Genomic DNA, 144179 nt, shown 5'->3' on the forward strand with positions numbered 1-144179 from the left:
CAAACGCTGTTGGCACATAACTTGACAATGAAAAAGTCATTGTACCTCACTGAGTTTATTTATGATAGTGATCAAGGGTCCCTTTTTGATACTCAACCATATTACTTATTACCGTTTGCGATAAGAATCGACAGGGCATAAAAGGAACAGTGTCCTTAAAAGAGGCACTAGTCAGAACAGATTTGTTTGAAACGGGTATTAAGAATAACTGAGAAGTGAATCATAGCGCAACACTTCGTTGGGATAAGTCCTCTTTCCCCTCTCGATTTTACACTCGCTAGTTTGTTTAGCCATTAAATATATTTTTTCTTTAAAATGTCAGCAAAAACCAGAATTTCCGCGAACATGCCTACCAATAAAAATGCGTTCCTCAAGTACAACGAACCTTAAAAAGGTGAAGACTCTAATATCATAAACTGCAAAAGCAACCGCCCAAAGAGTATTATAAAAGCCTACACTTGTGCTTTAAAGGTGATGCTGCTCTTTAGCGGCGCAGCAACCAGAGCTACGTCAAAGTTTGCTGTTCTTTCGATCGACATGGGAACTACCGTGACTACCGTATTTATTTAAACATGTATAGACCCTTGTTACTTTTTCTCTCTTTCTCTATACTGTTATTTTTTTAATAGAAATTAGTTTACGATTAGGACAGACAAGTTCGATCTGTAATAATCCTGAGCACACCTTACGTGCCTATCACGCTAAGCCAGGCGCTCCCTCAGGTCAGTCGCTGCTACATAGCACCCCGGTGCAAAGCGGTGAAGCTCCTCGCGCGCGCGCTTGAGAGAGTAGGCGATGGTTGACGCGAGCAGCGCAAGTGCCACGGTATTCTGCATTCACAGAACGTAGGCATTTGGCAGACATGATAATCAAGGGATCTTATCAGGAGTACAAGACCCTGGTTCTGTTCTATCAAAGTAGCCGCAATCAGCAATCCTGCTATTGTCACGGGTGGTGACCAATAAACAAGAAATAAACAGAAATAAACAGAAATAAATGAACGTTTAATGTGGCGAACTTGTGCCAAAAATAAAGAAGGCAACAGAAGAAAGCAGAGCGTCGCGGGCGTCGAAGTCGGCGTGTCAGCAGAATCGAGCGCTGGGGCGAGACTGACTCGACAAAGTCGCTGGCGGCCTCTTATCTAGAGTGAGCGCTATCTCGAAGTTTCGGCGGAGAAGGTTCGAGCGTAGCGCGCTCGGGGCGAGAATGAACATGCACATTCTGGAAAAACAAGAGCAGGGATAAACGATAGAAGTTATGTCAGTAGTAAGAATAAACGAGAACCTTCTACAAGTCCGTGCCCTTGCGCGCGGCATTATCCCCCCCTTTAAAAGCGCATCGTCCCGATGCAGCACAAAACGAAAAACAAATCCACAACTAAAGGACAGTAGAATTGCGGGCCATAGTTCACAGTTCACCAGTTCACTGTTCACAGTTCACAGTTCACAGTTCACACGTCGACGACGGTGGAAAGTGCTATCGTTCGTAATACGGCTTCAGCCGGACGACGTGCACCACCTCGGGTCGTGGCTGGCGTCTTGCAGATGGACGCGTTCCGTCGGGGAGGACTTCGTAGTTCAGATCGCCGAGCCGTCGGATGATCTTGTAGGGTCCGAAATAGCGTTTCAGAAGCTTCTCGCTGAGACCGCGGCGACGGATGGGCGTCCACACCCACACCCTGTCTCCAGGCTGGAAGTGAACGTCCCTGCGACGAAGGTTGTAGCGGCCCGCGTCGACGCGTTGCTGGTCTTGAATCATGAGTCGGGCGAGCTGGCGGACTTCTTCGGCGCGTTGAGCAACCACCTGGGCGTCGTCGCTCTGATTGTCAGATGGCTCATGGGGCAGCATTGCGTCCAGCATGGTCGTCACCTTCCGACCATGTACCAGCTGGAAAGGGGTGAATCCAGTGGTCTCCTGAACCGCCGTATTGTAGGCGAACGTGACGTAGGGCAGCACCTCGTCCCACGTCTTGTGCTCAACGTCGACGTACATAGAGATCATGTCGGCGATTGTCTTGTTCAGTCTTTCCGTCAGCCCGTTGGTCTGCGGGTGGTACGCAGTTGTACGACGGTGGCTGGTGTGACTGAGTCGGAGGATTTCTTGGGTCAGCTGCGCCATGAACGATGATCCGCGATCTGTAATCAAAACTTCTGGAGCGCCGTGCCGGAGGACGATGGACTCGATGAAAAACTTGGCGACTTCAACAGCCGTGCCTGCTGGAAGGGCTTTCGTCTCGGCGTACCGTGTGAGATAATCGGTGGCGACGATAATCCAGCGGTTTCCCGACGTTGACGGCGGGAAAGGGCCCAGTAAATCCATTCCGATCTGCTGGAACGGCATAGACGGGGGAGAAATCGGGTGCAGAAGTCCTGACGGCTTCATCGGCGGTTTCTTCCGTCGCTGACACTCATGGCATGATCGAATGTATAGGTGAACGGTCTTCGGTAGCCTCGGCCAGTAGTACTTTTCACGAATCCGGGCGAGCGTCCTGCTGTATCCAAGGTGTCCAGCCGTCGGGTCGTCATGGCATGCTTGAAAGATTTCCTCTCGCAGGCTGGCCGGAACAACCAGCAGCCAGGCAGTGTTGCTCGTTCCAAAGTTCTTCTTGAAGAGCACGCCTCGCCGCAGAACGAAGCTTGGCAGGTCTCGGGCCAAGACTCGCGGAACTGAACTTTCTTGACCTTCGAGGTTACCCATCACGGCGCGAAGTTCGGGGTCGTCTCGTTGAAGTGCTCCCATGTCAGTATCCGTAAGTGCTCCGAGAAAACGGGCGTCATCGTCGTTGTCGGTGCTGTCGGGTGGAGATTCAATTGGGGCCCTAGACAAACAATCGGCGTCATTATGCTTGCGGCCAGACTTATGCGCAATGGTTACGTCAAATTCTTGCAGTCGAAGGCTCCAGCGAGCGAGGCGTCCTGACGGGTCCTTAAGGTTGGCGAGCCAACAGAGAGCGTGGTGGTCCGTGACAACGCGGAACGGGATCCCGTACAGGTACGGACGGAACTTGGTTAACGCCCAGACGACAGCGAGACATTCCTTGTCGGTTGTTGAGTAATTTTTCTCTGCCTTGGACAGTGCCCGGCTTGCGTAAGCGATCACCCTCTCTGCTCCGTCTTGTCTTTGGACGAGTACCGCGCCTAGTCCGGCGTTGCTGGCGTCCGTGTGAACTTCCGTTTCCGCTGATGGATCGAAGTGTCCGAGAATGGGGGGAGACTGGAGTCTTTCCTTCAGTTCGTTGAACGCCTGTTCTTGCTCCTCCCCCCACTGGAAGTTCACGTCGTCCTTCGTGAGATGTGTGAGCGGTGCAGAAATCTTAGCGAAATCGCGAACGAAACGCCTGTAGTATGCGCACAGCCCAAGAAATCTTCGCACGGCCTTCTTGTCTGATGGCTTCGGAAATTCGGCGACAGCGGATGTCTTTGAAGGGTCAGGACTTACACCTTGAGCACTCACGACATGGCCCAGGAATTTGAGCTCGCCGTAAGCGAACCGACATTTTGACGGCTTCAGTGTCAGTCCGGCATTCTGGATAGCCTGTAGCACGGCTCGCAGGCGTCTCAGGTGCTCGTCGAAGTTGGTGGCGAATACCACGACGTCGTCGAGATAGACGAGACAACTTTGCCACTTCAAGCCGGAAAGAACGGTGTCCATTACGCGCTGGAACGTCGCCGGTGCTGTGCATAGTCCGAACGGCATAACTTTAAATTCGTACAGCCCGTCCGGCGTGACGAAGGCGGTCTTTTCACGATCTTGTTCGTCCACCTCGATCTGCCAGTACCCACTCTTCAGGTCCTTCGACGAAAAGTATCGGGCGTGGCGCAGCCGGTCCAGGGTGTCGTCGATGCGTGGCAGCGGGTAGACGTCCTTTTTTGTTACGGCGTTAAGTCGGCGATAGTCCACGCAGAACCGAAGGGTCCCGTCTTTCTTTTTCACCAGGACTACCGGTGAAGCCCACGGACTCCTTGAGGGCTGAACAATGTCGTCATCGAGCATTTCTTGGACCTGCTTCTGGATGACTTCTCTCTCTTTGACAGAGACACGGTACGGCGACCGATGAACAGGAAGCGCGTTGTCTTCAGTGACAATTCGGTGTTTCGCAACGGTCGTTTGGCGCACCTTTGACGACGTGGAGAAGCACTCGTTGAACTCGACGAGTAGGTCACTGAGTTGTCGTCGTTGTGGGGTAGGCAGGGTTGGATCGATGTCAAACTGCGAAGGCGGCGTTGTCTTGGGTGGCCACGAGGAGAGAGAGGTCTTCTGATATTCCGGCGATTGCGGCTGAGTCCGGGAGTTCCTCCGCGTGACCCACGGCGGTGCCTCTTGTAAGGTGCTGGGCCTCCTGTCGGAAGTTCGTTACGAGTGCGACAGTGTGTCCGTCTTGGAGCTCCGTGACGCCTCTTGCGATGCCGATCCCTCTTCCTAGAAGCAACTGGAGGCTTCCTTCGAGCAAAACGTCGCCGCAGAAAGTCTCATCGACCCCGACGGGTACGAAAACACTTGACCGCGGTGGTAGGTTCACGTGGTTTGCGAGGACTCGTACCGCGGATGACGTCGCTTTGGGGTCCTCCTGCGGTGGAGCAGGTTTTCGTAGCGGCAGCCGGTTTGCTCCGAGGTCGATGACGGCGCCATACTCGTAGAGAAAGTCCATTCCGAGGATAATGTCCCTCGAACAGTCTTGCAGAACGACAAACTTGACAGGGCACGTCTCACCGTGGATCTCGACGCGAGCAGTGCATCTCCCAACCGGCGTGATGAGGTGCCCTCCGGCGGTTCGTATTTGAGGTCCATCCCACGGCGTCGTGACTTTTCGAAGACGGCGGGAGAGCCTCCCACTCAAGACTGAGTAGTCTGCTCCGGTGTCCACGAGTGCTGATGCGTCGTGGCCGTCGATAACAACGTTTAGGTTGTTGGACACCGATGCAGAACCTGCGTTGCGATGCGTGGCGTCGGGAGAGTGGGAGCGCTCCGTCGTTCTTGGAGGCTCTTTACGTCGGTCGTCTTCGGCAACTCCACCTCCAGGGGTTGCCGCGCCTAGTTTCCCCGGCGAGGAGCGAGGGGTGACAGGCTTTCACGTCGGGGTCGGTGCATCGGCGAAGCCGGACGTCGTGGCGATGGCGACCGGAACTCTCGGCGGGAGGCAGGCTCGGGGGACTGAGGTCGTCGGAGGTACTCGTCGATCTCCCGAGGGCGTTCACCGTAACGGGGGCGTGGGTCATTCGGGTGGAATCCGCGCAGCCCGAGTCGTCGGTATGGGCATTGGCGGTAGGTGTGGTTCGCTTCCCCGCAGTGGAAACACAAAGGACGTCGGTCGGGTGTTCGCCACAGGTCGGTCTTCCGAGGTGCGCGGGGCTCCTGGCCGGCATACTGGACCTGGTCGTCGCGGTGGCGGTCGTGCTGCGGCGCAGGAGATCGACGTCGGGGCGGAGCGACATAGGCTCGAGGAGGAGGTGGTGGCCTTCGGGCCACTGCGGCGTAGGTCAGGCTGGGCTCCTCGGGTGCTGCTGCGATGACAGGAGTCTCCGCCTGGAAGGCTCGGTGGACCTCCTCTCGTACGACTTCGGCGAGTGAGAGAGAAGACGGGCTATCTGCAGCAGGTAGGATCTTGCGGAGCTCTTCCCGGACGATATCCCGGACGATCTCCCGGAGGTTGTCGACACCGTTGGTATTCGGGTCCAGTAGGGAAGCTGTGACGGTTGGAGCATTAGGCGCGCCGGCGAGTCGGTGGTAGTGGCTTGCTCGGGCCGTCAGTGCGCGCTCGATGTTGGTGGCTTCACTGACAAAAGCATCGACGGTCGTCGGGGGATTCCGAACCAGGCCTCCGAAAATTTCTGCCTTGACGCCTCGCATGAGGATTCGAAGTTTCTTTTCCTCTGTGGACTCCGGGTCGGCTCGGGCGCTTAAACGCAGGACATCCTCCACGAAGGCGGTGATGCTCTCGTTGGGCCCTTGAGTCCTGGTACGCAGTAAGTCTTCGGCTCTCTCTCGGCGATGCTGGTTGACGAATGTCGCCTTCAGGTGGCTCTTGAGAATGTCCCAGGATGTCAACGAAGACTCGTGATTTTCGTACCAGCTTCTGGCAGTCCCCTCGAGCGAGAAATACACGTTTTGCAGCCGTTGCTCGTTGGTCCAGCTATTGTGGCGGGCGACGCGTTCGAATTGGTCGATCCAATCTTCAACGTCTTCGTGGAGTTCGCCGTGGAACGGAGCCGGTGTCCGAGGAGCGACGGGTAGGTAGACGACGGCAGGAGCGGCGGGGGTCTGCGACTGGTTGGCCATCGTCGGCTGCCTGGTCCTGGGTGGTAGAAGTCCGTATTCCGGGTTTAGCCCTTGGGTGCGGCGACTTGATTGAGTCTCGATCTGGTTTTCGTTGGGTCCTCGGGAGCTTGGGTTCGGACTTGTACTGCGGGAACTCGGAGGGCTGCGCTGCACGAACATGCGGTACCCCGCACCTCCACCAGAATGTCACGGGTGGTGACCAATAAACAAGAAATAAACAGAAATAAACAGAAATAAATGAACGTTTAATGTGGCGAACTTGTGCCAAAAATAAAGAAGGCAACAGAAGAAAGCAGAGCGTCGCGGGCGTCGAAGTCGGCGTGTCAGCAGAATCGAGCGCTGGGGCGAGACTGACTCGACAAAGTCGCTGGCGGCCTCTTATCTAGAGTGAGCGCTATCTCGAAGTTTCGGCGGAGAAGGTTCGAGCGTAGCGCGCTCGGGGCGAGAATGAACATGCACATTCTGGAAAAACAAGAGCAGGGATAAACGATAGAAGTTATGTCAGTAGTAAGAATAAACGAGAACCTTCTACAAGTCCGTGCCCTTGCGCGCGGCACTATTTTCCGAAGTTTTCTCAGGATTCTTAGTTCCTGACGTCGACCACATCTTCTGAAAATTTAGACAGTTTCGGCGATCAGCCAGTCAGCGCATCAACGGCTCTGGCCGGCTGATTCGCAGCGTTAAAGCGTGACATCATGACATTAGTTTCTCCTCGTACGGGTTCTTTCATCGGCTTAACCAATCAAGTGCCGCAAATGTCCTTGGATCTGCGCTTTTAGTATGCGTGTTTCTGGTCGTATTTGTTCCAGCCTTCGACTGTGCTTTCAGTTAAGACGAAACAAACTATACAATGAGTAGAAACGCAGTGAACTTCATATTTATACTTTTTTTCCTTCTACTTCTCGGAATATTCGGGTCGACCAAAAATAAAACATTAATTTTTTCGTCTAGTAGGGTAGGTTGTTGGGCTAGCTGGTACATCTTAGATAAACATATAAAATAGCGCAAAAAGACAAGGAAAAGAAGTAAACAGGACAACCGATAACTTTCAACTAGTTTTACTCATGAAAAGAATATTTACACACCACACGCGAAGCAGCAACACATAAAGGCTATCAAGTCAATATGCGATTGTGCAAAAACTGAAATTCATTCCCGTGGAGCACAATCGACGTGTCACTGACATATGCTCGTTCCACTTTATGTTTTATAAAGAACGCCTCCAAAGTTTCACGAGTGACAGTCTCAGTGCTTTTCCCCAGAATCCTTATCTGCTAAAGTTGCGGAACATAGCCACAAGTGTTGCAATGTAGAGGCAAATGCGAGCAATATTTATTTTTTACTGATAATCCGTTCTCCCATGCTCGGTCATTGATTTTGGTAATTTGTTTGCTTTCAGCACATCTCTGAGGGGGTTTGGCGCAACTCTTAGAAAAAATGGCATTTTGGCGCAAGATGTAGCAGACGTTCGTTCATTGCGTAATTGGGCGCACATGGCGCAGCACTTTCATCACTGAAACTGACATAGCCTGGCTGTTGAAGTTTGTTCTTGACAAGATGGTGCTCAATTTAATATGCAAATAAACACCACCCTTGCTTATTGATGATGTTTTTTTGAATAGAACAAAGTAGTTTTTCATGCTCTTTTCGTCATGGCAGCTACTTACTTGGCCCCTTTCTTACGGTCTGCATGCGTAATCGTAATAGTTACGCACGTGCCCCTGTGTGCTTTGTTTTTGACCACCCACATACGCATAAACTTGCTGTTGAGCACATAGAAGAGACAATACCAGAATACAATATGTTCGGAAAGGTATACATGTGTCAGTAACACAGTTATTTAAATTATCTTTAAAAAAATAATTTTCCTTAAGGCTTTCCAAAGTCACTTATACACGTACTATCGCGGACAATATGAGCTGAAACAGCGCTCCGGCCGGCGTACGGTACTACCTCCGCGGCCTGTCGCTTTGCTCCGCACACATGGCGCACCCTGAGTATACGAGATAAATTCTCACTTGCGCTCGTTGCGCTACTGCGCTCTTCCGGACGTCTGCAAGCGAGACGGCGGGTGCGACAGCGGGCATGTGTGTGGTAGGGCCAACGGGGGGAACAAAATATTACACTTGTAGTCCCTCGTTTGGAATTGATTTGCTTTACTTCATCGCGCAGAATCCCGTAGAAAAAGCGCTGACTGGTGAAGCAAAAATATTGAAGTTTCTTAAATTTCAGCTGTGATTATTGTTTTTAAAGTCGTATCAAAAGACGTTGCAGGTTGTTTCTGTTTGATTATAGGGGCATAAAGAATGTAGGACATCGCAAAATATTGGCCAACATCTGCATGCCGGATTTAATCCGGCTCTAACGTTGTTTGTTCTTTTTCTCATTCATCACAGGTGTTTAAAATTTAAAAAAAAAAACGGTAAGCGTATACATGTTACGGAGAAGGTTTTGTAAACTTCATTGGTATGAAAAGGTTCATAAGTATTATTTCGTTATTACTGGGCCCACGTGTTTTTTTATTTTTTTTTTTTCAATCAAAACAAGGTGCTGACAAGACACCAGTTTTTTAGTTTACAGATTCCTAGTATTAATGAAGTGGAACAAACAGTCATGTATTTCCCAGGAGAAGGAGATTGAAACTTAACCGAAAGAATATTTGCAGAGTACAATGTCAGACACAAAAGATTAATAGACGGCGTGGAATTTGAACTGCACTACACAAGAAGCTCGGGATAAAGGAGGCACCACACTAAAGTATGTGTGGTTAACGGCGTCAAACAGTGTGTCGCAACCGTAGCATCAAGCTTTGTTTCAATCTGCAGAAGTCAGCTTCAGGGGGTCCTGAGGCGCAGTAAAACACGAAATAATTTAATACTGCGTCATTCTCCCCTGTCCCGCAACCACGGCTCTCATCCTGTCTGGTAAGAAATCATAGAGCGCGGCCACGAAGTCTGGCAGCCCTACGCCACTCCCATTCGCCTCATTGCTTTCCACAATTTGTAGGCAGTGGCGTGGTGAAGGGTGACGCCGTGGCATGGCTACCTTGATGCACCTCCAAATGTTCTCGATGATATTAAGATCGGCTACTTTTGGGGGCCAAGGCAGCTTCGTCAGGCAGCGCTCCTCGAGGAGATACGAGCGTTACAACGCATTTTCCACTTTGGCGCTTTCTTGAAACGCACTGAAATGCATGTTAGCTGAAAACGTGAACGTTAGGCTACACGGCACAGGCATCGTGATGGTGGTTCCGTCGGTCAATATTTTCGCTAGCAGACGGCCGGAAGAGCTCAGCGGCGCAGTCAGCGCAAGTGAGAATTTATCTCGGCCTCAGGGTGCGCCGTGTTTAGGGAGCGATGCGACAAGCGGCGCAGGTAGTACCGTGCAGAGGCTGGAGCGCTGTTTCCGCTCATCTCGTCCGCGGTAGTACGTGCCTATCGTGGATAAAAACGAAAGGCTTGCAGAGCATCTTTAAGGGGGCCCTGCAATGACATTTTTTCTAATTTTTAATTTGCACCGAACCTGAGCGCACTGAACGTAATAACTTAGTGAAACTTGTCTTTTCTCGAAATTCCCTTTATTTTAAAAGTTATAGGCAAATTAAAATTACAAAAACAAGCAAAAAATAACCTCCCTCATGACGTCCTTGGTTGCTTGAGAGTGGCCGTGAACTAGAGGAGAAGTAGTGAGCTCATCGAGCGCTCACGGCTGCCGCACTCCCAGTCGACGGCGCGAGAGGGCGCCATTGAAGCATGTTCTGGAAAGGCTGTATGCAGCGGGCAGCCAGAGCGGCTCTCATTGCATTTGCTGCGCGATTAAATACTAATTCGGCATGACATTTTATTGGCCACAAACAATAGCAAACACAGGGTAAAGATCAGTTCAGAACGGCAGCCACTTCGCGCTGCCATACCGCCAAAGGGCTAAATCGCCAGCCAAGCCCGCGCCGAGAGCCTTGGGAACACTCGGAACCGGTCGGATCCTCGAGCCGGTATACGACCGCAGCGCCACCGCATACATCCGGGACCTTTCCGTGTCGGCGCCTGATCCCACTATTCCTTTCTAGTATGCGCCGCTTTTTCCACCGCTTGGTGGCGGGTATGTCGACGGGTCATTTCTTGTTTCCGTACTTTATGAACTGCATTCGTTTCTTTTTTTATCTAAAATACTGAACAAAAACTACTTTTATAAAAAATTGAAACGGTTCGCGCCACTTATATTTTGTATTTCGACTAAATAGAAGCTTTTAATGGCTCTGACCAGTAGTAAGCCCAGGACCAAAGACGTCACATTTTGCGCGCTTTCGGTACCGCGGGTCGCCCTCGTCGGTGGAGGGGGTTTCCGCGTCGTCCGGTTAAAATATGACGCACTGATACTTAGTTACTCTCTCCGTGCCCGCTGGTTTGCCCGAACCCCAAGAGACGTGGAAACCGCAAAAAAAGGTAGACGCTTAAATATGATTGCAGGGCCCCTTTAAGATAATTCGGGAAAGGGGGGGGGGGGGGGGGGGGGGGGCTAGGATTTACTTATGATGTATTAATTTAAGGTGATTGGCCCTTTATTTATGTGGTCAAAACTTCAGTCAATAATTAAATACATCTTTATTATCATCAATAAGTACGACTGTATGAAGTTCACATAAAAACTTGAGACCGACTCAAACGGACGATACTGGAAAATACGCCAGTTGTTGGGACTGCGGAAAAGTGCTTTTTTGTTCACTGTTTGGCAGTCTGAAACACTGGGTCGCGGAGAATGCCAAAAGGATTTGCACTCACATAAAAGATCTGGAGGCAAATGCACGTAATCTGCAAAAAGATAACGGTAATGAATGGTATTCCTCAAAAAACTCCGATACACGGTGCCACAACAAGGAATACACATGGATGTAATAATATTTCCAATTACACATAAATAGCGAGATTTTTTCACTGATGTGAATATCGCTTCATAACGCAGTGTTTTTAAAGCTACACCCCCCCCCCCCCCCCCCCACACACACACACACAGACATACATACATTTGTTTCATCACTTCTTTAGAGTATAATTCTTATTCCTGAGGGGCTCGTCCTCTGGGGGTGTTAATTCGGCAATTATATTTTTGTCACTTGTTAATAGTAGTCCTTCAATGCTTTTATTCTGCACCCGAAAACTGTGAAGTTTAAACAAAATACGAAGTTGGTTGAAGCTTGTGGGAGAATTTGAGAACGACACTCCTGTCAGACTTAGAGCGGCTGCCAACGTTCGGTTGTCTACCTGAGGCCACTAGGATGTTTCTTTTCAGGTATCCCTCACGTACACACTTTATTCTCGGGGACCACTTTCTGAAGCAGTTCAACAACAACACTGATATTGATAACTGGCAAAAACAGCCATTAGCTTTCCTCTGCGCAATGGCAGAAGCAAAAAAAAAGGAAAGAAACAGTGTTCCTTTCCTCACCTTGCAATTAGAACAAAGGGTAGCGTGATCTGACACTAATTATATACCGACAGTGTTCGTCATAGTTATCCGCTGGTGTTGGCAAAGCATAGAGCACGTGTTGAGCTACATTCTGTTCGGCTATTCTAACCTTTGATTGAACACGAGTCGCTACCCGAATGTTTAGAGTTGGTGATTATCATGAATCCCATCAGTCGACTCAGACTAATGACAGTCGAGCATGCCACGGCGTCGCGTGTCTTGACGTGAAAAGTCGTGATGTCATATGACGTCAGAGTATGAATAAAACTAGTAAATATAATGACGTTCTCAATTTAACTCAACTTGACGCAGTGTCCCGTGACATCACGGGGTCACGTGACATGAAAATACTTGACAGCATGACTTGACATCATGGCGTCACGTGACCAGTGGCACATGATTCATCATCGTGTTTAACGCGGGCGAATGTTCTATTGGCAACCTGACCAATGCCATCGTCACATGCCTCTAACACACTGCGTGCGACGTGCAAGTGTGCAAGTTCGTCAAAATTGAACGTTCTTGTGTACCACAAGTTGCTTTTCTCCCATAAGGTCCCAAACAACACCCTGAAAATGCCATGCTAGAACTTTTGCAAAATTCTTATGGCTCACGTTGCGCAGAATAATCGGGCGGAAACCAGTGACTTTACGAAGCTTCTCAACATCGTCTCTTTTGGGTACTAAAACTGTGCATGTACAGGAAAATGACGGCGGCACTACTTTTCGCTCGTGCGCTCTGTAAATGACTTCCAACAAAACATTGGACACTCTGCTCCAACATTTCTTGTAAAATTCGACACCTAACCCATCGGGTCCTGTCGCTTTCGTGATGGACAAATAATCAATTGCAATCTGGACCTCTTGAAGCGTGATCGGCTGTGCGTGTCGTTCCTGTTTCTCTTTGCCTACCTGGGGCAGGGACTATAGAAGTTTAATAAAAACGAGGTCCTCCCTTACTCGAACATGGCTATCAAAAAGTTGCTTGTAGTCGGATGCAAAGAGTTTTTTCAATCGCACTTGGGCCCGTGCTAGTTACTCCGTTATAATAAATCTCCTCCAATTCGTTACGGAGCGCGTATCTTTTTTCTTCGGCCAAAGGTTGTTTCTTAGGCCGCTCGCCCATCAAGTACATTTCCGATCGAGCTCGAACTATGGCTCCGTGGTAACGTTCTCGATGCGGCCCTTGGCAGCGTTTGCAAATTGGCATTTAATACGTTCACGATAACACGCCACGTATGGTATTACAAACAACCTTTCTACTGCAAGCAACTTGACCTCTTAGTTGAAGACCTCCCAGGCATATACGTCAAACCTTCCCCCTTTCAAAACACGTTTTGAAAAGGTCACCAAACACTCCAAGAGAAGTTTCACCGCTAAGCAGCTTCCAGTAAAACGTCTTAAGCTTCTAATTAAATTTCGCCTTCGATGGGGCTTCGTCACCGATCGTTGCCAAAACAATGCTGTGATAAAAAAAAAAAAAAAAAGGCATGACGCGATACTTTTTTAGCATTGCTGCCACTGCGGCTGACAAAATTCTGACTAGGGGACAAAGTGATAACGCTTGAAATTCTGTAAAACGCCTGTTTCGTTCCTTGCGTTTCCAGCGTCAATCAAATCAAAATCTTCAAGCAATTTTTTTTCAAACAGTCATACTCCCATCACTGCATTTTCTGATAGGCGTTTTATCTGCTGCCCTAAGTACACAGTTAAACTCGTCTAATAAAATACCCATCTTATCATGATCTACAAAATGACGCAAGCAATTAAAAAAAGAAATCCCGGCCTTTGACCGTATTCGACGAAAAACACCCTGTCACCGAATACGACAACAGGCACCCTACGCACTTCTGCGACAACACCAACATGAGCAAATACATCAACTGCAACGAACGTAATTTCCAGTGGTTGAAGAGCACATAACATTATCGCCGTAAAAACGTATTTTAAAATAACCATAAATTACGCGTGCATACACCCCAAAGATTGCTTTACAAAAATGCGATGTTTTCGAATAACCACCGCCACATGCTTTAATGAAAGTGCACATAGTTACTTCCTTAAAATGTACAGGCCTGTATTCAGCAAGAAAGTTTAACGCGTTGTAACATCTGTTCGCAGCTACACGAAAGCTTTACGTCACCTTACACGTAGGTCTGACTCGTCGACCTTTAGTGTGACTCCTGCCTTTCGCGTTGGTGCCACCGGTGAAGTAATGAAAACCTTTACCTCACGTTCGCTATAGCGGCGGGAGGGATAAACTGTCTTCTAACATCTTGAAATAGGAAGACGATGAAATAAGGACTTCATGAAAGCCTACTTATTCACAGTCGCTGTGCTTATGGCAGGGATGTACCTCATTCTTGGTACAGAAGTGACGTAGCCCCAGCCGTTCGAGCAAGATGCCGAAATGCCAACACCTGCCATTATACCGGAATAAAATTTTAGAGGTAAAAAACTGTTTTCGCCTATGAGACGTCGCCGTCCGTGAGAAGCAGCAGACGTAATGCCTCTGTTTGCGTTCAGGCTTGTGACCGGATCTCGCAGATGGCGCCTCAATCAGCCAAGGGTTTCTGGTTAGTTTCGGTTCTGTCTGGCGGTCTGCGTAAGTTCTGTCAGTGTTTTCTCCAGGAGAGCCAGAAAATTGCACCCTGAAAGCTGTAACATATTTCTAACGTGAAGAAAGTGGCCATCATTCATGAGGTGGCACCTACGTTTTTAACATTCAAAGCAGCAAATACCCGTTAATTTTTTTTTTTTTTTTCATTGGTCACCTCGCACGGAGATGGGCAAAACCATTGCGGTGTGGAGAATTCGTCTGCTAGCGGAGACTCCGAGCTCGCCAGGGGCGCTGCGATCACTTTTCTCCTAGGGAGCCTACATACTCGCCGACTCCGTCTTTTAGGGTGGTGACAACTCCAACCATTGTTGCCAAGCGCCCGCTCAGACGGCCGCCAAACCTGACGAGCCGCCATCTTGGTCTCCAGCTTTTGCGCGGAAAACGGTGCAGGGGTAGCAATTTGCACAGATTTCGTTGGTACAGTGACTTTTTACGTCATTTAGCAGCAGAAAAACTGTTTTGTGGTGATGCATGGTGGTACTTAGCTTAAAAGGCGAGTTTTTTGGGCTCATTCATACGATGAATAAATTAATGTTTTCACCCAAAAATGTCGTATGCAACTAAAATTGCTCATAAAAAAGGCAGCAACTCTCCTAAAATAACCTTTATGTCCACATTTTCCCATTACGGTTTACAGTTGCAAATTGGAGTAAAAAATGAAAACGCATTTTTCTTAGTTTTTTTTTATCAGACTTGAAATTTTAATAAAAAGATTTGACTAATATGACATATTTGGAGGAAAGTTGCCAATGAATTCTTCAAGTCCCTGAATTTTGCGACCTGTTCTGGTGAAGAGCTAATTGACTAGGACAAAAACGTTAAAGGGGCTTTTCAGTCACGATCATTCCCAGTGTTGTAGCAAAGGTGGGGGGGTCAAGGGGGACGGTTATTGGGGGAGGGGGGGGTGCCACCTCTGCAAGCGCGTAGCCAAGGGGGGTGTTCAGGTGCCAGAACCCCCCCCCCAATTTTATTTCGTTATATATATATATATATATTTATATTGTTTGTGGGATTTGACCAGCTCCTGAATCGATTTAAGGCAAATCATCCCAGTTTGTGTCTGGTTTGTGTTTAGTTTGTTTGTGTTTAATTTATGTCAAAACCGTTTCTGTGAAAATATTTTCACCTTGAATTTTATTACGACTTCCACACTGCTGCTGCGACTGCTGTAGCGCCGAAAAGGGGAATGGAGCCTCGTCAGGTAGCTTCGGCAACCTTTTGCTCCTCCCTCCCCGGCATTTCATATGTCAAATAAACTTCAATTCAATTCAATTCAATTCAAGGACAAAAGACATAAGGGCCCCGGGCGCCGGATGGCGTAGCTACACCACTGATCATTCCTCTAGCATGAGATTCCCGACCTTCGATAACTATTCGCATCTCGTGAAGTTTGAGCGTGAACACGTGCAGCCAGAACAGGACAGAAGGCAATGAGCACGTGCTGGATGCTGGTCATCAGAAAAGATGACCAGGGGCCGGTTCTTGTCCTGTCATTGACCTTGCCATTATCATTTTGCTCAGCAGTAGGAAAAAGATTCCCTTTGTGCCGGTGAACGAGTCAGTATGAGAGGGAACTAAGATAGCTAGAAAAGCTGATAAACATTCGCAAATCTGGCTTCATGAAATCTAGAACTAGCCAAAGAATGTGTCACGTTAAAAAAGACAATGTCCACAGCATGACATTGTTAGCGTAAAGAAGCAATACCCGGTTTTCACTGTTCAACTTTTACAAAAAAATGATATCACCAAAGCTACTTATTTAGTGGAAAGGGCTCATTCGGGCATCAACTTATGCGACAAAAATTTGCATCTCTTAATCCACTATTCGAGCAAAATGAGAAAAAGCGCTGGTGGCGTGTTCGTGCTAAAAGTCTAGTGCAGTGTAAATGAATGCAGCCTGCTACATTGATGAAACTTACTGAACATTTAATACTTAGGAAGACGTGCAGGGCACAAATCACGTGACACACATGTTCTGAAGTAGGACAGCAGACAATAATAAGAGCATAAAATAAGAGTATAGGCAAAAGACCAAATAATATTTACAAGAAAGCAAATTCATCACTCACTGGTGACAACATGTACCAATAAATCACAATATCACTGAATTGAGAAGTACTCTTCGTGATAAAACACACCATTCAGCGGTTAATTCAAGTTTGCCGCAGCACATGTCTTGCTCGACGCTCCGTTTACTTCCTGTGAGTACTGCTGTCGCAGGTGAATCCTGATTCTTGTTCTGACATACTTTTCAAGAAGAATCTTCTCCACACAAGCTTTGTGTATGTCACAGCACCCTAACTCCAATGTTACAGATTTGTGCAGGAACTCCAGAATAGTGGCAAATGGAGCCTTGAGCGTCAAGATGGCGTCTAGTTGGGTAAAAGCCTTGATGTTCTCTTCGCACTCTATCAAGACACTCATCACAGCTTGGCTGGGGTAGACAAGGTTCCCAGCACCCTTGACATACTCTTTCAAATGAATCAAACTGCTGTGCGTATCATTACCATCCGACACTAGGACACCTTCGCAGTCCTCACAGTTGCCAATAGACTTCTTGACAAACCTAAGAATAAAACCTCCCAGGTAGACCAGAATGTCGCACTCGACTGCAGTTAGTTCACACACGAACAGGTTCTCCAGCTCTTCAGACTCTTGGTTGACATCTTGCACCTGCTTCTTGAGGGCTGGATCAAGGAGGTCAGCCAGGTGCATGCTGTCATCAACATTGTAGCTGGAAGATGTCGGGGTGAAGAGAAACTGACTGACACAGATCAACTTCAAAGCACACTTAATGTCATATGCACTTGGCACGGGTTTTCTGAGTCGCAGCACAGAGAAAATATTCTCAAGGCAGTCCTGGCTCAACCTGCCCGTGAGAAGGTACTTATAGTTGTGCCTGTTCAGAAGTTCGTCAGACAGGCGCAGAACGACAGTGGTAGAAACAAGAAGCCCGGCCTGCGACGGTTTCCAATGAGCTGTTGCTCCCATGTCCATCCGACAGAAGGTGGTGATTGCCAGGTCCAAAGTCCCGAGTGCTTCCGTGTGCTTTGCAGCATCAAAATGACTCAGAGCGACCATTGGGTGACGTGACGACATCAAGGTGTACCACCTAGTCACTAAATCAAAGAACCAGGCTGTTGCCTCAGCTTCAGGCGGCAAGACTTTTTGCTGAATTAGGTAGCGGATTGCGGGAGGAGCCTCACGGAACAATTGCACAGCAATGCTCACTTTCATTTTTGTGAAATGTCCATTGCTGACGTGAATGCCAGAAAGCCTGTTGGCGATTTTGAGTTCATTGTTTGCATCGTATGCAAGAACAGCTTCAACATGGTGGATGTCCACGGTCCCTCCTGGGAGGTTGTGCTCTCTCAGAGTCTCTTCTCCTAAAGTAAAGGTCTCTGAACGAAGCAGTTGGGCACGAATATTTTTTAAAACATGCGCTGGATCAGCCATGAAATAGAGCTGTCTCCCGTCGAGGTGTGGGTGTGGGACAGAACACACGGTCTCAGAGTGCCTGTGATTTGAAAAGTTGAGCAGACGCCACACAGCACGGTTTGCTGATCCCATGTCGCTTGTAACTATGAGCACCTTGAGAGAGATGTTGAAACATAGTTCAATGAGATGAAAGACAAGCTCCTTCAAAGCACTTTCGTCAGTTGATCGTCCAGTGAAGTGGTATGCAATCACTTGCTTCCACCGCGTGTTTAATCCCCCAACCATAAACACAAGGGCATGGTTCGCAACATTCACACGGGATTCTGGGAGTGTGGTGCTTCCAAAAATACGATCCAGCGAACTGTCGTGGTCAAATCCCTGACTAATCTCCATCTCATCCATAAAGAGAACACAGTCTTTCTCTATGTCTTCCATAGTCTGCACTTTCCGCTTTAGCACTTCAAAAACTTCGTCAAGAGCCCCAGGCAGAAACTTAATGTGTTGGAGTCTCCGAATCAACGTTCTGTTCGAGGGTAGCGGATATGACAGGGACCTCAGCAGTTCATACCCTGATGTACCGCATGCGCGCTTGATTTGAAGGGCAACTCGAATAGTCTTCTCTGACCACTTATGTCCCTTCATTGATTTCACAGTCAAAGCCTTTGTTTGGTCTGTGTTCAGAAATCTTGAACTTTTCAAAGCACTTATTTCTTTCTGAGCTGATGTCAGTTTTTTTGTGAGACTTCGCAGTCTTGATTTGGCTTCATCATGGAGCCTTTGCAAGGTTCGGTACTTCCGGGCTAGATCGGAGTTTTTCTTTCGAAGCTCGGAGTTTTGGCGATGCATCAGTAACATACTTTGGGTGGTACTACTTCCAAACGTAAAAACAGCGGACGAGCTTGTTAGTCCTTCTGAAGACCCGACTTCAGGCTGCAATTTTTCCTTCAGCTCCTGAACAATTGGAACTGGAAAACCACCGGGTTGTTCCAATGCAGTAGAACAAACAAGCTCAGACCTGGGCTCTGGGGTAATGAAAAGGGGAGATCGAGCATGGTGGTCCGGGTCACATTCCCCATTGTCGAGAGGTGGTTGTTGCCGTGGGACGGTTGTCACTGTGCAAGTATGCTTTGACCGAGGAGCATTGTCTGTGGTACTTGCACTGTCGTTTGGGGCTAAGGGCAGTGAAACGGCTGTCGCTGTACAATCCTGCATGAATAAAGCATTTTCTGTGTTGCTTGCAGAGATATCAAAAGCTAGTGGCTGACGGACGGCTGTCACTGCAGAAGCATACTCGGACTGAGCAGCATTGTCCATGTCGCTTGCACTGTTGTCGAGAACTGGTTGCCGTAAAAAGGCTGCCGATGAGCAGCAAGTATCGGACCCACTGTTCGTAGTGGTTGCGCTCTCGTCGGGGGCTGACGGCATTGAAACAATCGTCACCGCACAGGCACGCTTGGCTGGGGCGTTGTCTGTGCTGCTTGCAGAGATGTCGAGAGCTAGTGGCATAGAAATGGCTGTTGCTGCACAAGCATACCTGAGCTGAGCAGCGTTGTTTATGTTGCTTGTAATGTCGGCGAGAGCAAGTTGCAGTGGAATGTCTGCCGCTGCACAAATACGCTTTGATCGAGGAGCATTGTCCTTGGTGGTTACACTGTCGTCAAAGGTTAACGGCAATGGAACGGCTGTTGCTGCACACGCACGCTTGGACTGAGCAGTGTCTGTGGCAGTGACGTCGAGAGCTTCTGGCAGTGGGGTAGCCATCACTGTACAAGCATGCATAGGTGAAGCAGCACGGTTCGCGTCGCTTGTACTGCCATGTAGAGTTGGTGGTGATGGAATGGCTGTTGATCCCTGGGCACGCTTTTTGGGGGTCTTTCTGTGTTTTGGGATGGCTGTAAAAAGTCAATAAACATATATACATTAGTATTAATGCATATGCATTTTTAAGAGACTGAAAAAAACACCATATTAAAAATATACAGGTTTTCTTTATCAGTCCTTAGGTACTAGATAGAATGCTATGAAATAAATAATAGAGTGTTGCCAGGCGGCATTCAAACGCTTTAGAGGTTGCGGACCCAAACTGTTTGCGCATCACGTCTAGTTGTTCAAACTGTTTAACAATTAACGATCTTGGTACTGTGAGAACTAGTCTGTCCATATTTCTTTTTACGAAGTCTACAAAAGACGAGAATATAAGACTGCAGTTCAGAGAGAATGTTACATTAAGCATGCATTGTGTAACAAGAAAATGCTGGGAAAGAACAGTTTTAAAATATTACACAAAAATAAACCCTTGGAAGTTCAGAAGTCCACTCAAATAGACCTATGAACATGCTTACACAATATTAAAACTTACCACGATAAGGAAAAAGTGTTGGAACAGCATCTGGCCTCAGTTTTTTCAACCCGTCCTGCCGGTTTTGTTCGAAACTGCTGTCCTCAAAATGAGCCTAAAAAAAAGTGAATTTTAAATTAGTTAGCAAATACTCCAAAGACAGCACTGTGCCAGCTTGTTTAGTTGACTAACACTATAAACAGAATTAGGAGTGAACTCCATCACCAACTAAATTTTTTTAACACACTCACAGTTGTTATGTGAGGTCTGCTGTTGCTTCGCTAGTCAAGCGTTAGCCAAACGAAAAAACAGAAGAGGCATTACTGGATCAATGTATCCAATACACACCTGCATACGGGACTTAATCAAATTACTGAAAACTACCTAATTTTAGCAATGTTTTAATTTCTCGATTTGAAATCAATCCCAAAAATTTAATCCTGTGAACGAACCACTATGTGGTGAAGAGGCTTGCGAAAAATGTGTTCAAGAAATATTTTTGGAAGCTGAACAAGTCGAGAAAAATCGAGTAAGCAAAAACTAGGTCCTTATCAAAATGTTTTCAAAACCCTTGTTTTTTAATATAAATCCTGAGCCAAACCGTTGTTTGCAGCAGCTTGGTAAACGAAGCTTGTATTTTTGTTTCCCGAACAAACTTGATAGTACTCATCGGTGTGGGTCCGGATATTTCTTTGAACGCCATTTCATAAAACACCGTTTTATCGAAGCAGTTTTATCAAGCGCAGTTTTATCGAACGCCGTTTCAGAGAACGCCGTTTCATCGAACGCCACCTGCTTGAGCAGTAGGAATTCTACATCTAGGAAATATTTTTCTTTCTTTTAGCGCCGGGAGGATAGCAGTGTTTTAATATTTATTATAATTTATAAACTTATACATATATAAAAAGAAGAAATCTTTTTGGTCACCTTCTATTTTTTTTTAATAAATGATGACCTCCGTTAATGAGGCCAATAAGAAACGGGAGCACTAATGAACATTTTTAAAGCTGTGATCATCAGGTGCAGTGATAGATTCTGCTTCAAGACGAAGCCGTCCTTGAAGCAGCTTGTCTCCGTGTCCCATGATACGGGGGAAATAAAGATGTGTCAAAGATCGGACAAGTCCACAATTCTGTCGGTTACAATAAATTAACGAAAAGGGGAGACTCGTCGTTTTTAAGAACATATATGTTCTTAAAAAGAAAGCAATTCTCCTAGGATAAAATGAAAACACAGGTAAATCGACAAATACAAAATAAAAAAGGTGCTGCAGAGAATAGGGAGTGAAAGGCACTTTCACTGCGGTGAAAGGCAATAAATAGACAGATGAAGTGGGAAAAAGTGTGTGGCCGAGAAACTCCGCCTACCTCGCCAGAAAAGCATAAGTCGCGTATCCACTCAAGTTCTGATATGATAGCTACCTTCTATGATTCAGTAGTCAACGTTTAGGTGGACAAAAAATTGACCGGGTAGTAATTCTATTCCCGGTGAATTTTGACCGGCGCCAAAACTATTTCAGAGACGAGAGTAGATTACGTAAAAAGTATTGTATTACTCCAAAATTCAGTAAAGGGAAATTCGATGAAACAGCGTCAAGTGATTCGATGAAACGGCGTGCGATGAATCGGCGTTCGATGAAATGTCCCGGTACCCTCATCGGTGCATTCAAAACGCGTGTGCAACGCGCGCGTCCTGAGATCGACGTGCGGCGAGCAAACCCTGATACGGAGAACGCAGGCTCCGTCTCAACCTGTGATATTGCAAAGCCGCTAAGGCTCGAATTCGGAACTCGCGACGTTGTTTATGTGCTCCCGACGCGCAACCGGAGACGCTCGCTTTTTGCAGAGTGACGCTAAACATCCCACTTACACTTGCGATCAAGGTGCAACAAAACTTATACTCACGGCGCAAACACGAGCAGCTGCAGTGGGTTCCCAGCGGTCTCGTTTGACTTGAGCGAGCCAACGTTTCTTTCGAGTAGGACTACTCGGGAAGCGGAACATACGTGTGCCCCGTCTGCAGTGGTTCGTGCACTGCGGAACAGAACAGCCAGGCATTTCTGCTTCTCACGCCTCTCTTGTTACCAAACTTCTTCGCTGCGAACGACTCCGCAAAACACACCAGCACCAGCCGGAGAATGAACACGGTGCGACGCCGTTGCGAGTATCGAAGCTAGGCCTGGCCAGCCTGACTGGACGAGCGCCGAGCGGGCAGCGGGCGGGCGGGCGGTCTGGGGACCAAGATGGCGCGGCGCCTTCTGGTGGCCATGGCAACCGATGCTGGCAACACTGGTGGGCGGCGGGCGGCGGCGAGTGGTGTGCCAAAGGATGACACCACCCTACAGACGGAGTCGGCGAGTATGTAGGCTCCCTATTTTCTCCCGCACTCCATGGGAGTTGCCAGTAGTAATGGCTAACATGGTATTTGCTGTTACTTTCGGCGACTGAAAAGCTTTCTCGAGCCTCCTGTGCGGATTTGTCGAACTCCAATAGCGGCAGTTCTTTGTGTTCACCTGCCCATCCAGGTGAAATGTCGTCTCATCAGTGAACAACCGAAACTGCAGATGTGATGAATCTTGTGCAATCCTGATGAGCTCGTTCTCGTTGTCCCAGGGCAACAGCTCATGAATCAGGCCAAGCTTGTACGGGCGCATCTCGCCGATAGCTTTGTGCACGGTGTGCGCAAAGCTATAGACCGATACGCGGAGCGACTCTGTTTACGAACACGGCCGGGAGGCCGCGCATGACGGAAGCTATGTGGACAAAAGCGGTCCGGCTCCCTATGTTTTCGCCATTGCGTGTGGCGGGCGCTCGTTGTTGAAGTTGTAAGAACGGTTCTAGCTTTATTTGTGCGTCGTATTTCCTGACAACGTATGTCGTATGCTATGCCCGACTATTGGAGCTCGCTACTTGAGCCTGAACTGTAGCGGTACCGAAACAAACTGTGCGTGGACGGCGTTGGTGTTGCCTTCGATGATCCGTACGCCGTAAACAAGGCCTGCTGGATTTCCGACGTGAAGTTGCTGCCACCGAAGTCGACGGTTCACGTCTTCGTTCATTTAGTTTTTTCGCCAAGCTAGTTCACGGCTGACACGGTGCAGACGTACAAATCTCTCGAGGCCTACAATTACTTCGAGTCGGTTTCCGCACTGCCGACGGGATCAGCAGACTGTGGGTCCGCGGGAGTGTATTTATTATTTGATTAAATACACACAGCGTCTTCAAGTCAAGGTATGATATTTTTCCTACCCTCATGACCACAAGGCATGACAAGCAGAAACGCTTTGTCCGTTCTGCATTATTGGCGGTAACACGTTACAAGTAATGGCGTTACCACGAATGCGTTACTTTTTTCAGTAACGTACTAACCTACTCGTTACTTTTTCGACACAGTAACGGGTAACGTACTTACGTTACTATTTCAAGTAACGTAGTTGCGCTACTCGTTGCTGCTTCCTAAGTCTTAAAGAAATTACACTTCAATTTTTCCTGTGTTTTTAGGCGTCAAGCCATGTAAAGTTTTGAGTTTTCTGCGTTTTTCTTTCCGTTTTTTTTTTCTTCGAAAGTATTTAGGTCAAACCGTAAAAAGAGATAAAGTAATTATGTTCAATTTCTGCATGAACTTAATGTTTCTTGATATATGACCTTATGCATAGCTGTATCGTCAAAAAAATAAGACGTGTTAAATCATAATTTAAAAATTACCGCAGAAGTAACGTGCGTTACTTTTTATCGGTAGCGGCAACACATTCCTTTTATTTTTAGGTAACGTAGCTCGGTAACGCGTAACTTTTATTTACAAGTAGCGAGTAACGTATTTTGTTACCTTTTTTTCGGTAGCGCCTTCAACACTGCCGTTCTGTCGCCGATCCCCTTCTGCTCGGTGGCACGGACGTATAGCCAGCGTCCGACGAGCGTTTGGCCGGTGCTATGTGCGCGAACACCCTGACATCAAAATCCGGGTGGTCTCGATCAGACGACGGTTTCCCTGAACATAAGCAAGCCTCGGGACGGAGATTGAAATGGAAGCCGCACTTGCCTTCGAGAAAGTGCTTGCAGCACAAACGGTTGTTCGCTCGAGGCGATCATTTTTTTTTTTTTCAATCTACGAATATTATTCTCCTTCTGTGCCTTTCAGAGTTCGCCGGGAACTTGTGTAAATTCAGTGTGCAAATTTTTCTTTACCTTCGGTGCAATTAACGGCTACACAGCTTCGCTGCATGCTGAAATGCTAAGACGGCCATGCAAAACGCGCGCCCACACCACCCGGCTCCGGCGCGATCGCAGCGCCGCCGCAGTTCCGAACAAACGCGCGGCTCTTCGCTCCGAACAAACTCCGGATACTCCGAACAAACGCGCGGCTTTTCGCAGAGACAAAAGGGTGTTCGGCCTCGAAGACCCCGACGATAGCGAAGCAAAGTTCTTCCTTTTGAGGAGGAACGTCGAAGACGTGCGTTTTGTTCTCTACGTTTTTCTGAAAATCGCCGGACCCACATCTAGATCACCGACTTCGAAAATGGCCGTAAGCCGTACTCCGAAAAAACTAGAACTTGAGGCTTTTTGAAGCTCCTCAGTTCGGTGTACCAAAGTACAACCTTACTTCGTTGCTTGCGCGTTGAAGGGAAACTGAAGCGGTTCTGTATTTGAAAAAAAAACGCTTCAACGGCCTTCATTCTGCATCCAGGTTCAGGATTATCGAGATTATTTTTCAATTTGGTGCACGAAGGCGTCAGAAATTAATTTTTAAAGTACCGCCGAAGCCCCTGCTTCTCGGGGCGTGACGTCACACTAGAAGCTTTCGGAATCTTTGCTCTCGCGCATCTTCACCGCCTGTCAAAGCTATGCACGCGCACTCTCGCTATTTTCAAAAAGGTCAGAAAGAGACGTTACGACTAGTGTCAGTATGGGGGAATACACCTGACAAGCTTGCCATGGCACGCGCTGCGCACACAAGCGACACGCGCTTGGCGGCCCAAAGATCCTAGTATGACCTCACGATTGGTCGGAGGTTTTTCGCGTTTTCTTGCTTTTAGTTACATTATCAGGGAAAGCAAATGTGATATTCAGATTCACGAGATAAAAATACGGCAGAATTAACCTATAACTCGTTGTTTTTCAAGAAGTATTTCAGCTTCCCTTTAACTGCCGCATAAGGAATACCAGTTGCTAATAAAATATGAACGCATGGGCGTAGGTGATTGTCGGCGTTCGTAAAGACAGAAGCAGACGACATCTGCTTCTTTATTTATAAAGACATCTTTTCAGAAAAAAAAAAAAAGAGTCAATTTCAGATGTTTTATTTACTTTTGTTTCCTTCTATTAATAACCGACAAAGTTCGAGGCAAGGATATTTCAACTTTGCTGCTAGTCGTTCTAATTAGACAAGCAGTGGAGCGCGGACAAGTGGCGCCACCTGTGAGATGAAGTCCCCAACAGAAGCATTCCGTCTGCTGCTTCTCACGGACAGCTTCCTCTGATAGAAGAAAACAGTTTCTTACCTCTAACTTTTTATTCCAGTAATGGTAAGTGTTGGCAGTTCGGCATCTTGCTCGAACGGCTGGGGCTACGTTTTGACGGAGTTGTAATACCTTACAAATGTAAGGGATTACAATTATTTGCGTTAGTTGTAACGGATTATGTAAAAACTCTGCTCTCACGAGCGCGTTTACGCCGTAGAGCAGCTTATGCTCAACGGTATGTTTTGACCGCCGAGCAGATATCCAACGCTCGCCCACGAGATCCAATACGCCTCGCAAGTGGACTCATTTTCGTCTTCTGCGCATGAGAAAGGAAGTAGCGGTGACGTCAGTACGCCGAGCCCTGATTGGCTGATCGCGACCCCCTATCTGAGCGTCGTCGGCTCACAACGTCAGATCTGCGTCTGTCTTACATTTCCTGCGACTTTCGGAAGTCGAGCGAGCTCGACTTCGCCTTTCAGAGAGGGCAGACAAAAAAACTCGAGCGGTACGTTGTCTTTTCTCTAACAACTAGCAGACGCGCATCAAGGAGGGAAGTCAAAGGACTCACTGGCGAGGTGTCCTGAGGCGCCGAGGTTTGTTTGCTAAGAACCAAGAGTGAGCGTGACAGAGTCCGCAAGTTCCCTCCCGAATACTTTTTCCCTCCTTTCGTGTGCGGCGATACTCCTCACTCTTTAAAGGCGTTGGCGCGGTTAACGTCGTCTGCTTTTCGTCTGCAAGTCAAAGCGATGGCTGCTTTACCTTTCCTGCGTCTGTCAGAGATTCACCGCTTCTTTACCGGTGAGTCACCGTTGCCTCGAAAAACAAGGAGATGACAAGCAGAAGAGATTGACCTCTTACTCTAAAATTGAGGTCAGCGATCAAAGTATAAGACGGGAAGGGTTCACAAAGGTCGCGGGGGCATATTCCATGCAGCACGCCAGCCGGTCGTGGGCAGACGGTCGCCGAGTCGGAGTGCCTGCTAGGCCTATCTGCCGAGCTGCTTGGTCCTTGTCGGTGGAATCGTGGCCGTTGGAGCTTTTCCCGAGTGTTTGTGGATCCAGCGTTCTTGTTCGTCGTGGTCCGTTTCAAGTACTTTTTACTTTTTTCTTGCTGCTCGAAGTCGGGACGCGTGAGAAGCGCACGTAGAAAAATAAACGTCCGTTGGTCGTCGTGACTGCGACGCTGTCGGCCATGCTGATTTGATCGTAAGAAGTGCGTAAGACAGCTTCGGAGCTGTCGTAGGATTTCGTCGTAACCTGCGCAAAACTTACGAAAATTTCGTTTCGTAAATACGAATTTGTTCTCAAGTTTTGCCTTACGCATATTTTTTCGCGTAAGATTGTTTGTGAACCTGGCCTCTGCGCTTCCGAAAGTCGCAGGAAAGGTAAAACAGACGCAGACGACGTTGCAAAGGAGCAGACGACGCTCAGATATGGGGCCGCGATCAGCCAATCAGGGCTCGGCGTTCTGACGTCACCGCTACCCCCTGCGCAAGAAGCAGACGAACTTGCCCTCCGCATAGACCGATCTCTCTAAGCGTTCGGCGCACGCGTGACGCCGCCATAACTTTAGCTCACAGGAGGCAGATGGCCGTGCACGTGGGGGCTCGTGCTCCACATAGCGCAGAGCTCCAGCGGGGTTGTCGCACGTGCAGAAAGATTAACCGCCGAATTCAGAAACCTCACTCAAACTACACTCAAACTGAAGGGCCCCTCCACTTCCTCGGGGAAGGCGCGGGGGCCGGCGCTGGCCAATCGCGATTACGGATCTGCCGTCGCGATTGGCCAGCGCCGGCCTTCGCGCCTTCCTCGAGGAAGTGAAGGGGCCCTTCAGTTTGAGTGTAGTTTGAGTGAGGTTTCTGAATTCGGCGGTTAGGTTCCCTCGATGCATAGCGGCAGCGGTGGCGTGGTCAAACTGGCTAGTCAGATCGGTGTATTGAAGCAGACCCCCAGGCATGGGGGGGGGGGGGGGGGGGTGCGTACCCGTAGCACCTAAGTACGTGGCGAGATTCGGGATCTTGCCAGAACGAACACTGCGTAGTCATGTAGCACACACCTTGAAGGCAGCCAGGTCACTGTCCCGGTACGACGACTGAAGAACCTCGTAACAAGCCGCCGGCAAAGACACCAGTCTGTCTATGCTGGAAAAGCGATGGAGAAACTTCATCGTGACGTCGCCGGTGGGAGGAGCCGAATCTCAATCGGCGGCGAACTCAACTGGTAGGGAACTTCATCGCGGCGCGTTGATGACGTCGACGAAGAGCGGCGATTGAGTTGTAACTTCATCGGGATTTGTACCCAAAAAATGTCCCCAGAGGGGAATGCGCAACGTCGCATCAGAGGTTCTTGTAAAAGCAACATTTTTAACTTATGAAAATGTATAATTTGGTACAATCTAAATATAACTACCGGTGTCAAGTTTAGGTCGCATCAATCGTGTCTTTTTACGTAAGTGAAACAATTTAGATGATCGCAACGCGTGAGCTGCATCGCGATCGTGATGACTCGTCATGGCCGGCGGTGGGTGTCGCACGTAAAGTGCTCGTGTTTCTCACTGTCTGTACGAAGATTTGCCTCACTTCTGGAAGTTTTGCTGTCTAGTCGGGCTTTTTCAAAGGTTGTCACGTCGCGATTGCCAGTCGACAGTCTGGTGGGGGACGTGAACCAAGTGTCGTCGCTGAACTCGAGGAGTAGGGCAGCATCCTGGCCCGCAAAGACACGGACGCGCCTCGTCCGTCGCCACACGGCATCTCGGCTGCAGTTTTGGTAAGTGCTGGGAATCGCAATAAGCGGTTTGAGCGTAGCGTTGCCGTGCGCAGCGAAATTGCTACTGGTAGCTCGCGCTGTAACTTTGAAGCATGCTTTTCAGCGCGCTTCAAGCCTTACCAGCCGTACTGTGGCCACCGCAGAACACGGTAACGGTCTGCTAAAACTTGCTACTGGTAGTGAACAGACACCGTGTTGTTTTTGGTATTATTGACTTTGCACGAGTGTGCTGCCTCGTAATGTTTCTTCGAAAGCTTGGATCGTAGCGCTCAAGCTCACCAGTTAATTTCTCTAGACCTGTGCATGAGGCACTCCGATACCTGAATTCCAAGGTGTAGGCAAAGGGCATTACATCAACGCGTAACCAGAAAGGCTGTTAATTTGTTGTGCGTTAACTTGTGTTTAACTGGATTTTGCAGGACTCATCTGCTGCGACCAAAGGTGCTAGTGAGGACCTAGCACAGGTGGCAGCTCTACCACCACCACCAAATGGTAGGTATAAAAAAGTCTGGGCTCATCTCCATGATACACTGTTTGCACCTATGTCGCGTCATTAACATGTATTATGCACGAGTGCCGTCGGTAGTCTCATGCTGATGGCCAGTGATGGTCCGTGGTTGCAGCTTTGCTACACTGTGGTCATTGTGAACTGTGCTGGCTCCAGTTGCCCAAAGTGACAGTTTTTGTGAACATCTCAGCAATTGCATAAAAATGTAACCACTATCTGCACCGTGCATAACTACAAAGAAGGTCGAAGAAGCTGTCATAAACATTATTGTGCCTGGTCGGTAGCTCCCAAGGTGGCCGTAGGCCCAACTGTGTTTCTACCAAGGTGACACCTCAGCAATACTCACAAAAACTTAGGTGTACACATGGTGCAGAGGCAGTTCACACATGGTTACTCGAGTTTTGTGTTGAACAAGACAGCAAAAAAATGAATGAGACTAAGTGTCAGTTTGCAAAAAGGCTGTGGCTCCGGTTATCCGCTTCCCGACAGTGGCCTGCTTGCACCAAACATTCCCACTATGTCTCCGGTCCCATTTCCCAACAGCGGCCTGCTTCCACCAAACATTCCCGGCAACACTAAAGCTACTTACCACTCTGAAATTGACAAGGAAATGACACTAAGACAAAACTGGGTCACCAATTCCAGAATTAACGTCTGCTATTTATATAGATGGTGCAAAGGGCTGTGGGAACAGGACGCACCCAGAGCCGTATATGGGGAGAGTTTGGTCAGTCTATGATCTCGCCGCCGTAACGCTCTCCTCCCAAGTGAGCCAATCAGCACGCGGCGTAGAGCGAGGGGCATGAGCGCATGCGCGTGAACTCCCGACTGCTCCCACCTGAGTGGGGAGGGCCGCCATCTTCGATCATTCTCCCGGCGGAATGCGTGGGATCGGCATCTGAATCTCGATTATTGCCTTTTATATCGCTGACTCTGGCAAAAAAATGACATTCTGTTATTTTTCGGTGGGTTAAAAAGCTAATAAATGAAGATTTTTCGGCGTATGGCCACAAACGTTTATTCAGGCGAAAAAGAAGTCGACCCGTAGCGGACGACGCGTAGCCTCAGCAGTGCTCTTCTCCGACCAGTCTCCGACAGCGTTGCTAAAAAATGACGGTCGTCTCCTCTCTGCTCCCTTCTTTTTCTCTCGCTGCTTCGGCGCTGTCCTCCCTCTCAATTACTTTTCTCCTCTCAAGCGCCTTCGTCGCCACACCCACTGGCCAAACTCTCCCAATATACAGCCCTGGACGCACCTAGCTGGGCATTGCCTATCGAACTGGCAAAATCTTCGTCATGCACTTTTGCATATTTCTCTTAATTTTTTGCTCTTGGGTATTTAAGTCCTCCACCTTTGGCTAGAGACCGCAATCTGTAATAGTCCAGTTAAGAGTAAGTAGCAGATGGTTCTTGCCACCACACAGGGCAATATTTTCTGCGTACTGAACTGGACAAATACGGGCAAACTTTGTCGTGATCACTTGACTGTTCAAACTTCTGCCTAGGCTTGGCCCAAGTTCCTGCACTAGCACATATTAGGTCTGTTCGATTCGCCTGAACTGGCTGAACTAGTTCAGCAGTGCAGGAACTGGTGCATTCGATTCAACCGGAAGTTGTACGGCCGCTGCACTGGCGCGTTCGATTCATCCCAGTTCTGAACGAGTTCAGACCCAGTTCCTCAAAATCTTGCAACGGCTCCGGAGTCAGTTCAGCGTCCGTGCAGAAGCCGACAAGAGCAGACGGCGATAGAAGACGACACTCCTCGTCCGTCTCTGCTCGCGGTGCCATTTTTCGCAGCTCTTGCTCAAATGTCTGCGATGTGTAAGAATAATGCCGATACGGAGGTTGCGTTTCCTCTAAATTATGATAATAATGTACCCGCAGTGGACGCGGAATTGAGATTATAACCGAGGGTAGGAATTTGATTGATTATGATATTCTGAAAGCGTTTTAGGCACCTGCTCGTGTAGGTTTGGCTCCCGGTGGTAAGTGTTGAAATGTTGGCTCACGTAAATTGTTTCTTTTTGATGCTATGTGGGGATCCAAAGTGTTGATATTCTTCCTTACAGACACGGGAAAGGTATTGCACTCTTGATCGTCCCAGACTTCAGTTGCTCTTGGATGCATACTGACGACTCCGATACATTGCAGATGTCTGGGATTTAGTACATTGGCCCTCGCATGCCCCGTAGCTGAGCATAATACTGCATGCTTTGTCCGCTGGTATCTGTGGACGCCCACTAACGGGCATGAGAAAAACGCCGGGAATCGGAATTGGCTTGGTAGTTCCACGCAGATCTTTCTTGAGAATCAGAATAAACGCTTTAGCTTGACGCCAAAGTTACGGTCGATAACTGTTTTGGCCAAAACGTTATCGTCAGGCCTTCGTTTTCGAGGTGACCGCCACCACTAACTCCCGACGGAAAATCACCCTGATGCCGCGAACCTATCGTCGAAATGCGAAACTCGGAAGACTTGGAGTGACTCTACTATTGCTAAATGAATTTGAAGGACACGAACGCTTAGGGAAACGACAGGAACCGAACGGCCGTTAAAAATGCAGACAGAAACACATTTCGCGTAGAAAACAAAAATATTCACAGAAAAGATTCGGTTATAATACTTTAAAAGAAACACGAATGGTCTCATCAAACCGCAACTAATTAAATGTAGCATACAACGTGGCGTGGAGAAACAAGAGCTTACAGATGCAGACGACACCCTGCGTTTCCGCTCGGAAAGGCGATCACAGCGCCAGTCCTAGCGCGGCGGCTGCACTGGTTCTGCACCGCCGCTGCACGACTCCTGCACTCCTCTGAACTCGGACACAACTGGTTCAGAACTTTCTGGTCGAATCGAACAGACCTATTGCCACGGGCGTCTTTGAGCAGGTGCGCTTGTGGAGCAGTGATTGTCATTCTTGCCTCCCTTGCAAAGGTCCGAGGTTCGATGACTGGCTGTGCATGCACCTTTCTGTTAATGCCCCACACCTCCACCAAAATGTCACGAATGACAGATGATGAGGTGATAAATCAACAAAAACTAAACATTTATTTTGGTGAACTTGTGCCAAAACAAAAATACAAAGAGGTAGCTTTGCAGGCATCAAGGCGGAGTAGCACGATTGAGCATAAGGGCGAGACTTCGCATTGGCTCACCCTCATATATGTGGGTGTCTGGGACAATCGGCGTGGAAGGTTCAGCGGATATAACATTTGAACTTCGAACAAGCAAGAGGGTTCTTGAGTTTACCAGAATGCCACATTTGCAGAAACAACAAAAAGGTGCCTGCACGGCCAGGCATCGTACCTCGGACCTTTGCAAGGGAAACAAGCTTGACAATCACTCCGCCACGAGCGCGCCTGCTTGGAGACGCACATGGCAATAGGAGCAGCCTCTGCCATTAACCGCATCTGACATGTACAGAGTGGTGGCCACCACCACGGCACCTACTGACATGACATCACACACAAACCCTCTATGCGTGCGACTGAAACTGTGACATTTTGTCAGCCGTGCACCAGTCGTCAGGTGAACTGCCACCTTGGATGGTGAGGGCCTGAACTGCCCCTAACTGCACTGTTTAGGACCTCTCGCCCACTCAGCTGGAGCAGCTGGTTGCATTGTACATGCTGCTGGAGTGCAACATGAATACCCTAGCTTTAGAGAAGTGCAAACAAGGTCCAAAATTGGCTGGCAAGCATTGTGTAGGGAATCGTGGAAAGAAAAACTGCATCATATGGCAATATTTATTTTAGGCTGAGTTTCTTCATCCTTGCTTTATTCAGTTACATCCAGAGCTGCTCGTGCTCACATCCTTCGTTGCTCACTCAACACAATGTGGAAGAGCTGGACTTCCACAGCACCAACTGCATTGATGGGAACAACAGTTAGCATGTCATTGAAAATCAGCTATGACAGACAGTTACAGCAGAAAGGAAGGCGAATGCAGCAGTCTTGTGTCTTCCCTCCTTTTCTTTTTCTGACCTTTTGTTGGGTTTCTAAGTGACCGATTTCCACCAGCTTGTCCCTTTCCATTTTTTTATGTGATCAACAGAGCAGGCCTGTTTACTGCAAAGTAATTAGATCAAGCTAAATGCACATTGCTGAGGGCTGCCCGTCTCATAGGTTACGTGCTGTACTGGAAAACCCACAGCATGGGTGTGCTGGTCTGAGCACTTCATTGGTTAGGAAGGTGCTCGCATAAACTAAACGTCTTTCCAAAGTCTCACATTCTTGCTATTTCCAGTACTGCATGAGAGTTATGAGAGAAGGTGAAAGCAGTGGTGTGCCATACACTACTGCTTACCACACCACTGGGATTATATTGTTCTATGCAATTTCTCTTAACATGTTGTTTAAAAATGTATATATTTGTAAGCATTAGCCCCTTTTGTGTACTTTGGCTGCAGGCTCTGGTGGGACCAGCAGCTGCACATGCCCAGCAGTCATCTTCACTGACCACACTCGTGCTGCACCTCATGGTGGTGCAGAATTTTCATCTACAATAAAAATGCTCCCTATGCACTATTTTGCTTCTCTCGTGATTTCAGTATAGCATGGAAACAAGTTTGCAGAAGTACCTTGGTCATGCCCGACAAAATTTTCATACATGAAATAAAATTTTTGGGTCAGCAAATCTCGGTGCAATTGTTTATGTACCGACACTTGTACCACAACTCCTGATGTCAATGTGAATTTCGTATACAAGGAACCAGAAATTTCCCAATTAATGGTGGTACGGTGGTGAAGCTCCAATCATCCAGATGCCAGCAACCACAGTTAATTCTGCACCTTTTCTTTCTCTATGCTTAGAACAGTACTGTTCGAGCCGGAATGCTTACACAGTCGATGAGAAACGAGATGCCACCCGTGAGGGGGCCCTGCTTTTGTTCTCAGTCGTAATGCTTCGGAGTCTAGCTTATACGCTTTGCATTTTTGCCAGGTTACCCTTGCCATAAACATTGTGTTACAAAGCTTTTTCAGAAAACAACTTATTACAAACGTATAAAGTTCTAATTTTAGATGCCATACCAAGAAATCTCCAACATCACATGTTTGGTGAGGTGTTTCTTCAGCCCAAGTACCAAAGCAGTAAAAAGAAATATACTTATGTCTATCTTTTTCTAACATGAAACAGAATTTTCTGAAATACCAGACTTGCCTGCCATGGGCTTGCTGTCAGTCGTTTGAATGCATATGCAATTGTTTCAGATCAAAAAAAGTGTCCTTGTATCAAACTGCTCCTTTATCTATAATATGTAATCGATAAAAGAACCCAACAAAATTGAATGCTGCTTGTACTGTCTGCTGGGTAGATCGCTCTGCAGTCAAAAGGGACTTGCCGTGTCTACTAGATTGGGCAAGTTACAAAGTATGATACAAAATTGCAAGCAGATGCACAGAAGTATATTTCAGATGTGACGACTCGAAAGACGAAGCTCGTCACAGGCTCGACGGCTGTCAGACTGCAACTTTGATGAGGACGACCCTGGTAGGCAGCACATACTTGAGGTGCAGAGGCGGCCACCTTTATTATTTTCAACGCTGCACAGCTTGTCCTCTGCTGTCAAAGATCACACCGTCCTCGGGGTCGAACTCTTGAGGAGCAAGGGGCTCGAGAAGATACTGTTATACGGGTCCTCCTTGTGCAGAAAGGCAAATGGTGTTGCTGTGCCCAGAACCTTTGCAACCACTGGACCTGCTTTTGAGCATCCAATTCACTGCTCTTTTTGTTAAGCTTGGCCTTGGGACAGCACAGCATCCATTGGGATTGCGAGGAATTGGTGTGCAAGCACGGTTTCAGGGGTTAGTCGCTGTCACCTGCACACAACGGCCTCTGACATTAATGTTTCATAACCTTCTCAGTTGTCCAAAAGCACATCAAGACTAGATAGATGCTTTCTATGCTACTGCAGTCTGTGCTGAAAACTAGTAGCATGCAGGTTTTTATAACATCCCCAAAAGCCTGCAATATAAAGATAATAAAAATAATTGCGAAAAAAAAAATAATGTGGAAGTATTTACACTTGTTAGGGAGCGCGTTGGTAATGATGTAGGTTTAGAAAGAGTTCTATACGTAAAGACAGGGGACGGGACAACACATCCTTGTGTTGTCCCGTCCCCTGTCTTTACGTATATAACTCTTTCTAAACCTATTTACACTTGGCTTAAACGATATTAAAAATCATGTCTTGCAGAGCAAAGAGGTGCAGCGTGAATAGCAGGCAATCAATATTATGTATCATGATCTGTCCATACAAACAGAGTTTGGCAAGTGTGAAGGGAAAACGGACACAACGTGCTTAAGCTGAAAAATTTCCCGATGTTGGGGCCCTAGACCTTTGGATGAATTATACAGGTGCAATCACTAGAGTAAGCTTGAATGTGCGCTTAAAACGATCTCGCACGACACTCATCGCGTTGAATGAGGCGCCCGTTTTCTACCGAGAGCTGTCGTGCAAGCACGTTGAGAAAATGTTTAATTCAGACTGCATTAGAACACAGCGTATTAATACGTAAGAGTATTTACCAAGCGCACTGCTGAATTCGCATCGCTGAACCTCTTGGTTGTCGTCTCTCCGTCTTTCTTTCGCGCGAAGTCCACCCACCTTGAACCCCGGGTGATCGATTATCCAATATATGCCTCCAGCAACTCAGAAGCTGAGAGCGCTTGCTGCTCGCCTGTCGGTACACATTGGCTGTCGGCAAATAGGGCCCCTCGCGACGCCGTCAAAGCTTCCGCGGCAACTGTCAGAGCCAGCGAGTATCGGGTAGTATTCCCCGATTACGTCCCTGGCGAACCTTGAACCGAACACATCAAAAACGTAGCGATGGTCCGTGAAAGATCGCTCCGGCTCGCCCCGTCCGCGAGCGTGAACGTCGCCATCTTCATTGACTTTGACAACTTTGGCTGCCTGACTACTACAAAGTTATCTCAATCGCCAAACTGAATCGTCACGACATTTTGACGTCACCGCTAACTTCCTTATTTTACCAGCATAGCTCGAACTCCACCGGAATCTGTAGGGAAAACCTCAATCGCAACGTCACATCACGTGACCAAAAGGGCAGCCAATCAGCGACCGATTGAGTTAACTTTATCGTTGAGTTTGCGATCTAGCATAGACAGACAGGTCTCGAGTGAACCAAAGTCAATCACACAACGAATAGCTAATGCATTCCATCCCGACAGGTTGAGACCGAGGGGCGAGCGATCGGGCGATCGAAAACGAGAAGGAGCAGGTGGCGCGCCCTCCCGGCGCCAAAACCTACTGCGAACGAAACGATTCGTTCTGGGCGACACAATGATCGCCCCGTAAAAGCTCAATGCAGCTGACGATGTAAAACATATGGCGGTGTGCTGCCGTCTTTGCCACTCACAACGACGGGGCGCAAGATTGAACCCGGGCTTCGAGCAACTCTGAAGAAAGGACGAGTAGATGCACACAGGAAGAGCGCTGTCACTGATGGTGCTGCTAATCAGCTGCAAACAAAGCCGGTTGCCAAGACGGAGCGGGTCGCCCCTTATAGGTGTCGCAAGCTTTCAGTAGTAACCTGCAACACAAGAACTACGAGAGAGAGGATAGCGTAATAAGACAAGCGAGCTAGTTCAAGTTAAACATTTCTAAAACCCAAGACGGAGGCTACAAAGAGGTTACGAGGTTCTTAGTCTCCGCCTTGGGCTTTAGAAATGTTTGCGAGGGACACTCCGCACAACTCGCTACGAACGCGGGATTTTTCTGAGATCACGGAAAATGATGCGCGCCACTCAGCACGCCTTCGAAATTGGCGCACAGCGTTAAGCGACGCTTCGTTTCAGTACAGTAATTTGTTTTCGGAGGGGAAGATACTCATAGTATTTTTGTGTTGCAACAAAAAATATACTTTATTTTTATTTTTACAGAGCTTGTTTTGAACGGAGTTGAATTGTGATTACAGAAATTTGAAATATCAATTTCATTTCACCTATTATGCATATATTCTTTAATAGGGATGCCGCGAACTTTTTTCGAATCGAAGTTTCGATGATCGAATCAAGCGGTTCGAAAGATTTCGATTTTTCGAATTGTCTACATCGTAAAATTCGATGGAAGTCGAATTTTCGAACTTGTTGAGCTAAGAAGTTCGACGCTTTTCGAACCGTCGAACTTCTTACGCTAAAAAATTCGATCTTTTTCGAACTTTGGAACTTATTGCGCTGCAAAGCTCGATGCTTGTCGAACTTTCGAACTTGACTGACAAAAAAAATCGATGAATTTCGAACTTTCGAACTTATTTATCAAGATAATTCGAAACGTTTCGAACTTTCGAATCCTGAAAAGTCAGAATTTCGACGAACTTCGAACTTTTAGGGTAAAAGTTCGACGTTCGTCGAACTTCGAAAGAGCAGCGGACGGTTTCATTTGAATTCAAGTAGTGAGGTACATTCGTAGTTTTTTTTTTCTCGAACTTTTACGCGCACTGCTGCGTTCCTTACGAAAGACAATGGCGTTTGTTTCAATGTTCTGGCATGCTTAGTTTTAAAGAAATAAATTTCCGAAGGGTCGAGGAAGGACGACGGGTTTTTGATGATTATCGTTTGTGCCAGATTTGAAGCGCGCTGTAGCCGAGCTATATGTGGTAGAGATGTTATACTTTTTTTAAGAATGATCTATGTATAGCCTAGGTAAGTGCCGTCTTAAGATGTGATTATTGTTATTCAACGTGAGTTTCGAAGAAATGTCCAAACATATATCTACATGCAATTATGCCCCAAACTTGATATTTATTTTCGTCTAAGTTGTTTGAGGTATCGCATTTAAATTAACACCACAGACAGTTCATATCATCGCCATCTGCAGAATACAAAATAATGTATTTATTGTTTTTTTCACGTCAAGGAATAAATTAACTCATGGGAGAAGATTTCTAATAGTGTTCAAGTTCAGCACCATCATTAAAAGAAAACTTTTTTTTTTTTTCGCTTCACGATCCTGGGACGTGTTTCTTTTAGCCTGTACACATTTTGGTAAAAGAAACTTGTTTCGAAGTTCTGAACCTCTGAATACGCAAGAATGCAACACTTCCGGCGGATTCTCCATAGTTTTTTTTTTTTCTCCAGCTTTTTATCCCCGCATTTATTCTTTTTATATATTTTTTTTTTACTATTGGCACAGATATTTAGGTCGAAAAGACATAGCTTTGAACTTCCGAACCACTAAGCATGTGACGAGTAGTGCCTTCTGACAACGAGTTTCTAACAATGACCATCTACGCAATCTTTTATGCAATGAAGAGCGACAGTAGCTATACATATGCATAAATAATTTCAGATTAAAATAAGCTCGACCACGCCCTCTTTCCCCGTATTATTTTCTTTAAAAGTCCGAAATATCTGGAAGGGGGCAAGGGAACTGAAGCCCCCCCCCCCCCCCCCCCGCTACCCTCTTACCCTCCGTTTTTCCTCTGCCGACGCAACTTGTATGGTAGAACGCTCCTCGATTTCGAGTTCTGTCGGCTTTTTGCAAGGCGATTCCTCCGTCCCAGAAAATAAACCTCCAGGACAATTACAAACTTATCTTACTATATGCCAGCGTCACTCGGGCGGCCTTCGATCGGATTACTACCAGCGTGCAAGGGGTGGCGAGGTAGTTTGCCAGGTCGCTTTAAGGTTTTTCTGAGCCTCAGGCTCCTGCTCGTCCCTGGCCGTTTCGAACTCGATGAGTCTCGTAAAACAGTGTGTTCGTGTGATCACTACTGTGTGATGCAGGTCAAACCCCCCCCCCCCCCCCCCCCCGGGCTGGCGGTCACAATTACTGATCCATGGTCACACGTCACTCTGCACTGGCAAATATTCCAGCACATCCGGGACACTCGTCGTCTCATTTAATTGCCTGACCAACTTCGCGGAGTCTAAATATCACACCATAACTTTTCTAAACTTGATTTTGTGAAAACCAGTGAGTCGTGAAAACGTTATTTGAAACAAACTGTGGAGGAACTTGAAAACCGGACTTCGAACTTTGAAAACTTGGACTAGAAAGGAATTCAAAATCTTCGAAGTTTTTTTTTTTTTATTTTCGAATTTAGCGTTAGAAGAGAATCGAAACCTTCGAACTTTTCGCAGAAAGAAATTCGAAATATCGAATTGTTCGAACTTCATGTCTATAAAAATTCGAAGCTTTCGAAGTTTTCGAATTTTATTTCCAATGAATATCGAAATCTTCGAATTTATCGACCTGAAGTAAAAAAATATTCGAAATATTCGATTTCGAAATTTTAGAAACCGTGAAAGCTTCGAACTTTTCGAATTCGAAACTCCACTGTGATCGAAAGTTGCGAATATTTCGAATTCGAACCTCGGTCGGCACGAAAATATCGAAATGTTTCGAAATCGAACCTCAGTTCGCTTCGCAAATATCGAAACCTTTCGAAATCAAACTTGGGGTGGTTCGCGACATCCCTATTCTTTAAAGCCAAACTAGTTTATTTAAGAAGCTTCGCGTTATCAATATACATGCTCTCTTTAGCTACAGACTTGTCACTATAGCCTAAGACTAGAATAAAGTAGGGGTACACACGTTTCGACAAACGTTGGACAGCTATCTGCAAATATTCACGCGTATTCGACCCGTCGTGCAGAATGTTGGAGGGTGGTCACTGCAAGAACGAACTATGGCATACAAACGCTCAAACATACTGTCCCAAAAACACTTACTTGAAGATGAAGGATTAGAATTCAGTGCAGCGTCCCTTAGAGAAATTAGACTAATGTTTTCCACAAATGAATCTGTATGAACAAAACCTTTGGGGTCTTACAACTTCTGTCTGCAAATAGGTCACTTTTCTGTTATAGCCGATGATAAAATATATAGTCTGAAACACGCTTTGTTAAATTGCGGTAATCAAAATTTGTGCATGTTTTTTCTTGTTTTCTTTAGTTGCCGCTACTGTGCCTTGTAGGTGGTCAAGGGCTTGCCAATCTGTGCCGTACAGTTTTTTTCCTTGATCGCCACCATCAACGTTCAATGGAAATAAACTCAATATTATAATTCTTATTATTATTATCTTGTCTCAATGGCTTAAAAGGGGAATGCAACGATTTTTATAACGAATACCTGACGTTAACGACCTGTAAAACAGGCATTCGTTTTTCACCACACACAATGGAAGCAGCAGAATAAAAATTTTAAAAAAGCAAGCAGCGTTCACCCCCTTCCCCCCCCCCCCCCCCCCCCCCCCCAACTCGCAGCCCAAACAAGCGACAGCGTGACCTAGAGCCGATTACATGCCGCCAATGTCAATCATCGCCACTCGCTAGGGGTTGGTGAAGAAAAGGGCACGCTAATCGTTTCGTTTAACACCTGAAACTGCGGTGCAGAAAAAAAACAAAACGTATTGGAAGGTACAGACACAGAAGGGAACGGCTCAAACTCAGCTAACTGGTTTATTTCTCAAGCATCTTACATATACCCGAACAGCCACTCTCAACCATCTTCTATGCAGACATATTCCTTGTTGAAGGCACTTTCAAAAACGAAGACATACACATTCACAAGAGAACAAACAGTCCAAACCACAACAGCATCATTTTCAACCAGGCCTCCTATGCAAAGCACATCTAGGAATCTAACGAATGTACTGCGTACATGTCAGAGACAGAAGTTGTACATAAAGAGAGGAATGATATAAAAAGTCGTTAAATAAGCAGTACATTCCTAGTCTATTGAAAACTGGCATAAGCTAAGCCTTGATGCAACTTGGATGCCACGGCAATATTTCTCAGGTTGTAGACAACACCTTAAAAGCTTTCTTTTTCTTTTTTCGATGGAAAGATGTTTGAAAGGTGTTATTACTGGGCGCGGCCTTTCTATCACCGCTTGTCTGGGGTAACCGCCTCCGTTGACTGCTACGAACTCGATCGCTACGAATCAGTACAACTGTCATCGTTGGTAAAAGACGGCCCGTATCAGCCGTTTGCAAAGCGACGATGGAAACAAATTGTCGCGGCGTTTTTCGCGGCCTCGGAGATGCAGGAGCGAGCCGACGTTAAAAAAGATACGTTTGAACTACGAGAGTGTCAGCAAGAGCTACGTAATACCTGTTCACACCCGGAGCGACGAGAGCGTTTGATCGAAGCGTTAGATTCGCGCTGTTGAACCGCGAATTAATAAGCGCTTCGGGACCGATCCTTTACGATTGCAACTCGATACTGACGTGCAAACGTTGGACCGGCATTGCGACCCACGAACTGTTATAGCGATCGACAGTGAGATGCAGTCGTGTCAGAATACAAATGGCATACTAATAACAAAGCTGTACATACCGTGTTGCGAAGGTAATCCATACGGTGTTTATTTGAGCTCTATCACAGAGAACAAGGAGATAGAATTAATGACAGTCCCTTTTCGACGATATCGTTCGTCACCGCTGCCTCGAAAAACAAGGAGATGACAAGAGGAAGAGATTGACCTCTTAATCTAAAATTGAGGTCAGCGATCAAACTATAATACGGGAAGGGTTCACAGGGGTCGCGCGGGCATCCATTCAGCACGTCAGCCGGTTGTCATCATGGGCCAAGGACCGTCGGAGCACCGCTGCGCCGAGTCGGAGTGCCTGCTAGGCCTATCTGCCAGGCTCACTTGGTCGGGGTCGGTGGAGTCGTGGCCGTTGGAGCTTTTCCCGGGTGTCTGTGGATCCAGTGTTCTTGTTCGTCGTGGTCTGTTTCAAGTACTTTTTACCTTCTTGCTGCTTGAAGTCGGGACGCGTGAGAAAAGCACGTAGAAAAATAAACGTCCGTTGGTCGTCGCGATCAAGTAACTGAGCGACGCTGTCGGCCATGCTGATTTGATCGTAAGAAGTGCGTAAACAGCTTTCGGAGTTGTGGTAGGATTCCGTCGTAACCTGCGCAAAACTTACGATGATTTCGTTTCGTGAATACGAATTCGTTCTTACGTTTTGTCTTACGCACATTTTTGGCGTAAGATCGTTTCGTGAATCTGGCGTCAGATCTCTGCGTAGAAGGTGGTTGAGAGTGGCTGTGTGAGTATTACAGGATGCTTGAAAAATAAACCAGTTAGCTCAGTTTGAGATGCTTCCCTTGTGTCTGTTCTTTCGACTAAAAATTTATTTTCCTTTTCTGCACCACAGTTAGTGCTAAACGAGATGATTAGCTACCACCAACTCACCTGCGCACTTAGTGTTCTCACAGGACACGCGCTGAGTTTCAGACATAGTTATGGTTCGGCTATTGTCGTCCTTGCAGCGACTGGACACGGGCCACTACCAGATTTCTTGTCGAGCTCTTGATTATCACGAGCCCAAATCAAGCACTCACGCTATGCTTGGGTCCGATCTATGAGCCGATTTAAAATATCGTCACAGAGACCGGTTATAACGAAATAGCGCCCGCAGCGAAGCGATCCCAATTTTTCATGCCTGTTTGCACTTTATCAGTGCATTTGTGTGCTCTGGCGAAGGAAATTGAGCAGCTCCCGTAGACATTGTGAAAAGAAATTGTCGAATAATTTAAACAAACAAAAAAAATAGGAAAGATATTCAAGTCTCAGACAGCCTCACTTGACTGCCGCGGCAAAGCCTCACTTGACTGATGCGGCAAATATATATATATATATAAACGAAATTGTGCAGATGAATGAACCGTACTTAATCCAATGAATAAAAGAATCCAAGTTTCCAGGAACCCGCCGAAAGCCGAAAAACGGCTTTCGTTTTTTGGCACTTAAAAATCAAAATCCTGGCTCCGCCGTTTTTTGGCTTTCGGCGGGTTCCTGGAAACTTGAATTCTTTAATTCATTGGATTAAGTACGGTTCATTCATCTGCACAATTTCGTTTATATCCTCCTCGGAGACCACGTACGATGGTGTGAAGTGCCCGTGTTGTATATTCAATAACGTGGCTCTTGATTCTCGCAGATGATGATGATACCGTGTCTGTAAAAGCTCATAAAACAAGGAATACTACTACATGTACACGGGGCGAGACAAACAGTGGGAGGATTTCTGGAGCACAAACGAGCACGTACCACGTAACACTAAGCGTCGTACCGCGTTCCACGCGGCGGCGTGTGTTTCCAGAACACCTCCGATTGGATACATTTCGTTTCTTGTGCATTAATAAGACAGGTAGGAAACGCCAGGAAGCCAAGGTGGAGTGGTGTAGTGGTTAGCACACCCGACCGGACATTGGGAGGCCCAGAGTTCATATCCTGGCTCCGCCGTTTTTTGGCTTTCGGCGGGTTCCTGGAAACTTGGATTCTTTAATTCATTGGATTAAGTACGGTTCATTCATCTGCACAATTTCGTTTATATCCTCCTCGGAGACCACGTACGATGGTGTGAAGTGCCCGTGTTGTATATATATATATATATATATATATATAACGAAGAAGCGGATATATCGAACTGATTTCCGATCCCCGTTGACTTAGTTATCACCGGTTCCGATACAACTGCAAATCCCCAGCTACGTCAAGTTTTGCGAAGGAGAGATTGAAAAAAAATACGATCATGTCGTTAAAATTGCACACAAGGGAGTTTCTTGGTCAGTGGCTTTGCGTGCGAGTATATTTAGGTCCTGGTGCCTTCATGTGTGCTCTGCTTAGGGTGGTGGCATCTCGTCATTTTGTCCCACACGTCTATTTTTATTTTATTTTTTTTTTGTTGTTTTTGTTCAGAAGCGCGTGAAAGAGCATGTCCCCGCACGTGTTTGTGGCGTTGACTGCTGGCGACATTTTGTTTTCGTCGATTTTCTTGTATGTTCCCCGTGAGCGCCTGCTGTCGGCATCGGGAACTACAAATGGTGGCATCACCCTAAGTAGAAGAACATTGAGGCACCCTACGCCCTACTAGTGCCAGTAAGCTCGTGTAAAGTGCAAAGCATTCCAAGCAAATATCGTTGCAGGGCTCCTTTAAAGAGTAAACACGTGCATTACAATGTAAATTTTATTATTTTCTTTCATGTGCCGAAAAGAAAATGTTATTTAATATTGTGCTACAGTGTGAATGAGAGCTTCAGGTAACCATGTACAACAGTACCACAAGCATAAAAAATTACCGAATGATACTGCTTTAATGGTGGTGAGAATGTTGACTATTCCTACTAGAGCAAGAAAAGGACGCAATTTATAGCGTTATTTTTAAGTGCCATCACACCATCGCCCCCCTCTTGTCACTCTTCTTTTGAATTCTGTTACTGGGTGATTTCAGATAAGATCGACCAAAGGATGGCTAGTCGACATTTTCAAATCAACTGATGTTTTTATATGTTATTGTCTAGTGTCTGGTATGAACGAATCCAAACTTAGTTTTGACTAGAAAAAATACTTGGGGACAGGAAAAATCGTAAGGCATGATGTGGTTGACAGTTGCATTAACGCGCACTGATGGAGGGGGCCCGTTTGAGAGTGAATAACTAAAGCGATAACATTAGGAGAACTCTAATACGTTTTAGGCGCAAACTATGAGTATAGCTTGCTTGTAATATAAAGTAATCATATTTATTTAAGTTTTATTTATTTTTCTAAAAATTGACAAACATGCCTCCTCGAACGACAAATGGCAAACTTTGGAGGTCTGTATCTCATGAAATAATTTAATCATTATGATATAATTTGCAGATATTATTCTACTAATATATAGCTAATATTTAAAAAATACCTAAGGTGTCTGTGTGATACAATAGTTAGGATATATTTAGTCAATTATTTATATATTTATTTAGTCATATATTTATTATATATTTAGTCAATTCCGATGCGAATAAAAAAAAAAAACACCACCCTCGATTTTTTTTTAAATTTAGGTAACCTGTTATACTCTATTTCGGCATTAATTTCCATTAAAAACATGTTGCATCATTTTATTGAGAAAGAAGATACAACTCCCCAAAGTAGGGTCCTTTTTCAAAGCCTACACTTAGCAGTGTTTTATACAAGAACTGACTCTGAGTTCCAGTTTCATGAAACCAACACACATCTTTTATATATTTTTATTCAGATGAGGCCAATGATAACTAAAGAAATCGTTCACACACTTAAATTAAGGAGAAACTACTGTGTACAAAGAGGTATCATATTACGGACTAGTGATCCGAGAAAAGATCATGCAGCCATCGGCCACTAGGAACTTTGTTTACTTTATTCTCCTGCGACACTATATGCTATTCCCTCTTCCGCTCTACCTTCACCTCTCTCTCTCTCTCTCATATATATCCCTGATATATATCCAGAACAAAAACATGTTCAAGCATTCCCTTTCTGCGTGGTAGTGTTCTGTGGCTAGCAAAAATCATTTCCTCGCTAAGCTCACGATTATGGCAAAATAGTTGCCGGAAACCGCAGGCGACACTCGTCGCTAGTTCTGGCAAAACGGCCGATACAATCTTTTTTTCGCATTTCCCCGCTCGCTGTCAAGGACAAGGGGGTTCGCTTCAATCAGCAAAACATGGCCGCCGACGCCTGTTTACTGAGCAGTCATGCCTGTCGCCATCTCACTCGCTGGCGTCACGGGCGATAATATCAGGCACAAAGGGGCACACCAACCGGCAGCATTATCCCCAAATACTCGAGCCTCGCGTAAATACATAGAGTGTAAACGCTGTCGCCATGTTATCGTAGTAAGACCGCCCCCCTCCCCCAAAGGGGACTGCAGTACGCGACGGCGTACTAACACAACGGCGACGATATCGACATCGCGTTCAACTTCTACTCCACGGGCATTTCTCGAAACGCTTGATATTGTGTACGCCCGCCTGGAAGGATTTCAGGCGCGTAGTTAAGATAAGGCGGTTCTCCGCGGCAAAAGAAAGCAATTTCAAAAAAGCTTAAAAGCGGCGGCGACGCGTGTGCGGTGAACGCTTGTAGTTTTGGTGTAGACAGGGTGTGTGTGTTCTCGTTGTTGACACCAGCCGGCGATAAGGCACTGCAGGCGGTAGCTCAGTACAGCAAGGGCTAATCCAAGTGACGATCAACGTAACCCCACCGCCAACCCCTCGCGAACCGGTCGCCGACATGGCTCAGGCTGTGTCATGAACCACGTGGTAGAAGCTCGGGTGTTTTCATATCAGCGCGTGGAGGGACGACAGTGCGATTCCGGAAAGTCTTTTTTCGAAGGCCGCTGACCACAATTTTTTGTCTGGAGACTTTCCCTCTTTCTTCCTTTGACGTGGATCAAGCTTTGCCGACAGCCTCAGTTGTGACCTCTCTTTTCAAATGTACGTTTGCAGTGAGTGAGCTCCTCAGCCTCGGACTTGTCACTTGTGCACCCAGTAGTTCTTTCACTTGGCAATTATATGCCATCAGTTGGGGTTTAATTTCTATTATTTATGTATACATTATGAAGACGTCCTGGAGCTCCGAATGAGTGTTTTGTGCAGATTACTTTTGCAAACACAAAAAGACTATACCAAAGCAGCGGAATTTTCGAAGTGTTGGCGAGTTGGACCTAAACTCGTTGAAGCAAATTCTTCCGCCTGACTGTTCCACCAAAGTGAGTGCGACGGACTACCTCTGCTACCATTGCTTCATGCACATCACTAAGGAGATCTCGATGCGAAGCTCAGAGCAGTGCCCTGACATACTTGTGCCAGCTGAAGAAGCAATTGAAGATCTAAAACGCAGCATACTACCTACAGATGTGTCGCCGCTGAGACAACCAAGCGTCGTAAGAAGTCGGGACAGGCCTGCCTATGTCAAGAGAAAGCAGACAGAACTGGAGCAGGTTGCTGTCAAGATTATACGCTCAAGGCTACGTATTGCGTACGACAGGGACGCACCATCGGGGGCGTCCGAACCAACATGCTCCACATGCACTGAGTGGGTGGACAACTTTCGGCAGGCCTTTGAAACCGCCACCTCTCTCCGGGAACGATGTCAACTGCTTACACTCCTGCCGTCAACACTGACGAAGAATGAGGTTCAAAAGATGATTCCACAGACCTCAATGTACCTCACCAGTAAATCCCGAAAACTCAAGGAAAAGCATGGCGTGTGGTATGAGCCGGATCCTTACACGAGGTGCAAGGTGAGCCCTGAGAACCTGTCTGCTGCCCTAGAGTACTTCACGAAAGACGAGCTACAATGTTCGCGCCAAAATCCCAACCAGAAGGACGTCATCTCTGTCATGCTCAACGGAGAGAAAACGTTCGTGCCAAAGCGCTTCATGACACGCTCAATACGAGAGGCCTTCCTTATATACAAAGACAAGCATCCCGATTCCGGCGTTGGGCTAACGAAATTTTCTTCGTTGCGCCCTAGATGGGTCCAATGTATTCCACACCAGGAAGTGTGCGTTTGTGTGCGCTGCGCCAAATATTATCTTTGTATTGCCGCTCTAGAGAACGTTACAGGCTCAACATTCAACACTGGTGAAATGAACTCGGCATTTCTGTGCGACCCAGACACAGAACTGTGCCTTCAAGGAGACTGTGATCACTGCCCAAAAGGCCAGTTTCTTACACTCCAGGAACTTGATATCCCGGAGGATGAAGAGATTGTGCTTGCAACATGGGAGTCCGGCGACCTTGTGAAAAAAACTTTGGAACCTGAGACTTTCCTAAAAGTCATCCAAGTGACGGTTGGAAGTTGGGTACTTCACAACCATATCCGGCAAACGCAAGGTAAAGCGATCTACGATGAAAAACAGTGCATGCAACGCGGGAGCATTGTCTTTCATTTTGACTTTGCTGAAAACTGGACCATCGTGCTTCCTGACGAAGTGCAAGCATATCACTGGAAAAAAAAAAGTTTCGATATTTACATGTGTAGTGACGACAAGAAAATCTACAAACAGCTTTGCCATCATCAGTGAGGACCTGTGTCACGACGCCGCTCACGCTTGCTTGGCTCTAGAAAAAGTGAAGGAGTGGGTTGAAGACAACGTTGCGGTATACTCGTACGTGACGTACGTAAGTGACCGCGCCGCCAGTCATTTCAAGAATCGCTACCAGCTTCACCAATTTGCAAAGGACGATTGCCCACAAGCCCAGTGGTTATTTTCTGCATCTGGACATGGGAAAAATGCATGTGACGGAGTTGGCGGACTCGTGAAGCACCAGGCCACGCTGAACAACCTGAGAGAACGTTCAGTAAGCGCAATTCAGACGGCCAGGACAATGGTGAGCGTTCTATCAAAGAAACTGAAAGGCGTGCATCTTGTATATCTGGACGAAAATGAGGTTGTTCGGTATCGTGAACAAAACAAAGAAGAGTGGCTGACGGTGCGCCCCTTCCCTGGCATTCAATCTTGGCACGCGTGGCGGCTCAGCAAGTCATCAACAGAAGGGACCTGTGACGTATATGTAGCACGGACAGTCGGATCTGCTTGGAAGCAACTTTATTAAATGGGTAAAGCGAGGAAAACCTTAGCGTAAAGTGCCAAATTTGATTTCCCAAGGACTGCTCATTTTGAATGCAGGGACATCTTATTTATCACATTTTTCTTCACGGGGTATTTAACCTACTGTTTTTGTTGGTGGTTACTAATAATTTTTATCTGATCACTATAAAAAAAATCCCAAAATGTTATCCTCGAGCAGGATAAAATATATCGGCTTGCCACCATTCATTCATACACCGAGAGCATCGAAGCTGCTCCAGTTAGGCACTATGGCATCCGTCACCTGAAATTGTTTGTAATCGTAAATACACAGCCAACCTAAATATCTTCCTATTATATCTTTGTTTTTGTGTGTGGAAGTAAAGTTATTTATTTTACTCTAGATGTAAAATATACCGGGAGGTACAACTTCACACTGCATCATCTTTTCTCAAATCATTAGTCTCTAATATGATACCACTTTGTACGCTAATGTAAAATGCTGTATATAGTTTCTCCTCCCTTTTACTGTGTGACCGATCGCTCTTTTTATCAATGACCTCATCGGAATAAATGTATATAAAAGATTTGTGCAAGTTTCATGAAACTGGAACTCAGAGTCACTTCTTGTATAGGACACTGCTAAGTGTAGGCTTTGAAAAAGGACCCTACTTTGGGGAGTTGTTTCTTCTTTCACAGGGCAATGATGCAACATGTTTTTAATAGAAATGAATGCCGAAATAGAGTATAACAGGGTACCCAAATTTTTAAAAAAATCGAAGGTGGTGGTGTTTTTTTTTTTTATTCGCATTGGAATTTTTCTTTTGATTTTTTTCCCATGTTTGCCTAAATATATTGTAACTATTGTGTCACTCAGATACCTTATTTATTTTTTCAATAATAGCCATATATTAGTAAATGTCTGCAAGTTATGTAATAATGATTAAATTATTTCATGAGATACAGATTTCCAAAGTTTGCCATTTGTCGTTCGAGCAGGCATGTTTGGCAATTTTTTGAAAACTAAATAAATTTTTAATAAATATTATTACTTTATATTACAAGCAAGTTGTACCCATAGTTTGTTTGTAAAAAGTTTTAAAATTCTCATAATTTTATTGTTTTAATTATTCACTTTCAAACTTGCCCCCTCCATCAGTGCGCGTTATTGCAACTGTCCACCTCTCCCTGTCTTACGATTTTTCTTGTCTCCAAATTTTTTTCTGGTCAAAACTAAGTGTGGATTCGTTTATACCAGACACTAGACAATGTCATAAAAAAACATCAGTTGATTTAAAAATGTCGACCAGCCACCCTTTCGTCGATCTTATCTGAAATCACCCTACTATGAAAAAAATACGAACGACGCAGCACACTTTTTTCCATGTGAGATGAGATTTAGTCGTCAGAGTCAGAGATTTAGTTGCGCGAGCTGACGAAGAATCAGGTAAAAAAAGTGACTTAGATTCGGTGAGGCTTTGTCTCAAATATTTCCAGCTATTTTTTTTCTTCTGGTATTTGCTTTTGCAAAGGAAGCGCTGTGCAAATACAAATGCACAGAAACGACGAATTACTCCGTGGATTACTGTGATCGGCTCTCCACTAACTTTCAAACAAACGCACGCGCCCTTGTTTGTGGAGATTGTACGCTGCTCCGTTGCAAATCAAGAAGGTAGGGCGAGGGTAAGACGGGCCGCGGAGGAGGAAGCAGACGGAAGGCTAAAGAGAAAAGGAGGTTTCGCCCTCTCTTCTCCAGCGTTTCGTCTGCTTCCTCTTCACCCGCCCTACCCTCGCCCTACGCTCTTGAGTTGCAATGGACTATAGTTTTCAATGCATACTATTCAAAACACGGACAAATTACTTCATGTAGTTACGACACGAAAAACGAAGAGAAAGGAAAGGTGACGTGACTACTCGTTCTCACTCCTTACAAATAAGAAAAAGGTGGTATTGAAAAACACATCTGTTAGCACGGAACACATGTACGACGAAACCGTCCGATCCGACGTCCGATCAGGCAATACGAAGGTCGGAGGCGAAGGTTTTCAACGCACTCCCGTGCTACAGAAACCCTCGCCCTCCAAGGTCATTCCGGCAGTTCGCTCGTCGGATCGGACGGTTTCGTCGTACATGTGTTTCGCGCTTTATCATTATATTGCCGACATTCGGAAAGACGTTTTCTCTTAATACTCAACAATATAATCTTGTGCTCATTATCCATGTTTTCTGAAACCATCTCCTCCCAATTAGAAAGAACCAACAACCAAGTTTAACTACTTACTTTATTGCGATCGCGGTTTCACTCATTTACCGGAGCTGCTCCGGCTTTCGAGATCTACGGTCCTTAACGTCTCCCACAGTCTTTCCGTCGTCCCACTAGAAACTTACTCGTCTCGCTGCACGAAAGCAGGCAGCGTAAGTCGCGTTCCACACCCAAACGAAAACTAATCGTCCAACTCTCACCGTACGGCACGTATTATAATATAAAGAGTCAATGTACATATGGCGCATGAGAAAACAAGACACCAAACGACGTCGGATGATGTCGCTACGCCCTGGTAGGCAAGCCCAAGTCCAGCGGCTGCTGCCTGACGGCGCCATTGAGTCCCGGCACGCATACCGTGTGCAGTTCGGGCCCTTTGGCGCCCAACGTGGGGCAGCACTGTCGGGGGTCCGTCGTCGTCGTGGACGAGCTTCGCCGCCAAACGATATCCTTGAGGGAAGCGAAGGGCAGCTCCACCACGACGTGAGCCACGTACGCCAGTCCAACGGAAATGGTCGCATGGCCTAGGAAACTGTAGCACTGCGTGTGCGGAACGCAACAGAGAGAAGACAAGAAATGAAAGCGAAGAACCAGTTATTATCTCTGAAACAAATCGCCTGCACCAACCCGACGCCCATCTAGTTTCAATTATTAATCATCCTCCTAATTTTCTCCAAGAAGAAAAAAGCAAATGCCTAACGTAAAGCAGGTTCGCTGTTTTGTCTCATTTCACATATGATATACCATCAAGCAAAAGCACTGTTCAAATACATAACGTTGGGGTTTCGACTACTTCCATATTTATTCTCATGGCTCCTAGCACGTGCAATAATGAAGCTCGTTGCTGTGTACAAGTAGCACGCAATGTGATCTTGATGAATGCAGTGAAAAACATTTAGGGGACCAGAAAAAAGGGGAGTTTGTATGATACGAACGGGACAAACTGGGAAAATACGTGCATTTTTGTCTCGCTTTTAAAGACAAATCACATTATAAACGATTTTCTGGGGGTAGGAGATGTATTCATATTAAAAAGGATACTGAACTGAAATTTGGAACTTACAAAACAAGGCTGGAGTGATAGGCGCGGCGCTGCAAAACTTTAAAACATCATTCACACAGGGATATCTCTAACGAATGGCCTTAGTCTTAGAAAGGAGGTGTGCGAGTGAACACGGCCGATGAGACCGACAAGGCAGACGAGAGATGTTGTTCCCTCTCCTATTCACTTAGTTCCCTGTCCTATTTGCTTAGTCCCCTCGAGCTGGTGAACCGAAGCAAGTAAGAAAGAAGCGAGGCCGCTTCCAACTGTTCCAGAAAGATAAATACGTCATAACCCTCCCTTAATAACACCCCCCTTAAGAAAAGAATAAAAAAAATACGGCCATCCGTTTGATATATCGATGTATGAGTTAAGTAGTTATGTCTTAAGTTCGTAGCGTCCCGTTCCACGGTTCTGTGGCCTTATTTTGCGAAATCTATATCATCTCAGACATCCCTCTAATTACTGTGTCGGGGCAATCGTATTACGAACCTTTTGCAATAAAAACAATGAAATTGCCACGTGACTTACCATGGTGAAGTGATCGAGGTTGACGATTTCCCTGGTAGTGGCGACGTGAACGTAGACGACCAGAGGATGAATCAGGTAAATGAGGTACGAAAGAGTGCTGAGAGGCACCAGGCCCCTCCAGGAAAGCGTCTCGTTTAAAAGCCCTGCGAGACAGCAAAGTCACGTCCAGAAAATCACCAGTTTATAAGGTGTCATTCAGACACTTGCATGACCACGCTTTCTAAGCAAACCAGATGAGTGGCCAAACGAGGTAGCATGTTAAATGTTCAACCTGAATGTAGTAGCTATACTCTGCTGCAGGTTAAGAAAATCAGGACAAGGTCTTCCCGCAAACCACTACTCTTTCCACTTTAGCAGAGTTGTTGTTGTTTACGCCTTTAATGGCGCGCGCAAGATAATCAACGGCCATACTGCGCCAAACAAGGTAGGTCAATAGAAAAGGATGAGTAGAATTAAACTATAAGGAAATAGTTCTATGGTCTGTTTAAAAACCGATATTTCCAAGAAAATCAAAGAGATGTTTGATTGAGATAGCGGTCGCTCACCAAGTGGCAAGGCAAGGTGAAATGCACTACTTGCAATGCAATACTTGAAAAGATCAGGAAAAAAATTGTGTGCTGCTGCCGAAGATCAGAAGAAACAAAATATAAATAAAAGTCAAAGGTTCACCTCAGCGCACACAGGATAGGGGTTCTCGACCAGTAAGCTATGTGTAAGGTAGGTGTGGCGGATTCTCAGGCGGCATAGGGGGACCATGTAGACTGTTGCGCCGCACAACAGTTGGCCTATGGTTAAAGAGACGAGAAAACCTATAGCTCCGAATACAACTATAAGTGGGGAAGCTGGGGTCCGACAAAATTTTATAAGCATAGGTGAGGCTAAGCCGCTGTCGCGCCGCTGTCGCCTTTTTTCAAGCGACATTTCAAGCTAAACACAGGTGAGATTCGAAAAGCACCAGATGCCAAACGCAGGCCAAGGTGAGCTTTAGCAGAGTGAACGCTAGAGAGGAGGCGAGAGAACTTGCCTCCTCTGTCGCTTCCTTTTAAGCGTTCGCTTTTCTAAAGAAGAAAAAGTGAAGGGCTTTGTGGGGAGGAGCTTGAGCTTATTTTGTTAAGCTGTAACAGAGTATAGCACCCACACATATTAGAGTTCATTTTAGGAACCGTAGTCTTTGATTTATACAGCTAAAGTAAAATAAATACGCATACCGAAGTTTGCATGTCGTTACACAGGAACTAGCACCATTGTTTCTTTGTGTCCAAGTCTGCACAATGGCGAGGCGAGCGTTCAGATATTTAAAAAGACATGTACATTGTGCTCAACTGTTAAATATAATGCGCGAGCAGTGGCTGATACCGAGAGCCGCCTAACCAAGAAACTGATGATGCTGCGAAAACTGAAGCCACTCTCCCTGGGACTGTTGCCACTCCCCGATACAATTACCACATGACCTCCTTGTTTCTTTCTTTGTCGTCCCCAGCTTTAAACTTTTGTGGCATTATATTGTTACTAGTTTTAGAACTTGAATAGGACTGCATTGTTGTTGTAATCCTTCACAATTGTGCGTGACACGTTCATCTGATTAACGTGCAACCTATTTTATATAAAACATAATAAAAAAACAAGTTAGATCAATGTTTTTTTTTTTTTTTAATCACCGGAACATTTATTGGTCTTCGCTTTGCAACTGAGCGTGTAACACAAGAAAATAACTGCGGTGTGGTCTTCAAGACTACCTGCAGAAGAGGCATGCAGTCTCTCCAGCCACTGCTCGTGGTGCATTATATTTAACAATTGAGCACAATGTACTGTGGGAAACAAGGAGATAATGTTCTCGCTTTAAAGCGGTTGAAGTCCCGGGAGAGTGGCATAAGCAACATCAACCGAAACGGGAACACAGAACGTCCTAATATGAAAATGCAATGGCTTTACCAGTCATCCTAGTGATCTGCACTGCGCGAGTGTATATTTTATCCAGTATGGTAAAAGGATACTGACCGCCGTGTCCCAGCTCGCAGGCGACGGTGAGCCAAGCGACGGCCACGCACCAGACGGTCCTGTGCATGGCTGCGTAGAAGGCCATCAAGACGCTGTCCACGTCGTAACCCGCCCGGAACGGGTACGCTCCCAGAAGAGCCACCAGCGCGCACACCAGGGCGGACAGCCAGCCCACAACCAGCGTGGTCTGCAGTCAGAGGGAGCCGCCAGAACTGATGGTCAGCAAAGGCTCTTTTATGGCGCTAGTCAAAAAAAGGATTACCTAACTAAGCATAATTTACATAGTAGTCAAGTTATAGCCTAAGGCTACTCAACTATCTCACAGGCCAAGCTAAACTTTAACTTGTGGCATAATTTACCTAACAACTTCGAACAGTCAGATCCATCCTAACGTTTCTTAGCCAACATTAAATCACCGTAACTTGCCCTAAGCAAACTTGTGTAAAAGCCTAAAGTTCAACAGTGAGAAAGCTAGCGGGGAAGGGATACAGAATAACGGCAAGAGACTACATCTCTAGGCCCCGGTATATGTGTAATATATTTGTGTCACACAACTGTAAAACATAGGACGGCGATAGATACTTCATACTCGTATAAAAGTTATCACGGTAGTGAGTCAACTGACTGAAGATCTCTAAACTTACTTAAGACATTTTCAGCAATTTATTTTTGTTCAAACGGCCGACGTCTCATTACTAAAATGGATCTTATATACTTTCCGCAAACTAGAACCATTGAAAGATGCGCTCACGGGTTTGAGAGTAATGCCCTTGTTCTGGATGAGATAGTAGCCGCAAAAGAGCCCCACGCAAAAGGGCCCGAAGTGCGTGAACGGCTGGAAGTAGATCAGGTTGAGGTGCTGCACCGCTTTGCTGCGGAAGACAGGAAGTACGGGCATCAGCGACAAGTCTCAACCGGAATTAATGTTAACGAAGCCGTCATCACAGTTATGCGGATAATCTCGTCCACGAAGCGTTGCTCAGCCGACATGTCCGCTCAGCACCAACATCGCGGTTTAGAGATCTGAACAAATAGACATGCATATACATTACATAAACGTTCCTAAAAAAAAAAAACTGTTTATTATAAGTTATGCTACTAATTCACTGTGTGAACTTCATGAAATAAAAATGTAACATTAAGCTTTCTCTCCTTGACACTGATTTTCGCATATATTTCACAAAATAAGAAGTGAGACACGATGCTTTCTGATTATGGGGAGTGGATTTAGCTTAGCAGTTATTGAATACTAGAGAGCGAAAGTGATATTTTTGGGCGATGAAGCTGGAACGAGCGTGGAGCTAGCAAGACCAACGTTCTACTTTTTTGTGACATCTGAAGATGAACGTTGTAGTAGGCAACAGCTCTAGGTGCAACCTCTGAAGCACTGTGTCTATTAAAAAAATGCATTCATATCGCGCCCTTCCTGAAGTTCATACCTCCATTCCGAAGTGCTGAGAAGCAACGCCGGTGGCAGTTGGAAGAAGTACGTGATGAGTCCAACAGCCAGCGTCGAAATCAAACACAATGAGACCACCAAGGTTAAACCCAGCACCCTGCACCTGAACCGGAGAGAAACAAATATAAATATTTAAGCTCCTGTCAAACTTCTCACGAAATGCTAGACTCCGACCAGATCAGGTGACACTAGGTTGTATCAGACATATTCTCTAAAAAAAAAAAAAAAACAGAGTGACAACCAGGCAGGACTGTCATGAGTGTTAGTCAAACATTTGTCATACCTAATCTTGTTTTAGTTATGTAAGACCACCATGCTGAAAATGCTGTTTGAAAGCAGTGTTAAAGGGGAACTCCGGTTCATGCTTTCAATTTTGTGATTATGACTGTTTTTAGTGCAGTCAGCGTCCCTGAATTGCAAGGTGTTATTGTTTCTCCTTATTGTGCGTATTTTTAAAGATATCGACGCCTCAAAGTTTTGTTTGTGGCGCGGCCAACGTTACTAAAACACTCAGTTGGGAAACTCCCATAGAGACAGCTTTGAAAAAGTGTCCCCATACTCTCTTCCGAGCGCCGAGCTAATGACGAACACAACGCCACCATTTCTCCCGCAGCGGCCTCTCGAAGAACTGCACGTGACTTCTCTTTTGGCTTTGAGAACAGATACAGCGGTAGAGGTAACAGGGGTGCCACCCCCGCCTCCCCGGCGGACGCGCCGCGTTCAACTACCGACGTTAAAATGCACCTAGGTCAGGACGTGCTACCTGAAAGGCCCGCTGAGGCATAGTTGTATGAAAACAATATTAATTGTTCCGCAAAACCTTGCGAACCAAAGATGATAAAAACATCACGCGCCCATCATTTGGTACTAAACTCTAATAAATTTTATACAAAAAGAGTCTTTTCCGTTTGTTTTTACGCAAAAACAGGCTTTCAAAAAGCTCAAGGTGACTAAAGTACAGACAAATGATAAAGAGTGGCGCTGTTGTCGCATTTAGCGCGGTCTCGGTGGACGCCAGCGGCCCAGGTTTCGACGGCGAGTTTCCCAACTGAGTGGTTTAGTAACGTTGGGCGCGGCCAATAAAACCGAAACTAGCCACTCGAGGCCCCGGCAACACTGGAAATCAGCCGCTATGTGAACGTGACGTCACGATCGTTCTCGTTCAAAGAGTACGCAGGCCGAGCGCCACCTACCTCTGTTGCGCTAGCCGTCTAAAGATTGGAGGTAAGCTGATTTTGTTTTAATTCTGTATGCGTGGTAGTTATCGACCATATGTAGCAAGAGTTAGTGCGTATAACCAAAAGCTGGCGACTGGAAAACCCATGAACTCGTACGGTGCCGTGCTCGGCGGCCACCGCCGTGCGTGCGCTATGCCGTACTCGTCGCTTGTATACCCAAAAGCTAGCGACTGGAAAACGAGTGAACTCGTTTGGTGCCGTACTCGGCGGCTGTAGCCGTGCGTGCGGTCGTCCGAACTCGTTGCTAGGTTTAACTTGTCATCGGGGCTCCGTGGATAAAGCGGCGATGCCCTACGCCGCACTGCCAGTGACGTACAGAACTGGGGGCCCTCTCGCTTTCGCGCTGCGGGTCAGTCCCAGACACGAAGCTTTGAGGCTCTCCGGCGTGGGCCGCGGCGCTTGAACACACCTGTGCTGGGCTGTACACGTCTGTTTTTTCGTTCTTTTTTTCCTCGGGCGCGTAAAAGCCGAAGTCCAAAGTCCACTGGTCGAACAGCGTTCACCCACACCTTCTTCAATTTCCGGTCCGTTGGAAACTTCTGAAGAAGTGCCTCCGGGCTGCGCAGCGGGTTGTTAGAGCAGCCCATAGCGCTGCAAGTTGTACTCGACATATTTCGAGGAACGACTGGCACTCTTGAGCTCACCGAGTTCCTCGCTAAAACGAGTCTTGTAGTCCTCACAAGCAAATAAACAAAAGGCTATACCGAAGCTACACGGGCTACATATAAAAGCAACGGCTAAACACGCCAATCACAAGCCGAAGTAGAGGTGGTAGCGGCTCAAAGAAGCGCACTCCGCGCAACGCCCGGACCGGAGAAAAAAATTAAAACGATACTGACGTCACGGCCCAATGTTGCTTTAGCGATCGGCAACCCGCTGGCCGCCCGCTAAGGAACAGCGGCTCGCGGCGGGTCGCATTTTTATTATCGGCATTAGTTGAGAATGCGGCGTCCCCCGGACGTAATATTCTTGTTGGGGTCGTATTTTGTGTCACTACAGCGATACCAGTAATTTATTTCGTTTGGAGTTTTGGCCGCAGCTGCCCTTTAATAAAATAACTAATTGTAGATAAGGGTGCCTCAACAATGTTTGGTTCTAAAGAAAGCAATACAGGCTTACTTGTAAACAAATAGCAGAAGGGGAAGTGCGATGATGAAAAACTGCATATTGACCGCTTGAAACCACGTGTGCAGCAGACACTGAAACAAAAGGGCACAAATTTTTAGTTAAGGCGGTCAAAGAGGTATAAGGCAGACCATGGCGAAACAATAGATAATGATACAATCTCCTTACCATTTTGTCATAGGGCAGATAATTGCTGACGTAGAGCAGGTTGGTCCACCAGGACTGCATGCAGTTCTCAAGCAGCGGGTCCATCGTCTCCTTCCAGAGGGGACCGGACCCGACCAGGGGCAAGAGGAGGAACACTCCCACGACCAGCATGTACGAAGGGGTCATCCTGAAAGACGGGACAAAATGTAATAAGTGGGCAGACGTTCTCTTGTATGGACGCAAATTTCCTTAAATGGGCACAAGTTCTCTTATATGGGTTCAAGTAGAAGCAACATTTGTTTGTGTGCTGCATTTCAAGGGGGTTACGATGCGGAAGCATTGGGTTCCTTACTTTCCTTTATATTCATCTTTAGTTTTATTCCAGAGGCTTTGTCGCTGTGCTGTCCCAGCTATAAAATTGTATACCCCCACATAAGTTTCAAAATGCCGTACCTCCAGAACCGTTGCAGGAAGGCGGACAAGACGTTGAGCTTGCCTTTCTTCTTCTCCAGCCTTCCCCAGTTGGAGTATACAATCAAAAGGCCGCTGTAAAAGGAAAAAAAAAAAAAAAAAACGAGAATGACATAATTAAGTAAGAGGTTATTTTGGAACAATTTCAATGTTTTCATATATAGTTTACATTTACCTAATAAAAAAGAAGGTGTCCACGGGCAGAAAGTTCTCTATGGCCGTGAACGCGACATCAGTATTGAGGTCCTCCAGGGTTTTCAGTCTTTCTGAACAAAAACAAAATGTAAACAACGATCATGCCGGGAATAATGACAAAAACACAAACTCACCAACTACTGTTCTATACACCTATGATGTACTAAAACTCGATACATATTGGGGTTACAAGAAATAACTAAATTAATTATATCACTTATTGCCCCCTTTATTGAAAGGCCCCTGAAAAGAAAAAAAAATGTCTTTTTAAACAATCTGATTGGCACACGCGCGTCAAAGAATTAATTTTATGCGAAAGAAAAATTAGAGCAATATTGACGGTGCCAGACGGGGTTTAGTCGGTAATCCCCTCCTTTCTAGTTGTTTTCTCTCGGCATTTCGGGCGCGTGGAGGAGAGGGGATTGGTTTCGCCTTCACGTTGAGGTGAAAAGAGCGAATGACCATCTCGATGTGCGAATTACCATTGAGCAACGTTATGTACTTTGCGCGCAGAATTTCGAACAAATCTCTCGCCGTCAATATTCCTCTAAAATATTTTTACTTTCGCGTAAAATTTATTTCTTGAAACGCGTGTCCCAACCACACTGTTAAAAAAAAAGTTTTTGTTAGAGGTTGTTGAATATATTCAAAAAATTAGTATATTTATTTTACATTTTATCGATTACCTATATAATGGTCCTTGAAAAACGTGTAAGTTAGCATTCTCGTATTTTAATTTTTTGCTAGCCGATGTCATAACTATACTTGTACAGAAATATCTTAAAACCTCTCGAATCTCCATTTCACGCTTATATCTAAGATTGAAAGAAAAAGCCGTGCACCCTCACTAAGCGATCGGCGCATGCGGGACGCCGCCATAACTTTAGTTTACAGGAGGCAGACTCCAGTGCGCGCATCTCGTGCTCTACACGCGCAGAGCTTCAGCGTGGTTGTCGCACGTGCAGAAAGACTAAAGTTCCCTCGATGGATCCCGGCAGCGACGGTGTAGTCAAACTGGCCGGTGATATCGGTCTATTACAAGCACTTATTGCTACGGTCTGTAAAGGCGCGTTAATTTCCATCATGACGGGAATTCATATATCGTGATATTCAGATCAGAGGCTCACTGAATCGGATGAAGCTGACGATGTCTGCCAAGAAGTAGGTATGCCCCAGGATGATCCACAAGCAAGACAGAACTCGAATTCCATGCAGGACACACAGGGTGTCCCGGCTCCTCCTTGGGTACAGCAGCTTCCTTGTGTTGGCCACGAATGAAAAGCTGGCCAGCATCTTGGTTGCCAAGCCTGACAAGAAATATAGAGCCACCAGGTCAGAAAAGATCAACGATAGAAACGTTATAAAGATTTTAGAGCAAAAGGGATGTATTAACACCGTCTGGTGTTATTATTAATACGATAGCATTCTTCAGCTGCCCCCCTCTCCGGATTTTTCTTAACTTCCAGGCTTTCTAATTAGGGATGCCGCGAACTTTTTTCGAATCGAAGTTTCGATGATCGAATCAAGCGGTTTGAAAGGTTCGAAAGATTTCGATTTTTTGAATTGTCTACATCGTAAAAGTTCGACGCTTTTCGAACCGTCGAACTTATTATGCTAAAAAATCGATCTTTTTTGAACTTTCGAACTTATTGCGCTGCAAAGTTCGATGCTTGTCGAACTTCCGAACTTGACTGACCAAAAAATCGATGAGTTACAAACTTTCGAACTTATTTATCAAGAAAAATTCGAAAAGTTTCGAACTTTCGAATTCTGGAAAGTCAGAATTCGACGAACTTCGACCTTTTAGGGTAAAAGTTCGACGTTCGTCGAACTTCGAAAGACCAGCGGACGGTTTCATTTGAATTCAAGTAGTGAGGTACATTCGTAGTTTTTTTTTTTCTCGAACTTTTACACGCGGTGCTGCGTTCCTTACGAAAGACAATGGCGTTTGGTTCAATGTTCTGGCATGCTTAGTTTTAACGAAATAAATTTCCGAAGGGGCGAGGAAGAACGACGGGTTTTTGATGATTATCGTTTGTGCCAGATTTGAAGCGCGCTGTAGCCGAAGCTATTTGTGGTAGAGATGTTATATTTTTTTTAAGAATGATCTATGTATAGCCTAGGTAGGTGCCGTCTTAAGATGTGATTATTGTTATTCAACGTGAGTTTCGAAGGAATGTCCAAACATGTATCTACATGCAATTATGCCCTAAACTTGATATTTATTTTTGTCTAAGTTGTTTGAGGTATCGCATTTAAATTAACATCACAGACAGTACATATCATTGCCATCTGCAGAATACAAAATAATGTATTTATTGTTTTTTCACGTTAAGGAATAAATTAACTCATGGGAGAAGATTTCTAATAGTATTCAACTTCAGCACGTCATTGAAAGAAAACTTTTTTTTTTCGCTTCACGATCCTGGGACGTGTTTCTACTTTTAGCCTGTACACATTTTGGTAAAAGAAACTTGTTTCGAAGTTCTGAACCTCTGAATACGCAAGAATACAACACTTCCGGCGAATTCTTGATAGTTTTTTTTCTCCAACTTTTTATCCCCGCATTTATTCTTTTTTTTTTTTTTTTTTTTACTATTGGCACAGGTATTTAGGTCGAAAAGACAGCTTTGAACTTCCGAACCACTAAGCATGTGACGAGTAGTGCCTTCTGACAACGAGTTTCTAACAATGACCATCTACGCAATCTTTTATGCAGTGAAGAGCGACAGTAGCTATACATCTGCATAAATAATTTCGGATTAAAATAAGCTCGACCACGCCCTCTTTCCCCGTATTATTTTCTTTAAAAGTCCAAAATATCTGGAAGGAAGCAAGGGAACTGAAGCCCCCCCCCCCCCCCCCCCCCCCCCCCCCCCGCTACCCTCTTACCCTCCGTTTTTCCTCTGCCGACGCAACTTGTATGGTAGAACGCTCCTCGATTTCGAGTTCTGTCGGCTTTTTGCAAGGCGATTCCTCCGTCCCAGAAAATAAACCTCCAGGACAATTACAAACTTATCTTACTATATGCCAGCGTCACTCGGGCGGCCTTCGATCGGATTACTACCAGCGTGCAAGGGGTGGCGAGGTAGTTTGCCAGGTCGCTTCAAGGTTTTTCTGAGCCTCAACCTCCTACCCGCCCCTGGCCGTTTCAAACTGAATGAGTCTCGTAAAACAGTGTGTTCGTGTGATCACTACTGCGTGATGCAGGTTAAAGACTCCCCCCCCCCCCCCCCCCCCCCCCCTTGTCCACCCCGGGCTGGCGGTCACGATTACTGAACCATGGTTACACGTCGTTCTGCACTGGCAAATATTCCAGCACATCCGGGACACTCGTCGCCTCATTTAACTGCGTGACCAACTTCGCAGAATCTAGATCACACCCTAACGTTTCTAAACTTGACTTTGTAAAAATTGAGTCGTGAAAACGTCATTTGAAACAAAGTGTGGAGGAACTTGAAAACCAGACTTCGAACTTTGAAAACTTGGACTAGAAAAAAATTCAAAATCCTCGAAGTTTTTTTTTTTTCGTTTTTTTTTTCGATTTTAGCGTTAAAAGAGAATCGAAACCTTCGACCTTTTCGAACTTTATGCAGAAAGAAATTCGAAATGTTCGAATTGTTCGACCTTTATGTCTATAAAAATTCGAAGCGTTCGAAGTTTTCGAATTTTATTTCCAAAGAATTTCGAAATCTTCGAATTTATCGAACCTGAAGTAAAAAAATATTCGAAATATTCGAATCCGAAATTTTAGAAACCGTGAAAGCTTCGAACTTTTCGAATTCGAAACTCCACTGTGATCGAAAGTTGCGAATTTTTCGAATTCGACCTCGGTCGGTACGAAAATATCAAAATTTTTCGAAATCGAACCTCAGTTCGCTTCGCAAATATCGAAACATTTCGAAATCGAACTTGGGGTGGTTCGCAACATCCCTATTTCTAATGCGCTGTTGGCAAACGCAGTAGACCATTTCAGCTCATGTTCTAACACTCCCTCACATTCGCACACCCTTCGAAGGACATGACGACCTTAACGTCGTCCTAGAGGTCGTCCTAGACATCGTCCCCTAGCACGTCTTCTTCGACGTCGTCCTTAAGGTCGGTCTAGACGTCGTCTTGATGTCGCCCATTAGGATGTAGTCTTAGACGTCATCCTTGATGTTGTCCTAGACGAATCCTATCGCAATTCATGGACAACCAGTAATAGTTTCTGCAGCCAATTGTTTTTCTATAAATCTATATTAATACACTTTCCCAACTGCTGGGTCAACAAACTCACCAAGGTGACCGGACTGTGAGTTGGGTTTCTCTGCCTTCTTCGGGCCGCACATTCGGTCGATGCAGGTTCCGAGGAATACGAGTACCAGCAGTGCGCCCAGTATACTCCTGCGTTATATTGATGTACACAGAAACACCAAGATTGATTGACAGATGAACAGATTGTCTGTAAATTCATATCAGTTATATGTAGCTCTTAGCGCTTTAGGGGACATGACATGTAGCCTAATAATGACATCACATTGTTCTCGTAACGACACAGTATATAACACGGATTTCCGTGACGAGCTCACTTAGGGCACAGTGTTAATGACACACCATGACTCCAAGTGACACGGTCACGTCATGGGATACCATGACGTGACGGTGTCCACGACGTCAGGTGGAAACCGTGACGTGGCATCATGAGCCATGTTACACTGACGTCACATGTTATTTTAGCATTGTCATCGTGTCGGCATAGTGTTACGTGATCACGTGACGTTAAGTCATGTGACACCAGGGCTTGAAAAAGTATTTTAAATGCTATGGATTTAGAGTGGTCTTCGGGATATCATACACCGAAGAGACCGGCGGTTTCTTTTTTTTTTTTTCAGCTATGTTCTTAGCAAATTCAATTTCTATTGTGTCTGTTGAGTTGCATGCAAGATAATACAGGGCCGACATCCTCGTAAGAAACTCGTATTATCTTTTGATGGATACAATGTTAACGAAGACTCACAAAACCACAACTTGGAGGGTGGTTATCTTAGTTGGCGTTTTGCCCTCGCATGTCCCGACCCAGGATTTCATGTTCACCGGCTTCACAACTGAAATAAAACAAAATTATGTATTTTCAGCTGTTCATCCGTTCCTCTCATAATATATGGACACCAGCTAGACTGGAAGCGGACGCACTGTATTTTCCCAGCTTCTCCAGGTCCTCCTTGACACAATGTGACGGCAGGCAGATTCCAATACGAATGGGAAAGTACTTCATCCACTTGCCGTAGTTGTAGACCCAGTGCATAAACTGAAAGGAAAACAAGAAGTAGTATGACACATATCTTCGTCTTAGCTTTCTATGTTTCGATACCATCACAACAAGATACATGCATGTAGTAACGAAGCAGAGGGACCTAGAGCGACAAACTGGTATCCCGTTCGCCAGGCAAGTGACCCCCATTTGGCCGCCGCCATGTTGCACATTGTTGACCACTAGACACGTGACCATATAGTTCTAGGCCTAGAGATAAGCTATGTTCCGTTTGTTTTAAGTTCAAAATGTTCTTTGACGACAAAAACTCCAGCAGCTTAGCAATGCCTCCGCTAGATGCCGTCAGTCGCGATGATGTATTTTGGGCTTGTATAGGAGCTAGACACTGATCTCTGTGGATAACAGTGTAGAAAAAATTGTTTCTCGTGTTTTTTTACAGCAATCGCAGCACAAATATCGGCTCAGATTTCCGTAAAAGCTTCAGGATTTGGTAAAGTCACGTGTCTAGTGGTCATAAATGTGCAACATGGCGGCAGCCAATCGGGGGTCACTTTCAGCTGCCAGTTCATCGCTCTAAGGCCCTCTACCTCGTTGGCATGAAGCGACCATTTCGCCCACAATATTTGCGGGTGCTTCTATTTTTTCATGACAATCATTAAACTGCTAATAGTTGCCCAGAAGCCAGCTGAATATCTCCGGCCGTTATCATCATACTATGTAACCAAATCTTGTGCTGAGAAAAACAAAATAAGCTGGTAAAATTTAACGGACATTCAAACTCCATTTAACGGACATTTAAACTTCAATGGTTTGGCACAACTCCGGATGTTGAAATTTCATTTTATATAGACATGTACATCGACCCTATAAAAGCAGATTTGACTCCAGGAAGGAGATAGCGCCACGTGCAAGAATTCGTGAACTATGAAAAACCGTTGAAGGAACTAACCGAGTCTTTCTCCTTGATAATCTCAGACGAGTTCTTGAATGTCCTGGGCAGGTACGGAAATTGGATGTTTAGGGTGCAGTACCTCCCCACAATCGGGTCATGGGTGTCGTCGTCGTAGTGCACGCTCAGGCACTGGTCGTAAGCGCCCAGCGCCGCCACGGAGCCAGTCATGATGCCCATGGGCAGCTTGCCGCTGGAGTCCACCACTGCGATGGTCAAAGGGATGAGGACAAAAAATTAGGAGAGCGGACCTACGTAGATGATGCCCCATACTCTGCTTGGTGGGCACGGCAATGAGCTTCAACTAGATGTGGGCGATAGTGGGAGCACACATAATAATAACAAAACTGTGTCAAATTAGCATTGGTCAACTGGATATGTTTTTATTGCATTTACATTAACGGCCGCAATTTGTACCCCTATCCTTCGCTTTTGTCTACGTGTTTTTTTTGCGCGTGAATACTGCCTTGTATAGAAGAATATTGCCACAGCTAAATTATGCATTAACCTATGCCGCTTCGCAAGGACGGCAGGCTTTGTCAGGTTAAGAACCGACTGGACGGTATATCTATGTCGTATCAAAATGCGCAGAGCGAAGTTAATATCAGGGTTGCAATTCTGTGACACCTCAAAGATGGTTCAAAGTTTTGTCTCGACGCCTTCGACCCATTGTAACCGAAAATCTAACGTATTCCGGGTAATCATAAACAAGAAAAAAATAATAAAAATTGTCGTGAGAAGACGAAAGCAAACACTACTTCTTCTCTGTTTCCTCTGACGTGGGAAGATGCACTGAAAAACAAAGATACACTCGGCGCGTCCTCGGCGAGGTTCGGCCAAGGATGTCCTTTCTGCCGCCTAAGGAGACAAATCTTGTTCCTAGTTTGTCAGAAACTCCGCCTAAAGTCTAAGCAACTACCGGGTGTCTCATTGTGTCTTATTGTCTTCAACGTGAGTACGGTGACACAGGTGGTACCCCGATTGGGGAGATTTAGACATTGAAGGATTATAAAAGATGATTAGCGTGTTTGAAAATTAACACTAGTTTGAAAATATCAGAGCAGCCGACAGTTTGCTAAGAGACCTAGCTTCTTCAGAGCACTGATCAAAATGGGTGTTCTTGGGAAACGTCATATGAAACAGTATCTGCCAATCTCTTGTGGGAGTTTTTTTTTTAGGTTCTGTTCACTAGCGATGACTGTCTCCGTATATTGTGTTACTTATTTACATGTAAGGATATCAAATAAATAAATAACACTGACAAGAATCGTCTTGCTATGTGTACAGCGCCCGTCCCCACGTCGAATGTAGTGGCAAACGAAAACCTCGACCCTGTTGACACTGATTTCAAAACCCACAAAGCCAGCATTGACGGTAAGACTACTCATCATAGCTTGCAGCTCGTAGTGTGCTACTGGACCCGAGCCCGTAGAGAAATGCACGCCATCTTACTGGTTGGAAGAAAAATTGACGCCAAATGCTAACTCAACACTCGTGTTCAGTGCGAGCTCTGAGTATACAACTAAAACACGGCGACCTCGTATATACGTAGGTAAACGGTCTTTTGAAAGTTTCAATTGTCACTGAATCAAAATATATGATTATTCCTGATGCTATCACACAGTCGGGCAGGAATTTAAAATAAGATACTATGAGACACATTTACATGTCCAGTAGTTTTATTTTTTGTCAATACAATCATTTGCATTTTAGACGAACTTACGGTGGGCCAGCACACATTTTTGCTTAAGCTGTCTCAAATACGATTTTTACTCTTTTTGTTTCGCGACCACATTTGTTTCCCCGACTGCTCGATTTAGCAGGCATGTGCCTATTTGGTTTCCCCCCTTGTGCGGTCCGAAAGCGGAAGGCAAAGAAAGGTTAACGGTGGGCTAGTTTAAGCTCTTTGTCAAATTACGGCGGGAGAAAGGTAGGGCACGTGGAACGCGTTCACTTCCCCGGCGAGCACGTTTGGGCGAGGAAAGCACGCGTTTGGTGAGGAACCTCGTTTGCAAGAAGACAACAGAAACACAAAACGCGGAAGGTCGGAAGCCGGAACAGGAACTAACCAGGATGTCGTCGCCGACGACTGCTGCTGACCTCGAAAACAAAGTCGAATAGCGAGTCTACTCTTTATTTGTTATGTATAGATAGAGGTGTGTGCTGGCAATTGGTGTTCTACTTACTCCTTATTTATTTACTGCCATCATTCAAAAATCTGGAGCATCTGCTCCCATGCAAAGCACTCGAGAGGGCCAATCGCCGCAATCTACAAAGGACGCTCGGCGAATAACAGGGCTGTTAATATGTTTAAACCTAAAAAGAACTGTCTTCGCTGTGACACTGAGCGTGACGTTTCCCCGTGCTCACTGCCACAGTGCAGACCGTTTTGGAGGGTCTAAAGTATTATCTATCCAATTGACTCTCTCGAGTGCCTTGCGGGAGAGCAGATGCTCCAGATTTCTTATGGCGACATCCACTGGTCGTTTTGGAGCGCGCCGGGATCAGTAGACCAGATTCGAGATGGAACACGCGATCTGAACGGACTCGCTCCGCCTCCGGATCCCCATGGAACATGACTATTACTCCGGGATCGGCGGACGCCTTCCCGTCTTTTATTTTCACGGAAATCCCCTTCCCGCGGGTACCGGATCTCGAAGCACATGTTTTCGCACTTGTGGCACTAATAAGACATGTTCAACGCACGAGCGAGATTAATAATGATGTGAAAGATGCATGTCCATAAGCGATGTGCATCAGCGTAGTACACTTGCCTCTTCATCGAAATACTTGTGAACGATGTCCAAGTACATCTCGAGTTGCGGCCTCTTCTGCGGAAGTCCGAAAAGGCTATTGAATTCATCCGGATATACAAAGAATCGTCGTCGTCGCTGCTACTCGAGCCGCTGCTGCTGGAGGAGCTGCTCGAGCAAATTGACAACGAACTGTGATCAAGCAGCGGCAGCAGTAAAACGGGAGGTACCTCGTGAGCGTCCATTCCGATTTTTTCCGAGGCGAGATGCCGGGCGGGAAAGGAAGTCACGTGGGAGCACCGAGGGCTGGCCACGCTGACTTCCGGTCGAATCCGCCGAAATTCGGATCGAGATTTGTAGTGGGAGTTGATACAAAACGACGAGTCAAACACGTTCGTCTAGATCTCGATCGCCCAGTGAAATAGGCGCGCTCCAGAAAAGCCGATCCCGACGCGCTCCAAAACGACCCCAGTGGAATTCGCCAGCAGAGTGCTCCCTGCGAGTGCGGTAGACACCTAACAAGGTCTTGGGCCGTACGTTATTGAACAACGAATCAATGAAAAGTTGTGAAAAGTTGAGTACTTTTGACCGTGTGTGATATTTTGTTTGTGCATTGAAGCACTCCCAGTTGTGATCTCCTAAGCAAGGACGGGCGTATAGACCCTTTCAGGCAACATTTCATGGGCGCCGCCATCTTGACGTCACGTGACCCTGCCGCCATAGCCGCCCTTCAGTTTCTCGCCGTTCCTCCGCGTTGTGTGCTGCACCGGCCGCTACCGGAGCTATGTTTTCGCGTTCTTTTACGGTCCGCGTTGAAATCGTGTGTTTTATTTAGGTCGTTTCGATATTTCTGGCTTTCATTTAATCATTTCATATCTATATTTCGACATAGCTCTTGTATTTTCTTATTTATGCAATAGAATCGGACAGCGAATGGATCGACGATACAAGATTATGGCTTCAGAGACAATGTAAGTTCATCCCATTCTAACGTTTTTTCTCGCTAATAAAAGGCAGTCAACACCATTCCAACATATGCAAGTTTCAACTGACGCAGTAAGGTAATCCAGTCGTGCTTCTCGCTGCATTTGCGCGCTCGTTTCCGTAAAGCCGGCCCGCATGTAAGCGATTTTGCGTGCGACGAGACGAGCGACGGCGAGAACGACGAGAGTCAGCGACAAAGATTTCTCACTGTCGCCTGTTGCATCGCTCGGTTTTTTGAGTTTCTAGAAAACGTCGCTCACCGTCTTGGTCACTTTCTCCCGTCGCTTCTATGCGGTTTGCCTCGTCGCGCGACTGCCCGAGCGGCAGCGAAGCGAGTCACCACTGCTTGTCTCGTTGCTCGCAGAATCGCTTGCATGCGGTTTATACTTAATATCGAGGCGCCAATGGTTCAATGCTGTGTGCATGGAAATTAATTCAGTATAAACCGCATGTAAGCAATCTGGCGAGCGACCTGATAAGTAACGGCGACCCGTTTCGCTGTCGCTCAGTCAGTCGCGCGACGAGACAAACCGCATGGAAGCGACGGAGCAAGCGACCAAGACGGTGAGCGACGTTTTCTCGGAAATCCTAAAACCGAGCGATGCGACGGGCGACGGTGAGATATCTCCGTCGCTCGTATCGTCGCACGCTAAATCGCTTACATGCAGGTCGGCTTTACGGAAACGAGCGCGCACATGCAGCGAGAAGCACGACTCAGATTGCCTTACTGCGTCGGTTGCAATTTACATATGTCGCAATAGTGTTGACTGCCCTTTATTAGCGACAAAAACGTAAGAATGGGATGAACTTACATGGTCATTGAAGCCTCGTAATCTTGTATCGTCGACCTATTCGCTGCCCGATTCGATTCCATAAATAAGAAAATACAAGAGCTATGTCGAAATATAAATATCAAATGAATAAATGAAAGTCCTAAATATCGAAAAGGCTTAAAGAAAATACAAGATTTCAACGCGGAACGTAAAAGAACACGAAAACGAAGCTCCGGTAGTGGCCTGTGCAGCACACAACGCGGAGCAACGGCGAGGAACTGAAGGTCGGCTATGGCGGCCCGGAAAGCGCGCGAAGGGCGCGCCGACTGGTGGCAGCTCGAGTAACTGACTCGCTGAAAGCGTCTTACCGACACGCGGAGCGGCTTTGTTTACCAACACGGCTGGAAGGCCGCGCATGCGTGGAAGCTATGCGGGCAAAAGCGGCCCGGCTCTTAGTGTTTTCGCCATTGCGTTGTGTGGCGTGCGCTCGTTGTTGACTTGTAGGGACGCGCTTCTAGCTTTATTTTTGCGTCGTATTTCCTGACAACGTATGTTGTATGCTACGCCCGACTATTTGAGCTCGCTACCCGAACCTGAATGGCAGCGGTATCGAAACAAACTGTGCTTGGACGGCGTTGCCTTCGAGGTTCCGTACGCCTCAAACAAGGCCCGCTGGAATTCCGAAGTGAAGTTGCTGCCACCGAAGTCGACGGCTCACGTAGTCGTTTATTTAGTTTCTTCGCCAAGCCCACGGCCGACACGGTGCAGGCGTACAAGCTTTCAGAGGCCTACGATTACTTGGAGTCGGTTTCCGCACTGCCGGCGGGATCAGCAGACTGTGGGTCTGCGGAAGTGTATTTATTAATTGATTAAATACACGCAGCGTCTTCAAGTCAAGGTTTGATATTTTTTCTACCTTCATGACCACAAGGCACGACGAGCAGTAATGCTTTGCCCTTTCTGCAGCCTCGGAAATAACACGTTACAAGTAAGTTGTAACGGCGTTACCAGGAACGCGTTCCTTCCTTCAGTGACGTAATAACCTACTCGTTACTTTTGCGACTCAGAAAGGGGTAACGTACTAATGTTACTATTTCAAGTAACGTAGTATGTTACTCGTTACTACTTCCCAAGTCTTAAAGAAATTACACTTAAATTTTTTCTGTGTTTCTAGGCCTCAAGCCATGTGAATTTCTGAGTTTTCTGCGTATTTTTTTTTTGCGTTTTTTCTTGCGGGTATTTAGGTGACACCGTAAAAAGAGATGAAGTTACTTTGCTCATTTTCTGCATGAACATAATGTTCCTTGATACATGAGCTTATGCATACCTGTATCGTCAAAAAAGTAAAACGTTAAATCATGCTTTAAAAAGTAACGCAGAAGTAACGTGCGTTACTTTTTATCGGTAGCCGTAACGCGTTCCTTTCATTTTTAGGTAACGTAGCTCGGTAACGCGTACCTTTTATTTGCAACTAACGAGTAACGTATTTTGTTACTTTTTTTCGGTAACGCCTACAACACTGCCGTTCTGTCGCCGATCCCCTTCTGCTTGGTAGCGCGGGCGTAGCGAGCCGGCGACGAGCGCTTGGCCGATGCTTTGTGCGCGAACACCGTGGGAACAAAATCCGGGTGGTCTCGATCAGACGACGGTTTTCCTGCACATAAGCAAGCCTCAGGACAGAGATGGAAGCACACTTGCCTTCAAGAAAGTGCTTGCCGCACAAACGGTCGTTCGCGCGAGACGACCATTCTTTTCGATCCACGGATATTATCCGCCTTCTGTGCATTTCAGAGCCTGCCGCGAACTTGTGGAAACTCACTCCGCTACTTGTTTTTGTTCCTTTCGGTGCAGTTAACGGCAACACCGCTTCGGGGCATGCTGAAATGCTATTACGCCCATGCAAAACGTGCGCCCTTCTGCCCACACCACCCGGCTCCGGCGCGATCGCAGCGCCGCCCCAACTCCGTGACGTCAAGCCCGCGTGTCTGTCTATAGCCGCTGGCAGTAGTGCGTGGCGAGTCCCAAACACCATCTTATCGCTCCTTACAGCTAAACTTACAAATGCATATTTAGGTGCTTTTGTAAGCCACCTCAAAACTGTCACCAGGTTTTGGCGAGACCCAAGGACAAGAGCCCCGGAATATATGAAAGAAATAGCTCGCGAATGCCTCCCCCACGCAAGAACGACCGCCATCTCACAGAAGAGGCGGAAAGGGGTATCGCTGCTGCGCTCTCTTCATCGACGTCCTTGATTTCGGGATCCCAAAGCCTTGTCCCTAAAACGTCCATCACCCATCGGCACGCGGGTGCTCGAAACGCGAGGTTGACTCGGCAAATATCTTAGCAATTTACCGACCACCCCGCTGCGCCGTTCTATACGAATAAGACGAATACGCAGAAGTTCGAGATCTGACATCGCCGACTGAACGTTTGATTCCTAATGCCTTTGCACACACAGAATAGTCCAATTGCATGAATACCCACCACGCCCATATTTTGAACTTGTCGTATACCTTGCTTCCTCCCCAACTGGAGAAAACCTCTTTCAGCAAAAACGCGAAAGGAATGTAGAGAAGTCTAGGCTCAGTGGGTCTGGCTCCCAGACTCTATATTCACAGAAGCCTTGGAAGCTATAATCCGGAGAACGATGTCGATTAAGGAGGCGCGGCATTGAGGCGTCTTGACGCTTATTTTGTCAAGATTTATTTGTCTGATTAATAAAAAGAAAACTGTTAGCGGGTAATCTTTTTATAGGCTTCAGTCACTCCGAATAAATTCCTACTTGTGTTAAAGGAGCGGTGCAACGATATTCAATTGGAATGTTTTTCACTTGACACGAGCTCACTGGCACACCTGGGACTCAAGGATACTCACAAGCAACGCCACTGGCCAAGAAACTCCTTTGTTGCGGTGCAATTTCAAGGACAAAAGCGATCATTTTCATTCAGTCTCTCCTTTGCAAAATTTGATGACGTAACGTGGGGATCGCAGTACACCCAAGTGACGATATTTGAATGCGGTTCATAGATTGGACCCGAGCATTGCGTGGGCACTCGACTTGGGCTCGTGATAATTGCTAGCTCGAGAAGCATTCGGGTAGTGACCCGTGTCCAATCGCTGCAACGACGACAACAGCCGAGCCATAACAATATCTGGAACTCAGCGCGTTCCCTGCGCTTTGCCAACCCCAGCGCGTGGCTATGATCGACATTGGCGGCATATAATCGGCTCCAGATCACGTGGCCGCTTGTTCTGGCTGCGAGTTGAGGGGGTGAACGCTGCTCGTTTTTCTTTAATTTTTTTCTGGGACTTCTATTGCGTGGGGTGAAAAACGAACGCGTGTTTCATAGGTCATTAACGTTAGGGATCCGTTTTAAGCGGTATTTGCGGAAAGTACAAAAATTGTTGCGTCGCTCCTTTAATACAATGCGCCTCGCAGTTATGGTTGCAGGAAATAACGACGCTTATCTCGAAAACTTTCCTCTAAATAACCTAAGGAAAACAGTTTTCCGAGATTTATGACGGCATTGCTTTTCTATGTCGAGATGAATAAGAGCGAAAAAGAATAAGAAGAACGCAATAAACAGCAACTTATGGCGTGTGGGGCACTTTTTAGCCGTGAAGCCATTATTCTGCCAAAATAAAACAATAGGTGATTAAAAACTTATCCTAAATATCTTTCAATTTAAGAAACGAAGTTTGTGGTGTTTATATATCCGTGTGATTAGAATAAATATTCACGTAAAATGTACTGCACGTGAAAACTAATGCTGGACGCCATCGTCTACTTCTAATGAATCCGAACGACAAGCCAAAGGGTGTAGGAAAGTGAGTGTGCGATTATAAAATAATTACAAACTGAGGCTTGTGCTTTTTAAAGCTGATAACTTTGTTTTTTGCTAGAATCTCCACATATGAAGACTGCCAAGCGAAGGTTTTGGTGGACCTCAACCAGTGTGCCCTTTTGATGCTGTGTGAGCAGTAATGGCGTCCCCTGTCACTTTACAATCTTTTACCCAATTCGCACTGCAGCGTAAAGGTACCTTTAGCTCAGGTCCCTTAGCTGAAGGTACCTGTAGTAAACGGCGTTCTTAATCCCAAAATAAATAAACGGAGCAGTTTGTGTTGATGTCGATTGCATTCCTGCTAAACCACAAGAGGAGCTCGTGGTAAACAATGATTCCTCGAAATGAGATTGAAGCACAGTTTTTGATTTTTCTGTGCGAAATATCACATTAAAAACCTAAATATCATTTGTGTTTGCTTTTGCGGCACTTTTTTTTTCTCTAAGTCTAAGGGCGCACCTAAATGAGTCTCGCTTTAAAACGTCCGACCCGTCTGGTCACAGTGGCCCTAAATCATCTGCCTTTACTAGTTTCCATTGCGAAATGGGCGACCTTTTCCTGTTTACCAGCTCCATCTTTCCGGAAAGTTCTCACTGAAGTAGCTAAATAGTGCCCGGCAGAAACGAACAACATCGGAGTCGATGGATGACGACGAGGATGAAGGGTCCTGGGCGGGAGAGTCGGACGACTCGTCTACAACCTCGAAAAAGAGCTCGCAGTGGTTCATCGCGTTCGGGTTCGTAGCAGACATTGCTTTCCACGCTCCGCCGCTGCTGCCGGCTAACTGGAGTATGCGTACCTCGTTAATGTATTACTTCATAACATTTGTGTTCCCAATCATTTCATAATTTGCTACTTATATATACAGATATATATATTTAATTTATTATAATGCATTAAAATATAATTACATTTTTGCGATTTTTATGTTGAGTTCGTGGGTCCGAGGCTAATCCCTGTTGCTGTAAAGGGAGCATGGCGAACTCCGTTTAACACAGGGGTGCTATGCTGAGCTTTTCGGACTCCCAGGAGACTAGGGAGAAGGAAGTGACGTCAACAACGCAGCAAACGCAGATTGGATGTTGACAGAAGAAAACGAAATCAACACCCAATCTGCGTTTGCTGTTTCGTTGACGTCACTTCCTTCTCCCTAGTCTCCTGGGAGTCCAAAAAGCGCAACATAGCACCCCTGGACCTCCCTTAGCGAAAAGGACCTTTATGCGCCGTATGATCACGATCTCCGGCTCCCTTTACTAAAGGTACCTGTGCCAAAGGTAGCTTTACGCTGCCGTGTGAATTGGGTATTATTTGGTTTCAGTCTTTCCGCTGGACTGAATGTCCACTCCTAAATATTCATCTCATTGTCATCGAACGCGAGATCGTGTATGCACAAAGAGAAGGCAGTGAGCTGGAGCAGTTGCTGGATGCCGAACACTTGCAAAATAGTAACTGAGAACCGAAGAACAACTTAATTATGCCTGTGTTTTCCAATAACCGAAGACTTTTTTTTTTTTTTGTGGCTAGACGTTGTTTAAAGGGACAAGGCTGCCCTTTAAGCAGTTCGTAACCCAGGTACAATACGTTCCTATAGTTGGTTCATACTTGTTAACCTGGTCAACCGAAGTTTGACGAAAGACAAACTGTTGCCAAACAAAGCGCTTGCTGGAACTACCGATAAACTATCAAAATCGACGATGTAACGCGAGCACCTAGCCTCCATTAGACTGCGTACGCCGACACAAAAATTAAGAAAAATAAAACTACCGATGCAAGGATGGCTACACACGGCGACGTGAAAACACACCGGAGGCGATCGTCCTTCCAATATGGGGCGGACAAGACTCTCCCTTCGCAAGGTCGGGCCGACCTCGAAGCACCAGACAACGGTCACGTAAGCCCAGAGTGTCGCAACTTGCGGCCAGACGCAACGACCTCCACAGAAGCCACCACGGGCCCTCATCCATCCAAAACCAAAGAAACCCGCACAAGCGGACCCAGCGAAAGTGGCTCGAGCACGTCGATCGGTCAACGGTCCCCGGGAGAGCGGATCGTCGAACGGATGGCGCAACAATTTGAGGAGCAGCGCCGGTACTCCTCCCGTCCTCCGGTAGTCTGACCATCCGCCAAGACGACCTTCGCCGCTCGCGAAGAGGGCGAGTCGCTCGCGCGTAGACGGCCTTTCTTCCGCGTGCACTTTGCCTCGCGTATATGAAGCTCCTTTCAGGGGGACCTCATTTCAGCAAAGGAAGGGCCAAGCGCGAACGCCTACGCCTGCTGAGCGTGAAAAGTCCAGAGAATGAATTGACAGACCAAGAAGTCTGCAAGGTGCCGTTTTGTTGATTCCTATTAAAACATTCTAGTGAGGCTGTTCGTGCATATATGGTCGATGACAGGGTAAGAACAACTAAGTAGAAGCTCCGAGTCGATCGCGAGCTTTGATAACAATGTGGATGTACGCTTAATCAAAGCTCGACAGAGAGCACGAACGCGTGCTGGAGACGGAGCTTCTATCGGGTTCTTAATCTGTCACTGCCAATAGACAAGTGGAGAGCCGTTCGTGCCCTAAAGGTGAACTGCAGTCACTGACAGCATGAGAACTGCAGGAAGGAGCAATTCAGTTGTCCCGCCTCTAGTGCGCGCTTCCTACCTTCGACAGCGCTTCGAAATCAAGTAAGCCTCGAGCTCGTGAGCGCTGAAAAAGGCACGGCCGGAAGCGCGTGACTTCAGAAAGTGCCTTCTACGTTCCACTTCTAGCCCAAACAAAAACATTCGATTCAGCCAGGCTAACACACGTTTGCAATTGTATGTAGTGTAGCCATTGTGAGGGGATGGAGTGTACGTCTTTGCCAAGGGTCTATTTAGTTTATTGATGTGTGCGCCACCAAAGCTTGAGCGCGTACTTACATCGGATGGCCCAGTCCTTGAGGCGCCGGACACCGAGGATGACCTTGAGGAGGGCGGCTTGGCAGTCCCCCGACACCTCGGCCTCGCTGCTTGCCTTTACGAGCGTGGGAAACACCTTTCCGACCGCGGACTCGGCCGCAGTACGCAAGGCCTTCTCCATTTGGCTCCACTGCTGCTCCACCTGCGATAAGAAACTCCATTCAGTCAATAGAGAATTCCGGAAATTACCACAAAGGAATCTCGTCAAACCCCCATTGCACCGTGAAGCGCGGGGAATTCTGGGGCAGTTCCGATGTACGCTTGGGATGGCACGTACGGTCCGTGCATCCTGGTAGTAGCTCAACAGCGGGAATCCTCTGGGCGCAGTAATTGGGGCGGATGTTTAGAGCGCTTGCTCAGAACGAGTTCACATTACTAGGCTTCTTAGACCGGTAATTATGGTGGTGCGGAATGCACGTCGCAAAATAATTGTGGAAGCACGTCAGCACACGCTCAGCAGTTGCACACACAAATATGGCATGCCAGCGCATACAATACAGATGCGTAGCCTGTTTTGTTATCGTCCTTTTTTTTTTTGCGTTCTGAAATCGGAATGTGCTAAGCAAAGGCGCCGAGAAACTGAGGCAGAGGAGGAGACCAGAGCGGGCGGGGACGTCCGAACGCCCCGAGCTCGAGTTCGAATATGATTGGTGGGTAGACCTCAACAAGCTGCCTTTGTCTTCCCTGCATTCGTCGAACGTTCGAATTCGCTCAGAGCAGGTGGTTAGGGGGCACCAGAGTCGAGCGACAGCCAGCGCCCTCTGTCAGTCAGTGGCGATACAGAACGATTCGTAGTCGGCGGAGCAGCGGTGCACTTTGGACGGGATGCCTCCAATGAGCTTGAGTCTTGCCTTAGAGCGGTAAACCGGAACCCACTGCCTGCAGCGGAAATGGCACCCTCCCGGTTGCCGCCATCTTGCCTGTTTGCCACATTAGTGATCACGTGACGTTAAGATGGCTGTGCCCAATGGTGGACCAGATCAGAATGGCCAGATCGCGGTCAGCAGATGGCAGATGGGCACTCTGGGGCTGCGTTCGAGTCTCCTCGAATGGTGCCGAGTTATTCCGGCGGATCAAGTCACATGACAAGACAGATGCAGCAACGCTGCACGTGGGTAGGTTTTTGAACGCAACGGGTACGAGAACTTCACCCAGGAGTGCAATAGAAGCTGCGTTCGAATTACTTGCAAATCCTGCACTGGTGCAGAAAAGTGTGGAGCGGTGTACCTCCGGTCGTATCTCAATGCATATACCGGAAGTAGACTGCCCTATACTTTTCTGCACCGGCGCAGGAGGTGCAATTAAATCGAACGCAGCTTTTATCTCACTCCTGAGTGAAGTTCTCGCACCCGTTGCGTTCGAAAACCTACCCGTGTCCAGCGTTGCTGCATCTGTCTTGTCACGTGACTTGATCCGCCGGAATACCTCGGCGCCATTCGAGTAAGATTCGAACGCAGCCCCAGAGTGCCGATCTGCGGACCGCAATCTGGCCAACCTCTGGGCGCACCCAGCACCCATCTGGACGTCACGTGATCACTAATGTGACAAACAGGCAAGATGGCGGCAACGGGGGGGGGGGGGGGGGGGTGCAACGGGGGGGTGCCATTTTTGACCGCTGGTTTACCGCTCTAAGTTTACTTAAAGTGACTTTAAGTTTACCCAAGCTCGTTGGATGCCTCCGATCGTGCTATTTTGCGGTTTGAAACAGCTTAAAGGGGAACTCTGCCGATCTTGTCATAGTCTTGGATTTGGCTGGAAATTGACAGACCGCATCAATAACCCTTCCTCAACTGATAGTCCAAATATTTTATAAAAATAAAAATGCCCAGTGAAGTTATTATTGTTTTTTTTTTTTTTTAATTTGAATTCGCCTCCTGAAACCCGCGAGGATACCAGGAGGCGGCTCTCTGCTGGCAACAATGAAAAATCCTTACTTTTCCCTACCCGCGTACATCACCAGCGAAGTGGCCTTCCGGATGCCAGCAATCCAGATTATTTTTTCACAGCTTCAAGGGTAAAAGTTTCCTTGTAATTAATAGCAATCTGTGATTCGCGGGTGACTGTAGGAACAGTGCTGGAAAACTTTTTTACCCTTGTTTTCACGGGAGAAAGAAAAACCCGCTCCCCGGCAGCAATGGAGGCCCGCCACGTCAAGGTGCTTTGGTGTGAGCTGTGTGCCTAGAGAACTAGTGTCACGTGAAATATTCTCACTTATGCTTGGAACAGCTTCAAGAGCAGCAAGCGCAGACTAAGCCGGCTGTGACCACCGCTACATCCGTCCAAAAAGGAGCACTAATAATATATAGAAAAATACTGCTCACTCTAGCACTATATTCTAAATTTGACGCAGTCACATTTGTTGTGCACAATTTCTTCAGTGATTTTTTTTTTCTTCTTCATAAACATTATTTTTATTTTGGATATCGAATCTAGCTCGGGCGAGTCTCGGAGTTCCACTCACGACGCCGATCTGTTGAAGACGAGAAGTTAAACTTCTAAACAAAGTCAAGTCTTAGTTTAGACTTGACTTTCGATATTATTGCTATTCGTGTCTGGTATTACAGAGGTTTATGGAACGGGTGTTGGGCTCCATTAATGTACGAAAGAGTCGGTGCCTGGTTTGTCAAGTGGCTGGTGTGCGATGCTGTCTCGGAGAAGAAGTGGTGAAAACATCTTTATTTTATTCTATCGCGAAGAAATGTTATATAAGGCTGAAATGCATTTTTAAAACCACGAACATATTTATGTCATTGAGGGTAGGCATGTAAATTTAAGCTGATAAAAACTGTGCAAAACCAAATTTTAATTTTAAAAAATCTATAGGGTGATTTCAGATAAGATCGACCAAAGGATGGCTAGTCGACATTTTCAAATCAACTGATGTTTTTATATGTTATTGTCTAGTGTCTGGTATGAACGAATCCAAACTTAGTTTTGACTAGAAAAAATACTTGGGGACAGGAAAAATCGTAAGGCATGAGGTGGTGGACAGTTGCATTAACGCGCACTGATGGAGGGGGCCCGTTTGACAGTGAATAACTAAAGCGATAACATTAGGAGAACTCTAATACGTTTTAGGCGCAAACTATGGGTATAGCTTGCTTGTAAAAGTAATATAAAGTAATCATATTTATTTAAAATTTATTTATTTTTCTAAAAATTGACAAACATGCCTGCTCGAACGACAAATGGCAAATTTTGCAGGTCTGTATCTCATGAAATAATTTAATCATTATGATATAATTTGCAGATATTATTCTACTAATATATAGCTAATATTTAAAAAATAACTAAGGTATCTGTGTGATACAATAGTTAGGATATATTTAGTCAAACATGGAAAAAAATCCAACAAAGAAAAATTCCGATGTGAATAAAAAAAAAAACACCACCCTCGATTTTTTTTAAATTTAGGTAACCTGTTATACCCTATTTCGGCATTCATTTCCATTAAAACATGTTGCATCATTTTATTGAGAAAGAAGATACAACTCCCCAAAGTAGGGTCCTTTTTCAAAGCCTACACTTAGCAGTGTTTTATACAAGAACCGACTCTGAGTTCCAGTTTCATGAAACCAACACACATCTTTTATATATTTTTATTCAGATGAGGCCAATGATAACTAAAGAAATCGTTCACACACTTAAATTAAGGAGAAACTACTGTGTACAAAAAGGTATCATATTACGGACTAGTGATCCGAGAAAAGATCATGCAGCCATCGGCCACTAGGAACTTTGTTTACTTTATTCTCCTGCGACACTATATGCTATTCCCTCTTCCGCTCTACATTCATCTCTCTCTCTCTCTCTCTCTCTCATATATATCCCTGATATATATCCAGAACAAAAACATGGTCAAGCATTCCCTTTCTGCGTGGTAGTGTTCTGTGGCTAGCAAAAATCATTTCCTCGCTAAGCTCACGATTATGGCAAAATAGTTGCCGGAAACCGCAGACGACACTCGTCGCTAGTTCTGGCAAAACGGCCGATACAATTTTTTTTTCGCTTTTCCCCGCTCGCTGTCAAGAACAAGGGGGTTCGCTTCAACCAGCAAAACATGGCCGCCGACGCCTGTTTACTGAGCAGTCATGCCTGTCGCCATCTCACTCGCTGGCGTCACGGGCGATAATATCAGGCACAAAGGGGCACACCAACCGGCAGCATTATCCCCAAATACTCGAGCCTCGCGTAAATACATAGAGTGTAAACGCTGTCGCCATGTTATCGTAGTAAGACCGCCCCCCCCCTCCCCCAACGGGGGACTGCAGTACGCGACGGCGTACTAACACAACGGCGACGATATCGACATCGCGGGCTCCGAATTTTCCCATAGTTCTACTCCACGGGCATTTCTCGAAACGCTTGATATTGTGTACGCCCGCCTGGAAGGATTTCAGGCGCGTAGTTAAGATAAGGCGGTTCTCCGCGGCAAAAGAAAGCAATTTCACAAAAGCTTAAAAGCGGCGGCGACGCGTGTGCGGTGAACGCTTGTAGTTTTGGTGTAGACAGGGTGTGTGTGTTCTCGTTGTTGACACCAGCCGGCGATAAGGCACTGCAGGCGGTAGCTCAGTACAGCAAGGGCTAATCCGAGTGACCATCAACGTAACCCCACCGCCAACCCCTCGCGAACCGGTCGCCGACATGGCTCAGGCTGTGTCATGAACCACGTGGTAGAAGCTCGGGTGCTTTCATATCAGCGCGTGGAGGGACGACAGTGCGATTCCGGAAAGTCTTTTTCGAAGGCCGCTGACCACAATTTTTTGTCTGGAGACTTTCCCTCTTTCTTCCTTTGACGTGGATCAAGCTTTGCCGACAGCCTCAGTTGTGACCTCTCTTTTCAAATGTACGTTTGCAGTGAGTGAGCTCCTCAGCCTCGGACTTGTCACTTGTGCACCCAGTAGTTCTTTCACTTGGCAATTATATGCCATCAGTTAGGGTTTAATTTCTATTATTTATGTATACATTATGAAGACGTCCTGGAGCTCCGAACGAGTGTTTTGTGCAGATTACTTTTGCAAACACAAAAAGACTATACGAAAGCAGCGGAATTTTCGAAGTGTTGGCGAGTTGGACCTAAACTCGTCGAAGCAAATTCTTCCGCCTGACTGTTCCACCAAAGTGAGTGCGACGGACTACCTGTGCTACCACTGCTTCATGCACATCACTAAGGAGATCTCGATGCGAAGCTCAGAGCAGTGCCCTGACATATTTGTGCCAGCTGAAGAAGCAATTGAAGATCTAAATCGCAGCATACTACCTACAGATGTGTCGCCACTGAGACAACCAAGCGTCGTAAGAAGTCGGGACAGGCCTGCCTATGTCAAGAGAAAGCAGAGAGAACTGGGGCAGGTTGCTGTCAAGAATATACGCTCAAGGCTACGTATTGCGTACGACAGGGACGCACCATCGGGGTCGTCCGAACCAACATGCTCCACATGCACTGAGTGGGTGGACAACTTTCGGCAGGCCTTTGAAACCGCCACCTCTCTCCGGGAACGTTGTCAACTGCTTACACTCCTGCTGTCAACACTGACGAAGAATGAGGTTCAAAAGATGATTCCACAGGCCTCAATGTACCTCATCAGTAAATCCCGAAAACTCAAGGAAAAGCATGGCGTGTGGTATGAGCCGGATCCTTACACGAGGTGCAAGGTGAGCCCTGAGAACCTGTCTGCTGCCCTAGAGTACTTCACGAAAGACGAGCTACAATGTTCGCGCCAAAGTCCCAACCAGGAGGACGTCATCTCTGTCATGCTCAACGGAGAGAAAACGTTCGTGCCAAAGCGCTTCACGACACGCTCAATACGAGAGGCCTTCCGTATATACAAAGACAAGCATCCCGATTCCGGCGTTGGGCTAACGAAATTTTATTCGTTGCGTCCTAGATGGGTCCAATGTATTCCACACCAGGAAGTGTGCGTTTGTGTGCGCTGCGCCAATTATTATCTTTGTATTGCCGCTCTAGAGAACGTTACAGGCTCAACATTCAACACTGGTGAAATGAACTCGGCATTTCTGTGCGACCCAGCAACAGAACTGTGCCTTCAAGGAGACTGTGATCACTGCCCAAAAGGCCAGTTTCTTACACTCCAGGAACTTGATATCCCGGAGGATGAAGAGATTGTGCTTGCAACATGGGAGTCCGGCGACCTTGTGAAAAAAACTTTGGAACCTGAGACTTTCCTAAAAGTCATCCAAGTGACGGTTGGAAGTTGGGTACTTCACAACCATATCCGGCAAACGCAAGGTAAAGCGATCTACGATGAAAAACAGTGCATGCAACGCGGGAGCATTGTCTTTCATTTTGACTTTGCTGAAAACTGGACCATCGTGCTTCCTGACGAAGTGCAAGCATATCACTGGAAAAAAAAAACGTTTCGATATTTACATGTGTAGTGACGACAAGAAAATCTACAAACAGCTTTGCCATCATCAGTGAGGACCTGTGTCACGACGCCGCTCACGCTTGCTTGGCTCTAGAAAAAGTGAAAGAGTTGGTTGAAGACAACGTTGCGGTATACTCGTACGTGACGTACGTAAGTGACTGCGCCGCCAGTCATTTCAAGAATCGCTACCAGCTTCACCAATTTGCAAAGGACGATTGCCCACAAGCCTAGTGGTTATTTTCTGCATCTGGACATGGGAAAAATGCATGTGACGGAGTTGGCGGACTCGTGAAGCACCAGGCCACGCTGAACAACCTGGGAGAACGTTCAGTAAGCGCAATTCAGACGGCCAGGACAATGGTGAGCGTTCTATCAAAGAAACTGAAAGGCGTGCATCTTGTATATCTGGACGAAAATGAGGTTGTTCGGTATCGTGAACAAAAAAAAGAAGAGTGGCTGACGGTGCGCGCTTTCCCTGGCATTCAGTCTTGGCACGCGTGGCGGCTCAGCAAGTCATCAACAGAAGGGACCTGTGACGTATATGTAGCACGGACAGTCGGATCTGCTTGGAAGCAACTTTATTGAATGGGTACAGCGAGGAAAACCTTAGCGTAAAGTGCCGAATTTGATTTCCCAAGGACTGCTCATTTTGAATGCAGGGACACCTTATTTATCACATTTTTCTTCACGGGGTATTTAACCTACTGTTTTTGTTGGTGGTTACTAATAATTTTTATCTGATAACTATAAAAAAAAAATCCCAAAATGTTATCCTCGAGCAGGATAAAATATATCGGCTTGCCACGATTCATTCATACACCGAGAGCATCGAAGCTGCTCCAGTTAGGCACTATGGCATCCGTCACCTGAAATTGTTTGTAATCGTAAATACACAGCCAACCTAAATATCTTACTATTATATCTTTGTTTTTGTGTGTGGAAGTAAAGTTATTTATTTTACTCTAGATGTAAAATATACCGGAAGGTACAACTTCACACTGCATCATCTTTTCTCAAATCATTAGTCTCTAATATGATACCACTCTGTACGCTTATGTAAAATGCTGTATATAGTTTCTCCTCCCTTTTACTGTGTGACCGATCGCTCTTTTTATCAATGACCTCATCTGAATAAATGTATATAAAAGATTTGTGCAAGTTTCATGAAACTGGAACTCAGAGTCACTTCTTGTATAGGACACTGCTAAGTGTAGGCTTTGAAAAAGGACCCTACTTTGGGGAGTTGTTTCTTCTTTCAGAGTGCGATGATGCAACATGTTTTTAATAGAAATGAATGCCGAAATAGAGTATAACAGGGTACCCAAATTTTAAAAAAATCGAAGGTGGTGTTTTTTTTTATTCGCATTGGAATTTTTCTTTGTTTGATTTTTTTCCCATGTTTGCCTAAATATATTGTAACTATTGTGTCACTCAGATACCTTATTTATTTTTTCAATAATAGCCATATATTAGTAAAATAATGTCTGCAAGTTATGTAATAATGATTAAATTATTTCATGAGATACAGATTTCCAAAGTTTGCCATTTGTCGTTCGAGCAGGCATGTTTGGCAATTTTTAGAATTGAAAACTAAATAAATGTTTAATAAATATTACTACTTTATATTACAAGCAAGTTGCACCCATAGTTTGTTTGTAAAAAGTTTTAAAATTCTCCTAATTTTCTTGTTTTAATTATTCACTTTCAAACTTGCCCCCTCCATCAGTGCGCGTTATTGCAACTGTCCACCTCTCCCTGCCTTACGATTTTTCTTGTCTCCAAATTTTTTTTTCTGGTCAAAACTAAGTGCGGATTCGTTTATACCAGACACTAGACAATGTCATATAAAAACATCAGTTGATTTAAAAATGTCGACCAGCCACCCTTTGGTCGATCTTATCTGAAATCACCCTATATAGATTTACCTCGTTCCCACGTCAGTGTTTGAGTTATTTGAATTCTAATCCGACAATAAAGAAAGAATATAGAAAAAGAAAGATCGGAACAAATGTTTTTTCAACGACGTTTTTTAACTTCTTTTGAATTAAAATTTTTATGATACAATTCTGTACTTTACGCGCTATTGCATCTTCAAGCCAATATTCTTTATTCAAAGATGAATAATGTATTTGTGTATTTTATACGCCTTTCATAGCACCTTGATGTTTGGCTCGGTGGTTGCGGAGTTCTTTTAAGTGTCATTTTAGCATGACCTTCATGAACAGTAACCGGCCATCTGGCCTATACGAATGCGGTTCATTTCATTGCCTACGTTTCATTGTTTACGAGAATCACAGCCTAGACGATGATAGTTCAGAGCCCAGCACCCGCATGTTTGCCGCTTTGGAAGGCGAGCAAAGCACGTTTCACTCGCACGAAAGCGAAACATGGCGCCGACCAGAAACGCTTTTTCTGATATTGGGTATAGATATTTTGCTAAATTATTCAATCACCAAGGAGCATGTGCCTGTTACAAAAGTAGTTACACGTGCTGGCTTCGGTAACAGTAACTTTTCTAACGAAAATCTAAAACAGATGGCACGTTCCTTCAGGTAACACGAGCGTATGGGGCATCTGTACCCGCATTCCCAGCCTTCTCCGGGGTGCTTAGGTAATTTGTCAAAGAACGTATTGCGTGACTCTGCAACCTTTCTTCGCCAACGTAACTGCCAGCTTTTGATTAAAGAACAACGAAGTTGCTAGCGATTTCACGAAACTAGCGAGCCGCGGCTTTAGCGTTCCGAGTTGCAAAAAACGGTTCTCTTGAAATCGCAGTTGCTTCCGGGTTTTTTTTTTTTTGTTTTTTTTTTGTTGTTTTTTTTTACTTTATTTTAGTTTATCACGTAGGCTAATGTCATACTTTGTGAAATTAGAGATGATTATAGCACAAAGTTCCCTTTTTTGTTCGCTATTTGGCGCGAGAAGGGCGGGCGCGGGCGTACCTAATTTCCGGACGCGCGCCTCGCTGCCAGCTGGTAACGTCACGTTTGGATGACAGGGAAAACTAGGAAATAACTGGAGAGAGAGAGATGTAGTAGTTTTGGCAGCGAACAAAATATCCCTTTAATTAACTAGAGTGAATCTGGGAGAAGGAGATAGCATTTCGGAATCAGAAAGCCATCCGCATTCAGACAATGCCTTTGAATTAAGTATCTCAAAAACGGCAAAGTCCCCCTTCCATGAGAGTTCCTCTTCATTCCGGTAGCAAGCTTTAAGAAAGGGGCAAAGGTTTTGAGAAAGCAAACATGTATGTACGACGAGCGAATTGAGCGATGCAGATGTTTCGTCGAAGTGACACTTCCAACAAGGGAAGCATGTGCACAACACTGATCGTTGAACCCTGAGACTGGGAAGGAAACATATATTAGAAGAGCAGAAGAAAGGGGCATATATCTTCAAGTTTCCTTCCCAATCTCAAGGTTTAAAGAAGCCATGAAACGATTTTTCTACTACTTTCTACTTAGCTTTAATCCTCAACTCAAAGTAGAATTGAGAAAGCAGATCGTCGTGACATTCTTGCGCACTGGTGCGATAACTCCAAGCTTTCATCATGGTTTTTAAGCACACCATAGATCTTGTCATTCGCCAGTGACAATAAGTTTCGTGAAGGCACTCATTGGCCACGAACGCGAATCCAAATAATCGTTGACGGATTGATTGTTGACGAGCGCATACGTCCAAGTGACGCAGTTGTCGTGTCCAATCCGTGAGCTGGTGTTGGCTGACGTCATTTTGGCACCGCTGACAAGCTTAGGGTAGCGCGGATGTATCATAGTGAAAAGGCGGAAAGCTTTCGAAGGAAAGGAGGTACGAGATAGTCCGCTATATTTCAAAAATTTCTTACCGAAAAGCTGCAGGCTTTTGACTTTCTACCCTCTTTCTTTTGGTCCACTAAACGATATGCGATTAGTAGAAGTCCCAATTTAAAATACGTAATTTATTCAAACCCAAAATTTGTTTCATTGCACCTTTAGACATCATGATTAATACGCACCAGCTCACCTGCGCGTTGACCAATTTTTCACATGCACAACGTCAAGATCTAGGTGAGTGCGAAAGTAAAAGCAGCTGACAATATGTGGTATTCACTGTCAGCCATAGTTGAGTTCGCTGCTGCTGAGCACGCGGTGACGGCAAGCTTCTAAAAACGCGGCTTCCAACACGCAGAGTCTACACTCTGCGTGTTGGAAGCCGCGCACAGTGCACAAGATGTTTTTTGTGCGTTTGTTTGGGGGAGTCCATAAATAAGAACTTACCCCGAGCATGCCCTGTAAGCAGCCGCCTCAAGTATGGCATCTAGTGAATACCAACTATGGTTCACCATTGATGAATAATTGCCTTAAGACAAAGTATGACTTATTCCTTGTATGCAGCTGAATCCTCTATCGCGGGAAATCACTGAAAGCGCGTGCGACTGTCGCTATGGCGCCCTCGGTGACTGCAAGCACGCTGCCGCAATCCACCATCTACCGCTGTTCCCTGTCCCAAGGTTGGAAAAGAAACCCGAACATGCTCACGGTTGGGTTGTTGTTATGGCAGTCCTTAAAGCAGCAGCACCGGCGCACCTTCATTTTTTTTTTGGGGGGGGGCAGTCCTTTTTGCCTTTGCCGGGAGGCTTCTTTTTAACCGTTGCAATGAAACACTACCCGAAAACTACACACAACAGTAGGTACAACGCAGGTCTAAAAGCGTTGCAAATGGCGGAACCTCGACGGGATGGACTGGCCATCGTTTCAAAAGCTGGCCGCTATATGGGGCAACATGTCAGGCAAACTGCATTGCACGGAGGCCATGCCAGAACCAGACGCCGGACGTCTGCCTCAAGAAAGTAGGGCAAGGGAATGGAAGGCCGGAGAGGAGGAAGCAGACGGAACGCTGGAGAAGAATAGCTCCTGCCCTCTCCAGCGTTCCGTCTGCTTCCTCCTCCCCAGCCTTCCTTTCTTTTGCCCTACGTTCTTGAGTTCCAACGGACTATAATGCGTTCGACAAGTGCAGTGGAGACAAAGGCTGCCTTTGTCTCCATGGTCGTCGTCGAACAAATTCGAATGCGAAAGCCAAACGTCGGACGCCAGCGTTCCGCGTTCTAGCGCGTTCGACGAGTGCAGTAGAGAGAAAGGCAGCCAGCTTGAGCTCTACCATAGCCTCCTCTATACGGAGAAAGCCTGGCGCGTCGCGTGAAAAGACGGCCGCCGTAAATGGGAAAGGAGGGGCGGAGAAACGGGAGCGGAGAGAACCTTGTCCGCTAGCGCCACAAAAGAGCGAACGGCCAAACGCAGAAACAATCTTTTTTTTTTTTTTTCTCTTTTCTTGTCGCTATCGTGGAGAGGAGAACCTCAACGTCAACCCTTTCCCGTTTCTCCCTGCGCCCTTTCGAATCGCCGCGCCCGTTTCTCCCGGAGTACGAAAACGACGGTGACGAAAACACAAAACCAAGCGTGGTTCGGGGAGCGGCCGCTCATGACCCAAGCGCTCGCTGTCTAGGTCTGCCCTTTGTGCTCTGCGCTACCATATTGGTCACCGTTCGGCGCGCTCCTCCTCTCCTTTTTCCTGCGGCCGCGCGCTCTATGGCTCCGTCGTCGATGTGCCAGGCTTTCTCCGTATAGAGGAGGCTATGGCTCTACCCACCAATTATTCCAACCAGAGCTCGGTGTTCTAACGTCCCCCCACCGCACTCTCCTCTCCTTCTCTCCCTCACTTTCTCGGAGCATATGAACCGTTCCTATTATACGTATATGGATACTCCTTCACGCCCCGTACATCGGATCGCAGTAGTGCGTTGGGGAGAGGATGCTCTGGAGATACGGCGCAAATGCGGCGCGCTCTCCGTGGGGCCTTCGAAGCGGATGCCGCGGTTTGTCGCCGGCGTAGTCTCGCCGAGCACTAGCGCCCGCAAGGTGGCGCGTCGGCTACCTGCTCGCGGTTCCGACCTAGTGATGTTTTTATGACAGAACACCATTTTATCAGCTCTGCGTTGTCAGACTGAACGAAAGAATGTTTCAGATTTTTGGAAGTTGTCATGCGGTGGCGATGTGTTTCTTGGGGTTCAACGCGACAAAAGTGGCAAGCTTGAAACGCTACATGGGTATTCCGCTGATTTCAATCGTAATTTAAATCATGATTTAAATAGCACCAATTTAGCTATAATTTAAAACAAGCACTTTTGCCCCAGAATAATACTGAAAATATTTTTTTTATATACAGTTTACCTACAGCGTTTGCTTCCCATGGGCATTTATTTTGTATTTCAAGCAAATAATGATCAAGCAGGAGGATTTTATAACAGAAAGCCATTAAAAAAACGTCTAGCGATAAAAAGAGTCACTCTTAAGTTATATAAATCCTGCAAGTTCGATTTAAATTCAAATGAACCCGGTTTAAATCAAACATATATGATTTCTTTTATTTTTAGCGCAGGTTGTTTTTTTTTTCACCCTGACCAGACATAACATAGCCTCTCACGCACTACTACCAAAAAAAAAAAAAAAACACTAGAGCTGCATTCAATTTTATATGTCCTAAAAACGAAGAAATTTCGAAAAACATTACGTCAGGCGAGCACACTGATGATGCACATAAAAAACACACTGAATATGGATTACATAGAAGCATTACACAGCACAGAAGGGCATAGCACAATTACAAAAGTAGAAACCTCTGAAAGTATACTGAAAGTAACATATTCTTCTGGGGTCAAAACTAACTGAAAAAGCTATGTGGATCAACTGAGCTTCAGGTATGTCGCCGCTTCACGCTTCTGTACTCTTGCACGATTGAGCGACTTAACAAAAAAATGCAGCCATAAAATACCACCAGTTCAGCAGTTTGTGCCTTGAGTAATCAGCACATATCAAATCCTTCGGACAAGCAGCTTCTGCCAAGAGCATGACTGCTAACGCGAGAGGAAGCAGCCGGATGCATCAGTCTTCTCTAGTTGTCGACCGCAGCTCCACATGCGACCGTCCGCTTTTTCCGGCACTGCGCCTCCCACTGGCTTTGGCCTCGCTTTTGCCACCACTCTCCCTTCTAGAGTACTGTACTTGGGGTATATTTGCGATGGGGGAAAAAACTGACGCGTTTTCAAAACTGCTTACGTGTTCGATTTGAACTTGCGACAAGCACCTCTAAACCAACGATTACACTGCTGACACAACATACAAGACAGCGTGCAGGTGTTGTCTGCGGAGTGTTTTTTCATTGTATAACGGCTCTCTCACATTGTTAGTACGAAAACTGTCCCGCACAAATTGTCCAAGCAAACGTATATATACAGAAATCGTGCTTCGAACATGCTCCAGGCCTATTCGCAAATAATACATGAGCGGTGTGACTGCGGCCTGTATGCGGAGTGCAAGTTCGTCTGCTTCTTTTGCAGGGGTTGTGGTGACCTAAGAACGGCGAGCTAAGATCGAAGGATAGTGGGCAGACCTCAAGGTAATCTCCCCCGAGGTGTACCCACTATTCTTCAATCAGAGCCAATCAGAGCTCGGCGATCTGACGTCTTCACAACCCCTGCAAAAGAAGCAGACGAACTTGCACTCTGCACACCCTGTACCACACACGTCGGTCAGCTAGCACAGGACTTCAGCATAACCAACACCAAATACCATTGACTATCAATACTGGAAACTCGAGCCAAAATACATGGGGTTGTCGGGAGACACAGAAGTGCTGCCCTCTCTCGGTGTGGGATGGTAAACTATGAGCTCGAAAGTAAAAGGAAAACAGTCATTCACTCGTGGAATGAGTGCTGCACTATTTCTTCTCTTCACACTATCAGGAATTGTGAATATATGGCAATCGGTGTGCCGATTTCAATTGAGCAAGAGCTGATACACGGTATTTCTGATAATGAGGTGCGCTTCATATTGGCACTAAGTATTTAGATTATATAGACCTATGTATTACAGCTGGTACAAATGACCTACCGGCAATTAGTGATTTTCTAGTAAATTGACAGTTTATGGAGCTGCAGTGACTGACTCTTTGCAGTTAGAAATAAAACACAGCAATTCAAATATGTAATTGCTCCATGGGTCATTATTTTAAATTGTATGAGATTCACTTCCAATGAGTCTGGAAATGCTACACGACGTAGTTATTACAGCCAGTAAATGCTACACTGGCTGTTTAACGAAGAGTCAGTATTTATAAGGAAGTAGAAATAGTGTCCGGTTCAGTTTTACCTGTCGTTTTGGGGGCCTGGTTAGCCTCTAATGACTGCTATTACTATTGGATTATATTTCTGAGTTATTTGAACGAGTATAAACTAGATTGCCTTTCAAGGGCTATTAATGGCTCTGGGCCAATATCCTAAGCTATTTCGCGGCATATAGACCAAGCAGTTGTTTATTAGGTAGTTCCATTTGTGATGGACTTTATTGACCAATAGTGACCATTTCGTGATATTTGTAATATTATGTCTGAGATTGGATTTGAATGACAATTATTTAATGTTTGATTTTATTTCCTAATTATATGGTGGATTTCGGTTCCAAATGACTTTTAATGACAATCAATGACTATTTGCAACTATTTTGAGTTATTTGATTTTATGCAGGCTGAGGTGGTTTCAATGGTTAATTTTGGCTTTTTGATCAAAATTTGACATGGTAGATATGTAGTTCAAATGACTTCTAGTTACTTTTAACGACTTTTGGCCACTATTTTGAGTTATTTGATTGTGTACAGACTGAGCTGGCTTCATGTGGCTATTAATGGCTACGTGACCATGTTTATAAATTATATGGCAGATTTGAGGTCCAAATTACTTCCGTGACTATCAATCACTATCGGTCACTTTTTCAACTTATTTGTTGTGTGCAGACTGAGTTGGCTTCCAGTGGCTACTATTGGCTATACATTCATATTTATAATTATATGGCAGATTTAGAGTCCAAAAGACTTCTAGTGATTGTCCATGATTATCAGTCCCTATTTCGAGTTATTTGATTGTGTGAATACTGAGTTGGCTTCATATGGCTATTATTGACTATAAGATTATATTTATAAATTATATGGCAGATTCAGAGTTCAAATGACTTACACTGACAATTAATGGTCACAATTTTGAGTTATTTAATTGTGTGCGGGCTGAGTTGGCTTCCAATGGCTATTATTGGCTATACAATAATATTTTTTTTATTTATATGGCAGATTCGTGGTTCAAATAACTTCTAGTGACTATCAATTGCTATTAGTCACTATTTCTACTAACCTGGTTGTGAGCAGACTGATTTAGCTTCATATGGCTATTATTGGCTATATTATCATGTTTATAAATTATATGGCGGATTTGGGGTCCAAATGACTTCTAGTGACTATCAATGATGATCAGTCACTATTTCGACTTATTTGATGTATGCAGGCTGAGTTGACTTCCAATGGCTATTATTGGCTACAGGCATCTGTTATTGACCTGGTTGGCTCGAATTGCCAAAAAATGGCTATTAGTGCTTATTGGTCGCAATATTCTGCTATTCTCTACTTATGAATGAAAATGGCTTCAAGTGGCTATTGTTAGCAATTGCATATAATCTTAACAATATCACCTTAGATTGCTTCAGAATGAACATTAGTGACATTTAGTGACATAGTAATCATGATGTTTTTTTTTAATATGAATGAATTCAAATGTCTACTATTATTGGCTATGGGCAGTTCTTGGCCAAACCGGCTTGAAATGGCCATACATGTCTATCAGTGACTATTATTGACAATTTATGCAGTTGGAGTGTGTCTAGATTTGAATGACTTCAACTGGATAGTATTGGCTATAGGCATCTATTCTTGACTTGGTTGGCTTGGATTGGCTATTATATGCCATATTCATCTGTTCCTGACCTGGGTGGCTTGAATTGGCTACAAATGGCTTAAAGTGACTAGTATTTATAATTAGCAGCTATTTCTTTGTCTACAAACTGAACAGGCTTCATGTGGCTAGTTTTGGCTATTACCATATATTTTTTTTTACCAGACTGACTTCAAATGGCTATGAATGGCTATTTGTGGATATAGTCGACAATTCTATGCTATTTCATTGATTATGACTGAAAATGACTTCAAATGGCTATTATTGGCTATTAGCATGTATTTTTGTTAGATCGGCTTAAAATGGCTATACATGGCTATCAGGAACTATTATTTACAATTTATGCAATTGGAGTCTATATAGATTCGAATGGCTTCAACTGGATATTATTGGCTATAGGCATCTATTCTTGACGGTTGGCTTGGATTGGCTATTATTGGCTAAAATCATCTGTTCCTAATCTGGGCGGCTTGAATTGGCTACAAATGGCTTAAAGTGACTAGTATTTATAATTAGCAACTGTTTCTTTGTCTGCGACCTGAAATGGCTTCATGCGGCTAGTTTTGGCTATTATCATCTATTTTTTACCAGACTGGCTTCAAATGGCTACAAATGGCTATTCATGAATATAGTTGACAATTCTTGCTATTTCGCTGATTATGATGGAAAATGACTTCAAATGGCTATTATTGGCTATTAGTATCAATTTTTACTAGATTGGCTTGAGATGGCTATACATGGCTATCAGCAACTATTATTTACAATTTATGCAATTGGAGTGTGTATAGATTTGAATGACTTCAACTGGATATTATTGGCTATATGCATCTATTCTTGACTTGGTTGCTTGGATTGGCTATTATTGGCTATAATCATCTGTTCCTGACCTCGGTGGCTTGAATTGGCTACAAATGGCTTAAAGTGACGAGTCTTTATAATTAGCAGCTATTTCTTTGTCTACAAACTGAAATTGCTTCATGTGGCTAGTTTTGGCTATTACCATCTATTTTATTACCAGAATGGCTTCAACTGGCTATGAATGGCTATTCGTAAATATCTATTGAATGGCTATGCATGGCTATTTATGAATATCCATTGAATGGCTATGCATGAATATCCACAATTATACTTGCTATATCCATTGCTAGCCAATCTGGTTAAAAATGAATGATAATAGACAACAACAGCTACTAAAAGCAAGTCCGGTTAGTAAACACTAAAATTGCTCATAACTATCAAGACTAGTCACTAATAGCCATTTGTAGCTATTTCAAGCCAATTCGATAAAGAATAAATGCTTATAGCCAATAGTAGCCAGTTTCATCCAAAACCCCTGAAATAGCACATAATTGTCAATTACACTCACTAATAGCCGTTGCAAGCCATTTGAGGCGAATCTGACCAGAAATAGATGCTAATAGCCAACAATAGCCACTAAAAGCCATTCCAGTTAGTAAACATAAAACCTGCTTATAAATATAAACAATAGTCACTAATAGCCATTCGTAGCAATTTTAAGCCAATCTAAATGATTATAGCCAGTAATAGCCACTTGTAGCCAATTTCATCCAAGACCACTGAAATAGCACATAATTGTCAATTATTCTTACTAATAGCCATTGCAAGCCATTTGAGGCAAATCTGGCCAGAAATAGGCGCTAATAGCCAACAGTAGCCAATAAAAGCCATTCCAGTTAGTAAACGTGAAACCTGCTTATAAATATCGCTAGTCACTACAAGCCATTTGTAGCAATTTTAAGCCAATCTAAATGCTTATAACCAGTAATAGCCACTTGTAGCCAGTTTCATTCAAAAACACTGAAATAGCACATAATTTTCAATTATACTCACTAATAGCCATTGGAAGCCATTTGAGGCAAATCTGGCCAGAAATAGATGCTAATAGCCAACGATAGCCAAGAAAAAGCCATTCCAGTTAGTAAAGGTTAAACCTGCTTAAAAATATCAACAATAGTCACTACAAGCCATTTGTAGCAGTTTTAAGCCAATCTAAATGCTTATAGCCAGTAATAGCCACTTGTAGCCAGTTTCATTCAAAAACACTGAAATAGCACATAATTTTCAATTATACTCACTAATAGCCATTGCAAGCCATTTGAGGCAAATCTGGCCGGAAATGGATGCTAATAGCCAACAATAGCCACTAAAAGCCATTCCAGTTAGTAAGCATAAAACCTGCTGATAAATATCACTAGTCACTACTAGCATTTGTAGCAATTTTAAGCCAATCTAAATGCTTATAGCCAGTAATAGCCACTTGTAGCCAGTTTCGTCCAAAAATACTGAAATAGCACATAATTGTCAATTATACTCACTAATAGCCATTGCTAGCCATTTGAAGCCAATCTGGTCAGAAATAGATGATAAAAGCCAACAATAGCCACTTAAAGCCAGTCCAGTTGGTGAACACAAAAATCACTCATAACTATCAACAGTAATCATTAATAGCCATTTGTAGCCAAATTAAGCCATTGCAATAAAAATAAATGTCTATAGCCAGTATAGCCACTTGTGGCCATTTTCATCCATAAACACTGAAATAGCCCATAATTGTCAATTATACTTGCAAATAGCCAATGCTAGCCATTTGAAGCCAATCTGGTCAGATATATATGCTAATAGCCAACAATAGCCCCTTAAAGTCATTCCAGTAAACACTAAAACACCCATAAATATCAACACTAGTCACTAATAGCCATTTGTAGCCATTTCAATCAAATTTATCTAAAATTTGATGCATAAGCTAATAATAGCCGTTTGAAGCCATACTCATTTTTAAGTACCAAAATAGCACGTAAATGTTTAATGATCTCACCAATATCCATCAGCAGTCATTTCAATTCAATCTGGTCAAACATAATTACAAATAGCCAACATTATCCACTTGAAACCCCATTCCTTCGTAAATATAAAAATAGCTCAAGCAATAGTTATCTACTAATAGCGGTTTGTAGCCATTTGCAGCCAATCTATTCGAAAATAGGTGCTTATAGCCAATAATAGCGACTTGAAACCATTCTCATTCATAAACACCCAGACAGCAGATAATTGCTATTATACTGACTAACAGCCATTAGTAGCCATTGAGCCAATCTGGTCAGAAATATATTCTAATCGCCAACAATAGCCACCTGAAGTCATCCCAGTTTATAAACAGAAATAGCTCAGCTTTCATTACTCATTAATATTTGTAGCCATATCTATCAAATATATATAAAAGTGGAGGCTGATAGCCAATAATAACCCGTTCAAACCATGTGCATTCACCAACGCCGAAATGGGTAATTGTCAATTATCTCATCAATAGCTATTGACAGCCATTTAAGGTAAATCGGGTCAAAGTAGATGCTAATAGCCAACAAAAGCTACTTGAAGCCGTTCATAAGAGTAAGCACACAAAAGAATCACATAATTATCAATAACAATCCCTTCTAGTCACTTGGAGTCATTTCAAGTCGGTCTCATAAAAAATTGATGCCTATTGTCAATTATGGTCACTATTGTCATGATGGCCAAGGGCATCTGATCGGATATGTTTCGGTAGGAGTAAAACAAATAAATCAACAAGCTCAGATAAGGTTAATTATTATTTAGATTGTACAAAATCGGCTATACAAATCCTGACTGGTCCATACAACACACTGCATTTTGACATCAAAATACCAAGAGGTCCAATATCACGAGCTTATGCTGCCTATGCTCCATCAAAAAATGGGAATATTTCATAGACTATAAATTTCTCTAGTGAGTCAGACCCACTTGATTCATTTCCGGGGAAAGTGGCGTGTTGTTCACTCCACACCGCCAGGATCGCTTTCTACTTCCGTCTCCCATTTTCGCCCGGAGTTTCCTGTATTATTCTCAACGGTATTTGCTAACACGTTCGATGCTACAACTATATTGAACTCCCATAAAATTGAAACATAACTTCACCTTGCGGTTTTAAAACAGAATTCATCTACTTTTTTTAGACAATGACAACCATTGTGAGCAGTTGAGATCGCTCTACAACACACCAGATCGACCCTCCGACGTCTCGTATGCGGTGGCGCTGCTGTGGGCACTGCGCAGTCGCTTCATCTCACGCAAATCTAGTTCCTGCACACGCACAGCTTCTATACCTAGTGCGGGCCAACGCCTGCACACGGCCTACAAGTTCGTCTGCTCTTTGCGCATCACGTGCATTTGTTTACACGCCAAATCCGTCCACCAGCTTTTGTTTCCCTCCCTCCCGACAGCAGCCAATGACGGCTAGCGCCTGGCTGCCTCGTCATCGCGCGTTCTCTCTAGTGTCCTGGGAACGGTGCAGCCGCATCCTTACGTTCCGTTGCGCAAGGAACGCGTTCTGGTACATTTGCGCACCGTGGATACATTTCCGGGACGAAGGAGCCTGGATCACTAAACTCGTGACAGATGAGAGGACTGATGCCTAACTTTTTCATCGTGGGAAAATACCCAGGAATTTCTAGGAATGGGTACACCCGTCTATTTTGAGACAAGAGACTGCATCAGTTACGCTGGTTCCACAAACTAAATGATTCCTTGCGTGACCAAAAAGTCACGCACGGAAAGAACTAAGGAAGCCGTTGGCCAACTCAAGAAAGTTTCCGGCGTTGACACGCTCTTCCGTGAAGTCAAAATAAAAATATACAACATCGCCAGTGGCGCGTTTCCGGTCAAGGTAGCGGAAGTTCCGGTTAACGATAGAGGGCTTCCTCGTATCACACCAGAAACCGCGTGCCGGCCATGACGAATGTAGATTGCGCAATATCGGAACCAGGCGATCAGCGACGAAGGCAATGCCAAGTGCCTCTGGGCGTCAGACGTGGCCGCATTCAGTGGAAATGAGGAAGCGTGCAACGCAAGTGTAGTAGGGAGCGCGTGCCGCGGTTGTTTGAGATGTCGTTCGTGCAGTTCACGCTGGATTCAGCGGTGCATGGGACGACTGCAAGTGCCTCAGAGTCGGGAGTCCGATTTTAACGCGAGCGCGTTAAGGAGCCTGTAGGGAGTTTTCGTAGACCGCGTTGCCCCCTCCGCTAAGCGTTCCGCAACGAAGAAGTTGCTACTGCGCCGGCGCGCCGATAGCCTTGACTGTGGAGTTTCCGCTATCGTAGCGGATTGCGGAGGGTCTTGCGGGACGGCGAAAACGATCTACGAAAACTCCCTAATGTCGCAGAAAAGCCGGCGTCGGTGGCGTGCGCTGTAATCCAGGATTGGTAGATAGGGTCGTGACGTCACAGCGCATGACCTCGCGCGGGAATTTCGAACAACCCACAACGCTCACGTCAAACGTGACGTCACGGGTGGAATGAACGATTGAAACATAGCACGTAATTCGAATTAAAGGTCGCCGCAGCTGCGTTTGAGACTTTGTGTTGTGTTGTCCTTTTTCACCCCAGTCTCGGGGTTTTGTCCAAAATGTCAAATGATTTAACTTTTTAAATAAATCATTCGCCCTAAAAAATATTATTAATTATAAACCCCCTTTGAAATGCTGCTCTCTGTTGTCAGCCGTGCATAATAGCGGACCCAAATTGCAACCTTGCGACACACTTTATGCTTTTGGTTTTATTGGAAGGCGAAAACACACCTAATCCTACCGAATTCATAAAACACGCCTTCTAATCAAACAAAATGCATAAAGTGTGCCGTGAGGTTGCGGTTATAGCCCGCCATTGTGCAGGGGTTCCACAGCTGCTAACAGAGGACAGTCTTTCGAAAGGGGTCTGTTAGGCGGTGTTTGAACCCACGAGCCAGACGCGCTGACCATGCGTTCCCCTGCAGAGCTTGGAAACGAATGGGAGATTATAGACCTATTTCGCAAGGGCGCAGCCATCTTGACATACCGTCACTTCCAGTATGAGCGAAAATATTGTTTTGCCGTCGCCAAGCCAATAGAATGCATTTAGGATATAAGCGGAACCGTCACCCATTCTCGTTTTGTTTCCCCCTTTATTTTTCTACTAATTGCAGGCGGAAACGTTTTTTTCTTTTTTTCGTCGCCCACACCGGATATGCCCAACAGGTGTCTGGGGACGAGTAAGCGAAAAAGGTCTATATGTTTATACACTAACTCATGTATACAAACAAACCGGAGCGCCCCTAGCGGACGCCACCGGCGCCGCGCATGCGCGTAGGGGGTGTGGGCAAGAAGCTGGCCGTCGCCCACAAACAAAACCATTGAAATGCGATGTTATCGGCGTCGGTGTGAGTCCCCCTGCCTTTTTTCGCGTTCAAATTGTTGACTGTCTTCCTGGCAATGTCTGACTACTCGAGCGGCCTCAGCGAAATTAACAAGGCTCGTTACACCGCAAAACTTCGCGTCAATAATCTGACATGCGGCGATTCATTCCGGGTGGACGCCGCAGAATGTACGCTAAAGCCCGCTTCGCATGATGAGATTTCGCTCACAATTTGCAGTCGCAACGTCGCTCGGGCTGCAAAAGGGTGAACCGTAGCTGAGACGGTCGACGTCGATACTGAAAATCTAAAGCAGAATCGGACCGCGTGAATGAGGCAAATCAAGTCGGCGATGGCCACTGTTAACAATGATCAACATATCCTTGTATCTATATCGAGCCTGCTTACCAACCTTCAAATTAAGCCTGATGAGGCCTGCACTTACTTGTCGCAAGTAACGGGCCCACGTTTTGTCTACGGGCCGGTGTCGTCTAAAAGAGCAAACGACAAGAAGAAAGGTTTGAAAAAGCAGACGACAGTTAGAACGATCAGGCGGCCGTCTGAACTTGAAGACGCACCGAGCGTAGTCCGCAGGTGGTCCGTACAACTTGACGATTTTCCGGCGTCCATGTTGGAACAAAACAATTAAAGCTGATGACCTCAAGTATCCGTGAATTTAACGCAAGGTGCTTCCCGCCCAAGCAATCGTTGTCCAACGGCGTCTGGTTTTCCCTTTTCAAGGCACATATCTACGTTCTCGAAAGAACCGAGCACGTGAAAACTGACCTTCAAACCTTTCTCGACTCTTTTGGTACAGCCCCAGTCCCGGCGGTTTGGCGAAAAGGCAGGTTTTTGTCTGGTTCCTTTCAAAACAACGCAGGAATACACGTCTCACATGGGGCCTTCCGCCCACAGCCCCAGACCGGAAGTGCGCCCGACGCGCCACCACCGCGCCGTGACGTAACAGAGATGAGTTCGTGTATATGCGTACCCCTGAAGCCGAAGTGAGGCGCCAGCTGCGACATGACGATTCGGAGATGCGACAGCGTCCCCGTATCTCGGAGGCTGCACTCGCGTCTACGAGCATGAAAAGCAAATGAGAAGGCGATGTGAACGGGGCCCGATACGCTATCGCGTTCCACTCCTAAAGGCGAAACCTAAGCGGCATTCAAGTTTAGGAAAAAGGTGGTAGCGAGAGCGTGACATGAGACAATGAGGCATGTTTGATTCTTTCATGAGCTCGCCATCGGGTATCATTTTGAGATAACATCTAACCAAAACACACAAATAGTGAGATGCGTTTCGCAGCATTTGATGTGCTTGTCCGTAGTACTGCTTCATCCACCGGTTCATGCTAGCTTGTGTATACGGAAATGGGGCAACTAGAGGTCGTAAACGAAATGTGGGTTGTCAACGGCTTACAATGTTTCCGATCTCACTTCGCCGCGGCGCTCGCTTTAAAACAGACGATCAAATCGTTTCCGGTCTGTTAGCAGACGAGTGTGTTGTTTTATTTCTTTATTTCCGTCTGCGAATGGCGCTCCGTTGTAGGCCAACTGCGTTCTTCACTCGCGTTGGCAGATGAACCACGAACGCTGTCTCCGCTCACTCCGCGAGGGAAAAATTAGATCTCCACGTAAAGGCGGACCCCCGCGACGTGAAATCCTGCTTTTTCGCTGCTTTGGGTCACGTGACGATTGTTTTGTACCTAAATTCTCATTCTAAAAAGTGCCATAGTTCTGTTTCTCACCGGCGCGCGCATGACGGTCAACTCACCGGCGCGCGCATTGTGGTCTTTTACGTGCGAGTTGCCGTGAGTCCAAACACCGATGGCGTGAAATTATGGTCGGCCCATGCTGTATTTACACTAAATGTAGCATGGGCCAACACCTAGTGGAAATTAATGTGATGGTGACATTTTAGCAAATCTCTAGTTGACGTGTAATAGCGGTAAAAAATAACAAGTACCGCGTACAAGAAAGCGTATAGAAATTTCTCGCCAACCATTTGTCAATTTAATTCATTTATGTTCAAGTACTGCAGCCCCACTGGGGCTATTGCAGAAGGAGGAAAAATAATTGTACAAAAACAAAATCACACAGTTGAGGTGGAAATAAGTAATACCTGCAAAACACAATTTATAATCAAAGACAAAAAAAAAAAGAAAAACACGCAATGATAGTCCATGAATATAATCGAGCAACGAAATCTAAAATTCAGAGGTGGGAGAAGACTGCATCTAAACATAGATGATAAGGTAAAAGGTGAATTTTTCATGAGACAGTAGAGGAAGATGCGTCTACAAAATGCAAATGAATATTTAATGACGCAAAGTAGCGACAGCTGGGCGACCATCAATTTTAGGACATCGTTTCATTACCTCAAATTTTAATCATCACGTTTTTTGTAGGGTAAAAAAACAAATAAAAACACATATTTGCGTTTTTACGTTAACTTGCCAACGTGGGTGTCCCCTACCAGAAAAAAAAAAAAAATGAATGAAGCCATGAAATAGTACATGTCGACTTTCTAAGCGAGTGATTGTAGTTACTCTGTTTACTTGTATATTCCTACATTAATTAACGTGCCTAAAGTTATTACAATACCGCTCGCATATTGCTCACATCCTCTACCACGCCAACTACTATAACCGCAGCCGTGCAATGAGGGCAGGAGTGTTGTTGGGTGGCCCAGTCATTCACTCACGGCTCCGCTTCCGGTGGGCGACGTCAATTAGAACCGATTCCTTCCGTCACCTATGTGTGACTGGCGTGTCCAGGGACGTCAATTGCCTACCTGTCGGAAGTGGCCTGCATGCCGCCTGGTGCGACGTGGCATAAAATCCATTCGACTAAGTTATTCTCGTTTTGCAACTTGTCACTGAGAGAGACAGGTGATCAAATGCCTTGCTCCGCATCCAACCCCCTGCAGCCTTGTTTGGAAAGCGATACGAGTAGTAGAACAACTCGTAGTGTATGAAACCCATTTCCCCCCTCGCTCACGGGAAAGGGGCCTTTTTTTAACAAAGAAAAAAGGTAAAAATTGCAGCTATTAGCGGCGAGAAGTTTTGGTGGCGCCTTCCTATAGTTCCTTCGCGCTACGTCATTACCTTTCGAACAACAAGTTCGCTGTTGTTTGTAAAGAGCATGGTGGAAGCTTGAAATAACTGCGCTCTGAAGGCAACACTGGCAACAGCGTCTTCTCTTGAATTTCCATCAATGAGAGATTCTTTGGTGACGTCATAGTCAGCATTCGGTCAATTGCGGAAGGCCGACAACAGCGACGCTTTCGGTCGCTCACGTCAAGAGCAATGTAGACTGTTACGACAGTTAAGACGAAACTGGATACATTGCATAACAGAAGAATAAGACATGATTTGAAGTTTCTGCACATGATATTAAATGAAATAATTAAGTCGTCTGTATTACCTAATTTATTCACGCGTCCCTCAAAGTTCTTGCAGTTCGCATTCAATGCTTTATCCCTCTGATTTGCATAAAACAGAACCCACGGCTACAATAAACGTAGAACCATTGCGACCAGATTGCTGCGGATAGTAGCCTTGATATTTTTGATCACCGCGCGTAGATTTAAATGTTCCGTTCATTATATTGTGTTGTTCTAAAGTTTCTCTCCTATTCATATTTCTGTTCTGCTGTTACTAGTCTGGAAAGTGCACCACTAAAAAGGTGCCTTGCTGTTCGTGGGTTACTCCAAATAAATGAATGAATGAAATTTGATGGCGTGTTTAAGAACGCGATGGCTTCAAGCTTCCAGCGCTTCCAACGTGACTTTTACGCACACCATCGAAACTGTGGCAATCGATAATGCCGATCGTGACGTCACATATAGTAACCATAAAGGGGATATACAGAAATATCTCGTCGCCAAGGGGCAGGAAGCGCTGAATTCAGAGACACGCATGTCCAGTGATATGACTCATGAATGAAACACCGCGCGACGCTGACATAACGCGAACGAGCGACCACTGACTTTCTTTGTTTTTTTTCTTAAAATCTCACTAGGGCTACTAACCTAAGCAGTAAGGTTCGATGCCCGATAATACCAACTCGATGTCGTGTTCGCGCTGAAGACTGTCGCGCGGTGTCCATTTAAGCTCTGCGAACTCGTATCCTTGCAAACTTGTGGCTGCAAAGTTATATGGGTAGTTTAAAACCTCTTCCGAGTCTAGCTGGTAATACCAGAGCACCCTGAGCCTAGTGCTTTTCTCTATTCACGTAGCAAGAAAAAAACCGAGGCTCTGCGCTGCCATCGAAGGAAAACGTTAGAAAGAGACAGCATGCAGGTCGGTTTTCCTTCTTGGAAACCATTTCCCAAAAGGCAGAAAGCAAGAGTAGATATAAAAACGGATCAGTTTGTTTCCTCCCTGGGCCCCCCCAGCATGTCAACTTTCTCAACGCAGTCGGCGTTCGACGGCGTCTTGCCCGAAAGAAGAGCCGATACTTATTTTTCCTGGGGCGCAGGAGACCCAGTGACCTGCATCTCTGAACGCGCTTCTCTCTTTGCAAAAAAAGGAAAAAAAAAAACGTTTTAGGGTCGGCACTGTTGCTGCTGCAAGGAGGCTCAAAACAAAAAAGAAAAAGACCTGAGTTAGAATGGGTTATAAAAGGAAGAAACCAAAGAGAGCAAAAGTCACGCGCCAAACTTGAAGGGGGAGAGTGATGATAAAAGTTGCGGAGTCCTTTGCTCTGCTTGGATCTTTGTCCAGGTGGTCGTTGGACATGGAAGTCGTTGCGTAAGATCAACGTCATCACCGCTTCCTGGTCATAAAGGAGCGTTGACCCCCGCCAGAGTAAGAGGGACAGGAAATGGCGGACAGAACAACCGTTACAAAGGAAGCGTCGAAGGAGGAAATATTTAGATACCAAAGAGGGTCACATTTCGAGCGCCGAGGCTTTTGAAATTATGTGTCACAATGCGCGAACGTTCAACTGTTTTATAAACGTAAAAACGTCGATCGCACCAACACGTATTGTGTCACCTGTCGGAAGCCACCGCGCTACAACAACTGCGACGCTTTGTGTAAACCTTGGATTCCATAGCAACCATTTCGTCATAAGCAGTAATACGCGAATGTAAAGCAGTGGTTCACATTCTAACGCAAACGTCTGTGTGAGCCTTTAGTGCAATTTGAGTTACGCAAAATTTACACTTCCATTATGTTGTACAGCGGTATGCAATCATGCAGGTGAAGTCCCGTTTGTTTTGTTGCTACCTGTGCTGAAGATACCAGGGCGGAATAGCATCGGGGAAGCACAAATAAAGAACTAAGTGCTCAGAAAAAGAAGTAGTATGGGCTGGCAAGTCCGATGGTGTCCTTGATTTTCACGTCATTTTCTGACCCTCCAAGCAGTCTTGGATATATACCGAACAGTGCGCCAACGGCAGTAGAAGCACAACATGCGAATTCGTAGCTAAGTAAGCATCGTCGTAACCGTCATTGAGTTTTTGAAACGCATAGAAGAGATTATCGAACAAGTTTTTCAGAACTCGTATAGCATATTTGAACTGCCTCAAGGACGTTTTGTTTAGCAATGCGCAGCTTCGCGCGTTTAGGCAATCGCGAAATTTGCACTGCTTAACGTTTTGGAAATCTAGCATACGTAGATAAATATTTTCCATTTTCCCTCTCCGACGAAAAGAAACAAATACGCAATTACTTCGTAACTACTTCAACCAATGTCAAAATAAAATAAATATTCAGCGGCACTTTATCCGCTGCAAAAATGACATCGGGTGGTTCCGCCGAAGCACGATTTGGCCAGCGCAGTACCACTAGTAGCACGAGGCTTTAAATACGCATCACGCGGTAGTTAGTGCACAGACGAACGGCAGTGCAATGCGCCTTCATGACGTAAAACTTTAATTTGATTTCGCCCGAGTCTGCAGCGCGAGTTTTTCCTCCCGCCGCATTGCCGTACTTTTTTTTTCTTTTTGAGCGCATTTGACCAACCAGTTTTTCAAAAGACGCCCATACGCACCTCGCATACGCATTTGCGCGTGCTCGCGCGTACGCCCAAAATATACGCAGGGATTAAGCCCGATCTTCCTCGTGCGCTCGTCGAGTCCAGGCGCGCAAGGGCAGCCACCGGAAGATCGGCTCAACCTTGACACACTGGTGGCGGGGAAGGACGCGCCTCGTTTTGAAGGGCAGCCACTCGGTCATCGCACCCTGTCTACAGGCAGTACCACCCAGAAGACAAGGCCTGCCCGTGACGTCATCGTACGTGGCTCCCCGACCGCAAGCGGCAAACACGCCGAAGCTCGACGGGAGCAGGCCGCAAAGAGACACGTCCGTTTTGGAATCACGTACAGTGAATGCGCCCTGATCCTGCACTTTTTTGTGGCGCGCGCTTGGCTTAGCCAGCTGCAGCGAACGTACAAAAATCTACGCAAGCCATGACAATGCACTTTTAGCGTTGTTTGATTCACTCCATCAAATCCTGGGTTGACCGCGCTTATGAGGACACGATCAACAAGCCATTCTTGGTTAAAAAAAAAGAAAAGGCTTATTTACTGGTTTGTTTAATTGTTCTCCGTTGATGTATGACGTCGTGCATTTAGATTATGCGTTTCCTGAACTATCCAGAATATTTTCAGCTCTGGTCGGCCTGAGCGACATCGTCGTCTCGACGTCGCTGTCGGTCAGACCTTAACCTGCAACACTAGAAAACTCACACCCAATGCGCCTACAGAATCAGCACGTTGCTCTACGTTTTGTTGTAACGTTCGAACACGCTCCTGAACGTTGTGTTTTTTTTATGTAAAAGAAAGTCGTACGTCTACACTGTTTCCCCTTGCTATGGGCCGTGGAGGACCCTACGAGCCATCGAAGCCAATCCAATGCCGAGTAAGTGTCACGTGGCTTTGGAAAGGAGAAGAGCGACGCACAAACGGACGTCACGTGACGTATTTACAGCGCTGGCCCTGGCTGGGATGGCTTGTATAGGCATCCGCTGCGGTCCATCGAAAGTCGAAAATGGTTCCGAAATCTCAGACGAGTCTACATCGAAGATGCGTCTGACGTGGCTGGCAGATCGTTCCAACCTATACCTTGGCGAAAGCCTTGAACCACGAGCGCTGTCGCAGATCGTCCGTGCAGTCGCTATGCAGATTACAGAATAATGCAATCTGGAACGCCCTGTGTCTCCAGGAAAGCTGCAGCTCTCAAGAATGCGTGCCAGACCGTGACGCAAAAGAATTTCGAAATCTCCGAGTGCCTGTCTGTCGTCGTTCTGCACCCCAACAGTGTTGTTATTTTTCCTTGTTTTTCGCTTCAATCGTCTATCATCGGCTCCCAGAGACAAATCATCCATTGACACGTTAGTTTCTTTTTAAGGTGCGAAATCTACAAGGAAAGGGGAAAGCATTGTCTTACAATGTCTCAGTTGCTGTGAGATGTTACATCGTTTCCGCCGCTGTATATACGATATCCCCGTGTTGTTTCGGTGAAATCGTTTGTTTATGGTTAGCGTGACGCAGGCTGTGTCAGGGGAGCCATAAAACCGCGGTCACATATTGTTTACGCATTAGTCATAAGACAGTCTGCAGACCGCAAAGTTTTAGGGAACCGTTCTTGCACATCCAATACTGTACGACTAGCCCTCCGGTACGAACTGCACATAGGCGAGTGTTCTGTGCTAGCGCATGCCCAGTCCGTACTGTAGAGCCCATTGTACCGCATAGGGTGCGCAAAGACGGTTCCCTAAAACTCACTACTGTCTGAGGCGTGTTCCTTTCTTGTATGAGTGTCCAGCTAAGTTGCCCACAAAAAAAGCGGACTGCAAAACACGTTCCAATGATGCATATGTATGAAGCCTTGTAATGTGCTTGAGGCGTGACTGCACATAATTCTGTCATTATGTGTGCAGCGAATGATGCACGAGCGGTGCAACTATAGTTTTAGGGAATCTCCCTCGGCTAACACCGCTAATTACGTAGTAACGGATAACGAAAGCGCGATCGCTGTAAAAGTAGATCAGACGAAAAACCACCCAGTTTTGAGGTACTTGTACTCGTCTACTAAGGGTGAAAGTGCTATTTCTGAATCCTATAAAGCATGTACACGCTCGGACGGGATCTCCAGGAAAACGGATCGACCACGTGGAATCCTGACTTTTCGTCAACCGACGATAGAATATCATGCGGGGAAAACAAATACTTCTGCGCACCATCTTTCCCGCAGGATGCGTCAAAATCCAAATATTTCTGATACAAATTTAAAAAAACATTTTGTAAAAAAAAAATGGTCTAGCAAATGCACTGAGATAATGAGTATGTGCTCCTATTCAGTGTAATAGGATCGTATGCGTGGGCAAAACGCTTATACTTAAAACGCGCTATAAAAGTGAGATAATACGTATTGTATTACAGAACTCGATAGACTTGTCTGTACTACTGCAAGTACTCGGTTTAAAATACTGAAAAAAAAATACTTGACTTCTCTGGTGTTTTGTTGCAAGAATGATGCACGGAATTTTCTTTACTATGTACAACTTTAATAATGAAATACACAAGTCCACTTCTTACCTATAATCTAGAAAAACAAACCGTCCTCAAATGTTTGAACAGAAATAAAATGTTCTTGCAACAAATGAAGTCCACCCCGAATCAAGGAAGCCCGTAATTTGCCGACAGGAAATATTTCGTTGTTCTCTATATTGTCCTAAACGATTTAGCGACGGCTTACCGATTTAAAATTGCCACGCTAAGTCATTCACTTCCGCAATTGCGTTCCAGGAGCGTAAACAAAAATCGGAGAGCCGAAATGGCCAGGTACATGGTAGCCAAGTCAGAAAATGAATATTACGCGGTCTTTATTCGTTTTCGGTTTCAGTTATTTAATGCAGACGTGAATGCTTCTATTGCTTATGACCCTCAGTTCCGGTTCCCGAGCAACCCCCTTGTGCGTGCGCGTGCTGCAATCTTACCGGAAGTAAATGTTGTTATTACCGGAAATAAGAATAAGGAAACGAGAGCTGGCTAAAACGCCGAGACCGGAAGTTATGATTACAAACTCACGTGTATAAAGAACAGAAAGAATGCAGACAGTGCATTCCTTTTTTTTTTTTTTTTAGTATGCAACCTAAAATGGATGCTCGGGCGTGTTGGTAAGGCGCGATGATTAAAACGTACAGCGCAAAAAAACGGAAAAGAAGAGAGAAGACACACGATCGATGAGCATCAGTGATTCTGTCTTCTCCCTTCTATCTCGTGTGTTTGCGCTGTACGTTTTAAGCGACATAAAAATCACACAAAAAGAAAAGGACATTAATGTAGCTGCCCAATTTAACAGTGGAATCGTTAAGATACGCGAATGGCTGGCATCGCAGTGCACGTTTTGTTGAAAAAATCTGCCCTTGAACCACTAAGCATAATCACCAAAGGTATTTTCGCGTGTGCACTTATTGAAAAATCGCTTCAACACACAAACGTAGTTAACTAACTACTTTTCATTACAAAAAAGAAACAGAAGACGCAAATATTTCCCCAGCAAGAAAATGCTTATGCCGCCAGAACGTATTCTGAATTGCGCTTTCCACCGTTCAAATATTAATTTTCCGGAAAATCGACTTCGGGTACGTCTGCAGTTTGGTAACGCTAATATTAGTAGTCACTTTAGGAACGCTCTGTCAATAAGAAAGCCTCCAGTCCCCCGAGTGCTAGAATACTTATTGGGGCTTGTCGCGGATGACCAGTAATCTGGACCAAAAACCTTGACACTGATCTACAGCGTCATCGGCGTTGGTGTCAGTAATCACTCAGTCGGCTGCAACTATTTCGCTTATCTGTTTTCGCCGAAGCGACAACCACGCCCGCCGCTTTTTGACGCATCGGTAGGGTTCCGTGCGTTCGGAGCTTATTTTTTGCCAAATTCGGAGGTTGTTTTTTGGAGTTTATTTTTTGCCGAAGATTCGGAGTTTATATTTGTTCGATTCCGAATTCTTCGAAATTCGGAGTTTAATTCCGCAGTGTTTCCTATCCAAAATAAATATATAAATATTAACAGGATTTAAACGTATGCCAGATAAAAAATAAAACGCGTTGTATCAACCTCGATGTCTTAAAATCGATAAACTCCCGGAAGTAGTCGCTAGGAAGCTCGCAGTCATCCCATCCTATTCCATCAATCTGGCCCGCGGCAGCGCGAGGTGGAGTGGGTAAGAATGCAGTATGGTCCTAAGCTTTCAGCGCTAGAAAAACATACCCTCTCCTTTCTCTAAATAGCAAATCGCATGGCCCAAAAAAAGTGGCCTTTGTCGTGACCCGAATGCCCTGGATCAACTTTGATAAGACAGGCGGTAAGACCACTTTTGACAACATTCCGAGATTTGAAGGACATTATGGTGGCATTTTCCCAGGACCATTGACACTGCCCTGCTCAAATTGTAAAAAAGCAGCGTATTTTCCTTCTTTCTTTTTTTTTTTTTTTTTTGGGGGGGGGGGGGAGAGAGAAAGAGTGACATTGGCACATAACAATTCGGAGTCGATCGGTTAAATCCGAATTGACAAAATTTTACCGACGGGTGTTTTTTCAGATTTATCCGAAAACACGGAACCCTACGCATCGGTCAAGGTGAAAACAGTAGGTCAAAGACTTATCCCACATTACAAAACACACACAAAAAAATATAAGAAAACGTTTAGAGGATGCACATGGCATCATCCTACATTTTCGAACAATACTTAATATAGGCCTGTCGCGCTACGGATGAGATTAAAAAAAAAATGTGCGCACAACTTTTAATAAGGCCTCTAGAATAGGGCGTTTTCACCGACTTCATTTCGTCCACCATTTTGTTCTTATGAGCAGTCCGGTGCGTGCAGAAGGCAAGCACTCGTAGATTCACTTCGCTTTCAAATTGGTAGTGCACAAAAGCTTACAAGTTTCATTACGTTGACATCTAACAAGAAAATTGCGGATTGACGTCATCTGAAAACAACCTATAGAACTTTGAGAATTTCCAATGGGATGGATTCGGAGCAATTCAAATGTGGCCTACACATGCGCCTTTAGAGCGACAAGGGCTAGCTCGCGTATGTATCCGGTAATACATGGCAACCAAAAAAGCACCCCAAAATCAATTTAAATCCACCTATTTCCAAGTTTAGCTACTTTCATATGTGCGAAAAGCTGATAATGGAATATGATGAGGCAGAATAGCAAAGCTGATGTTTTAATTCTATAGTTAATAAGATGAAGTCTTACGAATGCCTCGTAATTTCATAAGGAGGAGCAAAGCTTTTTTTTTTTTATAATTATTATTTTCTCCCGTGATTTTAAGTGCCACCAGTGAATATCTCATCAAATCCTCTTTCTTGGGAGAGGTCGCATGCAGAGAATATGGTTTTACGTAACACTGGCTCCCAATGCTCATACTCGGATAAGAGATGCGTCCAATTTCTTTTTCCTTCGTCCACATGCGCGATCTCTGTGTCCTTGAAAATATTCGTAACAACTTCCGTGGCCTTTCATCATTACTAATACGCCCCGTTTTGAGGGCCCGGACATTTCAGCCGCCAAGTTGAGCAGTATGAACTTTTGAACTAGGTAACAGCTTTCCCTTGGCACCGGAAGAATAACAGTGTTATAAGAATCATATTTTATAAACTGTCACTTCGTAAAAAATGGAGTACTAATACCAAGACACTTCGTTTTCTCCGCTAGGTCTTCCATTTTTATTCTTTTATATATAGTAACGGTGTATCCTCGGCCTTGAAGAAACATATATCTCGTAAAGCATGAAGCCGTCCTTGAGGCAATTACCTGTGTCCATTTTGCACGAAACATTAAAAAAGGCACGTCTGCTCTCTCTGTTCATTTTTATAGTAATCGAAAATGCCATGGACCTGCCCGCATTTCAACTGATGCTCCTGGAAAGGAGGGTTCCCTACCGAAAAATCCGGTATAACTTTCCCTATCCGGAATATGGAACCGGAAATTTGTTACTGGAAACCCGAAATCCAGATTGAGAACAAAGGAATAATTTCTGAAAACCTAAATTCCAGATAGAGTCCAGATAGAATCCAGATAGATTTCCGGTTCCATAATCCGGATAGCGAAAAGTTATACCGGATTTTTCGGTAGGGTTATTCTCCGAGGATATAAAGAAAACACAAGTAAACAGGTAAATAGAAAACAATAATGCACAGCGAGGAATATCTATACCGGAGGTACCTGTCATGCGTGGAAAAAGGGAAATTAGGAGGGAACAAAGCCTGTGGTAGAGAACAGCCGGCTATCTTACCTGAAAACAGTAAGTCGCGTACCGTGTCAAGTTTTGTTACGTCCTATAATTCACTAACAAAAACTTCAACTGAAAAGATGCCAAGGTAGTAATCCTATTTCTGGTGATTTAACAGCAGTTTAAAAAAAGCTCAGAAGATCGAGTACGATATTTATAAAACACTAATGCTCGTGAAGCGAAATTCAATAAAACGGCGTCAAGCGTTTCGATGAAACGTCGGGTACCCTTTATGTTCTGCTTCCCTGGCAAATCGCACGCCGAATGCGGTCAAAAACAGACGGAATACAATTAGACCCTTAAAATTCTGCTAATTTGGGGGAAACTTGTGTGGCATGAAGATGCACGTTCGATTGCCCGCCCCATTAGGCGCGCTTATTCGTGTACGCGAATTTGGGGGGCGTACAAACGAGGAAACGTAACGATTAGCGATATCGCAAAAAATAATCAATGAACAAAGTCCGCCTCGGTCGCTTCCTCTAGAAAACTAGCAACGCTTCCCTATGGGTACCCAGTTACTTGTTCAGTTAGAAACGTGCGGGACGTGCTTAATGTTTACGATAAAAAAAAAAAAAAAAGCAACGACCTTCTTCGGCGAACAGAAAAATGCTATCATAGGCGTGACAGTCCTTTACATTGTGTGAAGACTTCTGTTGGTTTCCAGTGACGAGTTTTATCAGGATTTCGAAGTGCAGAAAGAGTGCTGGTAATGTGTTTTTACATGTTTTTTTTCTTTTACTGCGAGAACCTTCAACACTGCCATAACTTACCAAAACAAGCTGCAACTTCAATAACGCCATGCCTTGTTTCAGCTTACGTTTGGCACATTGCGTGTTAATATTCTTGCGGCTAGGCGTTCCAGAAAGTTGCAGTTCAAACCGGGTAAACAATATATAGAACAAAAGGTCAGTCTGACATATAAACTTTTCTTCAACGCATGAAATCAGTGATGTTGAGAGTGCCGTCAGATATGAAACAGGCTATTATAAGCAGGTTTGGTTACAACCACCTCCGCTGCACCTGAGCAAAAACTCTCGGCTGGGCTTGTGAAAAAAAAAAAAGGTCGAGTCAATTAGGTTACCAGTTGGTCAGCGGGTTTAGACTGCCGTCCGGTAGGTGGAAAGCTTCGCGAGCAATTCGCGCCATTTATATTTGAAGATATCATATTAACTCAGGGTTGTTTTTAATAACTAAAAACCAAATCTACCGCACATTAATATTTGCAAGCAATGCAGTGCCTTGTGTCACCGCTAATATGCCTATGACATAGCCCTTAACGCCAAGACGGGCACCACCATTATATTTTGCTTATCATCGCACTCTTGCCTGTACGTGGCATCTTGTGGTTTGATGCACTTCGAATAATGCATAGAAAGGGCAAGCCGAGATCACGTGCGCCTATGTTCTCAACCATCGTACCGGCGTGCGGTCTTGTATCACTACTGCGTGGTGCAAGTAAAAGACTCCAGGCTAGCGGTTGTACTGCACTGGATAAATATCTCATCTACAGCTGAGGGAAAAGTCGCCCGTCGTGTTAGACAAACTTCAGGCTGTACAGACATACACACAAACACAATTTTCTTGATGAATCCTGCAACTAGTTCAACAATTTTGGCATTCCTGTAAGGTTCAACTATGTTGCCCTCAGCTATTAACCTCATGCACCAAAACTTTAGCAACGTTAAAGTCACCCGCGCGACAATAAATGCCCGTAAAATAAAGGTATGTTGCAGGAAACTTTAAAACGAACAAGTAATATTTAACAAAAACGTTGTTCGTATGAGTGAGTAAGTTAGAACCTATATGGTCTCAAAGTGTTTGTGTGCTCTCCTTCTGAACTTTCCAGAATGTAGAATTTTCCACAAGGCAGGCGAGCTGGTGAATGGCATCCATAGTTACCCTCAGACGTAGGAACAATAAAGAAACGGACAGAACAAACAACGAAGCCTCAACAAGACTTTGTTCTGTCAGTGTTTTTTCTTTTTTTTTGTTTCTTTTTTTATTATGAATATCATTTTTACGTCTCAGGGTTTCTATGGATGTTTCCACAATGCCGCGTTACGTTTTTTAGCATAATAGTGAAAATCAAAATTTCTCGCAAAAGTGAAAAAAACAAAAACGAAGCTTCACCGTTACCTGAGCTCTATCCTGCTGCCGTCCGGTGTCCGTTGCGGCTGAGAGCGGTGACGACGATGACTCGGCGACTTGTTGAGCGGCGGCCAGCGCCGCCGTGACCAAGAACCCCAGCAGACACGTTCGCATCCCGGGACCGTCGAACCGTCGACTGGGCTCCCAAAATCGAGGTCGCCCTTCTTCAGCACGGGGGGGTACGTCTCGAAGGGCGGAGGGGGGGAGAGTGCACCGCCCGGAGAAGACAAGGAGGAAGTGCTGCCCTCCCCGCAAACGCCCTCACCCGAACGAAAAAAAAACTGAACTCGACTGCCGAGATCTACACTCCGTTCCACCTTACGATGGAGCGCGGGGGACGCTAAGAGTCCTCTAAGCCAATCGGCTGCAGTGGGAGTACCACGTGACCTTCAGGAGGGCAAAGCGACACGCGGGACACGTATCTACGTGATATATCCGCAGCGCTCGATTGGACGAGATGGCCCATAGCGTTCGCTTCGGTCCATCATGAGATGAAATAGAGTGTAGACCATAATAAAAAAAAAAATCTTTTTTTTTTTTCTTATGAGACGTCTGCACCGGCGCGTCTGCTTTCTTGCCCCCCTGCTACTTTCTTGATGCTGTAGAGTCCCACATCAAGAAAGTGGCAGGGCAAACAAACAAAGACGCGCTCCCCTCCCCTTCCCCCCGTTGTGTTCATGTTGTGTCGTCGGTTGTTCTCGAACTGGACGGGGCTAGGTTTTTCTTTTGTCTTCGGGGCGAATAGAGATAAGCGTACCCTTCCTCCGGGGTGAATGCGTCCGAAAAAAAAAAAAAGAAAGCTAAGTAGGTGAAGGTTGCTGCGGCCAAATGAAAGCAACGGATGTAAAAAGTGAAGCACTAGCTGATGACTGCTGCGATCACATTGCTGATTGCAAATACATCATACAGACAACGTTCTGCAGACACTGACCGAGGGACGTGTTTTTTTTTTTTTTTTTTTTGCTGATGTGGCGACACTGCCGCATTGGTCATATAAAAAAACTCTCTGCAAACAAACTTAAAACATACACAGGCATTAAAAAACATGCTTTGAGTCATTTTGTTCTTAGCCCGAGACTGAGGCAGGAAAAGAGGAAAGTTTCAAAGTAGAAGAAAAATGAACAGTCGAGGACAGGTCTCTAACACAGCTAAAGACAAGTTTATTTGGTTCACCCTCTTATATACACTCCACGAACTTCACCACAGAACCTTCTCGACCTCCAAAGCGATGCTTTGAGCAGATAACGCTTCTGTCATCATGATTGCAGCGGGCGCCGTGTCTCCTGTGCCATGCCTACGCGTGGTGATCTGGACGTTTTGGTGTAGGACGTTTCGGTGTAGGGCGTTTCGGTGCGGTCTTTTCAGTGCACGGTCATTCAAAATCTCGTGTTTTTTTTTTTCTAAAGTAATTAGCATTATTTTAGCCAGAAATTATTTTTTCACACTTTATAAATTTGTAGACTTTGTCACCCATTTACGGCCACTTAAATCATATACGACCTAAGTGACTTTTTTAGGCGCAGCACTATTCTGTGAGAGGACTGCATACGTCGGGGGCGTTATGTTTCGTTTTGCTGGTGCCTCTTTTCCAATGTACACACTAGACGCATCACATCATGTTTACGCGTTGGGTCGACACAGACATTCTGGGCGCCTTCAGTAAAAATGTGGGCATTATTATTGGTAATCTATGTAGGGAAGGCCCCAACAGCAAACTTGAGATTGTTGAAAATTACCCGAGACATGTGATGCGACTAGTGCGTACGTTGGAAAAGAGACACCGACAAAACGAAGCATAACCTCCAACGTCTCCAATCCTCAGGCAGGCTGGTGCTGCGCCTAACAAAGTCACTTAGGTGGTATATTAGTAGGGCTTCGTGTTTTCGGATAAATCCGAAAAACTCCGAATAACATCCGCCGATAACAGTTTTGTCAATTCGGATTTATCCGATAAACTTCGAACTGTTATGTGCCCATGCCACCGCCCCCCCCCCCCCCGCCCCCCCTCCCAGCATAATAAAAAAAAGTTTTTTTTTCTTTGCAATTTGAGCAGTGCACGACCAATGGATCTGGGAAAATGACACCATAATTTTCTTTCAAGCCTCTGACCGTTGTTAAAAGGGGGTCTAACGGTTTGTCTCGTCAAGGTTGGTTCAGGGAAGCAAGTCATCGTACCATTCGTGTCAAGACAAAAGCCACTCTTTTGGTTTCCAGTTTGGGCCATGGGATTCAGGATTTAGAGAAATGAGAGGGTATTCGCGTCTCCAGCTCGGCGCTCGCCCTCCCGCGGTCGAAACGGGAAGCGCTCTAGTGAGGGTCCCTCGATTCTCCTGCTCAGCGGGCATGGCGGAACTGCTCGCGATCATGGCTCGCGAAATGTCGTTTCCAAAAGCAAACTACACTCTTCACTGTCCCAACGAGGTGCTGCAGCCGGTATGGGATTGTACCTTACTGGAGAGTTTTAGTATTGCGCATAGAAGCAAACGCAAGCGGTGTGCGTCTGCGTTAGAGTTGCGTGCCCCACGTTGTGCGTGCGCCTCATCGCCATGCGCCACCCAAGACCGCGATTTCGGGCTCCGCGCACGCGCAGTGTGGAACGCGCAAAGCTAACGCAAACACACAGGGCTTGAGTTCGCTCGTATACGCAATATTAAAACTCACTACTGTTTCACCGGCTTCCAACGCCAACAAAACGTGCTGCAGTGAGCAGACGTGCAAGCAGGTAGGCGTTCCTTCGAACTGGAAAGGCTGAGATTGGCAAAACGACGGCGAGCAAATACAAAAGTAAATAAATGTTATGAAAAAACTAGTAATTAAAAAAAAAGTTTTTTTTTTTTTTTTTTTATCTTTTGGGCATTTGGTTTGGAAGTACATTGGCGGCGACTTTGGACGTTTCGCCGATTGTCAAAAGTCGCGACTTTGATAGCACAATATACTTTACCCACAATTAATGTAATTTTACATGAATTTCTCACATTAACTAGAATATTTTCATTGATTTTAGACTATTTTTATCTTATTTGTAATTAAAATGCAGCAATTAATTGGAACCAGTGATGATAAATAGCACAGTTTTCATTGTCATATTTCTTCGCGCGTTTAAAATTAGATCATAAGCAACAAATTATATTAAAGCTTGAAGAATTACTTATTCAAATATGTGAATTTTAATATTATTATTATTAATACAAATCGCGGCAATGTATGCCTCTAATTAACGCCAAGATCACGAGGATACTCTATTTAACCATTATAGTCTTTCCAGAAAGGTATAATTCTGTTTTCTTTTTAGCATATGAAAAACTCTGACATAGTTATCAAGATAGACAAACAGTTAAACGCTGGATGTAATATAAAGTCCTACGCGTCACGCGGTGCTCTAAAAACACACACACACACACACTTCAGCTGTCTGACTCGGATTCCGTCTTGGGTTGTTGCAGTGAGAGCAGCGTTTATTAGTTTATGCGTTTCGTGGACATATTGTAAAAACTCGAATTATTCTCTTATTCTTGTGCTGGAATAATTGTCATTATTTCCCATGACAATTATCTGAGCCAGAAAAAGGCACTGAGAACGCACAGATATCAGCACTGATTTTTTCAACAACGACGAATATCAGCCTGGATCGAACAGTATGTCACAAAATAAAGTTTCCGCGAACAACTTTTCTAAGTAAATAATTACGATGTGAGACACATCTTGAGTCATGAAAGAATCCGAAATTAAAGCCTCTGTCGAGAAATTAAATCCAAAATAGAGGCAAGTTTCGGTTTCGCTCCAGAATTAAAACGCGCATCCTTCCGTAATTAATGCGCTAAACACCGTTCTTGTTTTCAGGTTAAAGAGGTGACCTGCGCTCATTAAACATTAGCTTCTTCGTATTACCAGAAATAATTTATGTCGCTCAGTGAAGCCAGCACACTAGACAGGCTCAACAGCGGCACACATCTCTGACCCTCACTAAACCCGCCATCTTGGAAAATGAGTGGCGCCACCTATAGTTAGTTGGAGTCGCGAATATTTCTGGGGGTAACAGTGAAAGCTATGGATCATAGAGATTGTATAAAATAGGGAAGAGAGGCAGTTGAAACTTCTCTATTACATCCTTAAAGGGGCGATGCCACAATTTCTGTACTTTGCCCAAATACCGCTTAAAACGGATCCCTGACGCTAATGACCTATAAAACACGCGTTCGTTTTACACCCCACGCCAATAGAAGTTCCAGAAAAAAAATTAAGAAAAACGAGCACCGTTCACCCCCTCAACTCGCAGCCAGAACAAGCGGCCACGTAATCTGGAGCATATTATATATTCGCCAATCTTGATCATAGCCACGCGCTGGGGTTGGCAAAGCACAGGACACGCGCTGAGTTCCAGACATTGTTATGGCTCGGCTATTGTCGTCGTTGCAGCGATTGGACACGGGCCACTACCCAAATGCATGTCGAGGAATCGACTGTCACGAGCCCAAATCGAATGCGTACGCAGTCTTCGCGTCCACTGTGTGAGCAGCATTTGAATAGTGACCGCAAAGCTCGATGACGCATTCCCGGGGATCGTACTGTTGCTATTGTCCCCACAGCTCCGTCATCAAATTTCGCGAAGGAGCAATAGTCGGCTTTTGAAAGAGAGACTGAAAGAAAAGCTCCGCTTTCATCCTCTGAATTCCGCCGCGACGAAGACGCTTCTTGGTCACTGGTGTTGCGTTCGAGTATTCTTGGGTCCCACGAGTGCCAGGAAGCTGGTGTAAAGTAAGAAATATTCCTAACCCATGTCGTTGCACAGCCCCTTTAGCCACTCCACCTCACGCAGCCGCGGGATAGATTGATTTGATGACTACGAGCTTCCTTGCGGCTACCTCCGGCAGTTTATTGATTTTAAGGTATCGACGTTTATCGAAGCCACACTTGTGTGCGACGTTTGTCGTGGGACAAATTAGTGTTGCCAATGACACCAACGCCAAATTCAACTGAAGAAATCTTAATTGATACAAGCGCGTTTTATTTTTTATCTGGTGTACGTTTGCATCCGGTTATTATATAATATTTTAATGGGAAATTCTGCGAAATTAATTTTCAAATTTCGTAGAATTGGGGATTTACTAAAAATAAACTCAAATAAACGCCGAATTTGCGCTAAAAAATCAACTCCGAAAAACAGCCTCCGAGCTTCGCGAAAAATAAAATCCGAAAAAGGGAGCTTTATACTTCACTAAGTGGCCGTAAATGAATGACCAAGTTGAAAAAAAATTATAAAGTGAGAAAAAACTAATTTTCAGCTAAAATAGTGCTTATTACGTCTAGCGAAAACTAAAAAAAAAAAACTCGTGATATTGATTGGCCGTGCACAGAAATGTCCGCGGGCCAAAAAGTCCGTGCACCGAAAAGTCCGCGCACCGAAAAGTCCGTACACCGAAAAGTCCGCGCACCGAAAAGTCCGTGCACCGACAAGTTCTAGACCCATACGAGCGGTGTGACGTAGGCTGGGTCACACATTTGCGCTTACGAAAAGTGTAAAGCTTTAGACGAGACGACACGCTGGCGCCATTGATCAGCTCGTCCTGAAACACTTCAGACCTGCGAATGGCTAGAATGAAGCTTTGGCAGTATTTGCGTGATCAAATCTACGCACTGTCCGCTGGATATATCGTCGTTTGTAACTGTTGATTGACGATTTTCCTGTATTTTTATTCAAACAAATTCGTCGGGAGTCTTTTTTTTTCCTCGGTGTTTAATTATTTTTAGTGCACCGGTGATTTGTATCGTACAAATGCTAAACATAACAATTGTTAAAAAATTTTTTTTGAAAATTTAGATTTTTTAAAATTTTAATTTAGAATGTGTGCACACCCTTACAAACTTCTCAAATAATATGGTGCAACAGTATACTTGCAAACCACACACAATGAGTCCGAACACGGGCTAGTCTTCGCATTCAGCTAAAGTTTTCGAGCTAAATGTTTTCATAGCGAAAAGTGCAAGTTTCTCTCGATTTCTTAGGAATATTCAATCGATAACGACCTCCAGTACCAGCATGTTTCTGAACGCTGTCGTCCACCTCGGACCTGATGAGAAGAAAGGCATTGTGACAATTCGTGGTGAATGACTAACTGACCTAACACTGATGCCACTGACCTTCGAGGTCAGGGATTCGACTGATAAGAGGCTGGCAGGAAGCTCGACTCTAGAAGACAGCACGGGGATCCGGTTGTCTCGGCGAAAGCCAACTCGTCGGCGGCCAACATGTCGACGGCCAATTCGTCGAATAGGCCAATTCGTATTAGGGCAGTTCTTTGAAAGGCAACTTGTCGAGGGGGGCAATCTGTCGAAGGGCGATTCGTCGAATAGGTTGAATCACGGTCCCAGGTAAAAGTTCGTGGTTCCTTATCTTTTGACCTAAAATTTTAGTAGCATTTGGACTAGGGAGAGCGCCCTTCTTAGATTACAAGACGGAAAGAAAAATCACAAGAGGGGGAATACACGTCAGTACCTTGAGACAAGTTAAGAAATGTTCATTTCGGGATTGCCCTTTTTTTTTTTTTTTTTTGTAACGAGCCGCCGCAAAGTGTAGCCGCGAAGCGGCGTGACCGGTGGGCCTGGTGGGTTAGCATTTCTGCTATGATCCGCCGTAGTCTATATCGCCGCGAAGAGGCGTGAACGGGTGGGCCGTGTTAGAGTTCCTGTATAGGCTCCCTACGGGAGCCATAGTAGCGCTTTCATCGCCGTAGCGCCGTCTTTCCTGCACGTCATGTTGATCCTGCTCTTCGCGTGACGGAATTCAGTCACGTTGGTTGGTTGGTCTGCGTACCACCTGCAGACCAACGGGCTGACGGAGCGACTCAACAAGACAATCTCTATGTGCGTCGACGTAGAGCACAAGACGTGGGACGAGGTGTTTCCCTACGTCACGTTCGCCTACAATACGGTGGTTCAAGAGACCACTGGATTCTCACCTTTCCAGCTGGTACATGGTCGGAAGGTAACGAACATGCTGGACGCAATGCTGCCCCATGAGCCATTTGACAATGAGAGCGACGACGCACAGGCGGTTGCTCAACGCGCCGAAGAAGTCCGCCAGCTCGCCCAACTCATAATTCAAGACCAGCAACGCGTCGACGCGGGCTGGTCTTGACTTCCAGCCTGGAGACCGGGTGTGGGTGTGGACACCGGTCCGCCGCCGTGGTCTCAGCGAGAAACTACTGAAGCGCTACTTTGGACCCAACAAAGTGCTTCGTCGACTCGGGGATCTGAACCATAGAGTTATTACAATAAACGCTAGAGGCTCAGCTGGCGCTAGTGTCTACGGGACTTCCGGTTGCAAGTTGAAGCAGACAGCATGCAGTCTACTTTTCCAGCCTTCCTGTGTATTCCTATGGGAAAACGCGCGTGATTTTTGTCTCGTCGCCGGAAAATAACATTAATAACTCTTGTTATTTTGGTTGTACCGGGTAGTATGTACCTTTATTACTATTGTGAAAGTGTAATTGCTTTAGTTACGGCATTTTTCCTTTACCACTGAACGATGCTAAACTTCGCTATATTTCAGGCCCAAACCTCTGTTCCATGGCAGGTATGTAGAAACGAGCGACGATTCTAAGCAAAATAGCGATCGAAAGGAATGTAGAGTGTGTTCAAGGTTCGCCAGCATTCCGTTGGTGCTTATATATTGCTAATATGCCTGTCCTCTCACTTGACCCCGTCGTGCATCTTTACGAGCGGTTAAAAAAAAACGTTCGAAACTTAAAGAATAAAGTACGTGGGCTACGAAATGTGTGTTTTCTTATTATTTCCTATGTTGGGCAGTTTTTATCGCGCATCTGTCCTCTGGCTTCCCCCTATTTGCAAAGATTTGGAGCGTGCGGGTGATGATTTGTACACAGAACAAGCACCTTCGCACATATTCATGAGCGGAAAGAATAAAACAGTACTTATTTATTGCAAATCGGGCTATATTACGTGATTTTCAACTTATTTTGATCGTCTGCAAGCACAAGGAGTTACTTACCCAGTGTTACTGCGTAGTTTTTGCCGTCTTTCTTGGTTTTCTACATGTCGTTCCTTCGTTTGGCACGTATATCCCCCATGCTGGAAAGTGTCGACGCCGTGTTCGCGCTAACAGTGTCCGAAATTGCACATAAATACAGGTACGAAGCGGTTTTAACACCGTTTTTAATGCCGCGAATTTCAAATAAAAGTGCTGTAACTGACCAATTATTTCGTCTGCGTGACTGAGAAATGTTCCAATGTGCCTAGTACGTACAAATTATTCGTGATATTTGCTCTTATAATCGAACGCAGAGAGAAAATGCACACGCTTTTTCCCATAGAACTGCATTACCGGAAGTCAATTTCTGACTGCTTGCTGTCTGCTTCAATTTGCAACAGCACACTAGCGCCAGCTGAGCCTCTAGCGTTTATGGTAATAACTCTATGATCTGAACTACGAGGTGATGCCCGACGGAACACGGACTTCATCACGCCTTCTCCACGACCAGAAGTCGTCGACGTCGTGCGCATGAAGCCGTAGTACGCTCGATAGGACTGTGGACCTTATGTTTTCCAAATGACTCTTTAGTTTACCGTTATTTCTGTTTGCTTAGTTTTGTTTTGTGCTGCATCGGGGCGATGCACTTTTTAAAGGGGGAGTAATGCCGCGCGCGCCGCTGGCCAAGTGGGCAGCGCGCGCGTGGCGTAACGGTTATCGCGCCTGCCTCCCACGCGAAAGGCCAGGGTTCGATTCCTGGGAGCGACGTTATTTTGTTTATTCCTGCAATTTAGTACTCTAAAAAATTCGCAAATCCTGTTGCTTGTTCGAGGTCCGAATGCTGTACGCGTCGAACTTTCTACGCCGATCATTCCAGAAGCCCACGCAAGTACATAAGGGGTTTTGCGTGGTGAGTCAAAGTCAGTTTCGCCCCAGCGTTCGACTCTGCTGTCACGCCGACTTCGACGCCCGCGACGCTGTGCTTTCTTCCGTTCTCTATTTATTTGTGGTCATTAGTTCGCCCCCCATAAACGTTTAGTTTCTTCAGTTATTATCGCCTCATCACTTGTCATTCGTGACAATATGTTTATCATGGGAAATAATGAACTGTGGGCCTTTTAATGAATTTTTGGGTATTTAGATTATTAATTGCGTTAACATTCCCAGCACAGGAATAACATAATAAATCCAATTTTCACAATATGTTCCCATAGCGTGTAAATTAAGAAGCGTTGTTCTCACCACAAAAACACAAATACGGAATCCCAGTCAGAGAGCTGAAGTGTGCGTGTCTTTTAAAGCAACACGTGAAGCATGGGACTCTATGTTCAATCCAGTGTTTGACTCTTTGTCTATCTTCATAACGATGCCAGAGTTTTTTATATGCTGGAAAGAAAACAAAATTGTACCTTTCTGGAAATACTATTATGGTCAAATGGTGTATTTTAATGATCGTGGCATTAACTGATGGCATGCATTGCCGCGAAGTGCATTAATAATATTAATTTTAAAATTAAGATATTTTAATACGTAATTTTTCAAGCACAAATATAATTTGTTGCTTATGATCTGATTTCAAACGCGCGAACAAGTATGGCAATCAAAAGTGTGCTAATTATTATCACTGGCTCCAATGGCAGCATTTTTAATTTCCAAGTTATAAAACAAAAATAGCCTAAAATCAATTAAGACATTCTAGCTAGTTTGAGAAATCCATGTAAAATTGCATTAATTGTGGGTAAAGCATATGGTGCTATCGAAGTCGTAACTTTTGACAATCGGCAGAAGTTAATCTAAAGTCGCAGCCATATCTTTCTAAACAAAATGCCCCCCCCCCCCCTTTTTTCCCAAGAAAACAAACAAACACACGAATTTCATTTTTTTTTTAGATAGTCATTTTTTTTCATAACATTTAGTTACTTTCATTTTTACGCGCTGTCTTTTTGCCAATCTCATCCTTTCTATTTCGAAGGTACGCCTACCTGCTTGCACGTATGCTCACTGCAGCATGTTTCATTGGCGTTGGAAGCCGGTGAAACCAGTAATGAGTTTTAGTATTGCTAATACGCGTCATCGCGCAGGGCGATGACGCGCATGCGTAACGTGGAGCACGCAACTCTAACACAAACACACCGCGCTTGCGTTTGCTTCTATATGCAACACTAAAACTCTTTAGTAAAGTACAGTCGGGAGCAAAAGTTTGCGGGGCACGGGAGCGCGTGCCGAAATGCGTCGCCGCGCCGTCCGACGGCGCAACGCCGCATTAAGGAGACGCACTTTGCGCATGCGCGCCTTCCGTGTTCGCATTCATGTCTCTTTCGCTCGTTTCTTTCGTTTCTTTTCGACGCGCTCCTGATAACAGGAGTCGGCGCCAGGGGCGCCAGTTAGCGCTTCGCTGGCTGTCATGCTGCGCGTCTGCTTCAGCTGCCGCGCTTTGTCACGGAGCTCGCGTAGGGAAGGGGATGTTAACCAGGCGCTCCGTCACCCAGCGCGGCTGCTGTGGCGGCTGAAGAGGACGCCAGGCATGACAGCCAGCGAAACGGCAACTTGCGCCCCTGGCGCCGACTCCGGTTATCAGGAGTGAGTCGGAAAGAAACGAGCGAAAGAGACATCACTGCCAGCACGAAGGGCGCGCATGCGCAAAGCGCGGCTTTTTAATGCGGCGGCGCGCCGTTGCACGGCGCGGCGATGCATTTCGGCACGCGCTCCGGTTCCCCCTCACAACTTTTGCTCCCGACTGTACAATCCCATTCCGGCTGCAGCACTACAGTGGGACAGTGAAGAGAGTTGTTTGCATTCAGAAATGACATTTTACGAGCCATGATTACGAGCGGTTCCGCCGTGCCCGCTGAGCAGGAGAATCGGGGGACCCTCACTAGAGCGCTTCCCGTTTCCACCGCGGGAGGGCGAGCAACCAGCTGGAGACGCGAATAGTTCCTGACATTCTTTAACTTTTGTTCATCGTCATTCTTGATGATAAGTGCTGTATGCGTGTTTAAGGATGTGACTGGTAATTCCTTCATCTCAAACGCTTCAATTAATAAACTGTGAAAATGCCTAGCAATGACGCTTTTATACTTTTTTTTTTTCATAAAAAAGGCCGTTAGTTTGTTCCGGAGATTTTTTGGCCGAGAGATCATCAATTGCTCGCTCAATCCCTTCTACGCTTATCGGCTCTTCACGCCTCTCCACTCTCTCTTCACTTAGACTTGGCATCGCATTCCTTCTAGATAATCTACAAGTTGCGAGTCACTGTCGTCTTTTTGCACCCAAAAAAGACGACTATATTATTCTGTGGATGCCTATTCTCCTATTCTATTACCTCAGGACTGCGACTCAGCAGGTCAGAGTAATCAATTTCGGCGATATTCTTTCCCCTTACATGTTTAGCGTCAGCGCTTAATGCCCGTTCAGTTGGACGTTCCCTTGAACAGTGGTTCTCCACCACTGATGCTTCGCGGAGGCCTTTGGGGATCGGCGGAGACGATGGAGAAGGTACCGTACCGAGAAGTACCGAGAAGGTACGGCGATTTCAGATAAGATCGACCAAAGGGTGGCTGGTCGACATATTTAAATCAACTGATGTTTTTATATGTTATGCTCTAGTATCTGGTATAAACGAATCCAAACTTAGTTCTGACCAGAAAAACAATTTGGGGAAAGGAAAACTCATAAAGCATGAATTAAGAGGTGGACAGTTGCATTAACGCACACTGATGAAGGTGGCATGTTTGAAAGTGAATAACTAAAACGATAAAATTAGTGGAATCTTAATACTTTTTTAGAAACAAACTATGGATAGAAGTGGCTTGTAATATATACTAATTATATCTATTTCTATTATATTCAGTTTTTTTAGAAATTCCCAAACATGCCTGCTCGAACGACAAATGGCAAAATTTGGAGGCCTGTATTTCATGAAATTATTTAATCATCATCATATACTTTTCAGGCCGTATGTTTAAAAAAAATATATGAGGTATTTGAGTGATGCGATAGCGGAATACATTGACGCAAACATGAGAAAAAACTGAAACAAAAAAATCCGACCCAAAAAAAAACAACACCACCTTCAATTTTTTTTTTTTATTTGTGTACCTTGTCATATTCTATTTCGGCATTCATTTTGATTAAATACATATTGCTCTGTTTGATTGAGAAAGAAGACACAACTCCCCAAATTAGTGTCCTTTTTCAAAGCCTACACCAGGGTGTAAGATAGACAGGTGGGGAAACGGCCCATAGAAACCTACCGCAGCGCCGTGACCGGATTGTGTACTGGTCTGCTTGCGAGTGGCTTGCGGGTACCCCCGATTTGCGACAGATGGCGCTGCGGCGAGAAGAAAAAAATTGGAATCGAATTTACATGGAACTCTATGGGAGACTGCGCAAAATAAACTGAGTGCACGACAGTCCTCAATTGAAAATCCGCGAGAAACCTTCTCCGTCAGTTAAACCGGTCGCCAGCGTTCGCCCACCTGGAGTGAGAGTTCGCGGTGCTCCACATAGATGGCGCCACAAAAAAAAAGAGAAAACCGAGGGGGACACAATGCGGTCGCTCATTTGGCTCTCGTTTCACCACCTGTCTATCTTACACCCTGGCCTACACTTAGCAGTGCCCTATAAGAGAAGTGACTCTGAGTTCCAGTTTCATGAAACTAACACATATCGTTCGTAGGAATGGAGCGTGCTGATTAAGTTACGATATTATTCTCCACAAACACCGTAACACATCTTTTTATATATATATTTTTATTCAAATGAGGCCAATGATACTTATTTCAATTGTTCACACAGTAAAAGTGATGAGAAACTATGTACAGCATTTTACATGCAGCATACAAGGAGGTATCATATTAGAGACTTGTGATTCGAGAAAAGATGATGCAGTGTGAAGGATTACTTTTCTTGTATATTTTATATTTAGAATAGAAGAAATGTTTACTTCCACACAAAATAAAAATAAAGAAAGAATTCTAAAATTGTTTAGGTTAGCTACGTATTTCCGGGGACGAACCCTTTCAGGAGAGGGGTGCCACTACGCCGGACGGTAAGAGCTTCGATACTCTCGGTGTACGAATGGATCGTGGCAAGCCGAGATATTTTACGCTGCACAAAGAAAGCGTTTCGTGATACTCATATGGTGATCAAATAAAGATTATAAGCTATTACCAAGCAAAACAGTAGGTTATATACCCCGCGAAGAAAACTGTGATAAATGAGATGTCCCGGCATTCAAAATGAGCAGTCCTTGGGGAATCAAATTCGGCGCTTGACGCTAAGGCCTTCCTCGATGTACCCACTTAATAAAGTTTCTTCTAACCAGATACGACTGTCCGTGCTACATATATGTCACAGATTCCTTCTGTTGATGGCTTGCACAGCCGCCACGCGAGCCAAGACTGAATGCCTGGAATGGCGCGCACCGTCAGCCACTCTATTTTCTTTTTTTTTTTTTTTTTAGAGCGCAGCTTTTAGGTGCTTGTTTCCAGCTTGAGCGGCGTGGCCCTCACCGTCGGAGTAACCGCGCAGTGCATTATGGATTAGTTGCCCGCTAGATGTAGCGGGGAAATTTTTCCGCTATTTTTGGCGGAAAAGTTTCGCCGCTAAATCTAGCGGAAAAATTTCACCGCTAGATCTAGCGGAAAGATTTCTTTGGAGGGTCACGTGACCCCCACGTGGACCGGTCACGTGACCTCGGGGCGGGGGGGGGGGGTCACGTGACCCCTCCCCCAGGTCACGTGAACCCCCCCCCCCCCCCCCCCGAGAACACGTGACACTCAGTACCCTTTTCTACTCCTCCTCAAGAGCTGCGCTCTAATTTGGTGTCACAAAGAGTTGAAAACGGCTTTCACTTTTTTTTTTCTAGACAATACCGAACAATCTCATTTTTGTCCAGATACACTAGATGCACCCAGTTTCTCGAATAGAACGCTCACCGTTGTTCTGGCCGTCTGAATGGCGTTTATTGAACGTTCTCTCAGGTTGTTCAGCGTGGCCTGGTGCTTCACGACTCCGCCAACTCCGTCGCATGCCTTTTCCCAAGTCCAGATGCAGAAAATTACCACTAGGCTTTTGGGCAATCGTTCTGTACAAACTGGTGAAGCTTGTAGCAATTCTTAAAATAACTAGCGGCCCCGTCGCTTACGTACGTTGCGTGCGAGTATACCGCAACGTTGTCTTTAACCCACTCTTTCACTTTTTCTAGAGCCAAGCAAGTGTGAGCGGCGTCGTCACACAGGTCTTCACTGATGATAGCAAAACAGTTTGTAGATTTTCTTGACGTCACTACACATGCAAGTATCGTATCGTAACTTTTTTTTTTTTCTAGTGATATGCATGAACTTCGTCAGGAAGCACTATGGTCCAGTTTTCAGAAAAGTCAAAATGAAAGACCACGCTTCCGCGTTCCATGCGCTGCTTTTCATCGAAGATGGCTTTATCTTGCTTTTGTCGGATATGGTTCTGAAATATCCAACTTTCAACCGTTGCTTCAACGACTTGTAGGAAAGCCTTGGGATCAAATGTTTTTTTTTCACAAGGTCGCCGGACTCTCATGTTGTAAGTACAATGTCTTCATCCTCTGGGTATGCGGTTCTTCGAGTGTAAGAAACTGGACTTTTGGGCAGTGATCACAGTCTCCTTAAAGACACAGACTTATTAGTAAGTCGCACAGGAATGCTAAGTTTGTTTCGCCAGTGTTTAATGTTGAGCCTGTAATGTGTTCTACTGCGGCAATACCAAGGTAATAATTGGCGCAGCACACACAAACGCACACCTTCTGGAGTGGAATACATTGGACCCATTTAGGGCGCAAGAAATAAAGTTTCGTTAGCCCAACGCCGGAATCAAGATGCTTGTCTTTGCATACACGAAAGACGTCTCGGATTGACCGTGTCAGGAAGCACTTTGGCACGAACGTTTTCTCGCCGTCGAGCACGCCAGAGTTCACATCCTTCTAATTGGGACATTGGCGCAAACATTCTAGCTCGTCTTTCATGATATATACTCTGGGGCAGCAGACACATCCTTAGGGCTCACCTTGCACCTCGTGTAAGGATCTGGCTCATACCACAAACTATGCTTTTCCTTATCTAGAGCGTTATCACTGTCACCATGTTAACCTTTCCTACGTTAGCATGGCGACAGTGTTTACGTTCTATTGTATTTGGAAGTGCTGCTGTCTGTCGGTGTGCCTCTTTGTGCCTGATATCGCCCATGACGCCAGCTAGTGGGATGGCGACAGGCACAACTATCAGTAAACAGGCATCGCCGGCAATATTTTGCTGGTTGAAGCGTACCCCCTCATACTTAACAACGAGCAAAAAAAATGCAAAAAAAAAAAAGGTTGTATTGGTTATTTTGCCAGAACTAGCGAGGAGTGTCGTCTGCTACTTTAGTCAACTATTGCGCCATAATCGTGATCTTCGGGAGGTAATGATCGGAGCTAGCCACAGAACACTAATACGCAGAAAGGGAATGCTTGAGAATATTTTTATTCCAGATATAAGCCGAGAGAGAGAGAGATGTAGATAGAGGGGAAGAGAGTGGAGCATAGAGTGTTGTAGGTCAATAAAGTAAACAAAGTTCCCAGTGGCCGATGGTTGCAGGATCTTTTCCCGGATCACTACACTGGTCCGTAATGTGATAGCTCTTTGAACACAGTAGTTTCTCCTCAGATTTAATGTGGGAACGATTGCTAAAGTTATCAATGGCCTCACCTGAATAAAAATATTAAAACATATGTGTGTTAGTTTCATGAAACTGGAACACAGAATCACTTCTCGTATAGGGCACTGCTAAGTGTAGGCTTTGAAAAAGCGCCTTACTTTGTGGAGTCATGCTTCTTTGTCAACCGAATAATGCAACATGTTTTAATAAAAATGAATGCCGAAATAGAATATGCCAGGCTACCCAAATTTTAAAAAAAAATCAAAGGTGGTGATGTTTTTTTATCTGCATCAAAATATTTCGTTGTTTTATTTTTTTTTTCCTTATGTTTACATAAATATATCGTGGCTATCGAAGTCACTCAGATACTCAGATATACTAACATATATTTTCAATCATAGCCACATATAAGTAGAATACTATCTGAAAAAGTATATGATGCTGATTAAATTATTTTATGAGATGCAGGCCTCCAAATGGCCTACTCGTTCGAGCAGGGATGTTTGGCAATTAAAAAACAAATATTCACTTTATTCACTTTCAAACGTTATTCACTTTCAAACGTGCGCGTGAATGGAACTGTCCACCTCCGTCAGTGCGCGTATAATGGAACTGTCCACCTCTTCATGCCTGTGATTTGTTTGTACCAGACATTAGACAATGGCGCCTAAAAAGATCATTCGATTAAAAAATGTCAACCAGCCACCCTTTAGTCTCTCTTATCTGAAATCATCCTACAAGTAATTTGCTTCGTTGTGAGAAGTGCAGTACAAGTCTGCATGCGAGTGTATCGCCACACGGAACAAGATAAGTTCCTTGCGGAAGTTTATATATAGTCACTGACAGCACCAGAAACGAAGCATCTTATTATTAATTCGCAGCCAATCATATTGTACCATCAAACTATAAGACCGTCCAAGAACCTATCGGGGATCAAGAGAAAGCATTATCGCATTAGGCCTAATAAGGCGCGTTCGCGGAACCGCGAAACATCCAAATCCGCGAGTACTTTCATATACTGTTGATTGCAATGGGCCGCCGTATGAAGTATACTCTGAACGGAACCTCCCGCTTTGATAAATGGTGCAGTGATTATATGTGAAATGACCAAACATATATGGATAAATGGATGGGTGGTTGTAACGGGCGGTAGCTTATCTACCCAAAGTCTTAAAAAACGAACATATCATTCCTCCCTCCCTTCTGAGACAATATCCTCCCCCTAACTTTCGCCAAGTAGTGTGGGATATCACCAAGATGACCTTCGGGGGATCGGGCAAAAAACAAAAAAAAAATCATCCCCCTCCTCTTCTCCCCGACGACGGAGTCGTCAATTCTCCTCTGGTCAAAACTTATCGGCGTTACCCCAGCACCGGACTTACTAGGAGACAGGGTTGAGATAGTGTTGGAGCAACCGATACTGTTGCCATACTGATGAGAGAGCCTGCCAAAATGCTGCCATCGTTATTATTTCATTTTGCTACCGAAACAAAGGGATGCAAGATGGGGTTGCCAAATGGCTGGGAGGTTCTGCCGAAATGGGCTCGTTTAGCGAAACCGCGCCGTTCGAAACTATTTTTCTGATAAAAAAAAGAGAAAGCGGGACAAAAAGTCTTATTATTGTCTAACCTAAATATATTCGCTAACCTCAGATGTTCAATGCGATAGTTCAAAATGACTTCGTTTTTGCCCGCAATACTGGACTGGCTCCGTAGAGCAACGGTGCCACAAGCATGGCCTCAATCTGCCAAGGAAAGAAATCTTCAAGGTCGTCGCACTCTTGCTTCTCAAACTCAAATTTAAGAGCTGCGTAGGAGTCCACGTGGCCGGACGGCGTAGCAAAAGTTTAAATAACCCGAACATCTCATACCGTAAATTTTTTTTTTTCTTTTTTTTTTTTTTTTAAGGGCGCGAGCAAGATAGGTTTACGTATAACGGCAGAACACTTGCTGCTTCGGAGGGCACATGTACATGTGAGGTTGCGGCGATGGACCAGAGGCCCTAATCCATAGAGTTATTACAATAAACGCTAGAGGCTCAGCTGGCGCTAGTGTCTACGGGACTTCCGGTTGCAAATTGAAGCAGACAGCATGCAGTCTACATTTCCAGCCTCCCTGCGCATTTCTATGGGAAAACGCGCGTGAATTATGTCTCTTCGCTGGAAAATAACATGAACACTTTTGTCATTTCGGTTGTACCGGATAGTATGCACCTTTATTGGTATTGTGAAAGTGTAATTGCTTTAGTTACAGCATTTTTCTTTACCACTGAGCGATGTTAAACTTCGTTCGATTTCAGGTCCAAACCTCTGTTTCAAGGAAGCTATGTGAAAACGAGCGACGATTCTAAGCAAACTAACGATGGAAAGGAATGTAAAGTGTGTTCAAGGTTTGCTAGCATTTCGGTGGTGCTTATATATTGCTAATATGCCCGTCCTCTCATTGGATGAAAATGACTCCGTCGTGCACCTTTACGATCGGTTAAAGAAACATTCGAACGCAAACAATAAAACACGTGAGCTACGAAAGGTGTCTTTTTATTATTTTCTATGTCGAGGAGTTTTTATCGGGCACCTGCTCTCTGGCTCACCATATTTGCAAAGATTTAGAGCGTACGGGTGATGATGTGAACCCAGAACAAGCATCTTCGCACATATTCATGAGCACAAAGAATAAAGCAGTACTTATTTATTGCAAATCTGAGTATATAATGTGGCTTTCAATTTATTATGATTGTCTGCGTGCACAAGGAGTTACTTATCCAGTGTTGTAGTTCTTGCCATCTGTCTTGGTTTTCCACATGTCCTTCGATCGTTTGGCACGTATATCCACCATGCTGGAAGGCGTCGACGCCGTGTTCGCGCTAACAGTGTCCGACAGTGCACATAAATACACGCACGAAGAAGTTTTAACACCGTTTTTCATACCACGAATTTCAAATGAAAATACTGTCACTGACCAATTATTTCTTCTGCGTGACTGAGAAATCTAACAATGTGCCTAGTACGTACAAATTATTCGTGATATTTGCTTTTATAATCCAGCGCAGAGAGAAAATGCACTCGCTTTTCCTCATAGAAATGCATTACCGGAAGTCAATTTCTGACTGCTTCGAAATGCAACAGCACACTAGCGCCAGCTGAGCCTCTACCATTTATTGTAATAACTCTATGCCCTAATCTTGACACTAGGCGAAAAAGTCGGCGAGAGATCTGGCGGCCATGATTGGCCGACGCCGCACTTGACGTTGACGCCGGCCAATCAGAGCCGCCGGATTTCTGGCCTAGTAGTCTCCAGATTAGGGCCCCAGGAATGAAAAAATTATTTTCACATATTTGGGTGAAGCATCATTATCATCATCATCATCGCAAACTTTATTAATCGATAAAGTAAAAGGACCTTGCGATCTCTGGTCGGTGCCCTTAGTCCAGGGCTCCGTTGGCCGCCCCGATTCGGCGGGTTCGCTCAACCAGTCGCTGCTGGTCATCGAGCTCTGTGCCGGAAAGGGCCGCCTCCCAGGAGGAAACTGGGGGTGAAGGAATGGGGCTGATACCCTCAACGAGGGTATGGGGGCATTCCCAGATGGAGTGGTACAGGTTAGGGTGATCGCTGCCACATCCCGGACAGGCGCCTGGGTACCGGTTAGGGAACCAGCGATGTCGCTGGTGGAGGTTAGGGAACGTAAACGTTTGAAGTCGTCGCCAGTTCGCTGCCTCTGCCCGGGATAGCTCCCGATGAGGAGGGGCAGGACCCGGCGGGTTGTTCAGTAGTATTCCGTTACCAGGTTCTATGTGTTAAGGTGGGTGTCGGTAGGAGTGCGGAGGGACTGGGAGTCCGGTGGTGTCTCTGCGTGGGATTGCGTGTGAGATGGCCAGCGCTATGGCAATCTCCTCCGCCTCCTGGATTGATGCGATGTTTGCCTGGGGGAAGCAGGCTGACCCTTTTGAATCAGGCGGCGACTTGCTGCACCTAGCCGGTGCTTTCTATTTGAGCCTCTAAGACACGACGTGTGCAGGAAAATATAGTGTTTTTTTTACCTCAAATGTAAAGTACCGCATCAACGAACGCTCTCTCCACAGCGGTACGGCGGTTCAAACTTGGTGCCAAAGTCCCAGAACTAGCCGTTAGATTATTCGAGAGTTATAACTTATAGGTGATTTTTTAAACTTTCAACGGGAAAATGGGGCCCGGTTTTTTGGTAGGTTTACACCATTCAGTTTCATGAATTCGTTGGCTTTGTCGGCCATTACTTTATTACCATAGAAAATTTCCAGAAATCACTCATAACTTTTGATTAAGATAACGGTCCGTTATAAAACTCCGGCTTCTCGTTCGGACCGCTAGCGCTATATATGGGTAGGAACTGGGCATTCAACGATGCGTAATTTATTTTTGCAATAAAAACAAAACAAAAAATATTGTAGTGTGCGTGTGTGTGTGTGTGTGTGTGCGCGTGTGCGCGTGTGCGTGCGTGTGTGTGTGTGTGTGTGTGTGTGTGTGTGTGTGTGTGTGTGTGTGCGTGGTTGGAAAAGGGGGCGTCTGTTTCATTGTTGTTGTATCTAGTTGAAAAAGTCTTATTTTGTGCTCCGTCTTATTTTCTCTTTTCGTGTGTAAAAAAAAAATAATCCAACATTTCCCCGAAAGAATGTCATTGTGCTGAATTTTCAACGCTTCCCCAATGCCACAATCACGCTGCTAGGATGATATACAAAAGACAGACTGCAGACACTGTCTGAGTCGTGTTTCATTCTTGTATGATGATCCTATGGGACAAGAAAAACTGTCTGCAGAGATGTTCGAAGCACGCATGAAGCTGCTTCGAACATGCTCGAGTGTCCGCAGATCCATTCTGTCATCGTGTCTGCAGCGAACAGCCTGTCGTTTGTATGATGTATTGACAGTGTGACTACGGCTTAAAGCCCGACGTACAAAAATAGTTTTTTTTTTCCCCCGCAAGGTAGAAAATCTTTCTCACCATCCCCACCATTTTGTTCTCTCCCACTGCTATCTTGACGGAGGCGGAATCCCGTGGTTGGGGCTGGATGAACCGGGATTAGCTCCCGGCTTATTCGTCTCCAAGATGCAACAACAAAAGGAGTCCCCCCACCGTCAAGTTAAGAGTGGGAGAGGGGGAAACGGAAAGGGTGGCGAGGAGGATTTTCCTACCTTAGGGAAAATGATTTTGTAGGTCAGCCTTTTTTAAGGAGGTCCCCGCGGGGGGGAAACGAGCGCTGCATCTGCGCTCGGCCGAGGCTCGTGTCCTCGCTGATTCGAGCCGAGTCTCAGCCGAACACTGATGCCACATTCGTGGCCATCCCCTGCCCCTTAGGCGACTTTGAAAATTCAGCACTACGGCCACTTTTACATCCGGATGGTGTTGCCTCATCCCGTCCATCCGACAAAAAGCGTGTTCGGAGTCTTTTAATGTGGTTGTCAGCCGTTTTCATCTCCCGGACACGGTTCAGGACCGCAGTTTTCCTCTAAAAAAGAGGGGGCGGGCCTCCCGAATTCATCGAATGACACGTATAAATATAAACTATGCCGCCGCTCCTTCCTTCCCCAAAAATACTAGTAATATGGCCGGACCGGTGTCGTCACGCAGGAAGGAAGAACGTCCGCATCTTTTCCGTGAGAACTTTCCGGTAGACAATTATTAGTCCGCGCGGCAGGCTATCTCGCCGGGCCCTCGCGGCGATTCTGAGTGTTCCCAACGTCGTCGGAGCTGGGACCTCGGTTTTCAATGTCCGGCTACGCCTCCGCATTGTTTTCTGCGAAAGGTCGTCTTTTTCCCTACCGTGGGAGTTGTCGCTCGATCGGCGAAGTAAAGAAGACGCTTTGCATGGACGCCCGCATCTTGCTTGTCTTTTTGTCCCGCCACTAATCGGAACTAGCATCTTCCCGCGAACCAAAAATACCCTTCTCTGACCCATTTCGAACGTTCTCTCCACTGGGTTGTCCGAACTCGTCTAAACTAGCCGATAGCGGTGACATACCGTTGGGGAGGTGGTGCGAGGAGCGCTAGGCGGCGTTGCGTGACTGGGGTGGCACTAGTGTGCCTAGGTTTCAGAGTGTCTCCAACTGCTAGATCGGGATCACGTGGCTTATATGGGCCCAGTTCGCAACACGAGCTGCGAGGATGGTGTTGGTCTACAAGCGTCGCCGGTAGTCTACAAGCGTCGCCAATAGTCTACAAGCGTCGCAGAGCCTAAGCCTCTTCGACCGTTATCCTCCTCGCTACGCGCCAACGTGCGCATGCGCACGAGCGATCAATCTGCACAGCAGATGCAAACCAGCGTTGCGGAAGGCGCACCTCCATTCTATTCCAATTCCATTCGGGGGAATTAGATTTTACAATTCCATTCCTTTTAACTTTTCGGAATTACGACACTGGGCCCCATCCCACTCCTGGAATGGCCGAACTAAACCATTCCGTTCCTCTAATTCCTAAACGTAAAAAATAAGGCCATTGACCGCCACATTTATTGCTGGAAAAAAGCAGCATAAAGCTGCTGACTGTATCAAACTCGAAGACGACTGTAAAATTATGCAAAAGCTCCCTCAAAGCACCCGTTCTACTTAGCCGAAGGGTGGTCGCACAAGGCGCTTCGGGACACTTGGTGTCATTGCAGACATCGATCGCGCGATCAAGCGTAAGAGCTAGCTTGCGAGTCGGAACAGACGACACAAACTAAAAGCACCCATTTTCTTCGCAAACGGACCGTATACCCACCACAGATACAAGGTAAGCTGTTGTTTGTTTGATAAGGCTCCAAAAATATTTAGTTTGTGCGTGACGCAAGAAGAAGCAGTCTTGCTTCGAAGACGCAGTCTGCTTCGAATACTTGCGCAAGAGCTACCACTAGAGCGCTGCTAGAAGCGCCGCCGCGTATTCCTGACCCATATCTTCATGCACTGTGGCAAGAACAGAAAACCGCTAACAAAGTTGCATCGATATACGGCCCCAACAGGAGGGACTGCAGCACCATATTATGGAAAATACCTTAAAACATGAACTTTTACGTTAGCCGTGCGATTCTTGCAATTTTTTAACATATTCACTTTAATGATTTTTTGTGTTTCACGCAAACATTACAAGATCGGTTGGGTTAAAAGCGGAGAGCCTAACCGGTCATTACTCCGCTCCGGTTCGGGTTTGGGTTCAGTAGCTGTGAATTTTGTTCCGGTTCGGTTCTGGTTCAGTAACGATGTGGAAATCACAGTTCTGTTACCGGTTCCACCAAATGCAAACCAGTTCACACCGGTTTTTATGAAAGAAAGTCAACAGGTCCCAGTTTTTAAGAAGAAAAGGCGAGTGCAATACAACATTCCCTGTTCAGAAAAAAGATACGTTACCGGAAACCGTGCTGCGGAAACAAGGACAGCAAAACAAATATATCCTTAATTTAGTTTTCTGAGCTTGCATTTTAATGCAAAAAAAAATTGGGTTGTGTGTATGTTTATACAGCCTAGACTTGCCTCCAAGGGCGACGAGTGTCCCAGCTGTAGATGAGCAATTTAGCCAGTGCAGTACAACCGCTAACCTGGGGTCTTTAACGTGCACCACGCAGTATAGTGATACACGACCGCACGCCGGTACGATGCTCATCCAGATCGAAACGGGCAGGGGTGGGGATTGAACCCAGTATCCTGGATTCTGCAGGGCGAGATCTCGCTCCACGTGCTCCCAGCTGGTGTGCGCTAGCCCACTCGGCCACCGATCCCTTTTCTTATATCTTTAATGCAAGAGAAAACACAATCAAAACAAATCAATACCACAATCACTTCACATTAATACTTCATGTCGACTCGATTGGCTCGCAATGCCCAGTTCTCACTCCTTGTTGCACGACATATTCAAGCTACTTACTTGTACGTATGTACGGTATAAGAGTCGCGAAGTACAAAACTACACAGACGGACAAGAAGTACAGAACAAACTTCGCGCTTCAAATTATAGTATTAACATGGTCGGAAATTTATCATACCACTCACTCGAAAACGATAAACTGACATGTTAACGTATGTTTAAAAGTGTGGTAGACCTAGGCATGCGTCAAAGAGACTGAACCATTCTGGTACCGTTGGGTCTTGCCTCGTATACGCTCCTTACTTTGGCAACTTGTTCAATGAAGATAGAGCATGTCGTACATGGTGGTTCAGCATTTCTGTCTATCATGCGGCACTTCCACAGGCTATGAAGGCCTAGAAGCATGAATAAATCGTATGACACAAGTTCGTGCGTTTCGATAGGAAGAAATCGTATACTACGTTCCGTAAAATCAATATCCTTTTTCAGCGTTCGTTGAAGAACATCCCAAGAAACGACTGCGTCACTGCAGTAAATGAAACAATGTTCGATGGTCTCAGGCTTGTTACATAGTCGAGAGTTTAGGGACCATGGAACATAAAATCACTTTTCCTGTAGCCACCACTTGACAGGTAGTGTTGCGGTACGCAATTAAAAAGAAAATGTTTTTGCACTGGGAGAAACACACATTTTTTTAACTCGTTTCAAAACATCCTATCCTGGACTGTCACTAAACATTGACCTATAAATTGGAAGAGGAGAAAATTCTTCAACCAACGCGAAGACAAACATTTTCTTGAAACACTAAATAAATATTCCAACGAAAACCGAGCTTTCAGAAAGAACAATGCGTCGACAACCTATTTCCAAAAACCCGTAAGCCTCTGCTGATTTACGTTCGTAGTTGTAACTATGATAGATGGCAAATGTGATGCCAGCTTCATTTGGAAAAGTGAGAGTAGGACCGGGTGTGGGTCATTCTCCTAAAGAAAAACAGCCTAGAGACCAGTGGGCGTACAAACAAATGAGCAAGGCCCAATCCTCCAGACTCCAGAGGTAGGAACAAGTTATCCCGCCTCATTCGTTCCCAAGAGGAACTCAAAGTGAAAGTGGCAAATAAACGATGGAATGCTTAGATTTGTGGGCGAGCACAGTGTAGTACTTGCAGGATGTGCATAAGTTTTGATGCGAAAAAAATATTGCAGACTGCGGCCTTGGAGAAGACGGAAAGGTCTCGTAATCGCCAGGCCTCTATTTTCCGTTTGATGGTTGTTGCAACTCACATCCAGTATGGCCCACTATTCCTAGTTTGATCGAGTGGTACGCCAAGATATTTGATTTCTGGTTGATTCCATTAGATTCCTGAAAATTTGAATGGCGTCGTTCCCCACATGCCCAACCAAAATCCATTCGACTTGTCGTTATTAACAGATGCGCCTGTCAACGCACAAAAATTATGCGTTACCCGGAGTGCTTCTTCTACACTTTCCTTGTCAGGGCAAAAAATGCGCCGTCATCGGCATAAGCCAACAACTTCACCTCAGTGGAATTGATGATGTACCCTCGAACATTAAGGTTTCTAATTATACTAAGGCACAATGGTTCGAGATATAAAGCAAACAGAAGAGAAGGTAGAGGACATCCTTTCCTCACTGCAGATTTCACAGCGATTGGGGCTGAAAGAGTGTTATTAACAATAATTTTGGTAAAGCAATTTCTATAACATTACTGAACGCCTAAAAGGACAGTGTCTCTAATATTGACATGGGAACGAATTTGGAACAAAAGAGAGCGACTGACTCGATCAAAGGCTTTTGAAAGAGCAACTTGTACCAATGCAACTTGATCGTTACTATCCGTCGCACACTCCAGAACGGATCTGGCGACGTGTACGTTGGTTTGAATTGTTCTTTTTCGAATTCCGCACGTCTGGTGTTCTCCAATTAGAGAATGAGTTAATTACTATGCGAAGTCTTTCTGTGAGTATTTTTGCAAAAATCTTGTAGTCTACATTACACGAGGATATTGGTCTGTAGCTCCCAGTCTTTTTCAGCCCTTCATCTGTACTTTTAGGTAATAAGATCGTATGACCTTGATAAAAAGTGGTTTGAACTATTTTTTCTTGGTATCCTACGTGGAAGACATCAAGCAGCACAGGAGCTAATAGATCAGTAAATTTCTTATAGAATTCTGCGCTGAGTCCGTCGGGACCTGGAGTCTTATTCATGGGAAGTGATTTTATGGAATATCGGACTTCTTCAACGGTTACCAAATCTATCAAAGCTTTTTCTTCTGAAAGGACTGGTAAGTTGTACAGTAATTCTTTCACACCTTTTGTATCTCCATCTGGTATCACTTTGCCAAAAAGGTTCGTTTAGTGGTCTTGGAAGAGTTTTTGAATCCCAGGTGTATTGTACACAGTGATGCCTTCGTTATCAATTGCTAGAATTTGTTTTTACAGGGTGTATCTTCTCTCATCATTTAGCGACCGACGTGTTAGGGGTTCATTGAGCGTAGACTGTTCCGTTCGTGAACGAACATCTGCTCCTCTATACTTGTCTGCATCATATCGTTGTAAATGTGCTTTGGTTATGTTAATTTCCTCTGTGTATGTCTCAGGGCTAAACGATTCAAGTTCGTATAAGGTTGCCAGGTTGTTGAATAATTTTTTTCGGTCATTCTTCCGCTCAAACGCCGGGATACTCGAATATTCAATGCCCCGATTCTTGACGTTCTGTTTAAACGTATCCCACTTTGCAAAAACGATAAGTGTAGGGAGGCGCAAGACATCTGACAACAGACAAGGAATGCGTTCAGTGAGCCCCTTTTCAGAAAGGAGTTACATTAAATTTCCACAAGCCCCATTCAGGGCGAAAGGATTGATACCAGGCAGTGGTCAGAGAAGAATATTGGTTTCACAATATAGTCTCTGATTTGAGGAAACAATTCACCGCTCACATAAATCCTGTCAAGGCGAGCATGTGATGAGTATTGAAAGTGTGTGTAATGTAGATCTCCATATTTGACATCACCAATGTCTATTAGGTTTTGCTCAATTATTAATGATTCTAGTTTGCTTGCGCTCGAATCATTTCTGGACGTTGGTTGCGAACGATCTCTATTATTGCAAACACAGTTGAAGTCGCCAAGAAGAACAATATTTCTCTCTGTAGTCAAATAATGAGGTACAAATGAAAAGTAAATATTCCTAGCCGACACTGCATTAAGGGCATAAACACATATGAACCTCCAATCCTTATCGCCATACGTTAGGTCACACAAGAAAACGCCCATCTACATCAATGGTGAAGGAAATTGACGAAAAAGCTGTGACTTTCTTCAGACACAAAAAACATCCCGCTGAAGTACACTCTGGGTGGTCAAATGGCGCTTTGGAGGCTTTGACTACTCCAAAAGGCGAGTTACTAGCGTTTGGGCAAAGTGACGACCCCAAACCGCTGTGGAAGGACCGCCTTTCTGCAGTTGACGATGGGGGTGTGGTCACTTTCGAATCCGATATTCACGTGCAGGCAGTCGTAAATGATATTAGTAACTTGGACAACTACTGGAAGACTATAAATGATATGCTTCTTTAGCTTTCGTGATCTTCTAAGATCCGCCAAGATCACAAATGTTGTGCAATTCGCGTAAATTGGTGGAATAAACATTTTGTCAGCGCGAGCAGCAACACTGGTCTCGACAGCCGTGGACCGTGGTGGGGTGTAGGTGTGGCATCCGGAACAACAACAAACGGCGTGGGTGTTTGCCGAACTGAGGTGAGATATCTTTCTGCCCTATTTTATTGCAAAGAATATTAAAACAAAATGATTAGTTGTATATCTGATTGTGTTGAACCATTGAACACTGGGACCGAGGATCGGCAGGGTAAACATGCTCAGAGGTATGTGACTGTGTCGCCCGTACTGTTTTCATCAATCTCGGACTGGTTGAATTTCTGAGCTGCACCCGTCGTCGTTGTGATCTCCTGGCTGTACGTACGTAGTGCGCGAACTTTCCAATTCAGTAGCAGGTTGAGATTCAGTGGCAGCGTAGTAATTGGCTTTTACTAGATTGTTGTTTCGTCACGAGCGCTATTCGTGCTTTTACAAGCGCCAGCGCGAGCCTGAACTTGCGCCTCTTTCACCGTTTGCGTTCTTCTGGTTTGATGTTCTGCTCTTTGATTTATTAAACCTAAATCTAAAGGTCAATCGCCTCTGCCTCGTCACCCATCAGGACACCCCATAGCGCTGCCGCTCTACCGGCCTTTCCTGGATGTCTTCTGCTGCCAAGTAGCAGCCGGATCGTAGAACCTTCATCATCGTCGCCTCTCCACCAGATGATCACTACATTTTGGTGCGTCAGCTACTACTATATTTCGGCGCGTCAGCTACCGCTATATTTTGGTGCGTCGGCCCGTCCAGTTTTTTCGACTGTTTAACTCATTTCTGGGCACAGAAAGAGACCCCGCGGTTTTTCTCACAACGTTCTTGCGCTCGTGCTCGTTCATTTTTTTTCTTTTTTTTTTTTTAAGTGCAGTATATAAGCTTCCGAGGTTCTTTGCAGTGTTTCAACACTTGCGTTCCTTCAGTTCTTTTAGGACAGTAAATAAGCCCCTGATGCTCTTCACAGTGTTCCAACGCCCGTGATTGTTCAGTTTACCAGTCTGCCTTGCAAGACGTGGCCTTTCAAACCTTCTGATCTTTTCCCCTTGGCCGGTCGCACTGCTGTACCCGGTTTTGGACTTTACGAAATTTCATTGCATTGAGACATGCTGCCCTATACTCCATTCACCCCTAAGCTGAGACAGAGCCATATATGTCGAAAGTTTGGCCATTCGTTGGGAAGTATAGGAAACAAATGAGGGAGTGCCATTGGCCGAAAGCAGGCTGGGCGTGTTCCAGGGCGTCTTCACAAATTCGAATGTGGCCAATCAGAAGCCGGAAATAATACCCTGGTGGTGGTTGTGAGAAACAAAATTCATAATTGCGTCGGAGTAACTCTCGGTGACTGAAAATGTGGTGCATGTGATGTTTCAATCACGGTCATCCGAAATTATGATGAAAGAGTGCGACTGGCGGAACGATCGACATAATCCGTGCGCCGAAGGCCGGGAATCTACCGTCTGAGCAGTCACTCTCTCCCCGAGCAAAACAGATTTGAGCGGCACATTTGTTTCTTACATCTTTCTGCATGATCATGATTGTAACATCCTGTGCACCCTATTTTAAACCATGAAGGGTCACTACACTTCACACTTACGTGCTTATTAAAACCATACACCAACATATACCTATGGTTAAAACAGTTTCTCGCTACTACCGCTAGGGATTCTTTTAGGCTTCTGGTTATCCAAGAGAGAATGTCAAGCCCACTTTCTGCTTCTGGTGCACGCCCAGGCTCTGCCTGCGCCTAGCACTGGCTAAAACACTCTCTAAACACGGCTCTGAGCTGAGACTGCAGTGGGAACTACTTGCCCGCCGAACTAATCAGCCGCCTCCCTTTCATCACCTGACCCAGTCCTTGGTCTGTGGATATGAGCGGGAGCGTGATCACGTGGCGAAAGAGGGATGTATGACTGGTCCATTGAGGACGTAGCTTTCACAGCAATTTCAGCTTAGGAATGAATGGAATATAGTCAGCGCGCAGGATGGCCACCCAGCTCCGGCCTCCCAAGAAGTTGGTGTTTACAAGACGGCCGTTGTCTTCATTGGCCTCTTCGCTCGAAACCGTATGCTGAAGAACCAGCGTGCACTAGCATGCGACACAGAGCTTTATCGACGGCTGCCCGTACGTGGACGAGCTAGCATCTCCTCCGTTCTAGACGGGTGCTTTCGGTGAATCGCAGTGCTGTGAAATTAATTGTTTCTCTTTCGATTTTTCTTCTAAGAAAACGTTTTTATCATAAATGCCTGTGACCACAACAGCCGCCATTAAGTCAACATTTTCCTCTGATTGCGACTATCTCAAATATGACAAACTTTCCTCGGATATGAAGTTTTTCCAATATCATTTCTCATTGACCACTTGTGTGTATTAGAACATAAGTGTTGTGTTCTGGTATTTTTATTATTGTAGTCTCCCTATAGCTACTGTTAAAAAAAATTATTAAGAATGGGAGAGCAGTAGTTTTTCGTTCTGCTTTAATAAGGTACGGAAGCCACATTTTAGCACCTACTTCTTTGTGTAGACTTGGCCTGCTTCATGACAGCAGCTTGTGGGTCGCCTATCAATATCGCCCGATCAGGCCGAGTTCCATTTGCCCCAAGGAAGTCACACGAGGGAGCGCTATCATTAAGCAAGGTTTAATTGATACTCATGTGCTCGGTGTTGTCCGGGTCTTTCCTGGGCTCGCTGAGGTCCGGGTGCTTGCTTGGCTCGTGAGGTCCGGCTCTTTGTAGGCTCCTCAGCACCGTCTGTCCTGCTGGCCCACCGTCCTTCGAACCTCCGCCTCGCACCGACCACGAGCCTCTCCTTTCTTCTTCTTCCCCGCTCTCGGCGCCGCCCTTCCGCGTGCCGTGAGGCTCATTGTTCCCCACACTCCCCTCCCCTCAAGCCTCCAACTCCGGGGGTTCCGAAGCATCCTAAGTCGATGGACCGTCCGCCAAGCACTCTTCCAGCTCGCCCATCTCCGCGTCGCTGGTGGTGGTGGACGCGGATGGTGCCGCAGCCGTTGAACGGGGTGCCGGCACCGGTGGGACTGGTGCGTGTTCGAGGAAGAGGCCGAGTGCCGGGTCTTCGGCGGCGGCTCCGTCGACGAAAGAATCTGGCCCGTCGGTAGCATAAGGGGTCGCTGGATTGTTGGCCAAGTACTCCTCCAGCTCATTCATCTCCGCGTCGCTGGTGTTGGTGGACGCGGATGGGGCCGCAGTTGTCGAACGGGGGGCCGGCACTGGTGGGGCCGGTGTGTGCTTGGGGAAGGGGCCGAGCGCCGGGTTTTCGGCGACGAACCCGTCAACGAGCAGTTGGTCGGGGGCAGGACTCCGGCTTCCGGTAGCTTGGCTGAAGCCGAGAGCCGCCGGAGCTAGAAGGTCTGGCCGATCCCGGCGAAGCAGTTGTACTGCTGCTGCGACGCCGGCGGGGCGGCCCATGTTTTTGAGGAGGTCAGTGTGTCGGCGGCTGGCCTCGTGTGTGTCCTGGTGGACCACCGGGACTTGGCACAGCCAGCAGGCGTCTGGGTGGTCGTCGGGTAGCGAAAAACGGGGCAGCGTATGCCCTCGGAAGGGCTGCGGGATCTGGGCGGGCAGCTGGGAAGGGTTTGGACGGGGCTGGTTCCTCCATCGCACCCTGGACACGAAGTGGACGGCCTCTTGGCCGTCCTGGGCCGTCCAGGTGGCCACGGTGTGGCGAGGTGGCTTGCGCCGAGCTGGTTCTCCAGCCGCCGTCGAAACCGCTTCTCCTCGTGGGGTGGAGTCTCGTCTGCCCGCCTGGTCACTCGAGGCTCTCCGGTGCTCCGCATCTCCGCCGCCCTGCCTCTGTTGATGTGATCGAGGCCAGGGTTGATCACCCCGCCTCTGCCAACCGGGTTGAGCACCCTGTTGGTTGGTCCCCCTTGTTCTTCGCCAACCGGGTTGACCACCCTGTCGGTTGGTCTGGCCGTCCTCCCGCCAACGGGGTTGACCACCCTGTCGGCTGGTGTGGCCGGTCTCCTGCCGAGCGGGTTGGCCACCCGGTCGGCTGGTCTGGCTGGTTCCGCCGGTACCCCGGGAAGTGGAAGGTCGCCCTCCTGGATTGCGCCGCCCATTCTGGTTCCTCCG

At 45.7% G+C, this 144179-nt stretch overlaps 2 protein-coding genes across 2 annotated transcripts; both read right to left on the bottom strand.

Annotated features, from left to right (window-relative positions):
* Nucleotides 1-16267: 16267 nt before the first annotated feature.
* LOC120838581 lies at nucleotides 16268-18651 on the bottom strand. Its single transcript, XM_040208571.2, has one exon. The coding sequence runs from the start codon at nucleotides 18649-18651 to the stop codon at nucleotides 16507-16509; it is 2145 nt and encodes a 714-aa protein (XP_040064505.2). The 3' UTR covers nucleotides 16268-16506.
* A 31792-nt stretch (nucleotides 18652-50443) lies between these two features.
* On the bottom strand, nucleotides 50444-113143 carry LOC8039391 (nose resistant to fluoxetine protein 6). The gene is made up of 16 exons (XM_029976986.4): nucleotides 112950-113143; nucleotides 76111-76291; nucleotides 64852-65057; nucleotides 63824-63938; nucleotides 63648-63735; nucleotides 62928-63034; nucleotides 59776-59955; nucleotides 58629-58719; nucleotides 58436-58528; nucleotides 58004-58169; nucleotides 57830-57909; nucleotides 55453-55575; nucleotides 54765-54885; nucleotides 54014-54200; nucleotides 52016-52158; nucleotides 50444-50982 (listed from the first exon to the last, which is right to left on the bottom strand). The coding sequence occupies exons 1-16, from the start codon at nucleotides 113073-113075 to the stop codon at nucleotides 50728-50730; spliced, it is 2262 nt and encodes a 753-aa protein (XP_029832846.2). The 5' UTR covers nucleotides 113076-113143; the 3' UTR covers nucleotides 50444-50727.
* Nucleotides 113144-144179: the final 31036 nt, after the last annotated feature.

The sequence above is a fragment of the Ixodes scapularis genome, unplaced genomic scaffold (assembly GCF_016920785.2).
Source record: "Ixodes scapularis isolate PalLabHiFi unplaced genomic scaffold, ASM1692078v2 PGA_scaffold3__209_contigs__length_174095766, whole genome shotgun sequence".
NCBI lineage: Eukaryota > Metazoa > Arthropoda > Arachnida > Ixodida > Ixodidae > Ixodes > Ixodes scapularis.

Coding starts and splice junctions, on each gene's coding strand:
- LOC120838581 (XM_040208571.2), bottom strand. CDS start 18,651: ATGTTACTGATGCATCGCCAAAACTCCGAGCTTCGAAAGAAAAACTCC.
- LOC8039391 (XM_029976986.4), bottom strand. CDS start 113,075: ATGCGAACGTGTCTGCTGGGGTTCTTGGTCACGGCGGCGCTGGCCGCC. Junction 65,058..76,110: donor CAAGGACTGGGCCATCCGAT/GTAAGTACGCGC, acceptor TGACCATCGCAG/TGGTGGACTCCAGCGGCAAG. Junction 50,983..52,015: donor ACCTCGATCACTTCACCATG/GTAAGTCACGTG, acceptor CCGCACACGCAG/TGCTACAGTTTCCTAGGCCA.